This window comes from Electrophorus electricus, chromosome 7 (genome assembly GCF_041902795.1).
Source record: "Electrophorus electricus isolate QZ-2024a chromosome 7, ASM4190279v1, whole genome shotgun sequence".
Classification (NCBI taxonomy): Eukaryota; Metazoa; Chordata; class Actinopteri; order Gymnotiformes; family Gymnotidae; genus Electrophorus; species Electrophorus electricus.
In genome coordinates, this window is record NC_137503.1 from 14617138 (window position 1) to 14722329 (window position 105192).

Consider the following 105192-nt stretch of genomic DNA (forward strand, 5'->3'; position numbering starts at 1 on the left):
ATAAATTCCTGAAGATGTAGTAGTGAAAATTGAATCTTTACATGTAAGAATAGAATTCTTACTAGTAAAAACGGAATTCCTACTAGTAAAAACGTTTCCCCCATTAAAATTAATGGGAAATGTTGTGATGTTCGCCCTGTTTTCCCCAGGACTCTTTCACAAACACAAACAAGGGCAGAGTGGTGCGACTAACACTCTAGTACTATTTTGTGAATACTTTCTCAAATATACACAAATTAACAAAGATGTATGACATTTAATAACACTCAACACCAAGTGCATGCCACAACATTTTCTACAAGTAGTATCATTGCACACATATACAGAACATAACAACACAACCAATATGCCAGCAGTAAAAGCATTCAAAATTGGGGAATAGTGAGCAAGGTAAACCAGGATGGAGGCTGGTCTCTCTTCCAATTCGAAGCTCCTCCAAAGGTCACCTTGGTAGATCGGAAAACAATGTTTGTAAATCCCTCAGCAAACTCCGTCAATAGTTACTCACCCCAGGGTAAGGAAAAAAATATCACAAACCTCCAGGTATGTTTACACTGAGCAAAAGTGGAGGGAACGGTTTCCCAAGTGAAATCACATGACCTGCTACTTTCGTGTGTCCAAAAAAAGTTTCTCCCTGGTTCCTGGGATTCCCTATTTCACATTCAATCCATTCACGATCGTCCTCCCCACTGGGCGATCAGTCTCAACTAGTCATCTGCTCAGAAAGGGGATGAGACCTGAACTCATGTACCACGCCCCCTCCTCACGGTCAACAAAAACGGGAAAAAAAGGAAGATGGTTGATATATGTAAATATTACTTTTATGTGTAATCGTTACAAAATCAGAAATTATCACTAGTAGAAACTAGATTTTTACTAGTAATTTTTTTTTACTAGTAAGAATTTTATTTGTACATGTGAAAAATTACATTTCAATTCAATTTTTACTAGTATAAATGACATTTATGTTATCAAGAATATAATTTCTACTAGTAAGAATTGAGTTCTTAATTTTTTTTCACGTGTAAATATATCAAGAAAAATAGGAATAAAAGCTAAATGGCTTGCCATATAAATATAAATTTTTTTATGTCAGTAATTTTTTACTAGTGGAAATGTAATTTTCACATGTATAAATTAAATTCGTGATATCAAGTAAAATAGGAGTAAATGTGTTTGTGGATATCCTGAACGATTATTTTGACGTTAGATGTACGTAACAGACTTATGCATTTCTGCATGAAAACTCTTGCACTGTGGTACAACAACTTTGTTAGGTTTAAACTACTTTAGGGTTTATATTGCAGCTTGCCATCAAACTTACATCGTGATGTCTACATTAGAAAGTAGACCTATAGCAATTCTATGTAAAATGATCCATGAACTCGTTTATTACAAGTTTTTTGTATGTAACACTGATAATGGTAAAATATTGTTAGGGTTAGAATAAAACAAATAAACAAACAAAAAACGTTTCTTTGGGTACTATTTTTTCCTTACGATGCCTTTCCTACGCGTAGGTAGGCGGTCGCACAAAACACATTCGCGTGCGCACATTTATCTCAGTTGAGAATGCGGTTTTGAGAGTAAGGTGTTATTTCCTTGTCAATAGTCGATAACGCATTTTTTAAATGCGGAGGGAACGATTTATGCACCAGTCACGGATTTCCTTTGCTCGTATGCACAATGTACATGGTCGTTCATATTTACTCTGCTTGAGCTCAGATTCACTTTGCTCTGCTACAAAACTGCTCGCGCTCGCTTAGATATGTCCCGCTCTCGTCCGAACTTGCTCTCGTCTACGCACTCAAACTCATCCTCCGTCCTCTTACTCTTGCGCTCGGGGATTCAGAGCCACAATACCGCCAAAAGTCGCCAGGCAATCAGGAAGAAGTTGCGGATTTTGACCAATTAAATTAAGTTCCCGTCGCTCCTCTACATTCTCATAGGTTGGGAACACATCCTCAATCTGTAACTTGCTTCACCGTGGACCGATAGAATCAACGACCTCAAGAAATATAATTAATTACTTCAATATACCAAGCAGTTACTAATCTGATTATACAAATTTATATTCAATCCATGTTACTTCATAATTATCATATCGTGATTAGCAGTTACAGTGAACAGAAATGCATAATCTAAAATGCTTTCACCTTCTGACATGGCATTTAAATATTAAAAAAGATATTTGTAGATGTTGATAGTAGTTTGATGAAACTGCTCTAAATTCTTCATGACTGCTTTAAATAGCTTGCACATTTCGCACTTGTATTGAATCTAGGAAGTTTGCTGGAATAGCACATTCACTAAACCTTTACATGTCCTTAGATGATGCCTCAGATGTGGTTATTAACTCACCACTTTAGGGTATGCAGAATTTGGTAGCATGCTCAGTTGTGTTTAATTTAGCAGAATACTTTTGAACATATAGTTTAGTGCGGATTTGTAGTTTCCAATTGCTTTGCCATCCACTTCAATTTTAAAACTTATGCAGATTTATTCATGAAGGACATCATTAGAAAAATATAAGGAATAAATCTGGATATTTTTAAACATGATTTATGCAGGAAACGGGTAAAATAGAATTATTCCTGATTGGCGCTGCATAACTAATTACAAATTCTAATCAGCTACAACAGCAGCACTGTGTTTCTCACTGTACTCAGGCTATAGGCTATGCAGGGATCTGCTTACTAACAGAGATGACATTCATCCAAACATCTTACTGAAACTCCTGTGGACCATGCTGTGAGATAAAAGCTCACTGTGGGACCAAAGTTAGACGTTCTAAAACATTCTCTAACAGTAACCTTATTGAGTCGTTGACATACATCCCAATAAGGTTACCTTTTTGCATGTTTACAAAGTAAAGTAAGACCTGCTGTAGATGACAATACTGGCTTATGAATGTCCTACATGGAACCTTATAATAATACCCAAATACAGATGTTTGGGAATGTTCCCAGGGACATCCGTTGTTTGCTGGGAAAGGCCGCTAATACAAAGACCAAATAGTTAAAAATAGTTAAAAGTGCCTTTTCCACTGTTCTAGAGTGTCCTGGCACTCTGGAAGCAGAAATCCTGTTTCTTAAAACTATGGTAATGCTGCAGCATAAGACCTTTCAGTTAATTTAATACTATTAGTACTGCTGAGGTAAATATATTAGGGTGTGGTGGGGTAGGGACTGGGGGACTAGGGGATGACTGGGCTTAGGAGGTCTTTTAAGGTCAAGAATAAAGATTCTGATAGAGATGCGTCTGAATGACTACAGTGTTTCATCTTCTAAGCACACAGTAAGAAACACAGGAACAAATACATATGTCACACTCTTGTTTCCATTTATTTTTCTTGCTCTCTCTCTATCTCTCTCCCTCTCTCTCTCTCTCTTTCTCTCTCTCTCTCTCTCTCTCTCTCTCTCTCTCTCTCTCTCTCTCACACACACACACACACACACACACACACACACACACACACACACACACACACACACACACACACACACAAACACACCTTAACATGTACAAGCTGCTCTGGACAGACCAACAAATGTATGTGGAAAGATAAAGCAGATGTTCATAAAGTGAGGAAGAGAGACAGAGGGTGGGAAGGAGAAAAATAAGGAGATAATGAGGAAGAGACTCTTGACATTGTGTCATAAATAACATTAAAGTTTCCAACATTCCTCCTGGAAAATGAGGCATCAGTAGTGTGATGGAGAAGGCGGCTTCTCATAAACACCACTGTGCTAGCAGCAGGACAGGAGCTGCTCTGTGGGGCGTGTGAGCGGGGAGGATTGATGGCTCTCTTCTGAGATGTGGCAGCTTCATCATCGGGTGGGGGCAGGCACGTGAACAAACTGGTGCTTCCCCGCCCACTTCTTTCAGCCAATAACTGAACTGTGTCACCTATGTCTCGACCTCATCCCACCAACCAAAGCAAGGGGTGCAGATTGGTCAATGTGGAAACGGCTTTGAGATCTCATAGCTGTATGTCCAGTTGATATTGATGTATTTGCAGCAAATGTTTTCATTCCAAGCCATGTCTTGTGTAGAAACTAAAATTGAAGATTAAAATTCCAGATGCTTATAATTGAATTTATTAGATTACTCTGATCTCTTTTGTCGTCATTGTTCAGTGTGAAATCTGGATTGTGATTTCTGCAGATACTGCAGTGGTCAACTGTTCTAGCAAAATGAAGCCTACAGCATAAGACAAATTTAGCATGATTTAGGCTATAGCGATACCTAAAGTTATTAATATCCATAAACCACAACCTCCTGGATGTTTATTATGAAATTAATTTAGCAAGCAAAATGATGAATATTTCGCAGAGTGGAAATGTTTTTTACACTGTAACACAAATGTTTACATTCAGGGTAAATGTATATAATATACATGTTCCAAAACTGCAACCACGTGTCTTTTTGTTTCATGTTATTAAGGGAATAAATTAACCTGACTTGCTACAGACTAATGCTTGATTAATCTACAGATACTGGCAGAAGGGATGTTTTCACTGCAAGCCAACTCTAGCTTTTAATTAGGCCCTGGGAGAGAGCCCTTCAAAAGCACAATCACCATGGCCAATTCATCATATATATTTAACAGTTAATTAAGAAAGCTTATTTTTTCCCTTCTTTTTTTGCTGTTGGTCTTTTCAAGTTGCTCACAATTTTCCCACCATTATTTTTTAAACCACTAACACATTCTGTCCTTGCCAGTTAAGAGAATGGGTTTTCAAAAGATTTAGAGGATTAAAACTTGATTAATGTGTCTAGTGGATAAGCTTTACTGCATGATAAATTAACTATAGTACAGTTCTTGGTGCAGTTTGAAATGGCAACTCATAAGTTACATTTCTTCATGTCTCCCTGTTTTCAATGTCTAAACTACAACTTTGGTTGAGGACAAATTGGGGGCATGAAATGGCTGCAGGTGTTGTAGTTCAGCTGTAAGACAAAAAACTTGCATTAGACCTCACTTTCCAAATTAGAAGGCCTGGACTAAACAACACGAGTGTATTGAGACAGAAAGACAGGTGTTCTTTCTCCAGGATACCATAGAAAGCCACAATATTAGTCTGATACATGTAGTATGAACATGTCAGATACATAAGACTTACAAAGTGACTTTGCACAAATTGCAATATATTAAGTAAACATATTTCCAAGATAAAGCCAATTCACTTGTAAATTATGAGGTGAAATGCGGTAAAATACAGACAATATAGTGTGTGATATAAAAATAGGTTACCAGCATATAATAACTTATCAGATATTTTTAACTCATGATTGTGTGTTACTATATTTTTTGTTGCAATAAGTAAGTTGCCTATGAGAATTTTTCAGTCTTTAATTAGCAACATAATTCTCTACCAGTATACCTAATTTTCCCCAATGGAGCTACACCTGCAGTAACTTTTTGTCTTAACTGTAAAGGATGCATTTTTCATGTTTATTGGAGGCAGTTATGGAGTGATTGCCCCTGTCAATTCTATGATATGCCTGGCCTTTTTTCAGTCTGCTGACATGTTCCCTGGCATTTTTACTCTGAAAATGTCAAGTCAGGACAAATTTATTTATATAGTGCTTTTTACAACAGTTGTTGTCACAAAGCAGCTATACAAATGTCCGAATCTAAGCCCCCGGTGAACAAGCCAAGGGTAATAGTGGCAAGGAAAAACTCCCTAGAGCATGAGGAGTTAGCCTGAGGAAGAAACCTTGAGAAGAACCAAGATTCCAAGGGGGGGGGGGGGGTCCAGCCTCCTCGGGCCAACAACGTATGGTGCAATAGTAACAATATAAACAATAAATATGTCTATCTAAAAATAACATCTTTAACATAACTTTTTTCTTTTCTTTTTTTTTTGATCACCCAAATACAAATGCTTTTTCATAAAGTATGCAAAGATTATGCAGAAGTGTAATTTGGGATTATTGGGTTACATAAGAGTCATCCCATATAAAGTTATAATCATAGAAAATTCATTAGAAATCTTCTATACCAACACAGTAGCTTGTTTCTTTTTAGGCAAATCATCCAATACATAAAAGGAAAACAATCATGTGGTAATGACAATATTCGTATCATAGAAAAATAAACATATATATATTACATAAAAAAGCAGGTATTATCATCTACACATGTGCTTTCTCTGAATGTCTCTGTAGCAAATCAAGGTTATTATGGATTAAAATAAAATACTATTCTGAAAATCAGTTTAGAAAGACAAATATTATTGAGATGGAAAGTCTCATTAGAAAGCCTGTTGAGCTAACTATTGATTAAACAAGGCAGTTTAAGGTGAGCAATATGACAATAAGTGTGTGACAATACACAATACACATTACATTGCCTGTTACTTCTGCTTCTTAGCCATTCTCATTATTGTTTGGATTATTGCAGAAATCATGATTCAGCACTACTACCACAGAATATTATTTTATCCAAAACTGAATAATTGCTCTGTCACTCAAAATCTTGAGAGGGTAAGCTCATTTCTCTGGAGTACAAAACCACTTACCACATAGCAAGACATAACATTTGTTTAGTTTGTCAGATTTATGAATAACATTATGGGGACACTACACTAAATTGAAAGTACAAGGTCTCAATAAAAAGCTGATATAGGCGTCTGTGTCCTGTGAGGTTGTTAACTTTCTTTGTTCTGAAAAATTCAGGATACAGTTGTTACAGTGTTAGGCGTTTATGGAAGCTTCCTCTGACACTAAAACTACTTCTTCACAGCTTCCCCCCATTCAAACCCTCTTCTCTTAAATTATGGCCAGTAGAGTACAGGGACAGAAGAACCAGCTTGGCTGGCTTAGGCCATGAAATGACAGCACTCCACATTTATCTTAATGACCCTCAGAGATAATGGTAAACATCCATATGCAGTATTTTAGACATCACATCTAATATCTGAAAATTTAAGGGCTCAATCATGCTGGTACTTGGCAGCCTTATAAATACAGATGAACCCAAGGCTAAAATGGCTGTCAGAACCATGTGTGGGTGACAAGTTTGATAAACAAAACTCTTCAAATTGTTACATGGAAAGGAACAATGGTTACAGTGCCCTCCAGAATTATTGCTTCCCTGTAAGTAAATGCTGTGAAAATGGTTTGGTTGTTGATATTAATGAAAAATATGAGTGAGGTAAAAATTATTTCAAGAAATAATCCTTTTATAGAGTTCAAAATGCTTTTACAGTTAATGATGTGTCCATAAATGTTTATATATAAAATATAACAAGCATATATTCCTGTTCATGCCAATTTTAAAACACTTGCAAGTCTTTTGGAACTCTGTTATCAGTTCTGTGATATGAAAATGAGAGTTGTGCAGGCCAAACACCAATACGCAAATCAAATAAGATTAATAAATTGGAGAATGACTATAAGAAATAACTCTACATCTGAAAAATGCCCTTCTCTACATTTGGGTCTATAATTAAGAAGTTTCAAACAACCAGAGTGGTAATGAACCTGCCTGAAAGAGGATGCAAGTGTATTTTGTCCCCATACTCCCCATAGTTCACTTTATTATTTTCTAAAGAGCAAACCACACAGCATTTAACACAGTTTACTAGCCCAGTGTACTCCCAAAAATAACTGTGTGACACATTTAAAGACACTGTTTCCTTGAGACAGTCATGAGTTGTACAGAGACATGGTTATCTGTTTTATCTTTTTTTCTGTATGATTTTGATTCAAATTTAATTAGCTATAGTACATGTATGCAGAGAGAGTTCTTTCACTGGTCACAATATACCAGTAAAAATGAGATTTGAATAACACTGTAGCCACAAGTAACAATAATGCATCCACAACAATTTCACTAGTCTTTTTTCACAAACCTCTCACCTTCTTTTCAGCACTGGAGCTCAGACCTGAGAGAAGCTCTCTTGTGTGCACATAAGTAAGCTTGCCTAATGGAAGGTGTCAGGCAGTGGATCGAGGCCTTGGCTTTTCCCTCATACTGTGTGGAGAGATTAAATTTTGATTAATTTCACCCATCTTGCGCCGGCGGCTACAGATGGGATTCAGGAACAGTGATAGCACCACTGTGATCCGGAGTAGAGCCAGAAGGTCAGCTAAGCCATCCTTGGTTTTGAGGTCTACACCAAAACAGATTCTGCAGTATAGGGGAAGTCCAGGAATGCCTAGATTTTGCCTAATGAATGTGGGGGGAGTCCACCCAGACAAAGTTTTTGTAAAGAAAGAGTGGGGTGCTTACCAAACCAAAATGTATTCTAAGAAAATTATGTCAGGATGGTTCTTAGTGTGGAATGGAACATGTCATACTTCTGTCTGCTCTTACAGACTAATAAATCTCTGATATTATGTGTGTACTTTCCAAAGGTATCTCCAATGATCTTCTAGTTGGTAGTCCACAATATCTTGCATCTGAATGAGTAGTTTCCAGACTGCTGCTAATGCAGAATAATACAGCAAAACACCAAAATATAAACACAAAATGTGGAACTGGCCTGCTGTATGTATAAGAAACAAATCCCCAGATATATGCTATAACCCAACTCAGTATTCACAGTAGCCAAATTCAGAAAATACTGGTTATGCCACAGGCCACATTTCTTCTCGAATTCCATTCATGGTCTGGAAGGCCATGACAGACACTAGCTTGTCTCATTTGCATTTTGGTATTACCAGTCAGGCTCGCTTTGATGTAAAGGTGTTTTTTTCCAGTGTATGCAGTGTTTCATGCAACTCCTTCCCTAGAGGGAGCTGACCTTGTCAGTGATATTTCTGTCTACACACCCAAAGGCATCTTGCAGATATTGCTGCCAGTTTTGGCAGGTAGAGAAAAGGAGGGTTGCCGCAGAAACAGGGCCACTAGAAGGGGACGCACAGCGGATTCTTGCAGATCGTACTGCAGCATGCTTCCCATCATGCCTGAAGACAGAGAGACAAGCTGTGCAGAGCTGTCATGACTATAAACATAACTAGACTACCATAAACGCATGATGTGTTGTTAAATAGGCTTATGTCAAGTACAAAATACTGTTATTTGCATATGTAGAAAAGTGAGTATTTAATAAGCTTTGGTATTATTAGTTTATGCACATGCTAGTTAATGTAAGGTCTGTAGATTCTAGATGTGGCATTTTCATCTGAAACCTCTGTCTCTCAACATGAGGACCAGTGAATTGCTGTAGCCAGTAAAGCAAGCAGTGATGCGGTCTAAAAATCTAGATCAATCAGAAACATGAGTACAGAGTACACAAAAAGCTTATAGACTTATGTGACCATCTTAAAGACTGATGAGATTAACATGCATCTGTGAAGGAATGATTAAAGTGTGAAAGAAAAAAGAAAAAGGGGTATAAGAGCTCCTGATCCCAAACATACCACCTCAGCTGTGAAACACTGTTGCATGGGCACATATGGCTGGTTCACTTCTCTTTATTGATGATGGTCTGCCAGATATAGTAAAAGTAGCTATGCTTCCCATATGGTTTATCCAATATACAACTAAATATTATAAAATTAACACAGAGTTTCTGCAGTTTAAACTCGTATTCATGGTTTCATTCCAAGCCCAAAGTGCTTGTATACACCACTAATTGCTTCAGTCTCCTAAATTCTGCACTGTGCAACCTAACAATTATGGTCAGTGTGTGTACCAGATATGCTATCGATGGCATCAGTGCAGTGTGCTGGATTCATGCCAACCAATTTTTGTATGCATAGTCCATCAACCCATCAGTTCTGGGTCAGCTGTTCTTCATCTCCCAATAGAATTCATGACATTTTCTGACATTTTATCATATTGTACTATGCTGTCTTGAGGATGTCCATGGCAACACTACAGGAATTAATATTTAAAAGTGACAGACACCAACAAGGTGACGTTTTTCATTACATATTTTTGAAAATAAATATAAGTAAGTAAGTAAGTAAATAAATAAATAAATAAATAAAGCACATTAAAATAAAATTATAGTGTCTATAAATATTTTTAAAATTGGAATATTTAGGTGTTCTAAAAATAAATGAAATACACTTGCAACATCAGAAGAGGAATAAATCAGTATCCAAGTCCATATTCTGTGCTAATCTACTTAAAAGACTGTACCCAGCATTGTACCCACAAAATAGATTCACCTATTCTAAGAAATCATCTGGTTTTGGAGAGCATTAAAGGTCATTTCATTTGCTCAGACCCTCTCAAGCCATTCCGTATGCCCTCATACAGTCACAGTGATTTCCATGGGTACAGTCCATTAGCATGATAAAGGTGTTGATTTAGACACAGTGACCCCTGCTTTATGTTATTAGCGATCACATTCTTTATGGAAAATGTGAAAATTCTTAAATAGCTATATCAGTTCTAAAGAGGTGTTCCTTTAAGATCCAGTCAATTAGAGGTAAGATATCCAGTCATTTAGAAATAAACTGGAAAATATTTTTTAAAATTTCCTCCATGATCAGGTGTCGGAGAATATTGGCATCAGCATAATAGTGCAGCTGGGACAAATCAGGTAGAGTCCCTGCAGAGAGTCCTACACTTTCAGCTGCATTAAGGAACCATTACCTTTCCTTTTGGCAGCCCTACAGAACAACAGCCTGGATGACCTGTCAATTAGGCACCCTCTCAGGCAAAGCCAGGTGCTAGTCCACATGTTAACAAAGCCCTTGGGCAGATGCAGCGTTTCAAACCTCTCACTACTCTGATTCTCCTGATTCTGAGGCTAAGGCATATGGAACCAGCAGTGCTTCACAAGCACCCAAATGTAGATGACTTGGTACTAAAATGAAGGTAAAAACCTTCTGTGCTCTCAAATGTTGTGTCAGCCAAAATGGCCTCCATTAAGAAACCTGTGGAAAGTATATTTGATACATGAAATATTATTAGTCAAAGTCTCTAATACTGTTTTGGCCAGATAACCCTTTACTACAAGATTTTACAACTTCTTAAATCCTATTTGGCATTTTCAACATGCTATAGCCAACAAAGCAATTATAAGCAATTGTACCATTATAATGTCATGCATTTTTTAAGTGTGTGCTCACTAAAATGGCTAATACATTTATGTGGAAGGCTCAGTTTGATTGAAAGGGAAAAACAGAGTCTTGTATTCCCTCCTCTATGTAGCCTAAGTGGGCTGCCAAGTGTTTCCCCAATGATTTGTCTTTTTGTCTTCAAATAGATACACCACATTGCACCCCTTTGAGGACATCAGTGTCAGTATGAAAGCACCTTTGTACTTGGCATAAAGTCAGATGTACCAGTTGCCAGCTAAAAGCCGTTAAAGATCACAACAGTTCAAAGAGGTGTCCTTCCCAGGATCCTATTTAATATTCTGCAAAGATCTCTCTTTGTTCATTGATGTTTCCACCAGAGTAACAGTACCAACAAATTCCTTAATTTACTGACAACAGTGTGCATTAAAGTGTATTGTCCAGTGCCCTGCAATATTTAATTTGTTGCCAACAATCGTATAGAGGCTGATGTACAATTTTTGGACAAACAACTTGAAAGTGCAGCAAATTTGTTTATAAAAGACTTTGTTCTGAGACAAATGAGCTGTGAATATGTGAGAATGCTTGTTACCCAAAATGTAGTGCTTACATGTTTTTTTGGAACAATATTTTACAAAACAGCGGCATGTATAGTGGGCAAATACAGACCAAAATAATCTGAACCATTATAGGAATGAGAAAGAAGGATTTTTGTTTTTTTTACTGAACTTCACAGCTCAACGGTTCTACTTATCATAAGTGCACATCCCCCAGCACAATTAAATCCCAAAAGGGCTAGATTTCTTCCCCTTTTTTCTATTGAGGCTGCTGATTGGCTGGGCTCTAATTCTCCTCAGGGGAACTTCTTAGAAGTAAAGAATTCAAGAGTTCATGAACAACTAATGTTTTATAACACCAACCACTGTCCCAGTTTTGAAAGTTTTAGGTGAACTTTAGTTTTTTGAGCAGACTAATGCAGACTCCGACAGATTTCAGGGTGCCATGTTACTCTTTCATACCGCAAGGAAGCATCTAGCTCATAAATATCCAAACTGCTGGTTCTAAAGTATTGCAGCGAAGGTACAGATTAATACTTTGCATTGCACTTCTTCTTTTTTTTGGGGGGGGGGTTCATGCAGTCTTTTCTTTGGTGCCTTTTTGCTAAATAAGTTCTTGATAAATAAGACTGGGAGGAGAAAGTGTTGAATATAAGAACCAACTCTGAACAAGAAGTGTTTATTAGAAAGGTGCATTTAAAGAGCTTTAATTATCATTGAGTTTTTTCAATGACTCAAAGAATTCAGATAGTTCATAGAATACTTACTTTGATTAATATTTACCCTTGAGGCAAAAATTGAAATTAAGCAGGACTTTAATTTTATTCTCAAAATTGCTTTTTTGACCCTGTCAGTGTATGTGATTTATTATCACATAGGACATTTCTGATATTTTTTAGATTAGGGATACATACAATTTTTCACCATATTCATCAAATTATTTAGTCATTTACTAAATATTGGGCAGGATGAATATTTGACAATGCCTTTTAAAATAATGTTTTTTCTCCAATATTCCAAAACCAACAGAAAGCATGAGAAAAGATGACCAGGAAAAATTACACTTTTGAAAATTATTGTATAAAAAATATCAGAACAAAACTGTATTTTATTTTTGTTTGCACCTTAATATGCAACATATTTTGCATGTGTAAGTCACAAAAAAATCTAATGATCAAGTGATTCTAGCAAATAAAAAAGTATCTGAGTAATTTTTTAAAAAAGCATTATTTTCTACTCACCTAATTGTTAAACATTCACATTTCTATTGCTGGTATATATTTTTTACCTGCAATCTTGAAGCAATAGTTCAACTTTTTGTCAATAAATTCCCTTTTCCTGTTTTTTAAACTAAATTACATATTTCGTTCAATCATACGTTGCAATGTTTTTAGGATGTTAAAATGCTCTGAAGAATATCTTAGCTGCAGTAAGTGTTTAGAGCCAAAATTTATAGGGTCTCAGCTTTCAATATTTTCAGTCAAATTAATGTATTTAGGAATTATTACAATATACACTACACATTTAGAATGTTTCAACTTCTGATGTTAGAAGGTTTGCAACAGCTAAACTAAGACAAAAACTGCATGCAGAGAGGTATAAAAATTTATTAGACCTTGGGAATGTGTTAAACGTGGCATACTTTCCAAAATGTTGAACTATCCCTTTAAGTTCTAAATCAAAATTTAATGTTTTGATAAAATCCAAAAAGTTAAAATTATAGTTGATACAACATTACAGAACAATTGCTAACATTATTCAATAGACACTGTATCAAGTCTAAACTCACCTTGTCAGCTTACATTGGAGTCCAAGGACAAAATTGTTAATATATTTCAGTGCACAACAGTTAAACTGTTTTACAAAAGAGAGAAAGAAACTTTGCATTCTCTATGAATACTGCCAAAGACGTATCAATACCGGATCAAACTTACTGCTACAGCATCAATCGACCCCAAAAATAATCTTTGACAATATCTATGCTGTGCTGATAAAATATAATGAACAGAAAAAAAGCACAGCTACTAACATGTCTCGGAAACTAAACAAAGCTGCCCAAATTGAGTCAAAGAAGAGGGAAAGGCAATACGCTCTACTGAAATGTCTGAAATATCAGTACATGTAGTTGCTTCCAGTAAGCAAAGCAGAGAAAAAAATCCACTTCTTTTTTGCACAAATAAGCAAGATATGTGTCTTTGTGCTCTACAATAAGAGTTTGATAGGCTTCACCACATGTAGTAGCTTCTTGTTGTGTCAACTTGGGAGGGTTTCGGTTCAGAGGAGCCATCTTTGTCCTTCTCATTGTCTATCTCCCACAGATTGATGAGAGGAGGGTAGAGCTCATTTAGAGGAATAGAGGATGTTTTCTGCATATACTTCTTGAGTGAATGGTGGTAATTCTTCCTCTTCCATCTCTTGGCAATGTAGACAGTGATGGCACCCAAACTGATGATAGCCAATATCGTACCCATGACAGCTGCAAGAGCTGTGTTGGTGCCTTGGTCAGAAATCTCTACAGCAAAGGTGGCATGCTTGGTTGTGACATTGACACAAGACTTTTGAGTCTGCTGGTGGATGTTGGAGACTGAGAGACAGACCTCATACTCAGTGGCAGGTTGAAGGTGTGTAAGATTATACTCATGGACATCCACAGGGACTCTGGCTGTGTAGGTGATATGGGGGTTATCAATCTTCATCGTGGCAGATGACCATTTGAGGTTGGAAGTCATCACATTGGAGTTGACCTTCCAGGACACCAGTATGGAGTGGGATTCAGTTTGCTTCACATAAATCTTCATAAGTTGAGTGCTGTCTAGAAGAGTACCATTGACTCGGATTGCAGTCACCCGAGTGTCAGCACCCTCTATATTCTGAGCAACACAGGTGTAGCAGCCAGAGTCTTCTACCTGAATGTTAGATATGTGCAGAGTACCCGCACTGTTAAGATGGTACTTATCAGATAAAGTATCTGTCATGACCTTGTTACCCAAAGGAGTAACCCAATATATCTCTGGTTCAGGCTCAGCCATTGCACGGCAGTCTAGGTCTACTGTCATGCCAATATCCAAGTTAAGGTGGTTGGGGAAGGTGTCATGGGCAATCATGGGGAGACACTGATCAGTAGTTTCACGAGAAAGTACTTCTTTCATGTGTTGGCCTCTGACTTCAGGTGGCATTGCACAGTACATCGAAAGAGGTTCCATAAATCGAATGGTGGTCTTATTGGAACTCATCCATTGGATAACACAGTCACAGCGGAGTGGATTGCTATGGATACTGACCTCCCGCAAGTTGGGCAAGGCTTCTACTGTTGCCAGGTAGAGGGAGTTTAGAGCATTGTTATTAAGCATTAGGCTCTCAAGAGATGGAACATCACGGAATGCTAATCGACTAATGTAGGAAAGCTTAGGGTTGTTGGTGGCCTCGAGTTTGGTCAGTTCTGGGAGATTATCTAGGGCAAACCGATCAATGGAGACAAGTTCTCCCATGCTATTAATACCAAGTTCTTTCAGTCTTAACATATTCTTGAAGTCACCCTCCTGAATTTTGTGCACAGGGTTCTTGTTCAAATCCAGAAATTTTAAGTTTGGCAGTTTCTGCAGTGCATTTTGAGGCACCTTAACAAGTTTATTATCATAGAAGGAGAGGCTCTCAAGATTGTCCAGTCCAACAAAAGCATTGCCTGGTATGTCAGTAAGATCCATTCCTGCCAGTACCAAACTTCTCAGATTAATGAGAGGTTTAAAGTTTAAATCCAAGATACCAACCACAGGATTTTCCCCAATCATTAGGATCTCAAGGTTGGGGGTAGATTCAAACCAATGACTGTCAATGGCCTTAAGCCTGTTGGAGTTCAGATGGAGCCTTAGCAAGTTGCGCAAACCTGCAAAAGCATTAGGTGCAATGAAGCTGATCTGATTGTGGTTGATGTAAAGCTCTTGAAGGTTTGTAAGGTCCTGCAGGCTAAAATCAGGCATCTCAATGATCTGGTTTTCCTCCAGATGCAGTGTGGTGAGCTGGGACATGTTTGTCAAGCCTATGTCACGAATGTTGCTGAAGTTGTTCTGGGAAAGATCCAGCTCAGTCAGGTTCAGCAGCTGCTCCAGTTCCTCACTGGTCCTGGCAATGTAGTTACTCTGTAGAAGCAAAACCTGGGTGTCACTTGACAGGTTGCCAGGGATGCGCGTAAGGCGAAGGTCATTGCAGTCCACAGTTGTAGCTTCCCTATAGGTGGACTGCGGTGTGAACCAAGGTCGAATTTCGCAGACACACAGCTGGGGACACTCTGTAGCCTCAATAGAGGACAGTGTAAGTGAAACCAACAGCAGAAAGAAGCAATGCCGTCTCTGTGCAACCCAGATTACAGTCCCTCTAGCCATTTTTACTGCAAATATTTATCTGCTCAGATCCGCAATGTGTTGGGAATCCTGGAGATGCAAAGAGACCGGGATAGTTTGGTGAGATTTTCATCAAGTGTTCAGAAGTGTAGCTGGATAAACCGTTTATCCTTTTAAAGCTTGAGTAGTGGAGTTAAAGAACTTCCGAGATTTTCTGCAGGTTCCTACAGAGTTGAGTCTGCCACACAACTTGATATCAGGATTGGGGAAAGGGTCTGAAGAAAGGAAAAAAAACAAACAGAAAATCTCATGTCAGAATAAAGAATGAAACAAAGTGCATAACAAGGGAATCTATATGACATTACATGTTTTAAAGATTTTCCAGTGTTAGTATGGGCATTTAGATGTAAGATGTAGATGTAATTTTTTATGTAAGATCTAATTTTATATATACAATCACAATAATGAAAACATCACCTAATTAGTTTAATGAACCCAAACCAATAACTTCAATAACAACAAAAACAAGCAGCTAAATTAATAGTAGCACTGATACCTTAGCAGAATATTTACTTGCAAGCACAAAGGAAAATGCTACATCAGCTAATTATTATGCCTAAGCAACACAAAACACTCAGTAGAAGTGGGTGTGCCTGGACAGAGATCAAATTCAATTGAGTGCTTTCATCTCTCCTGTGAGCACATGATTAGCAGATCATTAGCTTCTTCAAGCACCATTAGACAAGCTCCGATACTTAAGAATTCTCTGTATGAAATGCTGCTACTCCATTCCTATTGTTAGACCCTGTGGTCTGGGAAGCAAATAGATATTGTTTTCTGCTTTAGACAGAACTGATAATTATTAAGACAAGACTAGGAATTTAAAATTTAATGAGGGGAGGTTAAGGGTTATTTATTTTTGTATTTATTACTGATTACCTTTACCTCATGTATTTCATATAAAGTTTAAGATGCATTGGTTTTCTTGACATGTCATCTTTTATTTAATATCCTCAATGAATAAAAATAATTTTTCTCGGTATCTTTCTTATAAATTTCATGGTCCTTATTCTCTTTAAATATGCAAGTATATAAGTTATCCATACTATTGTTATCCTCTTATATTACACTACTATATTTAACCTGTCGATGTACAGATAAAAGAGAGTTTCTCAGTATTACCTAAAGATTGAGATAAATTGTTGTTCAAAAAACAATAGATGACATGGACCTTGATAGGCACACAGGGATGGCATGTAAATTTTCCATATGTAGCAAGCTTTATCTGAAGTAACAAATCAAATCAGCTGGGGTGAGAAAAAGAGGGATAAAAAAGTGGCCTATCTCTTTAAACAAAGGTATTATAGAGGCTTGAACAGCTGTTTCAAACAACTAAAACTGGATGAAATGTATCTTCATAAATTTCTTTATAAATTATTTCCTTTTAACTTAATTTTTCTCTATGACTGCAGTTTTCCACCCTATCCCTGTCCTTAATATTCATCTACAATAAAGCAAACTTTGCTTTGTTTGGCTTTAATCTTTAATCTTACACATATCTAACTGCCAAACTTGGTTGGGACACATGATGCAATCTGGAGCATGCAAAATGTGTTGTCCTTTATTGCAGAGATTTCGGGAACTTGTCAGAGATATCTGATCTTTCCTATGAACACATCAAGGGTGAAAACTTGCAAATCCTCCATTTCAAGCTAAAGGCATAGTAGTAGTTTGCATGCTATCAGGTCTTAAACAGAGCATGCACCTGAATGTGGAGCAGTGACATCTGCTGTCCCATATGGCACTAATGCTGATTCAGTTGTACTAGCTTTAAAGCTGAAGACTAGAAAGATTTAGGGCATACCAAATGTTGCATGTGATAAGGATAAACACAATTGAACTCCACTAATGACTGTTAAAAATGTTACCAAACAATTAAAATAATGGGGACAATTCCACTGAATATAATTATACCATCAATTTTAATTATCAAACGCATATGTGTGAGATTTTCACACCAACGCTCTGAACCAACCCCCCCCCCCCCCCCCCCCCCCCTTCTGAGCCCATCATGCTAAAAACCAGATGCCATCATTCAAAACAATTCTTTGGATGCTTAGTATTTTTAAGAGTAAACATAAAACATGACTTTTCTCAGCATAGCCTTTCATCACCAGCAAGCTTTAAGCACTACTTTTATTTGAAGTGCCCCTGGAATGGCCCATCCAAGTACAACAACCAGCAAATAAAGATATAGGTAGAAGCAGCAGCAATTCACAGACAACCAGGGAAATGGGTTGAGGCTACATGGTGCAGCTGTTATGAGTCTTTTAATGGGGTGGTGGAAATCAAATCCTGATCTCCCTCCTGTGACTCCAGGAACATCAAGGCAATTTGGACTGAGAGGTGATTATAAATGCCAGAATCCATTCATAAGAGGAATCGGCGATGGCACTACACAGATGTGTTTCTCCAATAGGGTTTCTCTGCCTGCTTCCTCAAGATACATTCCAATGCAATGCAGTACATAAGGTCCCCCTGAAGACACACAATAACAAACAGACTATGAGTAATCAGAAGGAGAGCCAAATCAAGGCTAGGGGTGCACTAGTAAGGGCAACACTGGTAGCTCACTGAAATGGCCTTCAGTGCCACAGACTGTATTCATGGGTAATTTTATGATCATGTGAATATGCAGCTTGCATATCAGCCAACAAATTTTTGGTTGTTTTAATCTTCAAAATATAGTACAGATAGCATGTTTCATAGACTGTTAATCTCACATTTCACTGCATGCTAGGTTCACCTCAATTGAGTTTAATCTCAGGTTGTCTTTACAACAAACCAAGCCACAGCCTTCATGCTAAGAAAAACAGAACTGTCCAGAATTCAGAATTTGGACTAAAACCATGTAGTGTAAGCAAAATCTTAAAACGCAATGATTAATAAAAGAAGAACTACTGAACAACTGTTTTTAAAAAAAAAATAAATTGTGTACTTTCTCTAATTAGATTTACATTTTGCAATACAATATATGAGGAAAAATACTCCCACAGGCAACTGCTATATGCATTCTACTTTAAAATTTACATCCCATAGTTGAAACATATTTTAGCACAGTAGGAAATCAAAGTTCCTATAGCTGCAAATGTAACTTTTATATAATTCAATCAATAACTAAATTATAAAAGCTGTCATCTTCAAGTTCAAGAGCAAATTAATTATCATTCACACCAATCAAGCTTCATTAGCCTGGTATTTGGCATTCAGTGCATGGCAGCATGCCACCCATTCTATTCTCATTCACATCGTTTCTCTTTAAATCAAGAATGACAGCCACGAAAATCTGCTGCCACAATTAGAAGCTTATGGTATTTCAGAGTGAGACATGGCTCTGTCCCCTTCAGGAAGTGAAGAGTTCCATCTTATGGCTCTTAGGGGTTAGTATAATACCAAATTCTACTTGCCAGTACCTGGGTAAATGGAGATGTTCTCTTAATCTCACATTCTCTCCTCTATCCTTCTTTTTTTTCTCTCTGTAGATTTTTCTTGTATTTCTGTTTAGATGCCCTAATTTGAACACTGAAGAAATGACAAAACATATTGCTGTTAATGCACTGTCAAGGTGCCCTTGCTCTAATTATTTCATGCATATTCCTCATGGCAAAATTACAGATTCTGCTAAATTTGGCTAAGCCTAATATCCCATCCTACTGTTCTTTCCAAATGTGTGGTCAGTCCTCCAGTAAATTGACAATGGGGTTCAGGTTAGGTGAATGAATTAGCCAGTCAAGACCATTCCATTTTTTTACACTGAAAAACTTCATAGCTGCTTTAATAGTATGTTTCATGTCACTGTCTTAAAATGAGGTACCATCCGCTGAGATTTGGGGCCATTGGTTGAATCTGAGCATTTAAAAGGATACTCTGGTGTTCAACTGCAGGGAACACAATCACAAGCAGAAAGGCACCATTAACCCACATCACTAACATTCAATCGAGTATAAAGTAAAATGCTACTTTTGCTCTATTAAAGGTAATTTTTGTGCTGTCTGTAACTCCAAGTATTTGAGAGGGAAAAACTAAACCCATACTACAAAATATTCTTAACAATGAATAAAATATGTTTTTTAAGGTTTGATGCTGAAGTATTCTTTGTAAATGCCTTTTGAATTTATCTTGCTACTGTTGGCAGCCTGTTCCTCTGGAAGCCATCCATGACATATGTAACCATGTTTCATGTTTTTAAATATATTTTCTCCTTTCTATAAATACTCTTCCTAAGTCATTTACATCTCATCTCTCATTGTGATTTCCTGAGGACTTTAGAGAATTTTTTTGCATTTTTAAATGAAACTGTAGCCCCCTTTGGTCCTGGTATTTAAAGGCTTTCCAAAAAATGACTTTGATGTCAATGTTATTCACTCATATAGAATTACATGCACTCCTTTAAAATGACATTCTGCACAATAACCTCATAAACAGTGCTGAAGTACAGTGCCAATCAACAATATGTTACTTTCTAAGCATTTATGTACTACCATGTATTATGACAACATAACTGTACTTTTGCATGTGTAATGAACATGTCAAACAAAGTCAGATCCTCCAAAATTGACACCTCCCAAGGTGGTCTCAGTATGGTTCATTTGTGGTTCATATTGTGGTTTGTATTGTGGTTTGCTTGTGGTTTGTATTGTGGTTAGGTTGTTTCGTTAGTGAAAACAAAGCAGCCCTAGTAAAAATAGAAGTAAAAAACAGAAAACAAAAATGAGAAAATTGTCTACCCATTGGATGTGTGGTTCTGCAGCAAAATTTGGCTCTTACATGCTTGTCTCCACTGTGGTTTTCTTTAAAACCATTTTGGTAATTCATGTAAGTCATGTCATGTCTGTATTTGTTGTCTTTTCAAGAAAATGTAGCAGACCTAAATATGAACACCATGAAAGTAGTCATCTTGAATACACTACCCATAAATTAGTGTTACACAGATATGGCCTGAGTTCTAAAGTAGCTATGATGAGAATATATGGTTTGAGATTTCATCAAAGAGGACCAGAAGAAGAACCCTATTTAAATAGAGTACTATTTAAAGTTCACTAGCTTTGTGAACATTACAAGAACTGAGGTCAGTTGAAGTTGGTTTCTTTTCTAGTTCACTTTAACAGAAATTAGTTCAGTTCATTTAAAATGAACATGTGAACCCCATTAAACAAATAAAAGGAAACAAAAGGGCATCTATGAAAGTACAGCAAAATACACAAAACTAAGCTTTACACAGGTCTGAAAATGCCCCTTCTTCAGGAAACAGTATACCTCATTATTTTTCTATCCCTGTTTAAATAGATTGTAAAGCTGTAATGGGTAGGAAAAAAATGTTGGAAATGAAATCTTGACCCACAATGTCTCTGACTAAGCTAACAAGAGAAAGAACTATACAGCACCTTATAATAGATCTAAAAAAAAAAAAAAAAAATCTGAATCTATCTGTACAAAGTCCCTGGAGAAGCTCCTTGCAGCACACTTCCACAGACATTGAATGTGAGAAATTAATGTTACTGGATTTCTGTCCACCATCCTGGCATTTGATATTCCAAGCTTGTCCATCATTGATCTAAGACTTCTTACCAATTGCTTTGTTATTCACAGTGCTCCACAGGACTGAATAGAACGGTGACTATAGCACATGATGCATTTGCTGATTGAGACTATTGGAACTGACATAAAAAAAAATTGATTACAGATCATACAGGGACCTCTGAGTTATTGCAGGGGGGTGAATGCATGGAGCGAGGCATTAAACAGGTGTCACAAGAGCTCACAGAAGTACAAATCCAATTCAGTTCCAAGTCTTCTAGAGTATGTCTGAGCCTTTTAGATTCCTTTGGAGTCTCCAAACGCCTTGTTTTTTATGAGATTTGAACATGAACATTGAGATATATATGGTCTACAAATACTAAAATAAATGAAACCCATAGCGTCATTTGAAGCATTTTGAGAATCAGCTTTTTTGGCTGATATACCAATGAGTCAGTACTTCAGCTGAATTTCAGCAATTACATTAAAAAAATAAAATAAATAATACCTAAATAATGTGCATCTGGTACAATTTAATTCCACAATATTTTAAACCATTTTAACACATTATGGCAGGACTGAAGTTTCCTACATAATTAATCTGCACAAAGTACAGTTTCCTGTATAAGACATACACCACTCAAACAATAATACAATGTTTATATCATTATTTTAATAGTAAGTACAACAATAACTTCACCTTTATTTCACTTTAACTTCCTTTATTTTTCTCTGTTCTTAATTTTAATTACAGAATAAACAATAGTGATGCTAATCTCAAGCCATTCCATATGTTTTGTTCCCTCTTGCCTGCTGTCAGTTACACAGAAATATTCCTTAACCAAATGTTGTTTTTGCAGAAGTAGCCTATTTGGCATTTTATGTCTGTGACAAAAGAGTCTTAGAGTACAAAAAAGGGGGGTGGGCATGGGGGGAGGGGTGGAGATGTGAGGGCTAATAGACTAATAGAATGAAGTCAGTCCCCCACATTCTCCCTTTAGTGGTGGGTGTTGTGGTGTCTCCACACAAGCCAGCATGGTGAATTTGTGCACATTTTGTATTTGTGTACCTTTGTAGCTCAGCTTTTTTTCAGCTAAAGACTTATAAAGTGGAAGAAGGGCTCTTTATGCCCAGGTGGAAGGGGGTAGGACAGAAGATGAGAGAAGCGCCCCTCGCTGTTCCACAACTCTGCATCACCTTTTTCAATTCTTCCCTCCACAGAGACTCCAAATATTTGAAATCTAATTGAAATTGCCTTTATTAGGTACTTCACACTAGATGTGATCATACAGATACAAAACAAAACACATGAAAAAATATTACTGTTTTTACTGTCTTGTAGTGTCAGTGGCAATTACGAGTTCCCTACTGATATCACTGTGATGAACCACTACGCAACACTTTGTCAGTCATTTGATATTGATATGACAGTTCATCATATTTTCCAGGGGAAAACGTGTGGAGGATGACGACTTCTCGTAATGGGCTCTCACATTACAAGAAATAAGCTTTCGTATGTGATTCGGAATAAATGGCTCACAATGCCATTTCTCCTCGATTCTTGGAACTTCTGCTAGCGTTTGCAGACGCAACAGCTGCAACCAAGGGAGGCGTCCCTAAGGACAATACGAGATTCCACCCCCCCCCCCCCCCCATAACTCATTATGCATCCTTCGCTTTGACTTAAACACGCATTCCCGTGTTTATTGTCTGGGCTTTTCTCTTTCTTCTAAAGTTCTCGCATCTCCTTATTTCGAACGAGGAAACATCAAGACATCTGCCAGGGTGCCAACACATTTAGATGCAAATCACATTTTTTGCACCCTACCCAAACCACGCGCACACTAGCGGCAGGCTAACACAGCAATAACGTGGATAGATCAAAGTTCACTTCCAATTGCAGCAACAGCCTGAACGGCACAATTCCCGTAATTTGGGTAAAATCTTTAGAAAATTGCATATGAAGCAAAGTGGATACCCTGTGCGTCAATATGAAAAGGGAAACAGCAAAAAAAAAAAACCTGAGTGTAAAAAGCCACATATTCCTGCGATTTTACAATCTTTTGTTTGATCTGTGTGATGTTTTTAAGAATCTGTGAATACTTTAATTAAACCTATTGAACCTGAGACGACGGCTTAAAAACAAATAATAAATCATGAAAAGTGTACTCGTTGTGCCCTTGAACATCTGTAGTGCAACAGCAGATGCGCCCTTGCAGTGCAACGCAGTAAACAGCGATCCCTGGATGCTGGAAGCACGAGACGCCCTGATTCTCAACAGCAAATGAATATAGAGATAATTTCAAAGCATTCGGCGTTATTCATATTTGAAAACGTGTGGTGGATCTTCTCACGTTCATGGACTAGTCTACTGATTCATCTGCTGTGCTTCACACAATTTTTTATGCGGTGAACGTATTATGAACATGATAAACGCAAATAGACATTTATTGCTTAGCAGATGCAAACTGTTCAGGTTTAAAACTAACACATTCATATTTCTCCGACTTTCATCACACTCTGTGCGTGTAAATAACTACTGATACATAATATAAAAGCTACGAATCTTACCTCTTTGGCTTACCAGCCTTCACGTTTCAATTGCACAGGCGTCCTTTCTTGGCGAACATTAGTTCATGCAAATACCTATGTCCTTGTGTACCACAACGTCAACGGTGAGAGGAAAAATCCACAAATGACTTGATAACGGAATCGGATTTGCTTTTATCACATCCTTCTTAAGCTCCACGCCACGCAGCCCATTCACTTAGCAGCCTATCTACATGGGCACACTTTTGTTACATCCACTTGCCGCAAATTCCTGAATAACCTCAGAGATACGCATGGTCCGGTTTGCAAGAAGAGTATCCTTGCCTCGCAACCAGCAGCACGTTGACTGGCTACCACCAGCAGTCTCTGTACTCTGAAGACCGTGCTGCGTCGCCAAGGAAAATATGATGACAGCACCTGGCGCTGTCCAGACGAGTCAGCTGATTCCTGACCAGGCGATTGGTTGCTAGATCGTGGTTGTCACTGGAGACCAAGCAGGGCACCATCTGTTCGGGGATTGTTGTGACGCGAACAAAGGCGGAGTTGGGGGAGCAAAGAAGGGATAACACAGGGCGTGGAGAGCGAAACGCAGAGAGGACGATATTCCCTTGGGAGACTGTCTTGCATTAACAGACACCCCCCCCCCCCTTGTGATGAAAGACTCTGTATGGTGTCCCAATCCAGAGAGCTTTACAAGAACACAACGTGACCCTTTGTTTATTTAGTTACTTTAATTAATAGTTTTTGGTATCCTGTTTATTGACGAGCAAAGGAACTCAAATTAACATGTTTTCCATCGTTCAAAGGCAGATCAGGCCATGTCAGGTATATGAACTTTAGCAAGAAAAAGGGCCTAAAATACTTAATGATACTCTTTGCAAAACAAAACTAATGTCTTATGCTTTATTGATTAATTATCTAATGGCTATTTAAATGGATATCAAGTCTAAACATGAAAACCTTTGGGAGTTTTAAGAGAAATAAATAGCATGGGACATTCTGTTCTACAGGGCCATAACAGGGGCAAGAGAGACATTTTAGTGCATGTATAAAAGCCCCAGAAAAAGAATAAATCACAGATTTGGGGGAAAAATTAATTAGTTAATTAGCTAATTTGACTGAGATTGACAATCCAATCTATATGTGCTTGTTCATAACTCAGCAAAAACAGGTCACAACCAGAGTATAACACAGAAAACCCCATCCCCCAGGAAACAGTTTCATCACACAGCTACCAAAATATATTTAACCCAATTCAGGAAAGAATTTTTTAATTTTCTGAATCCTTTATGTGGATTATACGCTTTCAGGTGAGTAATAATACACCTTACAAACAGACCAGTGTCTATAGGGCTGTGCAGTGTTTCATAACAGCATCAGGGCATATGAGCTCACAATTATTCCATGACATACTGAGAATATTAAATCTGCACCAACATAGGATAACTGTCAGGGCAGTGGCAGTTCTAATGCTGAGACACCTGCCGGTCTTATCTTTTACTCAGCACCACCGACCCACATGCTGTTCCAGTATTAGCAATCTCGCAGAGCAGCATGAGAGGTGTTTGTGCGTATGGTGTGAGCAATCCCAAATGAGGAGATGGCTCTTATATGCACCTACATTAGCTATAAGAGAGAGCGAGCACAGGGAGAGGGTGTGAGAGTGAGGTGCCAAGTACACCGTGCATACATTAGTCAGGTCATGAGTGGATAGAGCCAAAAAGAAGAATGAAATCTCTGAGGGTTGGAGTGGGAGACTTACAATGGTAAAAACTCTTTCATGTTACAAATTCACAACTGATCTAAAGTAAACCAGAAAAAATAAGGGCCTCTTTCAACCTTTTACAATTTCACATTTAATTATCACACAAGGCTGGTATATTTGAAGTTGGTTCCTCCTGCAATACAAGTAAAGGGGATTATGAACTAATACAGCTGCTAAACCACCCTTCCCCTTGCTTATCCCCTAAATCACCAACTCATATTACAAATAACCTAGTATTAAGCTCATAGGGACTGTCCTAAGAGAATCTGCTGAACAGTTAAATGATACTTCTGTGTTGCAGCAATGCTCAAACTACATCAGCAGGTGGACATCTCATTTCCTCCCAGCTATGCTGAAAGATGAAGACAGATGGGCAACTTGTCAGATGTTCTTGTGCATTTCTGTTTGTGTGTGTGTGTGTGTGTGTGTGTGTGTGAATGTGTGTATTTGTGTGTGTGTGTGTGTGTGTGTGTGTGTGTGTGTGTGTGTGTGTGTGGATGTGTGGGGGAGAAGGGTGTGTGGGCAACGCAAGAAAAACGGTAACTGTTTGCAAGCTGATGCCGTTCAGGAGCACAGCACACTCTGAAGGCTTTCGAGGGCAGGTGCTGCAACTAGTATGCCTTCATCTTCTGTTTTCCATCACTCACACACTCACACACACTCTCACTCTACTGTATGACACTTCTTTATGCTGGACTTTGCCGCGTGAAGCTGAAAAAAAACAAAACACACTGACAGCATATTTTTGGCTACAGCTGTCCCACACATGTGATGCTGTGTTTCACTGTGGATGCAATGACAAACGTCAACCAGTTCGAACTATGAGAACCGGTTCGATGCTATGAACCAAAGCATGCATTGAATATTTCAAAGAGATATCCAGCAAAGAGGATTTTGGAAGCCTGCCCTGCACTAATGCCTGTGATATTGTATTTAAACAAATCGATAGCAGTTATTGATCAGCACCATTAAGGTGAGTAGTAAACAATGTCATTTACTGAGATGCTTAGAGGAGGCTTTCCTCTGAATACTAAACTCCTCAAAGTGCCCACAGGAATTCTGGTATTTACCCATACTTGAAGACACTGATACCACAAACATGAACCGCTTACTTTGCTGTTGCAAGATCTCTGTGTAAATCTGACTGATTGACATTCCAATTAACAAGGGTAAATGGGAAATAGCAGTATTAGCCTAGGGTGAATGTTAGTGGTCAATGACTTTTGGCTAAGGGGATATGTGCGCATGTGCATGTGTGTGTGTGTGTGTGTGTGTGTGTGTGTGTGTGTGTGTATGTGTGTATGTGTGTATGTGTATGCTTGAAGCAGAGCGGTTCCTCTGTTAGTAAAACTTAGCATCAGATAGAATAAGAGTCAGTGATGCTTTGGAAAGGAGACAGCAGCATATGGCTGCATGCATTCATCTAGCTTTCTCACGTTCTCTTCACTCATACTGTGCTGAATGTCGGGATGCCCTGGAGTGGTTTAATCTACTAGTGCAAAAATCATGTTACTAAGTTGAAATAGTTCCTGAAAGTAAATGCTGACATATAAAATTGAACAAAAGCTAGCTGTATAAATTTATGCTAAAAGACTATGTTATTTTTTTTATTTTTACATAAGCTGTTCTCTGAAGACTTGCAAAATCATCCATAACAGGTCCAGTGCTGCTGCTAACAAGAATAAGTAGTTTGGTTCACACTAAGATACACTGCCTGGCCAAAAAAAAAAAAAAAAGGTCACCACCTGGATTTAACTAAGCAAATAGGTAAGAGCCTCCCATTGGATAATTACTGCATGGGTGATTATGTTTCAGCTGGCTACAAATTATTTAACCCTAACTGATGCAGTGAGTAGCTTCTTTCAACAACCATGTCGAAAGACACATCCTGTGGTCGTGGAAAAGATGTTAATATGTTTCAGAGGGGTCAAATTATTGGCATGCATCAAGCAGAGAAATTGAAAAAAGGAGATTGCTGAAACTACTAAAATTGGGTTAAGAACTGTCCAACACATTATTAAAAAGTGGAAAGACAGTGGGGAAACATCATCTTCGAGGAAGGAATGTGGTCGGAAAAAAATCTTGAATGATCGTGATCGGTGGTCACTTAAATGTGTGGTGAAATCAAATCATAGAAAAACAACAGGTGAACTCAGGGATATGTTTAATAGTGAAAGTAAGAGCATTTCCACACGTACAATGCAAAGGGAACTTAAGGGATTGGGACTAAACAGCTGTGTAGCCAGAGAAAACCACTCGTCAGTGAGGCTAACCAGCAAAAACGGATTCAATTTGGTAGGGAGCATAAAGATTGGACTCTGGAGCAATGGAAGAAAGTCATGTGGTCTGATGAGTCCAGATTTACCCTGTCCCAGAGTGATGGGCACATCAGGGTAAGAAGACAGGCAGCTGAAGTGATGCACCCATCATGCCTACCGTACAAGCCTGTGTGGGCAGTGCTAAGATCTGGGGTTGCTGCAGTTGGTCAGGTTTAGGTTCAACAACGTTATGTGCCCAAAGAATGAGGTCAGCTGATTACCTGAATATACTGAACGACCAGGTTATTCCATCAATGGATTTTTTCTTCCCTGATGGCACGGGCATATTCCAAGATAACAATGCCAGGGTTCATCGGGCTCAAATTGTGAAAGAGTGGTTCAGGGAGCATGAGACATCATTTTCACACATGGATTGGCCACCACAGAGTCCAGACCTGAACCCCATTGAGAATCTTTGGGATGTGCTAGAGAAGACTTTGCGCAGTGGTCCAAATCTCCCATCATCAATACAAGATCTTGGGGAAAAATTAATGCAACTCTGGACATAAATAAATGTTGTGACATTGCAGAAGCTTGTGGAAACGATGCCACAGCAAATCCGTGCCATAATCAAACCTAAAGGCGGTCCAATGAAATATTAGAGTGTGTGACCTTGTTTTTGGCCAGGCAGTGTATATGTCTAGTAACATGTCTGAATATAGTGCAGGAGAACAAATTATTACTCCCTCCAGAAACCTGCTCACTTGATTAGAATTAGTTGTTAAGGTTCTAAGGGTTTCCTGCTGATGTATTGTTACTTTTATGTATTTTTTTATATTAGCTAGTAGACAACAGCACTTGAGTTGCTATGCGGCAAGTTCATGTGTAATTCCAATTATGCAAATAGGCTTACTGCTACTGGATAATGCTGCCACAATCAAATGCTTGTTGATTTGACAGATCTTAAAGGTGATTGCTCAGAAATGTATACTTGTTATTTCATAGGTTTGACTTGCCCCACAGTTCCCCTTCAGATGTGGATCCAGGTGCTCTGATAAGTCTTATTCAGCAATCAATAGAATTTGAGATCTCTTTTATACTAAAACTAATGACTCATATAACTTTTGCACACACACACACACACACACACACACACACACACGCCCATGCACATACACATAGAGGTCCCAGTCTCCCTGTAATTCGATCTTATCATGTTTCAGATTTCCAGAGCACACCCATAACGCCATCACCCACTCACCCCCCACCCCCCACATCCCACACAAGCCCTCTAGCCCTCTTATTCACACTTTACATAACTCATTACATATGCCCTCTCTCAATGGCCCAGAGCACTTTTCTCTTTCTCCATTCTCCCTTTTTCTCTACCACATCCCTCCATCCTCTCTTCCATAATGCATCACTTTCTCCTCCTGCACATTTCCCACCCTACAGTGAGGTGGCCTCATTCTTTGTCCCTTGCCATGCTAAACTGAAATGAAATGGCCCTGCGGCAGATGAGAACTGACCATCTAGCTCCGGCCACTGAAACTCCCAGTTCACTTATAACATTGTCTTGGCAAACTAAAGCATGGGTAGAGCAGACAGTGGGAGTGTTGGATGCAAGTCCCTCATTTCCTTCCACTTGTCACAAGCTGTAACGACCCTGGGCTCAGGGGCATGGGAATTGGCACCCTCGGATCACAGTCCAGCAGAATGTCGGATTAAATATTCCCATGCTACAAAAACATCAAGGGTTTATGAGAGCACCTGTACAACTTCTCTGTTGGAAGGGAGCATGTGAGCTTTAATGTGGAGCTACAGTGTTCATCAGGCTCAGCTTCACTCATTAGAATGTGTGACCTCAGTTGTTTGGCTTTGCTTAAAATACAGCCTGAAGCTAATTACAGGAAAAGTGGTGCTTGATAGAGGTAAATAATGTTGCAAAATGGAATCAAGAGCTTCTGTATCCTTACTGCGCGTCTTTTTACATATCCCTGGAAGATTTCTAAAGATGTTCTCGTTCTTCTAAGCTTCTGTCACAGTCACATTCTCCCTAATGACCAGCATTCAACTCCCTCACTTTTTGGGGCCCCTCAGTTTATGTGAGTGAGAGTATGTGAGTGTGTGTGTGTGTGTGTGTGTGTGTGTGTGTGTGTTTGTGTGTGTGTGTGTGTGTGTGTGTGTACCATTCACTTCTCAATGAAGCAAGCCCTCTATTCAGACACCACCCCCCAAAAAGATGCAGATACAAAACTTGGGGGACAGGGGCAAAATCCTTTGTGATGGGGTCAAGGTGTTGACCTTGGGAGGGGTCAGGGTGGTGACCTCATCCATAGATGATGGGAAAGAGCAGTGAGACAGGGTTAAAGTGTAGCTGGGAAAAGAGCTTTCAGAGACAAAAATTCTCACACACACACACACACACACACACACACACACACACACACACACACACACACACACACACACACATAACAGATAGTTACACAGCTCTGGGCTCTCATAGGATGGAGTTGCCAGGCAGATTGGCCAGCTTGACATTGAGCGGTGAGTGAGTTCTTTCTGAACTGGAAAAATCTCGCTTTTCCCAGTAGTAGCACATTCACTCCTCCCTATACTCTCTCTATCTCTGTCTCTCTTGCTCTCTCTTTTTCTCACCACACATCCATAACTTCTTTCTGAGCTGATAATTTTTTGTCTAAATAGAGAAGAATTTGTAGTCTTACTGTGGGGAGAGATCTTCATCAGGCTGAACTAATGGATCCAGGTGGCTAATGGAAAATGTCTTTATACATAAACAAGGTAAAAATATGCAATCCAACCATGCATTCACGCATTCAGTTCAAAGATCTTGTTTTATTGTTTTAACAACGGTGGTTAGGTCTTTGGGGGGAGGGGGGCTACATGAATGATGTATGAAGAAATGCCCTGTACAAAAATAGCCACTTCGACAGTAAGGACTGTCAAAACATATGTGGAATCTTTACATCAATAGTAGAAATATACTTTTACATCAGTAAAATATTGAAAACAAAACAGCCTTAGCTAATGATAGGAAAGGTAAATCAAATTGGGATCTTCCCTGGTTTCAAACCAACTATCATTTTTATAGACAAGGAGTCTGTCTTTCTCTCTTGAAAAAAAATGCATATTAGTCCTGATTGGTTTAATCGACCATACAGTAATGCTATCTCAGCATCACCATGTAGGACCACCTATCTCATTAACTCATCTACAAATCCAATAGCAGATAACACTGAAGTGCAATAAACTATCCATGCATACAGCAGTAGCAACTGAGCCTATTTAAATGGAATTTAATGACACACCCTTAAGTGGAGCAAACCTGATATCGGAAGGCAGACTAAACTACAAGAGCAGGCAAAAGGTATTAGAGAAAGTGAATGTTTCAAGTGTGCTGTAAATTAACTAAGTTCTGTTTATGCACAGGTATATGTCCAGGAATCTTCTGTTCTCCTGAGAACTGCCTTCCTGCTGCTGCACCACTCAGTGTTCCAAAAGCCCAAGTGTGCAGTTTAATATTTAACAGTTCTGTGCTAACAGTGCTAATCACACTGATCCACTCAGAAGGAGAGAAAGGGACATAAAGTCAGACAGAGATAGAGATGTGTGAGTCCTTAATCTACTGCTGAAATGCGTATGATATCTGTTGTGGACTGACCCATCTTAGTCTCTATTGGAAGTGCATACACAATGTCCAAAGAATAATCTTAAAAATAGAACTGGTGTTTAAACATTTGCACAACAAATTGTAGGACACCTGCTCCTGGTGACCCTGCCACTCTACCCCCCGCCCCCAAGCTTCAAGCTGAATTTTCCAGCACAAACATTAACAGGATCTAAGGTTGATAGAGCTATCCATAATAAAGTGTATGCAGTAAATATATATGTTTCTATATAGTTTCCAAATGATTCAATATTATTTCCTGTTAAAAACAAATGCAATGATCATTTCAAGAAATCCTTCAGAGGGGCTATGGCAGTATCTTGGTACAAATAACCCTGTAGTTTCTTACTATCTAGGTCAAAGTGAATATTTCATAAAATGTAGAAAGGGCTCTGCTAAAGGTATGAATATATTTCGCTTAGAAAAATCAAATCACTGCATGCAAGTACAAGGCTTTCCCTGATGATTTAAGCACCCTGGACAGTGACCACCTGTGTGTCATTATGTTACTATATTCTTTGCTTTAAAAGCCCTTTTTGGTTCCATGACTATTGTTGGTCATTATTACTGTCACACAGACTTTCTATAGTTCTGTTTAATGCACTTTCATGTTCAGTTTTGTATTAGTTCATTTCATTAAACTTTTCAGTTGGAGACTTGCATTTACTTCCTGCTTTTTTCCTGCACATTCTATGCCTGTGACAGAATTACTGACCATTTTTGGAAATGGCAGTGTCCTTTTTTGTTTGTTTCTTTTTGCCTTTTTTGTCTCTCTGCATGCTGTTGACTTTTCTCTCCCTTTATAGCAGACCCGGCAGCCTAGCTTGCAATTGTGCTGTTTCCTGGAGCTTGTTGGGGGCTTGTTCCACCCTGGAGCTCTCCATGTGGACAGGGAAATCCTGGAGTTCTCCTGGGAAACAAGGACAGTACCCCAAAGCTCATCAAGGATGCCACTACTGCCATGACCTCATGCCAGGAGACCTGTTATGGATTCCTCAACTGAGGAAGAACAAAGAGAAAGAAGAGCCACCAGAGGGCTTCAGTAGCCTCCTGCTCTCCAGGGGCCGACTAGTCCATGCCTGACCACTATGTGGGTAGGCCAGTCAGTCTGGAGGGCCTCTCAGTTGTGTAGTACACGGTTGTGTTTTGTATTTTGCAGGTGCAAACACGATCGTGGTCTCCCGATCTACCAAGGAGTCCCGTTGATGTAAGAGGGCCCCAGCTCTGAACCCAGTCAATTAAAGGGTTTCAGCCAGCATTGTGGGGTGCCATCTCCTTGTCTGATTGACAGGGGACCCCAGAGAAGACCTCTTGAGGTAAAATGGCACCAGGCTTTGTCAACCTTGAAGGCATCATCAAAGAAACAGGGCACGTCTCCATACTTGGTCAGCAAGAAGAAGCCCCATAGAGGGTGGACCACCATGCTCTGGGGATGCACAGTGTTGCTGTGCCCAGAGCTCTGGGAGATGTAGTGTCCTCCATGCCCCAGGTTCAGGGTGATGCAGCACTCTCTGTGTCCCGGGGTGGGTGAGTGCAGTGCCACCCCTCCCCCCACCCCACCCGCATTGTACTGCTGTTATGTTGTGATTGTGCATATTTTATGTCAGTGTTAAATAAAAAATCATGTCATGAAAAATTCTAGAAAATATTTTTTACAAAAAATATAAGATTCAGGATGCAGCGGACTAAAATGAAATGAAATTAATTATGAAATTAATTTTCCAGCATTTTGGTTAACATCACAAAATGTGCTTCACTGTACCACACAAAAAAAAACCAAAAAAAAAAAACAAAAAACAGATTGCCTCACACACTTATAAGGGAAACCACAGAGGCAATTGCTGGGACAATTCATGAACAGTTATGAGAAACACATATCTTTTAGATGTGTCTGTGAATTCATCAACCAAAGGTTTATAAATTATGCTATGAATCTGTAGAATTTATTATTTCAGAGATGGACTACTCTATACTGACAGCCATCTATGAACACAGATTCAACCTGATCACACACACACACACACACATATAAACTATAAAGTTATCAGTATAGCATCTTAGTGTTGCTCTGTGCTCAAAAGTATGATAAAATGACAAAACTACATAAAAATAGCTTTAGAAATTCTTCTATGTTTGTTTTATAACTGATGTACTTTTGAATTTGCGAAACATAGTGTATTTCAAACGTTAGTGAAATGCAGCAACTGTCCATAGGCAGTTCCATTATAAGTGTGCATCACATCAGTGGGTTTTCTGTTCTTCTCTCTGTACTAGGAAACATGTTGGAAGATTTGTCCTTAGTAATTGATCGTGCACTAGGTACATGTAGGGGGAGATTAGGTTGAAAAATACTGCCATGTTCCTTTAAGCAAGCTTGCACCAGGCCTTTCCCATTTGTTATATCAACAACAGCATTTTTTATGACCTGTCCAGTGGGATTAGAGCAATTAATGTAGGTACTCCTGTACCTGTGTATTAAAGGATGCAGATCACTGTCACCTTCAATACATTAAATGACGCCCTAGGGCAGTGGACGTGGAGGACTCAAGAACGTGCTGGCCTATTTCACATGGTAGCAACGACAACTGAGGAAGGTCATCTCAGTTACTCTCAATTATTGCACATTCATTTTGATATATGGCTCGCTATAATGAAAAGCACTTTTTCAAAATGAAATATCTGTCTTGGAAATATTTGCAGCATGTCTCTGACTTACTTGACCTATTTTTTTATTGTGATATAATGAGCTTCAGCTTGCCCACAGCATTAAACAAATAAGAGACTGTCTTGACCATCCCGTCAATATAAACAGCAGTAGTCTAAGTCTTGAGCTACAATAACAACCAATATTACATATAGAGGTGTCTAAATTGCAGCACTTGATATTTCCGTCCCACTGTACACTCCCCCTTGTACCCTTTCGACTGCAGATCTTGGAGAAGATTGAGGCTCTAAGAATAAACCTGTTAAACTGAAAAGGAAGCAATGGGTTGTTTGTCTGGATTTACCCACATTCCTGTAGGGTGGTCTTTTTATATTCCCAGAGACTCAGCAGTGCTATCAGTAACAAAATATTGTGCTGATATTAGGAACATAGAGCACCCTGTACCATATAGTGGGGGACCCACTGCCAGAATACTGCAGTGTAAGGATTCTCAGAATATTGTACTTATTATTATTTATTTGTTTTCTCTTGTTTTTATACTCATTAGGATGCAACCAAGAAAAGTCTAAAGTCAGATTATGCTGAATTTAATTATTTTCTGAACCCAAAGTAGGTCCCTCACCAAGAGAACCTAAAATGTACTACAGTCAGGCAAAGAGCAAGCAGTACAATTGAACGTTTTGAGGAATTAATGAGAGTGCTTTTAGACAATGAAAAAAATGGCTTGACAAAGACAACATTCTGGGGTTTTTTCTTCTTCTTCTTCTTCTTCTTCTTCTTCTTCTTCTTCTTCTTCTTCTTCTTCTTCTTCTTTTTCCTTCTTGTATTCTTGTCTCTCTCATTGCCTCTCATACATGGATAACTAAATTATCCCTCAGCCTCAAACACCCCAGAACCAATTAGACCTCAATCCAAATTACCCCCTCCCATGGAAAAATATCCCTAACAACAATGGGACCATCGATCATAACTCCATCCTCACACAGAAACCCAGTAATTTGAATACTCCCCTAATTTTCAAGTTATAGCCATCAAACTTGGTAAAAAGACTCAATAGCAATTACATTCTAGGACTAATGTTATACTGACATTTCACAATAGCATTAAAATAATGTTCACTGGCTAACATTATACGTTCTTGCACGGATGTAAAATTACATTATTGGACTTTATAGTAATGTTAAAGTAATGTTTTTGTTTTTGCACGGACGTTAGAATTACATTATTGGACTTTAAAGAACGTTAAAGCAATGCTTTTGTGCTAACGTTATATTAACCTTCTTGGCCTAACATTACACTAATGTTCTCAAAGTAACGTTATACTAACATTTTTGGATTAATGTGAAAATGTTACAATTTTTGCAATAACATTAGTATAATGTTCTTGGACTAAGGTTATACTAATGTTACATTCTTGGAGTAATGTTTCCACAAAATGGGGAAATTATTGTTGAGAGGTTAATTAGCTGTTAAACTACTTTTGGATTAGGACTAACTGGCTGTGGGACAGTTCAGGCTGAAGGGTTATTTAGATGTTCTGGTAGTTATGGTATTTAGCTGTGGAATAGATGTTGAGGGAAATTTAGCAGATGGGATATTTGTGGTTGAGGGGCTGTGGCATAGTTGAGACTAAGGGGTTATTTAACTGTTGGTGTAGTTATGATTGAGGGGTTATTTCATATTATGCTCACTTGGCAAAGCGAACTTTAGATTTAGTTAAAAGTTTAAAGAGTATTTAATATTATTTCACAGCATTTATCAGGTTATCAGCATTAAAGGAGCCAAACCGCCTTTTATTCAGTTTTAACTGTTTTGTGAAGCCAAAATAAAGGTCATTCACAGACTTTGCCTTTCTAGTTAACTTGCTTTTCTTATTTCCCGAATGATGGCAAGTTATTGATTTTTCAATGTGTGAACACATGCTCTAGTACAAGATTATTTCAGTGGGACAAGGCATGAGGCAGAGGGCTACACCTGCTGACTTGAGGCTGAGTGGCTCAAGGGACAATAGTGCTAAATGAACAAAGCCGCCATTCGCACTGAGTGTTCAGCGTTTTCACAGCCCACACTGCTGATTGGCACTTTAGACAGAAGGAGCTTCAAGATGGACCACATGGGGTCCGCACACATGCTTCCCAGCTACCAGACAGCAGTAAAGGCAGAACTGCAAAAGGCTGCATTATTTTCTACCTGAGCCTACTCTAATGATTGAATTCACATTCTACTATTTTAATCCATAGTTACATTTAATCCTTACAGTAAAAATTGCTGACATAAATAATAAATGAATGCTGCCCAAGAAAACAGAACCATATAAGGAGAGAGGTATGTTCTTTATTATCACAGTAGCACAAGAGTAAGGACAAGGTCTCAGATTTAACAAATACACAAATTACATCAGCAGACTGTCAGACTGACATTTGAAAATTAATCAGTATAAACAAAGATTGAAGAGGCTTTTACAGTTGAACTGGGTTTCAATGGCAAACATGTCATTTTTATGATGGTTTAATCATGAAGATTAATCTTAATTAAGACTTAATCATACAGCTAAAAAAATTACAATAACAAAAACCAGAAACTTTTCCAGACAATAATACCACACCACGATGTGACATTGCCAGAACAATGCAGGTCTAGCATTCTTGCATAATATACACCTGCAACATGCATTTGCATACTCCTCTACTTCAGCCCACACACTCATCTCCCCAGGCTGGGAAAGCTGTGACTCCTAACTGCGCCATATTGCATGAGGGTCACTTTGCTATAGCAAGGCTTCCCTTTTCCAGCCAGAGTGGGCTGTGCTTGTTTACATGCTGCAGAGAGAGCAGATGGGGCTGTGGCATCCATATTCATCAGCCCGGGCGCTGCCACCTTGACCCTGACGCCAGCCCCTGCTCCCATCAGGGACTCAAAAGAAGCAGTGCGGGGCTACCATGCACCCACTGAGCATGCTCATCATCCCACTGGCTCGCTGGGAAACTCTGAGAGCACGTAAGTCCCAACCCTCCACCCCCCAATCCCTATCAGCCTGACTTCAAATCTGCATTCCGGCACTCATGCTCTCAAGCAGTTCCTTTTTTGGAACAGAACATCTGCCCAGCTAATGGGTGATCATTGAGCTGCGTGGGTGAAAAATGGTAGAAGTTTAAACAGACAATGGTGGGAAAGCAGAATAAGGCAAAATCACAAAGTCTGAGCCAAGCTGATCGGTGAGGAAAAGGGGAGTGAAGAGTGGTGGGAGGGAAGTGACCCCATGCCTTCACTTTGGCTCATTCAGAGTGAAGCCATGCCAAATGGCAGCCATGACTTTAAATCATCGTGGCCTTATCAAGCCTCGCACCCTAAACAATGATAATTACACACTTTAGGGCACAATTAACCTTTATAGACCAGAGATGTGCAGTAGCTGTGAGAGATACACATATTATGGGTGTTCAGTAGATTCAATAGGTTAGTTAAATAGATGAGCCATTTACAAGTCCTGTTATAATTTCTGTAAAGACGAGTTAGGAATTTGCTCCTAAAGTGTACACCAAAAGGCCTGCTAATACGAGACAATTAACCTCTCCACACACATAAGAGGAAATACAACCTGTGCTTCTTTGATGCAATGTACCTGCCAAAGTTGATGAATGCAAAGGGAAAAAATGTAAAGAAATCTGTGTTTTCAGCAATGGTTCATAATGAAAGCCATAAATCAACAAACAACTAAATTAGACCCAGGAGAATGGAGGATGCCAAAGGGGAAGGGTCATGTGGATCACAGAAGGCCACAAGGAAGCAGAGGCAGCATCAACCTAACACAGCCAAAGCCCCATGTTGGAATACTACTTACAGTTTTTATATAAACCTAGCTTGACATAAATGATCACTGTGAGAGTTAATTCATCTTTGTGGGTGTTATTCAACACTGGGGTTTATGCTGTAAAGAGAAAACAAGATTTTTGCAGCTAGGCCAATTTCCAGCTGTGCTGTTTTCCTGGTTGATCTACTATAACCAGAACAGACCTGCCTAATAATGTCCTGAATCAAACCTTAATTTATACGACCTGCAGTTTTTAAAACAGACAGCTAGCAGAGGTTTTCTGTTAGCAAAATGTGAGGCTTTGGGCCATAAGCCACAGTAGGAGCTTTGGTCTTGTGTTTCCTTTATGCGTATGGCAGCCCTGCACATTACTCATGGTGGATCCCCATGTGGGAGGTGTCACCTTAATGAATGAACTGCCATGTGAAAGATTGTCTCCTCTCCCAGTTCCAGAAATATCTCTGGCACTTTTTGAGCAGTGCAGGGTCGGTGGTTATGCATGCTGGAGAATGGAGTGTGCAGGGCATGGTGCCCATTCTTGCACACAGCAGATGAGGATGGACCACTGAGGAACAGAAGTCAGGCTGAAAGCACACAAAGGGGAATAACCTTAAAAAGTCCCCTTTGTTGAGGGGCAGTAAGAAGGGGAAGGGAGTGCACTAGAACAAGGGCAAAATAGATTTTTTTGGGGCAACAAAGACTGTAGAATATATGTGACAGCACCCTTGCTGAAACACAGTAATTTTACCTCTACAGTCCTTGATAAAATGTAAAAATTTGTGGGAGTAACATATGTTTTGCAAAAAACTACAAACTAGAATTAAGGACAGTAGACATGTTTTCCACAATCGAGCATCTTTCATTTCATATGTTACCATATATATATATATATATATATATATATATATATATATATATATATATATATATATATATATATATATAAGTTTTATATACATTGCACACTATGCCTTTATTAGTTAGTTCGTCAGCTTAGCGTTCTCATATTTCTCACTATATCCTTCCACTTTCCACATTGCATCATTAGTTCATGAACAACAAGAGCTAGCGAACAGTTCATAGCTGATTTTAGATCTAACATTTGCATCTGGATTTTGCTGCTTATTTTAGAGAACCAAAGAAGTGTTAATGCTGGTTAATGCTGGTTATGTCTTAGAATCAGAATAAATTGAATGAAGACATAGCCAAGTTTTGTCACAATAAGACAACCACTGGTAAGCCTCAAGAAGAGAAAGACTGTGGTACAGTTTGCTAAAAAGTACATAAAAAGCCTGTAGCATTCAGATACAAAGTCTCATGAACAGAACAAAAAATGTGGGGACTTGCTTATTTATTAAAAGAATACTCTGTAAAACATGATCTTGTATAACTTGTATAACATAACATCTTTATTTATATTGTATTAGTAACAACAACAACAACAGAGCATATTGTGAAGTGTACAGAATCATTTTTTCCTTCTTAAATCCAGACAAGTGCCTCAAAACTTAAAGAATAGTTCTTTACCTTTAAGTAGGACTATGCCAAAAACATAAGAGTAATGCATTTTTTGCAGGGTATAAAGGAAAATGTTTTTGAATGGTCAAGTCAATCACTTAAGCTAAACCCCACTGAGGATGACTTTCATTTACTGAAGATATGACTGAAGGCAAAAATCTCTGGAAGGAGGCTAGAACTGAAAATGGTTATAATACAGGCCTGGCAGAGCACAGAAGGAAGCTACAGTATCTAGTATCTAATAACATAGAGGAGTCATAAACCACAAGCATATTATAAAATATTTGCAACTAAGCATTAAAAATAATTTAAGATTGTTCATTTGGTCATGTATAAGAAAGGGTGTTAATGTTTCATTTCAAATCCAGCATTGCACAGTACACAGCCAAGATAACGAGAACTGTGTCCAACTACTTATAGACTGTAGTCAGTTTATAAATGGGTTGACATGTCAAAAGTCTTGATATCAGTACAATATTTCATTGCAGAGAAAAGTGATTACTTGGGTTGTTGAATGATTAGATGTCAGAATAGAGAGATTAAAAAGAATTTTCTTTCTATGCTGTAGAACTAAAGGCACAGTGCTGTACAACAATCTGGAACACTTTTGTTGAATAGTAGGACTCCACTGCACAAATCTCTGAAAACCACTACATAAATGCACATTATTTTAAAGATAATGCATCATTTTTTTATGAACTGCAACTGTCCCCTGGAGCAAGTGGAGTCTGCATGATACATCTGAAAGATGTGCAATTATTTGGTACGTAATTTGCATATCATAGTGCACCCAGATATATTTGTTGTCAGCTTGCTTGAGAAGATTTCAGAAGTGCAACAAGATGCCAGGGAATGAACATCAAACATGTCACTTGTGTGAAACTCATGCTTTTATGCTAATGCATAGAGAAATAAATAATCTCCCTCAGATTGAAATCTCAGTACTGTAGAGAAAATTAATCACCACTTGACTGGTTAAATTAAACCAACACATTAAACCAAGTTAATTAATTAATTACACATAAATCTACTTTTTTCTCAGAGAAAAAAGAAAATAGGACTTTATTGTGTTAGGAATGAAATTGTATACTTTCCTATGTGTTACACAGACTCATATACAGGGGATCTGTGTGAAACGGGTGAAATTTTGAGGCAAATGTATGTGTTAACCCTGTTTGTAATAGGGATCCCATTTAGGGATTATAATATTGACTCTTAGAACTTCCCCACAATCAAACAATGTGCCAATGAATGGACAATGAATGGTACTCCACTCAGCACTGTGTGAAGTTCCTGATTGCTGCAGCTGTGATGTAGAGATGGTCACATTTAGCAGGATGTTCTCACTTGGTGATCTTAATCCTAGACCAGTGCTGTACCACGGGTGTGGGGGAGAATTTCCAAATCATGCCTCAAATTTAGGCAGCGCAAACAAAAGCCTGGAAATGACATCAAGTCATTTCTGGATTAAACAGTGTTAAGAGTCATTCTAACTATAGCACTTTTCACAATAAATAACAAGAACAATAAATAACAGAAAAAATAAAACATATATGTCTTGTGTTGAATTAATTATTAATCTCCTAACTGCTATTATGAATGACATCGTGATTCTAAAAGTAGCAATTCAGTAACCTTATTTGTTATTCTACCAGCAAGAAAAACATTACAGATATGTTCATATGATCTGAAGTGTGACATGGCAGCAACTGTCCTTATGCCTGGAAATGAACTGATTTAGGCTGTCAGGTCAAATGAGGCTCAGTCCTTGTGGTGAGTCAAGGGATCACATATCATTCAGAAATAATTATCTGCACCATCAGCACTGTCCTGACACTCTACTGTGTGATAGAAGGGACAATTAACCAAGTGCTACTTCTTGTAAGTTAGTTGGGCACCTTTCACCATGACTATTCTGGCCAAACAGCTTGTGACTTCTTATGTGTGTGATCTTACAGAACCTCAACATGGCATGGTACATAAAAGTGAATGGAGGAGTAGCTCCTGAATGTGGTAATGCCTGTAAGTTCAGTGTACATTTGCTTACGCACAGGCACACATGTGGGGATTAGAATGAAACACCACTGGTATCCTGAAAAATACTGATCACAAGAGAGAATTAGCAAAAACTCATGTACAGTGAGTTTATTAACAAATACATTTTTGTGTTCCTGCTCTCAGAACATGTTAACCAAAATCCTCATTTTGAAAGAGTAGCTTCGTGCTTTCCCACATTTTTCAACCATTCCCATAAAATCTGACCATCTGGCCATTACATCTGCATTACATCTGGAATTCCTCATGCAGCCTTTCCAACTCGCCATCCAGTTTCACACAGACAGGAATCACAATGTGAGAGGTCCATGCATCATATTCCTTCCCTCTCTCACAGCTGGAGAGTGGCTAACTCTGCAGTCGTAGCTCTACTTTCTCATCAGACACATTTCACCAGAAAAAAAAGATCTTCAGAAGCCAGACAGTGATGAGGGGTCACCCCTAAATAAAAAGTACCACACGATATCTCTCAGAGAGGTCTCATTCCACCATGCTTGGTTCAGATGCTATGTGAGTGCTATCCTTCATCATCAAAGTCCAAATTTCCACTGGCACACTGCCATTTTGATATTCACCTTCACGAAAATGGAAGAGGCCCAGCCCAGGCCACTTAACATTTAATCATGGCTTGCACTTCAGATGGAGGCCAAGGCCAGAGCCATCCTCTGAGGTAGGTGATGACCACATGCTGGCCACCAAAGCTGCAGTAGGTTCTCTCTGGCGAGGGCTGAAGCACACAGCTATTGCTGTATTTGCCCCTCCCGTGATGTTAGCATTTGTTCTAATCTAAATCTTCAAATGGGAGAGGGAATTTACATTTATAATGCAAAAACAATGCATGTTACAGAGAACTTTTCCATTTGTGATTCTTAAAAGGTGTAACATAGCATGTTTCACAATGCAGTATTAAAGATGTGCTGCTTTAGAGCAATGTGACTTTAATGTTGCATTCTCGTTTTAATTCTTCATTTTATTCTAGTAAATTAGTAGGAGGCAAAACAATAGCCAAGATCAAGAAAATATGACAAAGCAAACAAAAAAACAAACAAACAAAAAACTAGGTTGTTGGCTGTAATTAGGTTGATTCTCTAAGACATCACATTAATTACACCAGTGCACCCACAGGAAACCTCTGGCTGCCGTTTTCCCTGGAGATCCTGCCTGAGTTGTATCCTGAGATTCTATCCAACCAGAAAAATGCTGATCTGATAAAGACTATGATATTGAAGCATACCCTAAGAATTGCCAGAATATGATTTTATTTTTATTGATTTGAAATATCCCTTTACCTGTTCAATGCACTAGACACATGGACACATTCCATTCTTTTTTACATTTTTCTTTTTTTTACTTTACTGCATTTCTGTATATTAATATAATCAAATAATTATTCTGTATGTGGCCCAGTCAGGTTTCATATCCTTCTCCTAATCCTGTAAATCCAGAGCACAGTGCTCCTGAGTTAGAAGCACATATAGATTTTTCCAGGCATTGTGTTTCACCAAAACATGACCACTCAAGTGTCTCTGTGTGGGTGTTCTGTTCACCATCCTTCCTAACAAGGGCATTTTTCCTTACATAAAAAAGAAATACCAGATGGAGAGGTTTCCATCACCCGGTGTTTGTCCGCTGGCTGGGCCTCACCTTCATGTCTTCCTGCTTTTACATGCTATATTTAGCCCTGTCACACCAACTCCATCGCACTCTGCCAAACCCGAGTCACATCAAATCATGTCCATTCACTACTTGTGTACCATGTCTCATCTTTAAGTCCCAGCTTGATGGATGGTGGTCATAAGCATTAAACCGTGGGGGCCACTCCATACTGAGTTGGTGTTGACATGGTTACAGCCCCTCCCCCAGCAACCTCTGGGAATATGTAATAAGTAATAATCGAAGAGAGCTTCAGTTATGATCTTTGATGGGGGAGTTAGAAAATGTTAGGGGCTTATGGAGCTCAGTAAAACATTATGTTCACACAGGCAATCAATGCCTCCTCTCTCTGTGGTTGCTAATCTATAGTCAGTGTGACTGGTTAACCATCCCATGACTACTGTCCCTAACACTGATGTTTAGAGACACTGATACTCAATGTAGTTTCAGATTAAATGACTTTAGCAACCTAGATTTGAGAAGGTTCCATTGTTTTTAACATGCAGCAGTATATCAAAATACTATAAAATGCTCTGATCAACTAAAAACAAAATGTTCAGAAACTTCACATCTACTTTGTGATGGTGATAAATGTTTGATAAAAAAGAGTAAAAAAACAAAACAAAAACAAAAACAGCAAAAAAGAAAACCAAAAACCTCAATTAACACTAAAATAATGAAAAATAATACAATACTAAAATGATCAAATATTGATATTATGACGTTGAGTGGTAAGGAGGCAGACGCATGTCCGGAGAAGAGTGAGATTTATTATGAGCAATTCCAAAATCAGAGTCGTTGTAGCGGTCCAGGGTCATAGATCCAACACGGAGAGCACGTGGATACATGAGTAAACGAGAAAACGAAACTGTGGCATGGAACTGAAATACACTAGACAGGAAAATCACGGAACACAGAAGTTGGGAAGGACTAATCGTGACAGATATCAATGAACTTGGTTATTCAACGCAATTATTTTTTATCAAGGTTTAAGAGTACACAAATGGTATTAAAATGCTCCAATTAATATCCAGCCATTAAAAGACACACATTTTAATTTCAGGTTGATTTTATCAATCACAATTGATTTCCTCACAAAAAAGAAGGATGGGATTTAGGTGCTTTCACTCTAATCATTACAGAGTGACTACAGCAATAACAATTTTCTCATTAACACCATAGCTATGCCTAGACTTAATTAAGCAGAGAAAGCAAAAGAGAAAGAAAGATCACATACCAACAACAATTAATATAACCATAAACACTTAAGGCATGAAGGAACAAGAAAATGGGCCATATTTGTAGACTAGTTGTTTTCAGTATAACACAGATTTCTGTCACAGCTAATTCCCTAGGATCTCTTCCCTGTCCTAAGACTGTGGACCACAATCTAGTTCTGCTTCATATAAACCCAGACAGTAACCTCCCTTTGACCAACAAACTATGACACAGTGTGGTGGAGACCCCTGAATTGCAGTCCTGACCGCATGTTGAAAGGCTGCACTGTTAAACGCATTGGTCAGGCATGCCCAGGAGCCATCTTAACATAACTTTCATAATTTACAAAGAATGAAAATGGAATTTTGGAGGGAGACAGAAGTAAGAGAGAGAAAGAGAAAAAGCATTTGATGAAGAGCTTCACAGTGTAGAGAAAGTTAGTGATGAGAGATCTCCAGAAGACTGACAGTGATGAAAAGAACCAGCCTCCTCCTCCTGCCTCTGCAATGATCCCCCATCCACCTACTTTATGTCATAGTCACTACATGTGCATATAGATGGGGGGAAATTTTCTACTTGTCTGTAAATGTACAAGAGTGCCTGACATTTCTATTGTAAATTTATAGGGTGAGCATGTACTCTGGCTTCCTTAAGAGTAAAACATGTTTTTACTTGTATGTTTGTTTTTGTCTTTAGGGAGAAGTGACTCAAGAATTGCGTGTGTTATTGTCACTCATGTGAGATTTGATTCCCTTGGCTGCTCACACATTAGATAGATCCTAGACATGTATCTTTATTACTACTAGGCTTTTCCTGGTTTAATTGTGGTGTGAGCTCACATTATTGTGAATCAAGCTCTTTACCCTGAACATTTATCTCTGCAGATGAGACAGAATGTGGTAATACTTAATCATACATTTGCAAGGCATTCTGGGGAAGGGGGGAACACACAGAGCCCTGTGTAATATCATACCAAGGGCAGTGTACCTTTTAATCAGTGCTTACTTAAAGCTGAAATACTTTTTGCTGACAATATTACATCTACACGCCTTAAGTGTCTCTGAACTATTTACACAATGGATAAGTTGCTGCTTATTTGAATGCTACCATCCCATTTTTACTGGAAATGCCCTGCAAATGAGTAATGCTAAAATGACAATGGCCAGTCATAAAATCTTTATTACCAGTCTGTATTGCATCATTGGCCACGAGCACTGGACATCCTTTATAAAATGGTCATCATCAGTATGGATTCATTGTCAGATGAATTCATCTGAGAGGATCATAAAGTATTACTGCACATAAATCGAGACATATCTACATTAGTATGTCTAATGATCTCATAATGATGTTGGCTATGGGGCCACGTGTTCCAGAAGGGCATAGATCAAAACAAAGGCATCTTTATTTCTGGACTCTCTCAATTTCCTTCGCAATACAACTACTTTAGTTGTCCTTCGGTATCCATACTGTCTCTATCGATCCACAAATAAGAAATTATGTATACATGTAATGTAGTAATAAATGCATGAATAAAAAGGTCTTTTACTTTGCAGCACTGGACTCTAATGGTTAATATTGCACTGTGCCTGAGCACCAGAATATATGCAGATGATCTAAAAACGGCATAAATGGATTTACCCGAGTCTCCATGGCAATAGTCCAAGTGTTCAGCAAAAGTGGGGATGTAAGACACAAGGTTTCATTTTGAACAGGATATCGGACATGAGCTTAACAGCAGCTCTGAAAGGCCCTTTCAAATTGCAGTGGCGCCTTCTGTTTAGTGTGAGTGAAAAGTTAGAGATAGAGGGTAACTTTAAACTCCAAACTGACATCTGGGAGATGGAGCCATTAAATGTGCTGTCACATGTGCATGAGTGAATCTGGGGAACAATTGCAAGGCCACCAACAGTGAGAAACTGCAAAAGTAGGAACAGCAAACAGAATCAGAATCAGAAATGCCAGAATATTATGGGCAACAGAATGTTCCATATATAGACAGGTCTATTTGTGCTATTTGTGCTATTTATTTTGCTCGTTTTTGGTTTGCACGTCATGATCAAGTTTAGCTTTCTTCCTCAGATCCTGGTGGAAACGTACTTGCTTCTGCCACAAGAAAAATACATTACAATGCACATGATTCACTCACACACATCTTTTCTGATGAATTGTTCTTCTGTCATGTGTGAAGTGACCAACATTAATCAATTAGAGACACGCTCATTTTACTTATACCGACATGAGCAATTTATCTTTAGATACATCGAGAAGAGTTTTTTTTACTAAGTGGATTGATATCTGTAATAAAGCTAGTATGTACAGTAGCAGACAAAAGTCTGGACACAAGTACTCTTTGTACTTATTTGTACTATTTTCTACATTTTAAAAAACAGGTATCAAACTATGAAATAACACATATGTGGTTGTGCTGTGATAAACAAATATTAACTTAGATTTTAGATTCTTCAAAGTGATTATATTATACTTTGATGACAGCTTTGTATGCTTTTGGTCTTTTCTTATCCAGCTCCATGAGGCAGCCACCTGTGATGCTTTTCCTACAGTCTTGAATACAATTTCACATATGCAGAACAATTGTAGGGTGAGGAATTAAAAATCTGAAAGAAAACTACTTGGTGAGGGTGCATCTAAAATTGGTAATAATATGTGGTTACTTCTGAAAAGATAGAAGGTTAAAGGAACTTAGTCTAGCCAAGCTAGAATTGCCTTAATGTTAGTGTCAGATTTGATGAGCAGAGATGGAGTCGGATGCAGTATGACAGAGTTTAATGAGATACAGGGGTAATCCAAAGGGTAGTCAAGGTACAGGCAAAAGGAAATAGGCAATAGTGTACATCCAGGGAACAAAAATACAAGACAGTAACCAGAGAATAATTTGAATAAACAGTGGCTTAGAAATGTATGACAGGCAAAACAAGACTTTGCAAAGACAAACAGTACAAACTGAGTTTAGTAATCTGGGTAGATGGAACGAACAGGAGGTTTGTGGATAATGTAGTTAGATGAGAACCTAGTCCATCTGGACTGCATGACAGTTATTTCACTAAAATAAAAATAATGACAAATTCATATTACAATTTATCAAACTATGCATGCAAGTATGACAAATTTTATTTAAGGTAATTGGGGGTTTTTTTTGGGGGGGGGGGTGTATTTGGATTTAATCTGTTTTTGGTTTGGTTTTGACTGTGCTAAGGAAAAGAGGTTATAAGTTTGGAAGGACAGCATTCAGAGCACAAGCCAGCACTGAAGTGTAAACATACTGAATTGAAAGTCAAGTAAACTCAAGTGAGCTACCATAGAGAAAAGTGGAATAACAGCCTCCATCAATACCTCTGAAAATTATATTCATAGTCAGACAGAACCATTTAAAACACACAATCTCATATTATTTGCAATTTTGGCACTTGTGAAGGGAAAGGAATTCCTTCCTTGTCTCTTCCTTTCCCCACTGTTATTGTCCAGCTAGGGTCAGGTGAATAAACACCATATGTTTGTGTCTGGAGCCCCTGTGGAGACAGGCAATGGCTCAGACAGGATTTGACATGCTGACAGGAAGCTCAAGAGGCCAATCTGAATTCCTGACAGATGAGACTTCTGTGGCAGCAAATCTGTGTGTGTGCGTGTACGTGTGTGGGTGTGTGGGTGGGTGGGTGTGTAGGTGCTTGTGAGAGGTTAAGTACACCTGCAGGCTAACCTGATAAAGAGCTACAGCAGCTGCAATGAATCTAATCAACTCTCTGTGAATTGCTTCATTGCACCAGTCTTTTCAATGAAAATGGGAAAATACAACAGCATTTGTAAACTAGGAATGCTGCCATGCCAAAGCTCTCAGTTGACAGTCACACAATAACATCATTCACATGGGCTTCCAAGCATGGACTGAAATTTATGGCCAATAAATCCAATTAATCTGAGAATATTTATATTGTAAATCACTATGGATAAGAGTGTCTGCTAAATGCTGTAAATGTAAATATAAATATGTGCAAGATATAATGACTCAAACTTGGTTTTCTACGTTTTAAGATTCCAACATATGGGTTCTTGGAATTTCTGTGAACATTAGTCATCATACTTTCTCTATATCACAAATGGAGCAATCTACTCACTCAGGGATCCTAGTCACTACTCTGCCCTGTCAGCCCTGAGAGATATTAACCACTGAATTATTCAAGATAGGCCTCAGCCCATGTAATTTGTTTGCACAATTCTCTCAGAAATGTCACTGAGGGAGAGCCAGCATTATGAGAGCTCCAGATCTTTCTCCTAGAGCCCGGGCAACATGGGAATGCTACAGAATGTTGTCTAGAGTATGTACAAATATGCAAATGATCCTTCCTAGAAAACTGCACAGTAAAACAGTGACCAGAGGTGCAAAGCAGGGATGATTTGCCAGCAAAGCCTTAGGAAGGCCCTAATTGGTCTGGGGGATATACAGCACAGGAAATACCAGTATCAAGAGCATGTAGTACATTTCAATGGGAAGGCTGTATCTGTGCTGTTTTGGGGTCTTAGTAGTTTAATGCGAAGTCTGTAAGGTCAAATTCTGAACAAAATCACAGGACACAAGCAGTACACATTATTTACTTCTTCATGAAATGCAATCATTAGGCTGTATAGCAAACAAGAAATTCTTCTGATGTTCATGACACAGCGGACAAGATTACAACCTCAAAGTTAGCCAAAAAAGTCCTCTGCTTTCTGATTTTCATTAGCCTAAGCTCCCTACTTTAAAAAATTAAATGAAAGTACTTGCTTTCCCTTTATTTATTTATTTTTTTCCCCTGACAAGCTCAAAAGCTATCAATGCTATCCAACCACAGGAAAATGACTTTCCAGGTCCCTGTGAAAGAATATAGTTGCACAGAGGATGTTAAATTATGCAGGCATCTCCTCATCTCCCTCAGTGAGACAGTGAAGGAACCCAAACCAAAACTCTCCCCATCACTGATGTGATCCCACGAATTGGACATCCCACCCCCTGCCACTGCTGAGGAAAAACACTTACATGAAGTGCAGAATCAATTATTTACAATGGGGCTGATACATTATTGACGAAGGGAGCCAGTACACAGTTGTAATTTTAACTTTGTTGCTGTTGGGACACATCCAGATACAGCTGCCCAGTCTGTAGCCTCTATGACTCCTTTCTGCTTACATTGTAGTAAAATTACAATGGCCACTCCCACAACCATGCTGTAATTATAATTGTAATTGCTTTTGTCCCTGGCTAGTTGGCATCTAATTTATTTTCAATGTGCAATGGAGTTAAATTAAAAAGATTAACTTTTAGAAGATATATTATTTTAAACAATATTTTTTACAGTAGGAAATAGCAGATGTGTATTGGGTGACTATAGTTCAGTTTTACAAAGAAAGATCTCACTAGGGTTTTGTGTCTTCCATGTCACAGTATGCTTCATTTGCATTATTGAAATCTTTGACACCAACTGACAGGTTAGCTCTACGTTGATATTTATTGATATAAGTTGATGCCACACGAATTTGACACAATGTGGAATTACATGGTGGAAATCCAATTAACTTTACAAAAAGTCATTAAATTACTTAAAGTACTTTTCCAAAGTAGTTTTCCAAATTCTCAAATCAAACAGTATTACATTTTATAATTATCAGCATCACATAACAACTGTAAGTTCACACATGCAGGGGGAGTCCCACCGGAGAGACAATTTTAGCAGCCTTCTGAATCCTAAACACAAGAAATCCCCTCAGTTCACTATGGTGAAAAGGTTGTGCTGATTTGAAATCTGAGTCATAGTGATGAGATTTTCATGTGACAATTTGGTTTGATTAAAGTCTGTCAAGATGAAAATATTCCTTTTGAAGCAGATGCACTCTTGTTATGAAGCAAGCATATGTAACAAAATAAACATGCACACAAAGAGGGCCTCATTGCCCATGCTCCATCATGAATGCATGCTTTATTGCTTAGTCCCTCATTTGGGTCATAGGCCACACACTGCACTATGCTGCTTCTCCTAAATTTCTGCATTTATCTTTGTGAGTGTCTAATAATGAAACATGATTGAGTGTGTGTATGTGCTCTGTGTGTTGGGTGGGAGACTGTTGTCCTTTCCTATAAGAAATGAGTATTCCCAAAGTGACACTCCATCTGAGCAGCTGAGAGGACTGGCTCACCAGCCATCACTTTGGCAGTCAGAGAGTTGAGCAAAAACACACACACTTTCTCTCACACACACAAACGCACAACATTGTATCAATGATTCAATTAGCCAACACTAATGCATTCAGGACAACCACAGGCTCCATTCTCTAAACAGAACAATCAATACAGTGATTACGCAACCAAAGTCACTTATATAACATACTACAATAAGCAGCTAGATGAAGACAAGTGCAAAATTCAGTGGAGCGGGCACAAACCAGGAAAAAAAATCCTGTAAAATTACAGTATGTACAAATGATTTCAGTTCATTTCAGCAAGCTAGCAAACTTCACACTTAGAAAGAGTATCGCATGTACCCTGAGAATATCCCCTGCTAACTTTGTGATCACACAAGCCCATTGAGAGATATCAATAGGAAGTGACATCAGAAAATCCTTGTCCAATCTTCATGCAATAGATCCAGTTTATGCTTGAGGGCCACCTGTAGACCAAAACATCTCATGGGTGACACTTGCATGATCCCACAATCTATTGGCTCTAATAGAACATTGGCTTAGTGTTAGCTCTCATTCACATTTTGTTCCTGATACTGAGCTTGCTGATGGTTTGTGGGACCACACCAAGACAAATGACACATCACAGCTAGTTATGTAGCTATATTCATCTTTGTGTGCATATGACAGAGAGAGGCAGGGAGTTTCAGAATGACAGATGACAGATGAGGGGCAATATGAGGTATCCCGCTCAGAACAGATATATGATGTGCACTATAGCTGAAGGGAGGTTTATTGATCATGTGACCTTTAACCAGACAATGCAAAGGCTGCAGTCAGCAGAATTTAGCTAGGAGGCATTTTTGTAGTCATTCCCACTGGAAAGGACACAGGTGTAGACACAATATATGACTGCCTAGTTTAAAATGTTCAGTTTGATGACTTACATTTTGTTGTTGTTGTTGTTCATGATGATTTTTTTCTGTGAGTGAGAATGCCATGGTCTGAATCAAATCAATTAAAAAAGAAGAAAGGATTTTCACCCAGTACCTTGCCTTGACACAATCTTGTTTTGCAGGTCTATGGACAATTCTCTCAATCTCATCAACTGTATAGATAGGCAGGGTCCTTTCCTAATTGTGTCCAATCAATTCAACTAGTCACAGATAGACTACAAAAAAGTTGTAGAAGCGTTTCAAGGACCACTGAAAAAAATGTCCAAATACATTGTATACTTGGTTATCAGGGAAGTTCATTATTTTTCTAATGATTTCAAGGGAATTTTAGCGAGTACATTTAAAATATTGCACGTCATACCCTGTACATTAAAACGTTTAATCCATTACACAATCATTCAGAAGGTATTTATTATTAATTCAAGATGGCTCCATGCTAGTGGTAGCTAGTTACACCAGCAGTTTTCTCTGTAGTTTTTTTTCTCTACAATGTATTTTAATTTGTATTTTAATTTAATTAATTAATGTCCCAGGCATTTCTGTGCACCGAGCATACTCCTAGCCTAAGCATACTGGACATTAGTTGCACATTACTTGCTTGGGGTGGTCAATAAACAGAGAAAAAAAAAACTTGTCAAGAGCAATTCCTGAAGGGGACACCAAAGTTGCTGCCAAAACTACTGTTGTATTAAATATAGGGTAATTTAAACTACTGTTGTATTGAATATAGGGTAATTTAAACTACTGTTGTATTGAATATAGGGTAATTTAATCTACTGTTGTATTGAATATAGGGTAATTTAAACTACTGTTGTATTAAATATAGGGTAATTTAAATTACTGTTGTATTGAATATAGGGTAATTTAATCTTAAATATTACATTACAGAAATTTTACCTTTACCATCTACCTAAGTATTTTGGTACGAGAAATAAGTGTCCTGTATTTTCATTCATGTCTGATGTTTGTAATGAACCAAACTACTTGAAAATCAGTCAAAAATCAGCGAGTTATTATTTTAATTGTGGATTTCCAGCCTCCATGGACATACATGCATTAGCAGATTTCATGGTATGGCAGTCACGTTGACACACAAGATTTAACCGTGAGATAATGGAGTGAACCAAAAACTTGGTTACAAGTGTAAATATGTTTTATTCTGTTGAGTGCTATAAGTACAGAAAAACGTCGGACACATATTTTGTCTCAAGTTAAAATTTACAACTAGTTACTGGAGGCCACCACTGACCCACTTCTTTGCTTGCTCCACAGACACTTCTTCTGAGGACTAATGTATGTGGGGTTTGGGGATGGTAGGCATGGACTAAACCACTGTGGACTAAACCACTGTGTCATAAAAATGAATTGTTATATTATTTTAATTATATAGTTATGTTTACAATGTTATATTGCAGGTGGGGTCGGGGGGGGGGGGGGGGGGGTTGTTCAGGTCCAGGTTCCCCCTGTCCCTGTGAATTCTACCTATGTTTAGTACAATAGGTTAGTCATCAGAACCATGACTCACTCCTCACCTGACATTCACCAGTATCCTGTGACACACACCAGTTAAAAAACTCCAGGCCTATTCTAGATCCTGACACAGCAGGAACCATAGAGTGGTGTATCTGAAATCTCAAGAGGCCATGACATCTCAAGTTCAAAATGTTATATTCAGGAGATCTAATGTCTCACAATTTGCTCAAGCAAACAAATTTAAAATGCTTCATGAAGAAAGAGGTCAGGCATAGACCATTGCTGCTGATCTTGTGCAAGTGTCTCCAGCAGAACTTTATAATGACACCTTATCACAAATGCCTTGACTACAGCTAAACCCAATTTACTTTATCAGATGCCCTGCATAGGCCAGAACCTCATTTTCCAGTCATTCCATTTCTTCACATAACCGAAAATAAGCCCCTTGAACATTCAGACCCCCTCTGAATCCGGCTGTGACAGCATCTCCTCAGGGCAAAGTGCCACCCTGTCCTGTACTGACTTTGCGCCTGCCTCAAAAAATGCTTCCTGCGGTGCAAGGAGATGGCTAATCGGATTATCCGCCAGCGCCTTGAGGAGACAAACATAACATTTTTGCACTTCACCCATTGACATCCTCCTCCCCTCTCTTGGCTGTCTTGGAAAGGGCCCACTTTTGGGTTTCTAATCCCCTCCCTACTGCTGCACCTAAGGCAATTCCGTGGGTGTTCATGGAAAGAGTTGCAAACACAGGGACAGAAATTAAATTACATTGGCCATATGTCTTTGTGAATGCCAGGGCAGAGGAATTTGCATGTTGATCTTCCAATTCAATTGCCTCCTGTTTGAAATGTAATAGCATTATATAATTGAATGAGAGTGGATACACACAGAACAAACAGAACCATGACATTAACTATGAAGCACAGTGGCTCTTTCTATAACATGTTGTGCACTGAGAATGCATAAAAACAAGAAGAAGAAGAAGAAGAAGAAGAAGAAGAAGAAGAAGAAGAAGAAGAAGAAGAAGAAGAAGAAGAAGAATTGCAAATTACAAATTATTCCAAATTGTGAAAAGTACTACAGATTCCAATTAAAATAGGAGATAGTAATAGCACAGTAATAGCAAAATTAAGAAGTGAAATCCAAGTTCAAGGAAGCAAAATTTCAACATGCTGTTTAACCACAGAGTCAGTAAAGAAACAGGAATAAGAAACTTATCATTTCAACATGAAACACCCATGTAATAACAGCCTGAAGGCCTAAACACTTCTTGCCTCTGAAACAGCATTAAAAACACACTCTGTTTTTATTGGGGGGGGGGGGGGGGTGCATCTTAGAGGTGCAGTTTTAACTCTGTAGTTTTAACTCTGCATGTGTCCCTAAATTCAATCTTGTGGTGGTTCGTTCAGGATCCATGGTAGAAACAATAAAATGTTCACCGTGAGTCAAATGTGATACAAAATCTGCATTTGTATGCATAGCATGTGGCTTTCTGGCACAAGATATTTTATTGATGGACAACCTGCTGGTCAGGTCATCAAATTTGAAACAGATTGAATATAAAATATTAGATTAGATTACAATAGATTAGATAGATTCAACTTTATTGTTATTCAGCAAAGTCAAAGTACAAAGCCTAAGAAATATATCTAAACAAAGTATAAAATAGCAAGTAGCATTATGCAGTGCAAAAGACAATGAAGTAGAGTGACAGTAAACAGTGACGGCGACATTGCAACTAATGTGCAAATGGTAAATGAGTCTAGAGACCTGGATTAATATTATCCAAGATTAAATTTGACCATATTTCTAGAGGCCTAGATTAATATAATGCAGACATAGCAGTGACCATAAACAGGAACTCAGACCACGGATGGATTCATGTAAACTAGACAATTCAGTACAATTAGTCATAATATAAAAAGTGATGGTTTGTGTGTAATATATATATATATATATATATATATATATATATATATATATATATATATATATCTTTATAGTGTTAATTTGCATACCTTTCTTTATCTCTGAATATCTGTGCTAAACTTTGCATTAATCTTTTATATTTCCCAGACTGCACAAACTACAAAAAACCATTAGCTACCTGCATAGTTTAAAATGATTATACCATAAATCTTTGAGAGAAAAATATTTTCAGTATATTCTAAAATGTAATGAAAATATAATAGGACCCCTTTGCCATAAAAACAGTTTCTTCAGCTATCTCTGGCTCTGATGACTGGCAAAACCCAGTAAGTGCAACATATTAATAAACATTAGCGATGTGATGAATTTTTTGGTGTACATTCCAAAAATCTGTCCTTCAGATATGCTGCTTTTTTGCTGCTTGATATCCTTTTCATTCTATTTTCATTATTTGCCATGTCCCACTTCTTTTATTCATATGTGACTTCGACCTAGTTTGCCAGTTCCATATACAGAGCATATGTAGAGTATTTATGTCTTTTGAGTTTATGTACTGCAAGCATGAATGAGCTAACTGTGGCAAAACTGGCAATCTTTATAAATGCAAATCACAGCATTAATATTAATGAACTCGAATGGCTACAAAAATAAAAGGGTAGTGGAAAAAATTTGAAATTCTAATTTAGACTTTTGCTGGTGGTTTTCATGCGGACATGGCTGAAGTTACAAGGAGAGTTTGGTTCCGCTTCACAGCAGGGAGGTCTTCCAGAGACAGCCGAGACCGAAGAGCTCCAGCTCCCTTTTTCGACCAGTGTTTCTTGTCAGAATGGAATGACAGAGTGGGGCTGGTATGATACAGGAGTCTCGTTTGTCTTCTTTGCATCAATGGCCCTCAGCTGTCACTGCTTGTCCTCAGTTAGTACCACATGCTGGCATCTCTGTGCTCAAGCTCTGGTGCAGGTCCATGATGCTGCTCTCAGGTCAGCTCTCTGACTTTCGTGGGGAAGAAAAGTTTGCTTGAGGCAGGTTAGACTCGTGGATAGCAAGCAGATGGTGTAAGGTCACATTTCAATTTCTCTTTCTCATATGCAGCCCCACCCCCACCACCTCCTCTCCTCCTCTAATGTAGTAACTTATGTGTAAATATCTGTTTCTTCAGTACACTTACAGTCTCAAACCTGAGCAAACTCCTAAAAAGCTCACCGATATAACCACTAAAGTAATTTGTCTCCTCACTTGTTATTTATCTGACTTCATTTCTTCCTTCACAGCAAAGCAAGCACATTGTAAATGACCAAGGACACTCACTGTTACTTCAACCCCTCTTTTTGACCACAGATATAGAGGACACTTAAGCCTTAACAGTTTTGTCCCCTCCATTATAAATGCTATAAACAACTCTCTAACCTGGGAAAACTAAGACCATGATCGTGTGTCTAGGAGTGTGACAGAAAAGGAAACCTTATATGTATTGTATAGCACTATCATGCATGTCAGCCATTTTTCACTAAGTATTGAAAATGTAAATTACATTTCCAGAGTGATTTTGAAGGCACTGCAATTACTTCAACAAAATATGCATGTAGTAAACACCATACTGTTGAGTTTATACCAAAATGAATTTATACCAAAATCTCAGGCAGTAGAGAGCTAACTGTTTAATTTAGTTTCACACCTTATGTCATCTAGTGTCATTTCATTTGTTTTTTGTCTCTTGACTGACATTATCTGTTCAAATAGGAAAAAAAAAACCTCATTTATGGCTATTTCACAAGGATAGGACATTACCAATAAAAGCACTACTGTCAACAAAACACCTTGGTGGATAATTCTGCTGATACAAGCAATCAAAGTTGTTGTGCTGCTACTATTAATGCTGACACAGGTTATTGCTGACAAAGTGTCAGAATACATTATTGCTCCATATATTTTACTACTAATTAGTAAACTAAATCTCCCCCACCCAAATAGCAAAATGTGAATGAGAGAATAGAGATAATTTTGATCATAACCTTCATGTTTTTGGTGACTATTGATTTGGAGTATTTATTTATATTGGCATAGAGTGAGGTATAATTGTGTACAGCATGTTCTCACCTTTATCCAATTACGAAAAGAATTGGCATCCAAAATAATGACTGTATGCCAATTTCTCTCAACAAAGCAAATTACTACATTTTGTTATACTTCCTTACATAATGTTCTATAAATCTTTCTATGTGAGGTTTTAAACAATTCTTCTCCTTTCTTTGAAACTTTGAACCAACCCTAATTTGTTTCTCTGCACCAGATGTCTCCACCCTTCCACTGCCCTTGAGAAGCTAGCTTGTGAAGACACTTCAGCCTTAAAGTGAGTTTTTATTTAACACATTGCAAACATCCTCCATTTGTCCATTTTAAAGAGTCTTATATCAGTCTCATTTACACACAACAACTACACTGACACTGGTGTGCAAAAACATTCAATTATAATGAACACAGAATGTACATGTTAGCTCTCTGCAACTAATACCTTTCTTGTTTAAGAAGCTATAATACTGTCTGGTTCCTGTTGTTAATATCATTATTGTAATTTATTAGTAAATTAATTTAGTAAATTATATTAACCATTTATACAGAAAATTCAATAAGTATTTTGTCAGTGATAAATCTTTTTTTTGTTTGTGTTTTGGCTCAAGAATACTGAAAAGAAAATAAAGCAATGACACAAACATTTAGACCATTACCTTTAATTCAGAATTATGTATATGTCTATATCAAGTGACTATATACAGAATTATAGCCTCTTTATATTTAATACCTCCAGTTTATTATGCAAAGCCTGGATGTTCTAGAGCGATTCATTACAAGTCCCACAGCCTTCTGGGAAATGCAGTCTGACAGTGAGTGACAGCCCATACCAAGGAAGAGATCAGGAGGGAAATGCTCCACCATCCAGAGAAACCACATAAGGCATGACATTCAAAAAAAGGTCAGCTTCTGTCTCCCATATACAAAAACACCTAGATACCGCAACAGGACTCATAATGGCAGTGTCTCTTTTGATAAACTTTTAATAGTATAAAGGTTATCCTAATATAATTCAGTGCAATAAAAATGGACAAGAAATAATAAAAAAAACAATAAAAAACAATAACGGACAACTGTGTATTGTAGCACTGGGCAAAGTTAGACTGAGCAAAAGCAACTGTTGGGAAGGAAAGAAATTTAAAAGTGATTCATAGTGAAGTCCATTTTAAACAATTAGGGAGTTTATTTTTCGGTGTAACAGGAATCCATCTGCACAGAAGATGTCAGTTTGAAATTGTTTAGGTCTTGTATGGTTATTCTTCCACGCAAGTGAAAAACAGGCTTAGAACTTAAAAGACACTTATTGCTCAGTGGTCAAACATGACTAAATGTAAACACACACACACACACGCACAGCTTTAGTTCTAAGCCTGCATCAGTATTCCATGGTCACTGCAGGCTGCACTGGCATTGTGCTATGCTATCTAGACTCTTCTCATCCCCACTCCGTGGCTAGAGAAGAGAGCTGAATGAACCTTGCTTATCTGTGAAGGCCCTCCTGAGCTGAAACTCTTTTCACCCCACCCTCCACTCTCACACCTCACTCTCTCTTTTACAGAATATTACTAAAATATATTCTGTGTCTATCATATCGTTGTTGGCCTGCAGAGTAGTTAACTGCAGAGTAATGGAAATGATCAGTCAAATACAAAACAACCCTGTCTGGTTTCCCTTTAAGACCTAAAGCTTGCCTCCAATCATGGTTCTTAAATAGCATGGGGGGTGTGGGGTGGGGGGTACTGTAAAAAGATGCTGTCAGCGCTGTGGGCTTTCACTCTAATTCCTATCATTTTTGCATGTACACTAGTTTCGCAAACAAGACATGGTAGAATTAGGGTACTAAAAATATCCATAAAGATTACTCGAACTGAAGATTTATCCCAGTAAAAGCCAGAAGACATCAAAGGTATATTCAGGAAAGGTCTATGGATTTAACAAAGACAGATTTTTTTTTCAGAGGGATATGTCCACAAAGTCACACCATTTCGGGCTATTAGTGCTGGGATCAAAGCTAAAGGCAACTTGCCTTTTATTTCCTGAGATTATTAGTGCTCTGCTAGTCATTTTAAATTGCTTGTTTTCCAATTTGTTACCAGAATGTCCAGTGGTGTCTTAAAATGTAATGAGAGGTAAACAAGATTCACTTTCTTAGCTATTTTAGTCTCACTATTAATGGCTGAGTGGCCTTTGCCGTTGCCAAGTAACTGCATGCTGTTGCTACACAGGTGCAGTATGCACCTGCTGTCCTTGAGTGCTTCTCTTTCACTGGCTCAGATTTATCATTAAGTGAGTTCTTGGCCAATAAGATGTTAAAGTGTAATGCCAACAATTGCTTGCTGTGATCCATATAAAGGACAGCACAAACTAAACTAGAAAAGGGGTTATAGCAAAAGGTCTATAAAAAAATGTTATATGCCTGCTCAAATAACTTCATGTTTTATCTGTTAACTATAGCAACTAGCAAAACCAACATAAGCAATATTTCACTCCAAAAATTTAAATAATAGTCCAAAAATGTAAATAATCTAAATTCTAATAAAAATATTATTTTTGAGGTATTCCAAAGATAGTTGGTAAAGGTCCACTCTGAAGTAAGATAGATTATTTCCCCTGACCGAAGAGGCCAGACTTAATGAAAACAGAGGGGGCTCTGTCTGAAACTGTAGACCAAGTGCCAAGTCTAAAGCCTTTTCCCTTTCAACAGCAGGTTTGTTGTCCCGTTGGCCACATCAGCCCTGTAAATTGGCGCTCAGCACAACAGCAGTTCTGTCCATTTGAACTAATTGTGCTTTATCTGGATTTATACCAGACCCAGCATTGAAAACCATGATCTGGTAACATGAAATATGCCATTTATAACATACTTATATTGAACATTATGACAAAATGTTAGTCAAATCAAGTGTGTGACATAACTGGATTCCATATAGTTGAAAGAAAAGGTTAAAACGCGATACTGCTGACAGTGTATAATCGTCTAGAATTGTTAGTGATTACAACTTTCAAGTAGACAATGAACAATCAGTAACTCTGAATATACTGAGAAAGCAACCTTCCTAACCTCTCTATTCAAAATGACATTTTTAATGCAACTTGGATCAGTTCTTCATCATAATAGCAGGCTGTTCTGTAGCATGCTGTGAAGGTAATTAACACCATTTCTGCCTGCTTATTTTCTCTGATGATGAAAATTACAAAGACAAATGTGAGATGCACTCATTCAGATCTGCCGCATCACGCCTGCGGTGACATACCAGCTCATCGGCTTCCTTGAGAAGTGTCTGTACTACACTGATTAGTAGCATGTGAATGTCAAGCACAGCAAATCTATACTGTCCAATTTCAGAAACATGTAATATTTTTCTCTTTACCCACACTAACATATAAGAGCATATAAGCTGCTCTTAGCCCACAGACGATTCAGACATGTCACCTATAAAGAAAAATGTCCACTTCTCCAGTATGCAGAGGCATCCTGTTATGTGAAAGGAGATCCCAGTATACCACATCTTCCAGTTTACTTCAAGCTCCACTGCTTATTTATGGCCTGCTTACTTATGTTTTTTCTTTTCCAAACCTCAATCAAGTACATGTTATTGTAAATGCCACATGGACCTATACTCTGGAGATAAATGCAGTAAGCTTCCAATTATAGACACATTGCAGATGTCAGACCTTCAGTTTTAACAAACCACTGAAGACAAGACAAACTGGTCAACCTGTTAGTCTGCATCCTTTATTAATGCACTCTCTCTTTGTGCAGCTATGACTCTATTATCTTGTTAACTGGTGTATTTTCAGCAATCCTGTGTGCTTTAAGCCTTCTGTTTTTGTTGGTCTAGTCTATCCATGATTCTCTAGAGACCCCTACAGGTTTTTCTATGCTAGTACCTGCACATCTGGCTCTACAGGCACTATTGAACGGATAACAGTATGTAATACCTTAGACCATGTAATGCATTTTGAAAATTGGGTCCACCCATTGACCATCACCACACACACCCACCCTCACCAGAGCCCATCACAACATCTAATGTTTTAAAAGAATTTGTCAACACCTCCCATTCCAAAATAAATGTTTCCATCTCATTCTTTTGTTTTATATCTGGTATTCAGTGTAGACATCTCTATCACTAAATTGCTCAGATGAAGGGAAAACAGAGGAATAAGTCACTTGTCTGCACACTAACTGCACATTTATAGCTCCAAAATGTGAATGATAAGTGGTTTCCCTTTACAACAATGTAATTATAACAGGAAAATGAACAATAACAAAGCTCTATGCCATGGTAACTAGAAAAAAACACTGTTAAATCCAGAACATCAAGGCCATTTTATTATAGGGTAACCTTGGGTATTTGAATCCCCAAAATTATTTCTTTATCAAAAATGTTTTGATTAAAGTGATCCCAAAGTTTCTTTGAGTGTAACAAAACTAAGACATGGTTACTTCCTTTGTCCATAAATGGCATGTTAAAATAAATGAATTACTAAATAAGATTCTGATATTAAACAATTTAGCAAAGTAGAAAAAAATAAAATGTGACATTATCACAATCACATGGATAGAGCAATGATATTATCTTCAAAGTTACATGCACTCACAACAGGTAGACTAATTAGACTTTCTTAGGGATCTTTTATTTGAACTAAACGATGACTGTTGTTTCTATCGAACTGGTTGTTTCCACTTCCCCATGCCTCTCCTGAAAGTGGGGCTAAAGTACAAAAACATTTTTAGTGCAACTGTTGGCAATATACAAGCATTGTTTTTCAGTTGTACTACAAATGGTAGTGGCATTGAGGAATACTAGGGAAAAATGAACAGGTTCACCTTTACTTGTACCACAAGAAGAAAGGTTCTAGTTATAATATTTTACCTAGGGGGCACTTAAAACATGAGCGACAAACTTTCTTACTGTATTGATAAAATTAACACATATTAATATACAGGAAAAGTGAAAGTGCCTTTACCTGTTGATCTAGCCTCTATTTTTGGGTAGTTCGAAAAAACTAAACAGATAGCATTTCTTCTTCATTCCAGCTTAACACTTAACAATATTGTTTAATGTAAAATGCCTCATTTTACATTTTACATCAAATTCTCAAAAAATAAGAAAAGAAAAGAAATAAAAGACAATAACATGCCAATAACAACTAATTTTCCCTTATCTCTAAAATGCCTATGAACCTTTACAGTACTGGATTTGGTTGACAATGCCTCTCATGGGTATCACCCATTATGTACCACAAACTCAGCTAGCTAACCTTTTCACAGACATGTCTTGCTTGCTCTTGCATATGGTATAACCTAAAACTCTGTCCCACTGACCCTGTAAGGTCATAAAGTGCTACTAGCATGAAGGCTGTTGGAATGAAGGGTGCAGCCAAACATCCTCTGCCATGGTCACACTTCAAATGCTCTGCCCTTTGCAGACCATCACCAGATGTAGTGGGAGACTGATAGTGACCCTGTATTAGCTGCCTGTATTATTCTGGTGATAGGGGCAGAATTTTGAGGGACATGCATTTGGCAAGATCTGGCAGCAGCTAAGGATCAACAATACACATATGTGCTTAAACAATAGCCCAGTCAAGTGATAGAACGATAGCCTAGACAATCAGGAACACTACCTCTCCCTAATCAGATGAGGTATAGCACATCTGGTTGACTAGCAAAAGATGCACCATGCTGCTTCATCATCACCTTTTGGCCTTCCAAACTCTTCCTATCATACAATAAGCTAACACATGCCATTAACCAGCTGCCAGTCCAACACATGCCATTAACCATCTACCAGTTCAACAACTGTTGCCTCAAATGCCCTTACTCAGTGGTCACAATGCCAGCAAAACCAAGTATAACCTTTTGTTTCTAGTTAGGTTAGTCTTGCTCTTATGGGCTCAAAATGCACATTTACAAAGTGTGTCTTATGAATACTTTTAAAAAGATCAATTAATAAGTAATTTATTTCACCAGAATTTCTCTCTTTGTAAAAATGGGTGGTCCTAATGTTTGGTAAACTTTCAAAATCCCTATCCAGTGTTGGCTAAACTGACATGAACAACACAAAAAGTTATTCAATGCTAGGCTATTATTTTTGCATTGAGGTCTATGCAAAAGCTATTTTGCATTGAAGTCCATGCAGTTTTTCAGCATCCACATAGCTAGCCATTTGTGCCTAAACCTATAGTTTAATTTTCATCTTAGAAAACCTACCATTCGCTCAGCACATGTAAACAAGTTATATCCGATGCTGGAAATTAAATTATGTCCAAAATCGGTGGGTTTGTAAATGTACTAATATAAAAATAGGACCACAGCCACACTGTTCACTTATAGTCTTTCTCACAACTGAACATAAAAAATGATCACACATTACTAGAAAAATATACGATTTGCCAGATACCAGCAAATAAATAAGGGGAGTAAGCATAAACTCACCCAGAAACAGTGCTTTGTCTTACTTCCTTCAATTACATTCAGTTCAGTTTCTGTAATTATTCATAGAATAATAAAATGCATAACAACATATATAAACATATAAATGCCACAACCTACCTGAGTATAGTGGCTGACCATGTCTATCTCTTTATGACTACAGTATATCCATTTTCTGATGACTACTTCCAGCTAGATAACACACCTTGTCACAAAGCTCAGATTATCTCAAACTGGTTTCTTGAACATGACAATGAGTTCACTGTGCTCAAATGGCCTCCAGAGTCACCAGATCTAAATCCAACAGAGCACCTTTGGGATGTGATGGAACAAGAAATTCATATCATGGACGTGCAGCTGGCAAATCTGTAGCAACACAGTATGTTTTATATATAAGCATCCTCCACATACTGTGGGCTGCACAGGTGAGGGTTCCAAGGATGCAGTGCACTTCTCCACAGTATATTATTTCATTAAATTTAACATTTAAAAATCTCTTCATAAATAAGTGAGATGTGTGCATATTAGTTCATCTTGGTTGTGTGTCTTTGTAGTTTAGTGAGTATGTGTTACTGTCAGTGTACAATGCAGTTTGTCAATTAACATTCTCCCATTTCCCCATTAAAGTAGTTCCCTTTCTGTTTGTTTTTGCTGTCTGCAAGTATTGTTAAAGGCTGTGCCTTTGCAATAAAGTGGTTTTCCTTGAGCAATCCTCTAAGTGTTCTTCAACACTGATGCTACAATATATAGTTGCAATGGGGTATTGATTTTTGTAATTAGTACCTTAATATTCCCATAGCCCAGTGGGGTAGAAGCTGTTGCTAAGTGTGGCAGTGTAAGAGTGAATTCTCCTACAGGCTCTCTCTCTCTCTCTCTCTCTCTCTCTCTCTCTCTCTCTCTCTCTCTCTCTCTTTCTCTTTCATTTGTTTAGAGACAGGATCCAAAGCTGTAGTTATGTAAGGCACAGCTTTAATTTAGGTAAGGGTTAGTGATGAGGATAATAACATGGGGGAATGGAGGATGATGGGAGTCTGGGCTGGATAGATGAAGATACTATTATACCATAGCATTACCTAATCAGAAGCACACAAGGTTCAGAGCTTTCAATTCCGAACTTGGCTTGACAGAATTATTGAAAAAAGAAAAAGAAACAAAAAAAAACAACAACCTGAAATAAACAGTGCGTTTACATCGGTGGAAAATGAAATTAAAAATGACTAATTCCACAATAAGAACAATTTAGGCATAATATTCATCTTTATATTTGCCACAACAATAAATGGATGCAGATCAGTGATGACTAGCCTGTCACTTTGGGATACAGTTCATTTAATGGCTAACAAAGAATGAACATTCAAAGTGATTAGTAATTACTCCAGAGCACATACACACGCTAAATCCACCAGGAATCTGCAGCAAGGCTTGCTATGTAAATCATGTTTCTTTCCTTCTCGCTCTTCTTTCAGATTCTACTTTCTCTACTCAGAAGAACAACATATCATGAGGAAGGCACTTTCCTTGACAACACACAGCAGGCCACAATGTCTATCACATAATCCAACTTAATACACCGTTCGTGTCAATTTAAAAACAAAAAAACAAAAACAACACCTCAGATGTCATATGTGCCAACCAGATGATTTCTGTTGTGCTTCTTTTGATTGTAGTCCATTACCACCTGCTGGGACGGCTGCCCTGAATACAACAATCACCACAGGGCTGAAGTGCACATTGACTGCCTCATGAGTGTGGACCCTGCTTTGGCTCACTTGTAGTGCTGACTCAAGGCTCTCTCAAGCTTCACCCCACTCTCTGGAGTCTTTCTGATGACCTTTGCTAAGCAGTTGCTTTATATATGAATAGCAGCTGTAATGCAGGGAGGCTTGGCAGGATGCATTGAGGAGCCGTGATACATTTAACAATGTTTATTTTGAGACACGGAAGACAACGTAGTACTAAGGCTATCGTGGGATTAAACACTGACAATACTAATGTTTACACAAAGGACTTATATACGCTCACTAACAACACAGGAGCAGTTGTGAAACACATGGGGGAACACGGCCACACGGTCGAACACACACACACACACACACACACACACACACACACACACACAGGTAGATGTTTGGGGGAGGGACCATACCGTGACAGAGCCCCTCCCCAAAGGCGTGACTCCCGGCGCGCCAGCCTATCGGCCTATGGCCCTGAAACCCACGCTGAACGGGCCAACGCAAGCAGGACAGCAGGAGGAAGGACAGGGACCAGAACAATAACAGACACAGGGACCGACACACTGATGGGCACAGGCACAGACACAAAGGGACACAAAGCGATGGATACATTAAATGTGACTGAGACTGACACCATGACTGGGACAGGTACATGCACATAATTACACAATGGGTTACGATTAAGTCCGGGGAAGCTGGCAGGAGCCCCATCCTTTCCCCCAGTTGTCGGATTGTTCGGAGTCTGACACTACTGTGGGGATTTGCCCTTAGCAGAGCTGGGAGGCGGTGGCTTCTCTGGCTTAAGGGCACATGCCTTAGGAAGCAGACCAGTAGTTTTTCCTGCCTCTGGGGTGGGCACTGGTGATGCCTCCTTTTTGCCTTTTTGAGACTTGCGCGCAGGCACACGAGGGGGTTGTGTGCCCAAGGTGAGAGAGTATCCTCAGTAGATGATGACACCGCTTCTTTGTGAGTCATGGAGGCAGCTTGCTGATCCTAGTGCAATGTGCCTTGGGTGGAGCCTTGGGTGATGGAGGCTTGTCGCTCTCTCCGAATCTGCTGACCATGTGTCCATGACAGACAGGGAATCCTCATGGAGGGCCTCCTCTATCTCCATCTTTGGATTCTCCAAACAGTCGACCTCCGAGTCTGACGTCCTGACCCTCCTCACTCTGCTCATACTCCCCGTAGTCCTCCCGATAGTCCCAGTATGGATAATAGGACCCCGCGGAGTCCGACCCTAGAGACTGGTCACCATCATACCAGTTCCGATAGTCCATCTAGGGTCTGTAGTACTCCGTCGAGTCCGACTCCATACTACACTCAGGGCCCCCCCAATATTTCCCAGGAGCACTCTCCCCTGTTGTACCGGTGTGGAGAGTTCCCAGGAACATGGGGGTTTTCCCCACAAAGGCTGGGGAGGAATGATTACATGCCTTCTTCCCCTTCTTCTTCTTCTTCTTGCTCCTCTTCCCTGGCATCCTTCGAGGGTCAGTGTTTCTGTAACGTGGGGAGGCTTGGCAGGATGCACTGAGGAGCCGTGATACATACAATGACATGGAAGACAATGTAGCACTAAGGCTATCGTGGGATCAAACACTGACAATACTAATGTTTACACAATGGACTTATATACGCTCACAGTAACAACACAACGTGGAGCACGTGTGAAACATATGGGGGCATGGCCACACGGACGAACACACACAGGTAGATGTTTGGGGGGTGTTGCAGTACCGTGACCGCAGCACTACGTGTGCTGCATTCTTATCTAGTCCTCCTGTTCACAGTGGCATTTAAATGACAGCATAAGAACCATGACAGCTTTCATGTAAAAAATGTAAAAGAAACACTTTACAAGACCTTTCCAAATATTCCAAATTGAAAGGTGTATGTTCAGTTTGACAATATCTATATTTAGCTTCATGTCATTTAGCTTGATGTCATTTCACTTTTGTGATGAGATATGGTGGTCATATAAACATTTTTATTTAAATTTTTATTTAAGCCTATTCTTGGATTCCTATTAGCCACATTTTTCCCTCCATCAATATTGTACAGGACACTGGAGAAAGCCATTAACACCTCTCTGAGATATTGACGCAGTCTTCAGATAAAAACACACCCATACAATATACCACTGAAATGTCAAAGCTTCCAGGTCTGACACATGCAGGGGCACCACCCTAAGGGATGCTTCAAAGTACAGTGATTATCCCATTCCTAAGTAGATAGCAGGCTCTTCTTTGATAACAAGCAAGACTAGATATAACTTAAAGGTGAGGGAGAACTGAACTGCCTGATTTCCAAAGGCAAATCAAGGCAAATTTAACTATATTGTACTTTTCATACAAAGCAGCATTTCAACATGCTTATCATAGATAGTGAATTATAATAAAGCTTAATACATCCTGAGATGTATTGCCTCATCATTTAAGTGTCCAGCTTCCCCCAACCGGATCTTATACATTTTTGACATATGATTTATTACATGTTCACGTCTTCCCACAAAAAACCCTTGTCCATTGTTCTTGCAGAAAACTACATACATCTATTTATGTTTAAGCTGTATTTGCAATGAATTTATTATTTTTACATGTTACATTTTAGTTTTAATCTGAACACACACACACACACACACACACACACACACACATATATATATATATATATAAAATATGTGATTACTTTAGCTAAACAATGCTCATCATTCTCATATATTCTTCCTTAGCCACTCTTCCCTAACAAGTCTCCTCGGAGGAAGTTTCTCATGTTCATCTTTCCCTTTACAATTACACCTGTATCTATTCTAAACAAATCCTAGGTTTATCATGCCATCCAATGTTTCCTCTAAATAAATAAATAAATAAACCTCAAACCTTCATTCTTGTGTATAGCCATGCCATTTCAAGTCATCCAAACTGACTGAAGAAATCACTATTTCTCTTCTTACTGTCTTCACAGGCCAGACTCATAAAGCTTAAACAAGAAATCGACTGAAGCCAAACCACTACCAGCTATATGCAATCTATATGGACTCATGTTTTTTAAAGAGAGTGGAAATCCTGCTGCCCTGATGTGGCAATCCTTTGATACCTGCAGTGGAACTAATTGCTTTGGAAGACCACATACCATGATAGTCGATGGCTTTTCCTTCTATTCACAATCTGGATCAAATGTACAGAAAGAGAGAAGGTTCTCCTTCACTGTACCAGGTATTAGTGTCACCAAGTGGTGATTCATACAGTGGGGAAAACATCAGAGAGCTATCTTTATGAAATGTGTCTCACATCTTTGAGACTGGGAAGAAACAGAAATAAGAAAATAAAAAAGATGTTCAAAAAGGTATATAAACACTCATGCCAAAGACATTACATACATCATGTTCCTAAAATATAGATAGGCAGACATACCTACCTACTCACCAACAACCACACTCATCCAGCACCAATAGACACACACATACACACACAAAGCCAGACTGATGGTAGGATTAGTATGTTGCAGGCAATAGATATCACACTGAATTGCAGATACACCTACGTTATCAGCTTTGTCACTCCACTTTAATAATAGGGTTCATCTGAAGAGAATAATTTCATGCCACTGGCATATACCATGTCACATAGAATAGAAGATGAAATTAACAGCCTTCATGGGTACACTCTCATTTTCTTTCATCTTTAGAAGAATGGGACTGTGAGTAAGAATCCACATGCTAAATATAGGGACCAAGATGATGGTGACTCTCATTAACCTTTACTCTGTCTGCTTCTTGTCAATACTTTCTTTTCTGTCACCATGTTGTCAAGGAGATGCTCTGGCCAGGGGCCTTTGCTCTTCATGTGCAAGTGCATCAGCACTACATAAAGCCCATCCAAATATCTTTCCAAAATGCATTCACATGTATGGCCTAGCACCTTTATGTGTCTTTCTGTGTAACTGATTTGTATGTAGTATCTTCAGGTTTAACTAGTTTATATTCAGTAACTAATGTTTATTGGCAATGGATTCAACCAAATAACTTATGTAGCTGCTAAACTGTCCTGCACAGCAGTTAGGAGGTATGTTGGCATATGTATCTCTATTCAAAACTGTTTCAGTTTGTGTCGTTTTGGCTTATTTTGCTTGAATGGTCAACTTCAGAACACAAGCAACATTTCAATGGAACTAACACCAGGATTCTGGTTTGGCTATTATAAAATACAGAATTTCTTCTATTTGTGCCACTCCATTGTGGATTTACTGTTGTATAGGATTTCATGTTTTGTGAGTTGAAGATCACAGACAGGTGCCTTGATATTTTGCTATAGAATTTCTTCATACAGTTTAATCAGTGACTGAAAGCCTTCTGGGCCCTGAGGCAGCAAAGCAGCTCCATGCCATTATATTCTCTTCATCGAACTTCACAGCTCAGATGAGGTTTTGATGTGTGGTGGCATCCAGTGGTGAAGTGGCACTTTAACTTGAAATGAACAGCAGTGATTTTTTTTTGGAGCACAGCTGTTTCCTCCTGGTAACCTCCTGTTGAGCAGCACACGTTAGCATTTTTCTTAAGGCAGGCTCATGAATGTTGTCAACTGAATGAGATGCCTGGGCCTTGGCTTTCAGTAGGGGTCTTTATCACTTGTCTGAGCTTTCTACAGCATGCACCTATTGAGATCTTTGTAGGACGGCAGAGTAGCAGCTGAATTTCTTCCATTTGCAAACAGTGTACCTGAGTGATGTCTTATGAAATGTGTCTTCAAAAATGTTTTTGTCACGCTTTTGAAGTCTTAATACCTTCAACAAGTTTTCAACAAGACCCTAAATTAATTTTTCATCAGAGGATGCCATACTGTAACAGAATTCTGTCGTGAAGAGCAAGTAGGCAAAACAGTAGCTTTTTCTTTTTATGTCTTTTTTTAATTACAAGGTAAGTCTAACACATACCCGACATAACCGGAACATTTACTTCAATTACGCATTTATTTTTAAAGAAGTCACTCTCCAAGTTGTTCATGCACATTTCCACCAACAACCACCATTACTTTAAAAATACCATAATTAAGATATGACAATGTAAAAAGTTGTGGGTGTTATAATAATGTAGCACTTTTCAGTAACCCAAATGTAAATGTATTAGTACGCTTATTAGTATGCTTATTGTAGAAAATCTTTATTTATTATTGTGATTATAAAATCAGACTAATTTTAGATGCCATCCACATAATCCTTTAGGGGTCTGTAAAGGAAACTGTTCTAACTTCACTCCCTAAATAAACCATCACTTTTCAGTTATTTGTAGGCTACAGTACTCACAATCTGGAACTGCTTTAGTGTAAAACTGGATTTTTTATCAAATATCTTAGAAATGGCTATAAAGTGTGCAGCTCGTAAGCACTGTCAAAGGTGTCCACAACAGAATAGACTGCTCAAAAATTCTGCCTTTGTCTAAGGATCTCCGAGTGCTGCTCTGAAGATCTGCAGTTCTTAGAGGTATTTCAGGGGAGGTTTTCAGAAGATTCAAGAGGGCTGTGTCAATGTCTGAACTGATTACAGTAGATATGGACTCATCTCGTGACAAACTGTGCCTGAGCATAAAATAGCAAGGGTATATACCTAGTTATAAACTAGCCACTTGTGCTAGGCTAATGCACATTTTTATGACCATTCATGGTATGAAGAAGAGGGGGTACATTCATGTTAAAATATATAAGAAAAGAATAATCCTGAAGATATGAAATACAAACATCCAATAAAAAAAAAGTTAAGTTAAATATTTACTCTGAGATAGGTTTTTTATATTTCATATTTTTCTACATTTAACAAATCTTGCAGTTAGGTTGGAGAGTGAGGTTAAAAGTGTATTACATTTATATTACATTCATATAATTAAGATGCCTACCTCATGCGATTTTGTTTAACCCAACACGACTTATTCATAGCATTTTTATTTGAATTCATGGTTGATTTTGAAATGTGGTCCTAATGTATCCCTGCTTTTCTTTGCCTAGTGGGCCAGTTGTGGAAGCATTAGTTGTGTAGTACTATCTAATTCTCATGTTTAGAAAGAAACACCGTATTATGCATGGCTCATAGAACCATGCAATGTATAGATACTACTTGATGCATAAATGTCCAATCTGCATCCACTTTCCAACAACAAGAACCACTACTCACTTGACCTGCAACATGTGCATGTGTTCCTTATGATCACCAGGTCATAGGCAGCTCGAGGATAGCACCTCAGCATTGCCTGCTGCCAAAAGATATATATTTTTTCTTCAAATATCAACAGAATTGTATAAACAAAGACTACAATTAATTCACAAAACTACATGGGTTGCTAGCTTGAATATTGCAAGTGGTAAATGCATCATGACCAGATCAAAAGATCAAAGATCCATTTGAATCTCTTTTATAACACTGAACAGTAAGAAAATCAATTATTTAATGAACAGTATTTTTATCAACCAGCAATTAATTTGATGAGTAGCATTCTTGAAAAATACTTTCAGGAGTGTGCTTAATAAGAAGTCACATCATGATTGGTCACTTTGACAAAATTGCTACACTGGCCTACTTTTGCTCTGTACTTCCTCTATAATCTAGGTAAAAGCTATTCAGTTCTCAAAAACAGTGCTTTGGTAGTTCAGAAAATTAGAGTGAAAGAAATGTTGGTGCACTATCCCATGTCTCAGGGAAGTCCATTTGGTCTTATTTACTAAGAAATGTATTTACCTTATTTACCCTGTATCCCTAAGAGTACGTGCAGAAATGACTTAGGAAAATACACTTCTCTTTGAGCAATGCAGGACTTTTATCACTATCCAGACAAGATAATGGAGTTGGGTCTTCATTATGTCTTTGTTCGAGGATATTTCGGTTAAGGCCTGTATAACAACCATACAAACTGAAGATCCTCCACGGCGAAGGTCTGATTATGTTGTGCAACAAAATTTGGTTAAAAGTATGAGTGCTTGATTTTATTTTACATAAATGCTTTCATATATATGAAATACAATATATATAATCACTGAATTGCAGATAATGTACTTTGGCACAAACATCACATTATTGTATCCCTTTGATCTGTCCATTTGTAGTATATATTTTTTCAGATACTTTGTATGTGCTGCATGTCCATAGACTGTTTATATTTTATGTAGAAGCCAATGACAAATTTCTACTGAAGTGGATGTTAATTCAGCTTTAATCTAATGTACTGGGCTACTTTTATAGGTATGGTGATATGATGAAAATATTCATTCACATTTAGAGGATGTTTTATATGATAAGAATATTATATTGTTATACATTATATTGTGATAAATAGTACCAACAATTTTTAATTACCAGACAATATTCTTTCAGTCTGTACTTTTTTCATACATTTTCTCAGCCCGCTCTTTTCAAAATTCACATGAAAGGAAATTCTAATAGCTCAGTGTAAATACAATTACATACTATCATGGCTTAACAACACTCCCATGTCTTCTCTTGCTGGGCAAATGTCAATAAAATCACCACCCCCTTTCCACTTAATGACTAAATGCAAACACTTTTTAAAAAAAAAGAAAAAAGTTTTTTTTTTTTAATTACACATCAAGAAAAAGTGACCTCCGGAAAATTACACTATAAAATATTTTAAATACATTATTTAAGAGAAAGAACAATAACTCATCAGAAAAAGAGCAGTACCTATCTAATATACTCTGTTATTAAAGTAGCATAGGCTGTATTCTAGCTATAGGCTAACTAAAGAAAACAGCCTAAGTAGCTATTTTAGGCTAGCAACATTACCTTGATGGTAACACTGATGGTGTCAATCCATCTGTCCATCTATATGTTTGGTAGTCAACAAAACAACAAAAATAAGTCACAATAACAATAACAACAAATATTTGTTTCAACATCTCAGCCTGTTTATATTTTATATTTTTATGTGTTTTAGTAAATCATCAATATTAAACATGCTAAGATAGCTTTATTTATCAGCTCATGCACTAGCACTTAGACAACATACGCATAATTATACTTTCTTCAATCACAAAAAAATATTATTTAATCTGTTCATAAGACGAGTGTTCTGAATGACAATCCTGGCCCTGGTATCTTACAGAGACCCCCCCAAGACCTTTGGGCCTTTTGTCCACTCAAGAGCAGAAGGTCTGTTAAACCTGTGCATTAACCCAGCCATGCCCCCACTTGCTTTATTACAAAAACAGCACCTATTCTCACTAACCACTTTATTATGTATGTCTATGTTATAGGTGCATTTTTATGAACATAATTACAAACTGTAGACCATCTTTTATGTATAATTAGTTAGCCATGCCTACCCTGTCCATCACTGATCATTTTCTTTCCCACCAAGTCCACTGCTGACCAGACATTGGGTGGAGAGCCATTCTAAGTACAGCAGTGGCACTGACATGGTACTGAGTGTTGTGCTGGCATGAGTGTATCATGCACAACAGTGGTGCTGCACTCTACATTACTCTATGGCACTGTTGTGCATTGTATGCCACCCATAAAATATATAGCCAATAGCAGTCTTGTAGTCAGAAACCAGCCACTGATGAAGCACTAAAGGATGGGTAGTGCAACACTGTGCATAGCAACAGATAGGCTATAGTCACTAACTGCACACTTATACAGTGGTTTGTTGGTATATATGCATCTACTGTATATTCGGCTTTGCTCATTAAAAAAATAATAATCATCATCATTTCTTGAGCAAACTAAGGGCATGTAGCACTGCCAAAAACTTAAAATCAGATGAGAACTACAGATATCTGATTGGCTGGTTTGGTGCATGCCGATGAGAGGAAGTAAGGATGCATCAATATAGGTTTCCAGTGGAAATGCAGATAGTTGTCTTTTTACAGACACCAGGCACTCACACACACCCACACCCATGCTGAGAGAGTGAGATAGAGAGTTGCACATAATTTTTCCACCAGCGACCTTTATTTTTTAGCACTCTGAGATCCAAAGTTATTTCATTTGTGAATTTAACCAAAATCGCTGAGAGTCTAGGAAAGGGAATTTTGCCTGATGCCCCTTACCCCAAAGATATCTGGATTAGTCTGTGTATTGTAGTTTGTTCATTTATGTAGTTTACTGGTGATTCAAAGTTCCATTTTTTCAAACCTGAAACACTGAATTAGAATAAATACATAGTCAATAGAAAATAAGAAGCCTTAAGGGCTCCCATTCTCCAACACACAGAGGCTAGCTATTATTGTTGATTATACTTTTAATCAATTTAAATATGAAGTTGTAACTGTTGCTTTGATTGACAGTTGTTGTTTTCCAACAGAAAATAATGTATTTAAAGTGTGTTGCCAGTCCATCTTGAGAGAAAAATGATTTAACTGAAATGTTTTGCCTGTTCCCAGGGAAAAAGATTATAGGCAGAGGGAAAGAGAGGCAGCAGGAGTTATTTACATGGTGAAGAAAAATCAAAGTGAAGCAGAAAATCAAAGAGCAGATTAGAACTCTGTACAGCAGTGGAGACTTTGGACAGCGGCTTCCCAGGAACCATTGCTACATTTATAGGATAATCAACTCTAGAATGAAAAGCTGCACCCACTGAACTGTTGTTCAGCTTATGAGTAGATCAATGACTAACCCAACTATAGAGAGCATGAGCCACAAAACCACACAACTGGTACATTCTGGTACATTAAACAAAAGTAATAAAACCACAAATATGTAACTACAATATAAAACAGCTAAAAATAACTGGTGGTTTTGTGTTTCATAGTACTGCTAATTGTTTAAGCATATACACACTACTACATAGTGAGAAACAAAAGACAACAGAAAGAAATACTGAAAGTAGAACTTTTTGTAAGGAAACCATGGAAAAGCAACCTCAAAAACCAATGTTTTTCCAGCGACTGTCTCACTGCGTGAAGGCCTGCTATCCCAGCACTACTGAGGATAGTGTAGAGGGACATGTTGGAGTCTTTAAAGGCAAGTTCTTAAACAGAACACTCAAGAGTGAGACGGAGCTGAAGCCAGAAAGCCATTTGCATTCACCCTCTACAACATACTCTTTCACAGCAGTAAGGCAGTTCCTACTGATAGTGTCATTCAGGAAAAATGGCTTGCTGAAATCAAAGATTGTCCTGCAGTGGAAAGGAAACTGCGACTGCTGAGGCAGACAGCAATCTGTGGTAAAGTGGAACTGAAGAGACATGGAAGAGAGTTGAGAGGTCAGACAGATGTTCCACACCACAGACACAATGCTAAAGAAAGGCATAGCAAATGCCTGAAGGGTCATTTGCAGGTATAACTTTCTTACATAAAGCTTATCTTAAACCTGACTTTCCTGTCTCAAACTCATGTAGAAATGAAATTATCCAAGATAAAAGAGTGTAAAGTAGATGACTACTGAGATTTCAGACTAATCAAAAAACTGATGAGCTGTATTTTTCTCTTTTTAATTTTCGATTGATATTGTGGTCAGCCCATCAAATGTATCTTTTATTTCTAGTTACATAACCAATCCACATCTACTTTTGCTAAATTTGACCACATTAACATGCATACATGAGCATTTTTTGCTAGAGATCTCATGGCAGCATGTTTGTAAGACACACAACCACTCAGCTGAAAATGAAATCATTGATAGCTAGCCACACACATTTGAAACTAAATGACAACACCTTTAGGGTGGTATGCCGCTAAATGTGCATTAACCAATTCTAAAAACGTAATCCATTTGTTTGGGGGAACAAACTGAACTGTGCGGCCCTGCTTCATGATACGTTAATGAAAACATCTCATGTGGTAGCGTCAACAAAGCCGAAGGAGATTCTGAACTCTCCCAGGCTTCTGCTAATTAAGCTAAATGTGGTCCAGCAGGCTATGTGAAGTGCACGTGTGTACCTGGTACCATCGCATCTCATCACCCACTCAGTACACTCAGTCAGACTTGAGGGGCAAAATACACTCTTAATGACAGAGGGACTTCCATGAGTCATGAGCTGCATGGAGTATCATATACATCAAATGAAGTGTGCTGATTTTTCAGTGAATTAATTCAGACCAGCCTTCATGTATGGCTTCCTATCCAGCAAGGAACAGGTGAATAAAATGCCAGAAAAACTAGGCTATAGGAATAAAAATGCTGAAATCAATTCTGTAACACACACACAGAGACCCACAGAAACTCCTGTTTCTCTCTTAAAATGAGCCCCAGCAGGCAACACATGTGCTGCACATAGCCTCTTTTTTTGGCCATCAAAAATCGATTTGTTGTTGAAGAGTGGCACTGACAAATATTTTTACATATATTAGAGCTTCTGAACAGTCTCAAAAACCTGCCTATAATGGGTTAAGATGAATGGACTTTCTTTATATGACATAGATATAAGAATGGGTTGTAGTGTGAGAGACTTTTTGGTCTTTAATTAAATATTGTTAATTTGGAACATCATTGAGCATAAGTTTAATAAGGCTTCTTACAATATTTTGTAAAGAAGATGTTGACATCTATATTGCATAAGGAGAACAATTGACAGGAAGGTAACCTAGAGTCTATGAGAAGTCTAGACACTAATCCAGTTGTAACTCTTGTGACTTCCCACTTGATATGGGACTTGGATTTGATATGTTCTGAAGTGATCTGGGTAGAGCCCAGTATTTGTTGGCCACAGAAACTGAGATGCAATTTTGAATGTGGATGTCAGGTACTTCCCCTCTACACTCTACTTTATTGATGTTTTGCTTTTTGCCTCAATTTGCTCTATCATACTTTTGCATAGTTCTACTTTATAAGGATGGCTGATCAAAGCATGCATCCAGAAGAGCAGTTACTGGTGTGTATGTTTTTTTTCCTCAGAGAGTTCTGTAGCATTCTTCTGTGTGTGCCAGAGATGACAAATGTCACATGAAACATTAAACCATGGATTTGGGCCATTTCCATGGCATGAGGTGTATTGCCTCTAAGCAGCTTGGTGTATTATATGGTGATGTCAGGTAATATACACAGTGTGGACACCTGCTAAAATTGCATCATTTTTGGCTAAATGATGACAGTCAGTTACAGAAAATAATCACCTTTATCACAGAAAGTAAACAGAATGTGGAGTGGTTTGTAGTTGCATGTGCATAAGTGGTACACAAACTTTATGAACTCCTGGATGAGAAAAAGAATGCTAAATGCCAATTTGCCGTGACTTGTGGGAACCTGTACAACATTATCACAAAGCAATTCAAGACTCAACATGTAGTTTACTATAGACAACATAGGACAGGACAGCTCCCTGTAGAGAGTTTTGAATATGAATTTTTAAAAAAAATGAAAATATGAAAATCCTTAATCAAGAGAATAAATAATCCAGTCTTTTATATTTGGTTTCAACTTGACAATATGCTTAACTTGTGTCAGCCCTAGAACTACATCTTTCAATATCCTAACATGAATTGATTGTACTTAACCATTAAAAAGAAATGATGGGGGGGGGGGGGGGGGATCACAATATAACATCATCCAATAAGTTGGCGATAATAATGACTCGTGTAAGGTTTTAATTCAGTAAAATCAATGCTAGATTTGTCAACCAAATACATCCTCACATTTGTTACATGTTTACCAGATAATGCATTACACTTAATGCATTCCAATTCCCATTATTCATATCACAGAGAGTATGTGTGATGTAACACATGAGATGTGTCCTGTTCGTGCTGACCTATGTTCAAAGCTTCTGTGGATATTTCAGAGTAATGCATTGTTAAGACACTATTAAGACTCATTTTTCTTTGATACCCAGACTTGATATCAGCGCTGGTACTGCCAGCAAACATCAAAGTATCCTCATGAATAGAACAGGCCCTTTAACCCAAAGGTTCAGTTCTTGTTTACTTCCTCCTTAATAGCTGTCCTTCTCACTTCATTTTAATGGTAGTGGTTTCCATAATAATGCTCTTATGTCATATCACATTTCAGCTTACACTCCTGACCAGAATTCATTTCAACCTGAAGTTACTCCACTTGTGTTTGATGTGTTTAACCCTGTTTAGCTTCATCAGTCCAACTGATGTGAGCTGAATAGAGGTATGGTATGTACAGTGTAAGGGCCAATGAAATAACCCATGCCTTTTTTTTTCTAGACTGACATGAAATTGAACATCATATTTCAATTTTAATTACTGCTCCAACTTGTTTTTTACCTGAGAACGTAAAGGTCGAAACATTTTATTTGGCATGCAATATATTTCAATAAATGATGGAGCTCTAAACACAGTGTGCAGATATACGTTACATATTTTAGAACCCATTTGGAGTCCAACTAGGCCAGACTTTGGTGAGATGTGCTCACACTCTTTACCGTTTCCAACTTGGTTAGCCCAAACAATTAGATTTACCACATATACGTTTCTCACCATGACAGTAATCAAATTAGCAGACTCAAATTAAACTTCACTTGGAAATTAACTGTGTGAATTCTCAGCTGAAAATGTTTTATTCAGATAAGGCTTTATCACTGCTATTCAGAGAGTATAGGCCATGTAAAACAGGAAGCTTTACATCTGCAAAAGCATGAGATCATAAGTAATTTGGGAGAAGGGATTTTTGCATGGGAAGTCTGTTTCATGCATACTATTTTATACATCCTTGGTGGACTGGGATCATAGAAAATAGCTCATACATGCTTAAATAAATGTTCTAACTAAAAAGTACAAAAAAATATCGCCTTTCTGAGTTGTGTATTTAATTTTAAAGGAAAAATAATTCTTGTAGCTACTGATCATCTGTGCTGTGTTTTTGCAGATACAGTTTGGCAGTTTCAGGTTAGTAATTTCAATTTGTGCATGCACGTGTGTGTATGTAGAAAAGTGCTTGCACAGCTGATAACGGACCCCAGTCTGAAACATCCTTTTTCCCTGGAAACCATGTGTACAATACAATTTTTATTTTCATTATATTTTTACATTCCTGTTACTCCCTGGAACCTTTTTCAGATACACACACTCACACACACACACACACACACACACACACACACACACACACACACACACACAATTATAACGTGTATTATCCTTAGTCTGGAAAGCCAGATTTTCTCATGAATACTGTATTTTCTAAATAATCAGCCAAAGTGGGTAACAGTGTTTATATGGAAGTAAACAACTGGTTAGAAGACAGGCAACTTAGCCACTGGAGACAATTCTTGGCAAATTGTAAGTGGGCAAAAAAAGAAGTTTTATTAATACATCCTTAGTGAACTGAGATGATGGGAAACTGCCATTGACCACAAACAGCATTATTAGTACTGCCTACATGGAGAACTGATCTTATCCTCTGCAAAACTAAACACATCTGTGAGTAACAGTCTATAATGGTTGCGGTTATGTAATTTACCATTCAGGTTCTTCAAATGCAAAAAAAAAACAAAAAACACAGAGAGATGCCATAAATAAAGGGAGAAAGGTAAGGACTTTCTAACAGAAATGGCTACATTGGAGAATGATACAAATTCAAAGATAAAGCATGTAATTAAAGGTCATTGATCATTTGTGTTAGATTTGTAAATGGAAAAAAAAAACAAGTAAAATGCTGAATTATCACATCCTTCCATGTTGTCATTGTTGTTTGTGAAAACAAGTTTCTCATAAAGGATTATGTTGAGCAGTCTCCACCATGGGAAGATCCATTCCTGTTTGTGATTGGTCTGCAGTATACATTCAGTCATTAGTCTTTCGATTTTCTAAGCAAGTTTTTTCTCAGGAATACTGTATGGTGTGAATGATCGGCCAAATACCTTAATGTTGTCTATATGAGTAAACATCATCAGTCACAAAGCAGAGGATTAGGCCACTGGAGACACATTCTTGGTAGAGGTTTCTAAGTGGAAACAAGATGTCTTAAAGGATTTGTTTAGCAGTAAAGCACAGCTCATGATTCATGCATGTCTCCTCAGTGGAATTTGGTGGGATTAGAAAAACAGTGGGTGTCCCTGTGACACTTTTGCTACACTCTACAGAGGTACAAAAAAAAAAAAAAAAAAAAAAAAAAAAAAAAAATATATATATATATATATATATATATATATATATATATATATATATATATATATATATATATATATATATATTTAATTTTAGTTGTTGTTTAGTGTTTGGTCCCCTATGTGAGATTTCAAAATGTGGATGTCCCTCTACCTTGGCACTTGTCCCTGAGCCATCTATCATCTTCCACTCAATGAGAACTCAAGCTTGAACATGCAGCTACAGGTCTCACAAAGTAACAACAGATCTACTCTCAGTCACCAACTAGCAGATCTACTCTCAGTCACCAACTACCAGATTTACTCTAAGTCACCAGTAGACTTTAAGCACACACTGTTTATAGTGTAGCCATAGCTGGTTTAGCATTGTGCATGATGCTAATGTATCATATAAAAAAAATACAAAATGTTGTGAAGACATAGACATTATTTTATGTATTGTTATTATGATTTTTTGTACTTCTCTGGAATTAATTAATAACATGTTTAAATGTATGCTTCAGACTATATTTTCCTGATGCTATAGCTAGGTAGCATGTAGCCATTACGAAATGACCATTAAGCCATTAAGCCATTTAAATGAAAATTGTTTTGGAACTCAATACTTGTTCAAGATACTGTATTTTCACAGACATGATTAACTAAAAATAAATATTCACTTTATTTAGAGACTATGGTTTAAAAATACAAAGGAAGTTGAAGATTTAACTGAGAATGCACTTGGTGAACACTAGCCAGTTTACCACCAGTGGAAATAAGTGTCACGCTCCCTAGCCTGGACTCCCAGCATCCACCTGTTAGGAGATCTCCTATCTCTCAACCGTATTCCTCCAATAACCACATACTTGTCAGATCTGCCTCTCCAGATTACTGACTTATGACACATGTTCCTTATTTATTAACTAGCTATTTAAGCAAGTTTGTTCCCTCACATTCTACGTGAAGTACAACTAGTATCCCTATTTGTATCTCCAGTTAGCAATGTGTTGCTGCCTGGTTATTGTCTGGTCCTTATTTTGTGTGTTTATTCTGCTGGACTGATATTTGGCTCTGTACATTTTGGTGTGTTTCACTGATTACCCTTCTGCCTGCCCCTTATGCTCCGGTTGCCTTCTCTTTAGTTTTTGATCTCTGCATGGTTAATGACTCTAACAAAGATAACCCCTCTGTTAATAAAACCAACTGTATTTCACATATCTGAAAGCATCTAGTTTGGGCATTGTTTGTTACAAGACATCTAAATTTAGAAACACACGGATGACCAAGGCTGGAAGAATATTGCCAGGTGAATAAGGGTGAGAAAGTTCAGCTAAATAAGATGGCAGAAGAACATGAAGGTCTTTACACATTAACAGTAGGAGTTTGAGCTTGGTTTATCAGGAATATTAATGAAGAGAGAGTAACAATCAAAACAAGATATGAAAGCATGAACCTGTACTTCTGCATATTTCATGTTCAGGATGAGGCAAAGGCATACGATATTGTGGAGGAGGAAGAAACTGTTTTCTGTCAAGAGCCCTAATGTGTTAATTGAAAAGCACATCAAATTGCAGGAAGGGTTTAAAGGCCACCCCATCAAAAAATCTCTGACAAACCACCATTTTGACTTTGGGATAATAAACAAATCTTATGTATACGATTTTCACAATGAAAAGTAGAGGGCCAACAACAGATCTCTGTAGAACACCATGGGTAACTGATGATGTCAGGTTTATGCTTACAAAAATAAAGTGCTATATATTTTTAATATGGGTATTAAATCAAGCAAGAGCAATGTCAGTGACATCAATAACAGTGTGATGATAAATAAGTGTATCATGTATCAAAGTATCAAAAGTGGCACTCATGTCTAAGAGGAAAAGAAGAAAGGAGGAAATAATTGGAGACACTTACAAGGGCAGTCTCAGTACTGAACAGTGTGGGATAACCAGACCGAAATGGCATCTTTTTTTAATTAAGGAACACTAGAGATCAGATTCTATAACTATTTCCATGGATAGTTTCTATAGTTTTCCAGGATGGCTATATTGAGACCAGTTTTTTTTTTAAGAATAGGAGTGCTTGTTTTGTGAGGTATGAGTATGATCAAGCTGTCAGGTAGATAATTAAATTAGCCTACAAGCTCAGCGATAGCTGCAGGCTCAGTGAGGGAGAAAAAAGACTTAGAGGCTTAGAGGGATGTCATTTTAATTAACTGTAGAGGAAACTAAGGTGAAATGCTGTCACAACTTGGTAATTAAGTTGTTTGAAAATTTTAAGAAAACACCACATTGCTCAGCAGAGCTTAAACAACAGAGGGGAGCTGAAGATGTCTGCTGATATTAGACTAAAAAGTCTTTGGCTTACATCCACCAAGACTAATGTCAGAAGAGAAGTATAGTAAAAATGCAGTCTTTACAGACACTCCACACTTGAACATAAGTAACTAAGTAACTAAGTCTAAGTAACTATTTAAGAAGCTGACCAGTGATTTTCAGTGCAGTACAATTAATATGTCAGTGAATGTTAGCTAATATAATAGGGAAAAAAAAACTTTATGCCACGTTTTCTCTCTTCACCCTTCATACTCTCAATTTGATCAGTCTGCATGCTACAGAATCAGAAACTGCCTCTTACTTTCATTACGTACATTCAGCACAAACCCAGAAAGGTGGAAAATCCTCATGGGAAAGACCAGTTGTTCCCTCCACTGTCTGCTGGACACAAGATAACAGTGTAGCAGCATTATGCTCATTAGCTTCCTGGTTAGTGAGCAAAGTGATCAAAGTCCTTAGATGCACTGCTGAAGTCAAAAGCACGAGGATGAAGGTATAGTTTCAAGGTTTTACCCAGCAAAAATGTAAACCAGTCTCCAGCTATTTCATTAAATTTGAAGCAACTAACGGCAATGCCTACCTAAAAAGTAGGGACCCATGACATGGTAATGTTGAGTATTATATTCCAAGTTAAAATGGCAAAAGAAATGTATCCTTGACAGCAAATCAGGTGAAGAAAATATTTGATGCTATAATGGACATCATGACATTCGACCTGAATTCATGTTCCAGTTATGCCTCAATAATTAATAATGAACCGATTAGTTGATAAAGAACTGTTATTCAAAGATAAGTCAGAAAAGGCTTACCATTACCACCAGTCAAGTGAAGGCAAATTTGCTCAGAGAATAGGCTTTTGTGATTTTAATAAGAAGAAAACATTTCTGTTATTCCTAGCAAAATAGTCTGTTCTGAGCTCTGCGATTCCTGTTGGTGCATTACTGTCTGTAGGGGGAGCGGAGATTCCAGGTTTGCTGAACAATAACTCTTACCCTAACAATAAATAACTCTTTTAAAAGAGTTGGAAGTTTTCAACTTGCTGTCCACTGGTTCAGGATATGAGTTTGAGATTCAGTAGCTACATTAAAAGTAATATGAAAGGTATGCAGTTGCAAACCTATGTAGAGTTAAATTGATTATCAGCCATTTGACTATGTTCAAAATTAAAAAGCACAGTAAAAGGTCCTCTAAGACATCATTATAGATCTAATTTGATTGAATCTTGTCCGGTTCAGGAAGAAATGTAGATTTATTAGTAAAACAGACACTTGCAAACATCAGACAATGAAAAAGTAGTTAAACAGTTAAACAACCACAAATATTTATGCTACAGACAAAAACTAATTTGATGATGCAAAATTATTATGGGAATATATAATTATTAAATTATTATAAAACTAGCAAGTTTAGGACAGATATAAATATTGATATAAAATATTGTAAAATTAGCACGCTTCCAGCTTAGTGTCTGAATGCTTAGTACCTGCCAATCATAAAACAAGACTTTTTTTATTTTTAAAAATTATAGTTCTATACTGAGGGATGATTTATCAACTACAATTGGTATCTTTAGCCTCAAGAGGAATTATACATTTTTTTCTGAGATCTTGTTAGACAAACCAATGTCATAACAATTTACTGTATGTTTCAGGACATCACAAGAAGTACATTCTAACACTGTCAAACTTGTATCAAGAATCCTACACAAAGTTCTGACCTTTCACAAAGTTTATAAACACAGCCTCGAACATTCGGTGGCAGCACAGATATCAATCTGAATGTTTTGAAACGCTTTCTTTTAGAGTGTACGCAACACAGACTCATTATGCCCCTGATGTCCCTTTGAGCTACTTATGAGCAGACACTGCCTTTCATGAAGCAGATCAGAGCAAAACCATTAATGCACACTGACACTTTTCAAGCTCATCTTTAATGTTTAGCATAGAAGTTGAAAAAGCATGCAACCAGTTCAGAGATGAGGAATTATGGAGTCAACAGATATTTTTTCTTATTATTATTGTAGATCAAATAAAATTTGAAACTGTTATGGCAGCAGGGGACCAAGCTACTATGATTTTTATAAATGCCATAAATGTCCTGAAAGTTGGTCAGGAGCCACAGATGTTCAAATAATGCATAGAATGTTTTAAGAACACATTTGGTCTTGAGGAGTGCTATTGCTCTCAAGTTAGAATGCCCAGTTACAGAAATCCAAGAAGAATTCAGCTGAAGACTGTAAAGGCCCGAGTGCTGATTTGACTTATATTTCGAATCATGAAAATATCCCATTATTGGATAAAATTCTTTTCCACCACCTGCGCATTTCAGAGGCAGGCAAATGTCACTGCATTTGAGGAAAGATTATGAAAAAACAAAAATATGGTCTTTTACATGGTGCATAATATGACCAGGACAACCAGCATGAACCAGCAAGGGACAAAAAAGGTTACATTTTATTTCAGCAATAATTGCAATAAAGGATTAATCATTTTCATCACATAACTATTTCCCAGAAATCAAAGAGATACTGAGTTCACTTAAAACAACAGAAGTTACTGTGACAGCCTAAGTGCTGCAGGGAAAGGAGCATGACGCACAGACCTCTCTCGAAGAAGACAAACATTTATTAGACACACACGAACGATAAACCCAATAGCACTCACATGTAACATGTAACATCTAACATCAACACAACTACAATACAATGAGAAACAAAGACAGACAAAGTGCTACTCACATGCAAAGGTTTAAATACACACAAACATAATGATAAACCACGTGCAAGTGTGTGCTTACAACAGGGGCATGGTTACAAACAAGACAGTCAGTGAACTCCCACTGCACACGGCAGGCTGTACCACGAGATCAGTGGGATATGGAGCATTCCGTGAGAGTAACACTCATTCTACAAAGAAATACATTTCCATTTTAAGAGCATTCTTGAATGCTGAGCCCAGCATAACTGCAAAGTGTTACCAACACAAAAGGGCTGACAAATCAACAACTGATAACCAACTTTCAAACACATAATTTTTTAAAATTAGTCCAACTTTTAGGATCTATGCCATACTTTACCCTCAGGAAAGAGCTAAATACAAGACCATATTTTGATTAAGGGGAGATGTAATGGCCGGAGAGTAGTGCTTTGCATACTAAGTGCGGCAATATGCACTATTACAACTGAAAAAAATGAACAAGCAAGCAAACCTACAATACTTCTTAAAAGGAAACTGTGATATGCCTTCAAGCAATAAGAGCTTCTCAAATGTATTAAGTATGCTGACATTGTCAAACAGCAGAAATTAACACATGCAATCCAGTGACATAACAGGGATCTTCTGGGACTCAGTGCAAAACAAAATTAGTGCACGCATCTTCACAGCTCCCACCAGTACACCAGAGAATGCATAAACACTCAAAATCTCTCAACCTAAACGTTCACACTGGACTACGTATTTGGATAATAATAAATAATAAATATATTTCAGATTTAGCCAAAATGCTACTTGTAAAATGAGAATTTTCCTGAGAACCATTACGGCACAAAATGCATATTTTATAAATAATGAATATATCATGTTTGAAAGATCAGTTTAAAGATGATTTGTCCATTTAGCTACCATGCATGAGACACATTATGAAGAAGGGGCATAAATGAACGTCAAGGTATGTAAAGCAGCGTATGTTTAGACTGACTGGTGAGAGATATTGTTATAGGATCTGTTGGTAAATTACAGATGTGTAGTGTCAGAAAGGGTCTGACAGAAAGGGCCCAACTGGAATTGCAGGGGCCCAGATGCTGAAAGCCCCATGTCACAGGCACCAGTATGATTGCTTATTTTAGGAACTATGTATATTATGTCCTTCATTCAAAGTTTATTTAAAATGTACAACATATATTACAAACAAATATTAAAGTTTGCAAAGAATTACCAGCATGAAAAAGCTGCTGAATCAATAACTAGTAAGGAACCTTTAAACATGTAACTCTCAGTAAGGCTTATGTAAATCTAATGTCCAATTTCAAAATGTAACCCACATTTTGCTCCCATTTACACAAAACACCAGTGAGTGGTTCTTCTTGGCAGTCACAAAATGACAAGGTATATTTAGAAGGTATAAATTGTAGTCTGGGCATAACTTTGGATAACCAGTTGTCATTCTCAACTCATGTTTCAAATCTAACCCAGTCTTGCAGATTTCTCCTTTGTAACACAAGAAGGATTCGGTCCTTTCTCTCACGGGAGGCTGCCCAGGTACTTGTGGTACAAAGCCAGACTATTGCAACTCACTGCTTGCTGGTCTTCCTCTAAGAGTCATCAGAATTCTACAACTTGTACAGAATGCAGCAGCATGACTGGTCTTCAATCTTCCAAGGTTCACACGCCACTCTGCTGCTGCATTCCCTTCATTGGCTTCCAGTAGCTGCACACATCAGATTTAAAACCTTGATGCATGCCTACAAAGCAAAAAAATGGACCAGCCCCTTCATACATGATGTCAGTGATCAAAGCCCGATCTGTACCTCGCGTACTTCGAACCTCAAGTACGGCTCGGCTTGAAATACCTTGCTTCAGGTCTCATGGAAAACAAGCATCGAGACTATTTTCTGTCCTGGCTCCAAGATGGTGGAATGAACTCCCACTTGCTGTCCGGACAGCAGAGTCTCTTGCAGTCTTCAAACGCAGACTGAAGACCCATCTATTTGCAGAATATTTAAAGGACAACTGACACTGCTCCCTTATTGACTGACTAATTTAATACTTATTGTAGGGCACTGTTTATGTTTTTTAACAAACTCTAGCACTTATTGTTTATAGCACTTATTTTTTAAGATAGACCTTATGTATTTTGCACTTCTAGGTATCAGCATTCATCCCTGTATTCTACAGTATTCTAGTTCATTGGTATGTTTAATTCTAACCTACTGTACTGTACTTGGATATATTCTATGTGTAAATGACATCGCACTTTTGTAAGTCGCTCTGGATAAGAGCGTCCACTAAATGCCGTAAATGTAAATGTAAATGTAAATGTACTTATTGTAGGGTATTGTTTACTGCATTGATTGTTGTTCAAGATATAGCTTATGTGTTTTGCACTTCTAGGCATCATGATTGAGTCCTGAATTACAAAAACATTCTAGCTCTATGGTATCTTGGACTCTAACCTACTGTACTGGCAAGAATGCATTCTATAAATGTAATAACAAAGTATTTTTGTAAGTTGCTCTGGATAAGAGTATCTGTCAAGTGCCATAAATGTAAATGTAAGGTTGACACACCATGATTGTAGTAATGGATCATTAGTAGACTCAGTGGATAAATATCACGTCTCCTGCTGCTGTCCCTGCCTCTCTCCACTTCTTCTGAGTTTTAATCAGCCACATCTCATTCCACTTTCCAACACAGAGACTTATATATAGACTTGAATCTCATACCTCCCCTTGAAAAGTCAAAACTGAGCCTTTCATGTTATCTTCCATCATTCTAAGATCTTCTGGTTCTCATTCTGTGGATAGCATGTGAGGTCACTGTGTTACTCATTTGATGCTTTCTTGCATTTCTACTGTCTCTTATTCACTAAAACCTTGTGCACTTGGGTATAACCAAATCTTACTCTCCAGTGTCATCCCTGGTGAAATAAACAAGCAATGAAAGAAAAGCAAGACCAGAAATGGCATAAAATAGCATGTCCTAATGAACCCTCTTTATAACTGTCTGTTGTGCAACTCACTTAGGTATTGTTTTACAGTACTACTCACATATTTTGCCCTGTAATCCTAATAGAGTTAAGTTGCTGATCCAGACAGAGCATCTGTCAAAAGATTTAGTGCATAGGTACTTGTGTAATTCACTCTCTCACATTTCCATACTCTGCCCTTGGAGCTGGTCGATGAGAATTCACTTTAGCTTGCTAAAATATGCTAACCTTCATGATGACAAGAAACAGTCTTGGCATGACTTCTCATCACTGTAAAATCTTTGCAACATCAATTATTGATGTTTCCAACATCAATAAAAAGCATCACATATTTATGAAAACAATCACATTCCAGCACAGCAATTACTACACCAAGTACTCTACTCCCAAAAGTGATCCCGTAAAACCCAAACTGATATCATGGTCCCACATGCAGAAATAGGAACAGGGGGGTACTGAGTTTCTCCGAATTAATTTTCTATAAATTTTCGACAACTTGTTCTTAAGTACTTTCGTCTGCTCCATTTGATTTTGGCCTCAGTGTTGCATATTGTGCCCAACTACATAAAACCTAGATCTAGAGTCTAGAGTTATTCTTTATTGTAATTAACCTGCAGTTCTCTGTATATGGTATTAAGTATTCTAATTACTGTGGTATTATAACATGCTTCTAAGCAACACTGAAAACACTTTTAAACACTTTTAACCTCAGGGGGTTAAAAGTAAATAAAAAATGCACACATCAGGACGGAAGGTGTCATCAAAAACAGATATGGGATGCAATCCATTCTGTTATGGCTTCCCTCTCAATCTTTTGTAGAAATTAATTACATTTGTTGTGCTTCTATATATAGTGAATCTTTTAAAAGGATGGTCTGATTACATATCTCTTGCGATTACTACAGTGCAAAAGTCTGATGAATGTTTATGCAGTTCATGCTCTGTTGAAAGAAGGTCATGTTTCCACATTATGGTTTCCACAGGCCTTAGTGCTGTGCCTTTCACTGAATGGCCCACTGGCAGGATAATTTGCTATAGCAATGTGGGACAAATACCAAATGCATCTCTGGACAGGCAGATGTCCTTGGAAATGTGGCATATTTCATTGTACCAGTAAACTGAAGTATACCACTAAATGCTTGATTCTGACTTTGCAAATTTGTGCCACTAATGTAAATAAGGACCTCTTATTCATTCAGTATATTCACTACACATTATGGACTATCAAGTATAAAATGCATACAGAGTTTAAAGTGCATAGATTTGACATGCACAGTGTGTAATGCAGTATCAAAACACTTGATGATTCTTAAAGGTGAGAAAAAACAAGATGCTAGGCTTTTAAATGCATAAAACATGAAAAGAAGCCATAATGTAGCATAATTTAGCAAAATCAATGCTATTTTTTGTGCTAGTACACTTCTTCGCAAGCTGAATGCAATTCTTCTTGGAAAGAGAGACCTGGCAATGCAGGCTTTTTCTGTTGACTTTCTCTATGAAATGAAGACTCAGTTTTTGATTAATATAATCCAATCACAAATATGGTAGAATGGACATATCAATGGGACATAATGGATGACACTCAACTCTACAGACTGGTTAATATAAAGAATTTCATTCTATGGCAATTCATAATAGCATAAAGCACTAATAATCTTTTAAACAGATCTGAGTAGAAGGAAGCTTTTTATGTTTGAGAAGCATCAAATGTTGTATTTTGCTTTTATGATTATGAGAAATCATTTACAATACACATCCACACTCCATTTAACCAAGTAGGACTGCACTGTAATTAAAAATTGATCTCAACGTCTCATGATTTTGAGGAGCCAAAGAGACATAAGATATGGTTTACCTTTTTGCTTTCCTACATTATAAAAGATTAAGGAAGAGTTAAAAGAAGAGTTAATAAAGCTACACTCATCCTACACTTCTATATTTGTCATTTCACCTTATCCATAAGTTATCCAAAGGTTATGACTCATATAATGTAATACAACATATACTTTATTAATGTTTAAAAAAGAAAGCATAACAACATATTTGTACCCTATAATCTATAGGAACACTAGTTGCTTAACAAGAGAACCTAAAATAAACATTTTAGTATAAAATATTGGGGGGGGGGGGGGTGTATAAGTGGACTTTCATCTACTTTTTCACATCTTGCATTAATATGAAGAAAAAGTACTTGCACAGTGAATATGGCTTTTGGGGCACATAATGTACCACAAACAATCAATAAAGAAAAAATAATAATACACTCAAATCATCTCTCTAAAAATAATTGCAGCACTGTACAGCTGTTAAATACAAAAAAAACCCAGTCTGTTTTAAACACTGAAACAACAGTACAAGTGCCAAAGGACAAATAATAAAGTGTATGTTACATTATACATTAGGTGATGATGTAGCAGTTTCCGGGAGTTGATCATATATAAAATCATTGGCTATTCTCAGTAACGTATGTGTAAAGTTTTCATTTGCTTTGAACATAAATACATTTGTTAAAGTAGGGACTATATGCACGAATCCAATGATAGCCTAAATTAAAATAAATTATTCTATTCAGCACAACTTTTCAAATAATAGATTTATACATTGCACATTAAATGCTAAAGAAATAACAGCACATTTCCGAATGAAGTCAAATGGAGTGCAATGGATACCTGTAAAATCGGTGAAGCGGGTGTAAGTGAATGGTTGCTACGTCTTTTTTTTTTTTTTTTTGCTTTTACTTACAGTCGGAAAGATTCTTTAAGCTTAAATATACGGAACTGATAACCGTTGCATCCTCGGGCACCAACTTTTTCCTTTCGGTGTTCCCTATGCACATCAAAGCCACAAATCGTTTGGGAAGCTTTCCGCTGAAAAGTATGTAGATGCAGGGGTTGGCACAGCTGTTCAGACTCGCCAGCAGCATGAGCAGAGTGAAAGTCGTGGCTGCAATTAAAATCGTAATGTTATCAGAGTAGCTGCACACAAAAGGACATTTAGTACTTTCTTTCTGCATTTCAACAGGATAGCATCCGGATACGTTAATATTTACTAAAAATGCTATCAAAAATCAAAGTAAAATTGTAATTTAAATGGCAGCCATGAGACATCCGAATCACTTCTAAACTTTGCTTCCAACTACAGAACAAACTGCCGTATAAAGGCAAAAGCCTTTTAAACTGCACTTACATTCAGTTGGAGCATAGACGTCCCATACGGACCACAGCTGAACTGTGAAGAATGGGGCCCAGCAAATAATATAGGCAAGAACTATTACCACCGTCATCTTCACGGTCTTTATTCGTGCCTTTGATACCCCAGCCACGCTGCTAGCCCTGGAGGGAAGCGGGTGTGCGTCTCCAATGCAGCCCCCTTGGTGCGTTTTCATGTACAGATTTATTTGCACTGCGCGGCATATGCGCACTTGGCACACGATCACAGTGAAGATAGGTAAGATGAATATAATAAACGTAGTCCACGTCACGTAAGTTTTAAGTCCCCAGGGTTGAATGAATTCGGCCCAGCAGTCAAAGACTCCCGGAGCTACTTGAACAAGGGAAAAAATAAATACTTGAGGGAGGCTTCCTACAAGGGAGATTGCCCATGCAATACAAACAGGAATGTTCCAGCGCCTTCGCCTCCTTTGGAATGTCACCATGGGATTGCAGATGGCTTGATAGCGGTCAAGTGTCATAACAACTATCATGTAAGTTGAAGCGAACATGCCAACTACCTGTAGATATTTTACCAAACGGCACACTAGATCCGGACCAAAGAACCGGTCCGTTACATCCCAAATCAGCTGCGGACAGACTTGGAAGAAAGCGACTACAAGGTCTGCCAGACAGAGGTGGAAAACGAAGACGCGCATCCTGGACATCTCTTTTCGCCTCCTCAAAAGAACCAGCAACAATCCAAAGTTGAGAATGGCTGCTGTGAGAAAAATTATGCTCAGCAGCGCTATTTCTATCTGAGCTAATCGCTCGTCTCTCGAAAAATCTTCTATTGCGTGCAGCTCCAAGCTTAAATTGCTTAAGTTTAAACTGAAATGTGACATTTTTGGTACACTTTTACGATAAGCAAAACCTTTCGCTATGCGAGTTTGACTGTTTATACTTGGCAACTCATTCTTAAATTATTGACTCATCTTAGTTACATCCTTACAAAATCGGCAAGGTAACGTTATAAAACCGCCTTTGTTGACTCAAGGTATATGTATCTTTTATCCTACCTCTGAAAGACAATGTGCTCTAAACAAAACCCACTATAGCTTCGACCATCACGTTATTTCAGAAGTTGAGGAGGCAGTGTATGGGTTTTATAGGGCTCGCGGTCGGTAGGAGGAGCTATCCTTCAGCACCAGTCCTTTCCCCAGTTAACATTCGCAAAGTCATGACGCCAAACTTTATATATTATGAACCGATCCCACGTCTGTTTTGGTAGTTGTCCAGGAAAGAAAAAAATTACGCTGAAACAATATCTGGAGTTCAAAACTAATTCTGCTGTTACCTCACTCACCTTAATAATAATAATAATAATAATAATAAGAAGAAGAAGAAGAAGAAGAAGAAGAAGAAGAAGAAGAAGAAGAAAAAGAAGAAGAAATGCAATAACAACAAAAATATTTTAATTATATTTTTTTCCATCGGTATTTAACTAAAGATTACTTGACTCAGGGACTTTAGATGTGCAAGGTTAGAAGCGTATACCTTCCAGCTTATTGGTTGGCATTTCATGATGCAATAAAACAAAAGCATGCTAGACAGTGCCAAGGCAAACCAACGAGGTAGTCGAGAGAAAACGCAGAGGTTTTGGATTGGCCACATCAACCTTCTAACTTAAATCTTACAAGCATGCATAAATGGGCAGAAAATAAGTCAGTGGCCAACTACAGTACGTGTCCCCTTAAATGAGAACAAATTACTGCATTAAAAGCTTGACAACACATCGAAAACATAGATCACAGCATAACTGCAGTGGGTCCACAGCCTCATGTGATAATGCAAAGTATTTGCAGTATTTTATACTTTTATTATTCACTTTTATTATGTTAGGGTCATCTCTCATCTCCTCTCCAATACACTGACTAGCACTGATGCATACCAAAACTATTAAACACAAGTAAATGCCTCCATCCAAAAAATATAATGCAACACACACTTTTAACAAAAAAATAAATAAAATAAATCTTAATTCACTGTCAGAATATGATTGAAGGATTTATATTTTTAACCCTAATTCTAGTTTATTTCAGAGTAGGATATGATTGTTACACAACCACCCAGAAGCTTGTATTTTCTCCACCTTGCATCATAAAGAAATCCCACATTATAGAAGCAGCAACTAATTTTCCTTTCCAAACAATAATCACTCCAATTCTCCAATTGATATATCTGCAACCTCTACATTCCGGGTGAGGAAAATGGTCATGATTACTTAAGAACGCAAGGCAAATTATATTAGCTATTATATCAGCTACTGTGAAAAAGCTCTCCAAAATTACATCATGAATGAATAACAAATCCCAAATTAATTCACTCATAATAGTGCAGGAAGAAAATTAAACCTTGGTCATGATCATTATGGTTTGAGCAGAAAGGGGTTTGGAGGTACTGTCCATCAAAGCCATGACTCATGCACTGAATATGGGCTCACTCTTGTTTATTTCTTCAGATTTCTATTTTTGGCCAAGCTGGAGCCCAGTTCTTCTTAGATGCAGTGAGCAGACACAGTTAGTGCTCACAGTCTCCATCTTAATACAAATGTTCCTAGCTCTCTCATGTAGTTGGGATAGTTAGGAGCTTGCCAAAATCTCTACATGCCGCAACACTTAAGCCTTTCGCCGCCTTTCTCATCTCCATATTAGCCATACATAACATGAAGGTAGGAGCAGAACACACCTGCTGCACTCCTTTAAATGAATATGGCATCACTGCACTGAGATGGCCAGCCCCAACTTTGGAGTCCCTGGAGCCTTAGGTCTTAAATCAGGGTCTGTGGATGGTGCTTAGGAGTTCCTCCTTGTTCAGCTGGTAGCTGCTCTTCTTCCAGGCATCGCGGAGATCCTGCAAGGTCATGCCAATCTCCTTGCCAGATGTGATTCCCAGCCTGCGCAGATCATGCCCACTGACAGGGAATCGGGGAATGGACCAGTGGCTCAGTTGCACCCGGAGTGTCGCCTCGCCCTGGTACTTCAGCAGCTCGAGCACTTTACTCTGTGCGTCCGGCTCTCGGCACTATGGATGCAAAACCAACCATCAAGTTGCGGCCTCATAAGATCCATATATCCATATATATATATATGGATATGGATATGGATATATATATATATATAGATATATATATATAGATATATATGGATATATGGATATATATATGGATATATATATATATCCATATATATATATATATATATATATATATATATATATATATATATGGATATATATATATATATATATATATATATATATATATATATCCATATATATATATATATATATATATATATATATATATATATCCATATATATATATATCCATATATATATATATCCATATATATATATATATATATATATATCCATATATATATATATCCATATATATATATATATATATATATATATATATATATATATATATATATATCCATATATATATATATCCATATATATATATATATATATATATATATATATATATATATCCATATATATATATATCCATATATATATATATATATATATATATATATATATATCCATATATATATATATCCATATATATATATATCCATATTATATATATATATATATATATATATATATATATATCCATATATATATATATCCATATATATATATATATATATATATATATATATATATCCATATCCATATATATATATTTATTTATTTATTTATTTTTTCCCCCGTTCACAGGTGTTTTTTGTTGAAAATTCCACCACTTTTCACCACTCTTCAAGTTTAACAAATTTTGTACTTTACATTAAAACCCGTTCTTTTGTTTAGATTTATACAGTAAAATTTTACTAAGCAATAAATTCCCAATTTATTTGGAAACAATATCCATAAACAGATAAATTGCACTTTTAGATAATCTAAAAGACACTGTACATTCTCACTGTAATGTCTATCACTAAAAAACTGAGTAGCCCACAGTGAGTGTACTTACATCGGTGATGAAGTCTGTGTATGGTTTAAGGACTTCATGCTCATCTCGGCTCTTAATGAGGTCTCGTCTGTGCTTGACCAGAAAAAAGCCAAGATTCTTCTCCTCTCGGGAGATCTTCAGTCGCAAGTCAAGCCTCTCAACATCGTCTAGGTTGCGGAACAGAGCCGAGAGCACAGTCATGGGCTTTGGAGAGCTACCTTGCACCCTCTGGCAGACCCGTTTCATTTCCTCAACACTGCCCCCTGCTGGGAGACCTGTAGCAGAACAGAAAATGCAAGATGGGAGCTTTTTCAAAATGTTGTAGGGATAGTTCGGAATTAGGAACAGAGCTGCAGCTAAGGTAATTTGTAAATGATTACAAGAAGCATGGAGAGACAAACAGCATGATAAATCACTAGCAGAGATGCTATCACCCTGTGTAACACATAGGTAAGGCCTGCTGTCTGTGAGTATCTGACCTATGTACTGAGCCAGGTCGAGCTCATAAATGAGCTCCAGGAGGTGAGCAGCATGATTCCCCACCAGCATCTTCTTCAGCTCCACCCAGATCCTCTCTCCCGAGATTCCCGCTAAACCACGGGCGTTCTCCCGGATCGCCTCCAGCGTGTCCGTATCGTGCTGGCCAGGCTCGGATGCAATACGTCCATAGAATCTGCAAGAAGATTAGGGAGTCACTCAGGCTGACTGTTTAGTAAAGCAATATTGAGAGGGCAATGAAAGAGTCTGTCTCTTATGTGTACACACAACTGAGACTTCACCAGATTTTCTGTCTCTCTTTGCAAATTACATCACAAATATCTGCAATATGTGTGTAAGCCACTTCTACTGTGTGCTTTGAGCATGGTGACCAACAACATTTGCTCCTGATCAACATTTTAGTCCTTACAAAATATGTCAATATTCTGCAGTGCTATATCATGGAAAAAAATTAAATATAACCTATATGAACATTTTTTGGCTTTTTTGTTCCGCTACATCGTTTGTCTCACTGTTGTAATGTATTCAGATATTTACATCATATAGCTCTATTTACAACTAGAGTGCTGCATAAAAGCTGCTAACAAAACAGCTGAACAAACATATTAAACATGAAAAAATGCAGTGGTGATGTACATTAAAAGTGTCAAACTTAATTGTGCGATTCATTTGTGCAAGTTAACTTCCAGCAATTCATTCATGCCCGATAAGGTAGCTCAAACACACCTGAAATATCTTAGAATTCGCAGATAGTCTTCCTGTATCCTGAGTGCAGCATTTCCAACAAACCGAACTTTTCTGTTCTGGAGATCCTCATAACCTTTGAAGTAATCATACAGGGTCCCATCCAAACCTAAAAGGGCAGCAACAAGACACTGTCAAGGACAAACTTTCTCATTTCATTTTGCTGGTAGATTGCAATTCTGACAATCTACAATCCAATATAACATGAAAAACTGCATTACCAAGAAACATAGAATTGATGGTGAGGTCTCTGCGTTCTGCATCTTTTTGCCAGTCTGTGGTGAACTCCACTTCTGCGTGTCGTCCATCTGTCAGTACGTCCACACGCAGAGTGGTCACCTCAAAGTTCTCAGTATGCAGCTGCACAATGCATAAAGCATGAGAACTCATGCGACATAACATCACTGTCACAGTAATATGTCTCAAAGAAAATACAAATACGTTTCTTACACCCCCCCCCCCCATTTCATTAGTGCTATTAACCTGCTTGTCAGCTCCCCTTACGACCTTACATTTGGGGAATGTAACCTTAAGGCCTGTTCCATTACTTTTTTCAATTCAAGTGAAATTTGTTGGAATACAACTAGGAGGTGTGATGAACTGACAAAACATAACTGTAAGGCTTGAAGAAAATTGGCCCTGATGATGTGAAAAAGGTGTACAAAGCTACTTATAAGTGTAAATGCAAGTGACAAAAGACAATATTTAAAAAACCTAAAAATGTATTTGCTATGCTGAAATTGAGTTTTATGAGTCAAAGGCTATTTACAACAGTATTTTCACTACTGTATTTTGCTAGCAAATGTTTATGTTTAGCTTATTTTAATGCTATTATTTTTTTGTAGGGTAGATGACTGTACACAGTTTGATGTGAATTAAGAGGCAAATATCCAAGGACATGACTGAGCACATTAATCCTGCAATGATAAAATGTTTCCCTATTGAAACACCTGCTTCAGGTTATGCCCTCCTCCCGTATTCTGCAAATGGCCATTGTGTTGCAGGTCATATTCACTTCTAAGTCAGGAAAGTATGTAAACGAGGGAAAGTTGAAAAAGTTATTGACATGAGTCTTGGGGCATGGCACACCTCTTACCCTAGCAGTGATTGTCCCATGTTTCTCTCCCTTGTTGTTGATCATCCTTATCCCTGCGGCACTGAACATGTGTTTCATTTCCTCAGGTGTTGCCGTTGTAGCGAAATCCACGTCTTCGGGTCGTTTTCCAGACAACAGGTCCCGCACCGCCCCTCCAGCGATCCTAAGCTCAAACTGATGCTTCTTAAAAACATCTAAATGCAGAAATAGTTAGTTAAAAGTTTTAACACAAGTGAAACCATACTACAGGTTTTGCAATTATTCCTACAAATTTGGTGTTTTCTACTTATTCATCTGTATGAAAATGAGTCACGACCATCTGCCTGTCAGCTGGTGGTAGAATTCTGATTGTATTACTTTCTAATGGAATTAATTTATCTGTACGGTATTCTCACCTGCTAGACTATTCAATCCATCGGTGAATAATGACTCAAACTCCTTGGTTTTCAGCTGCATGGTGAATAAATACCTCTGACCCCACGTAAAAAAAAATCTGTTTAACACTTTGGAGCTCAAAAATATTCTTCCCCACATCTGGCACAGGACAAAAAACAAGCTGTGATGTTTCTGCCAAAGCATTCGCGAATGAGACTAGCTAGCTAGCATTAGCTATCCTATCCTAGCTAGGTTAGCTAACTAATTTAACTACCTAGCTGCGATAGTTGGCTTTTATCACTGTCGTTCCATAATGTCAATACTGGACCATTTTCTTCAGACACTTTGATCTTCTTCGACTGTTACACACAGACTGTGTAACAGTCTAACCTTCTCTTTAGCATCAAATCCAAAGTAGCTAACTCTAACCTAGCTAGGTAATGTAGCTAAAATGCAACGGTACCTATTATCGGCTACTTTCAAGTTACAGCATCCAGCTAGCTAGAAAACACTGGCTGTTTACAGTGAATAAGACGAGAACAGGACCCTTTAATACAAACACAAAACGAGATTCGGGGGAGAATGTTCAACAATTTGCATGCACCCGCTAAAAAAGAGCAAGGACGTACTTTACGTCTTGAAATAATCGACATGCTGTCGACACACAAGTGAAAGCGAGGCTAAATCCATGACGTGGACTGAACTGGCGGATATAAAAAAAAAAAAAGAAAAGTCCTGTCAAGTTCAAGACGGGCCACAATAACTTAGCTAACGATAGGGTTAGCCAGTTTACAGAATAAAATGAAAAAATACTTATATATATATATATATATATATATATATATATATATATATATATATATATATATATATATATATATATATATATGAAGGTTTAAATTGTGAAGAGGAAATCTAACTTCATAATATAATAATAATTATATAATTTTATAAAGGACTTTGACTCCGCCCCCGATCCTTTCTTTAATCCCTATAAATTCTCCATTCTATTTCCTCTATATTCTTTACATTACGTTTCTGTCATCCATGCCCATATATCTACTATCCAACGCTAGATTTTTCTTCTAAACTATTTTCTACGAATATAGTTTTCTATGTTTTCGTTAATGACTTTTTATCTTTCAACGTTCAAATTAAAAGGTGGAATACAAAAAAACCCAAACAAACAAACAAACATGCAGTTGTTTTTCTCTTCTTATTTATCTTTTTAAGGGGTGATACCACAACCTGTAACGTCCTTTATGATTACTGTTAGGAATTTGTTGTTTCATGTTTCATTAGGTTATTTTACATTATTTGCAAATCAAATTTAGATTAGAATTTAATAGACAATACATATTTTCAGAGAACTTCTCTCTTTGCTTCACACTTGCTACTAGTGACCTCGCCTCTGCCCGGAAGTCTATGGCGAAACTTCTGTCACAGAACAGAAATACTCCATCGTTGAACATCTGACAAGCAATTTAAGTTTCCCAATGGCTAAAGTAGAGATAGCTGCATTAAGACCGTGGGATGATTTCTTCCCTGGCTCGGAACGCTTTGCTAAACCAGATATACACGATTTACCGAAATGGAACAACAGGGTGGTCAGCAATCTACTGTATTACCAAACTAATTATTTGGCGTTGGCAGTAATGGTATTTTTGATTGTGGGGTGAGTAACTGATAGCTAGATTAATTTAGCTAGCTAACACGCTCTAGGTTGCAGTCATATCTGGCAGTTTTGATAATAGCTAGATAAATAGAAAAAAGGTTTAGTTTGGGGTTTAGGGGAGCGGTGAATTTCTTAGCTGTTATAATTTAGATATAGCTAATTTTGTTCCATAGCTATCTTATAAAGGTTAGATAGGGTTAGCTTTGCTAATATCAGAATTAATTTCTGATTGACTCCACAGGCAAAATAAGTTAAGTTAATTTTGATAGCTAGACAGATAGCAAAGCTGTTATTTTCCTGTTTCGAGATTTTAAAATGCAGTGTAAAGTTAACATATCCTAGATAAGCTAGGTATTTATTTCTCTCTTCCGTCATGTAGTTAAAAGTTCAAAGGACGCTTCATATTGCTCCAGTGGTAGAAAGTAACGCCCACTTCTGTTGTTTTTACTCCTGGGTAACTAAGCCTAGCTAGCTTCGCTTTGCAGAATCACGAGTCGTGTACTTTCCTTCAAAACATGAACTTTGACTCAGATTGTACGTATGAGAGTAGGTGTTCATAAAAGTGGTCTGAGTTCTGCTTTATCAATCCTCGCCCTAAAATGCTGGGTATTGCATTGCTTTAACATTTCTTTCCATCTTGGAAACGTTACGCAAAATTTGGATCTAAATATAGCCAACCACAGTGATGGGAGATTAACCCTGATGACACACCGTTGCTATGGGCTGCTTGGCCCACGAGTTGCTGGCCGTTATAGGGTCTGATCCTTTGGGACACTTTGAATGATATCCAGCGCCTGACATCCTGACATTTCAAGCCAGCACTAACAGCAAACAAATGTTATCTTCAGCGCTCTGTTTAGTAATGAAAAGCATGGATTTGTCAAACTGGTGTGAAGAAACGTATTTCTTTTACCGTTGATGTTTTCATATTCCTCAATGGAATACCATGTGACTCACTGACACGTTGATATCAGTGACTGGGCTAATTCATACAACGAAAGACTGAGAAATCCCAACTGCATCTACTGTAGTTTGCATTCATTTCAGGATTTTGTTTTCTCTTGTTTTTAAGACCAATGTATTTTCAGCCTACCACCCCTAGGTGTCACCACGTCCATATCTACTCTGACTTTTCCCTCTGTGATCTGCCTCTATGTGTCTCTGAGCCCAGGTTTATGAACCCCATCAGCATGTTCACCGGTGCAGCTGTGGTGGCGTCATTATTTCTTGGCTCTGTGTGGGCTGGAGAAAACAAAGCAGTGATCAAGAGCTTTAAAAAGGACAATCCTACGCTGTTTGTCTTTCTCGTGATGGTCGCAAGCTACCTCATCATGTCGCTCTTTGGCGGGGTCATGATCTTCTTGTTGGGGATCAAGCTCCCTCTGCTGTGTGAGTTCAGTATATTATCACCTTCTGTTTGACATTACCATCCTCAGGGTGCTGCACACCCTCAACCACCCATTGTTTATTGTTGTAAATGAGCAGCAATCATATGTAACAGGTGTAATTATCTAGCTTTTATCCATGGGTGGAAAGGCATGGAAGGAATACCTGTTTTCCCATATCTTCACAAAAGCCCATTTCAGTCATCCAGCATCTGTCGGTAAAGATGAAGGTGCAAAAACGCACATGTAGAGCAATGCAGTCCTATCCTTTTTCTTTTTCATTCCAGTGATCTTTGCTCATGCCTCTCTGCGTCTGCGCAACATGAAGAACAAACTGGAGAACAGGATGGAGGGCGCAGGACTAAAGAAGACACCCATGGGTATTCTGCTGGAAGCTCTAGGCCAGCAGGAGGAGAACATATGCAAGATTCAGGATTTTCTGGAGAGCAAGCTCAAGGAGTGACAGGGGCAGGGGTAACAGCAATGGACTGACGGGGTTTTTTTTGGCATTCATGTGTCCTGATCCCTAGCATGGAGTCTCCCTGCTTTAAGTGTGTAGGGCTTTCAAATGATGGGTGAAAGAATGCAGCTTACACTAAGAGGTTTACAAAATTATCATCTTGAAATGTTATAAACTGCAATATTTCTGGGCAGTTTAGAGCAGTTAGACAGTACTGTGAGGATTTGTGTGGGATTTATTATTGTGTAATGTGCTAGCTAGTAATGTGATGTTAATATACTAATCTATGATAAATGTGCTTCCTCTGTTTTGGCTCAAAAGGAAAACCTTGGAAAACGACTAGTCAGAACTGCTGTGCTGTAGCAATGCAATACTGACTTGTAGGTATACATCTCTTATCCAGATACAGATTAATATAGATGAATGTTTCATCATATTTATGATGCTGAATGTTGAAGGCCTTCTTCCATAATGAACACAACCAATGTAAGCTGTTTTTGTACACGAGTGGTTGAGTACTGTATTTCAATGCATTTGATTGTCTAAACTTTTTAATATTCAAAAAACATAAGAATCAGTATGTTTTACATAAATTCTAAAGAGAAATTATGTATGTGTGAATGAAGGAATATTTAGACTAAAACTCCACCAAGTGCTCTTTAAATAAACATTTCAAAAGAACAGCTGAATTCACAGTGGACTCTCGCTAAGAGCTGACTACCTAAAAGGGTAATTGTGACAGCATCATGAGGGTGATTAATAGGGTACCCCCCCCCCCCACACACACACACAGTGTTCTGACTCATACTCTTGTTTTGGTCGATAACTGCAGTACAATAGAGTGCTACTAAGTGCATTTGCTGAGTTAGAGCAGAGTCATCTGTGGTTATTCATATGGGTCCTCTAATGAACTGCTGTGTCAGCGAGTCCACATTCTCACGTGCTTCTATTTCTAATCTGCGCCACATGTGAGCTCCTCTTAACCCCGCTCTGCTTCTCATATGCTGCATTGTGTGCCCTGTACCCAGTTCTTATGCTCATGGTGCTCACTGCAATCTCCTGTTGTGGAAAGACAGACATTTTAATGTCAGTGCACATTTGAGAGATCCTGCTCTCTCAAAGGCTGGAGCTGCTCAGGGAGGTCAGCCAGTCACAATATAGCAGAACGGGCAAAGTGAAACGTGTGTTCTTCATGCCGATGAATGCATTATGCGATGTGGGCTCGTGGATGGGAGTGACGCCATGTGCGGGGGAGTGCAGACAAGGCCCTTCCACTCTCCCAGCAGCAGCTGTTATAGAAATCTCTCCATGCTCACATCTGTACATTTTTAGTGAAGGGTGTCCCCAAGTGAGTGGGGATGTGTACATTGATGTTGGAAGTAACGTCACTGGACCATGCATGGGCAAGCGTCTTAAGGACACCTCACAAAGAGTGGTACCAATAAAATGGATGAGACATGTACCAGAAAAATGGCAAATTACTTGATTAAGGGTTATGTATACAGTTTATTCAGTCATCACATTTTTTACACCAGTGTCATAGCATGCTGTAATAGACATCAGATCAAGGAAGAGCTTGTATAATTCCAAAAAAGGAATGTCACATTTGCACTTATTTCTGTGTTTAATGGAAAATATAAAATATTCATGTGCAACAAATACCAAATCTATGAATTTTCAAGACCTGTAGACTGAATTAATTGTACCAATTTAACTACTCCTGTTAACAGATCTGTCTCAGGTACCACTTCACAATAAGCTGACCTAAAATTATTCAGCAAATGTTTTGCATGGTAAAGGCTTAGCCACCAACCCTTCAATACTACTCTGAGTGCAGTGTTGTAAATTACTTTAGTCACTTTAACTAGTCTGTGTGTGTGTGTGGCTGGCTCATTGTTAGTTTATCAAACTGCAATCAAGCTAAACTTTAATTAGAATACAGCCAACAATTTCAAACTATGGTAGAAATTGTTCAAGATATTTCACTTTGAGACTGCCTTTGATCCTGTGTGTGATAAACCCTGGAGCTCTCTTCCCCTCTGTTGGCCATGAAAGGTTAAGCATGACCTCATCGACAATTACCTTCAGGTTCAGATGGGTGCATCACTGTTGCCACATTCTGCACCTTCAAGTTTCTTGGTTGAAATTTGTCAAAATGCCAAATGACGCATGCAAAAGAACTTCAAAGCAGCCTTTTAAAATGGCTTAGTTTGGCACATCATAGTTTAAGGGTGACTAAATAAAGCCTTGGTAGTGCCTGTTTCTCTGACATGAAAGATTAGATGGTAATTTGATTTGAAGGTGGCATTCACTGGAAATACTTAAAAAACAGGCAGCAGACAAGTATCAGGAATAATTTATTATGAACTATGTACTGATATTGGCAACTGAAGAACATTTACGCACATCTGTGTTTAACAGCACTTGCCTAGGGGAGAACTGTCTGCTAAGGTGAGCGTCAGATAGAAGTCCATTGTTTGTTCTAAAGTCTAGTGTCAGCTGAGGTTGCCCTCCCGGATATCTTTGTGCAGCTGGTGCCTTGAAGACAGGAGGAAGAAAGACAGAGGGACACAGCTGCAACGCAAACATCCCAGCATGCTTTGGGAGAGCTGGAGCTGTGAAGTGCTTGGTCCAGAGTTTACTAGCGTACTGTTCTCTTTCTGATGCTCAGTAGGGGTGAGGGCCAACAAGAAATTCAGAGAACTATTTTTGAGCTCTGAAAGGTGCCATGGCTGTTTGGTTAGCAGAACAAACCTACAAGTTGACTGATTTTTTATGACTTAGGTGCACAAATGTAATGACAATGACTAGAAAATTATTTACAAAACATACTTGTGATGATATTGTAAACCTTGCTTTTCTAATCAAATATAGAATGACGGGTAATGCTTTGTACATTATGCATAACTACTTACCATAGTCAAGAATTCATATGCAATACATATACTTCATATTATGAACATGTAGCTAGGCAAGATCTACTCTTACCCAGTTATGTAAACAGTAAGCCTGGCTTTGGCCCCAGTAAGGTTTTGCTTATCTTAAGGAGGAATGACTGCTGTGGTCTAAGAGGGTGTGTCACTCCTCCTACAGGTTCTTCTGGTTTTACGGTAAATGAGTGAAACACAAAGGCCCGTCCAGTTCCTGAGCCTGCCAGCAGATAAGTCCATAAATCTGATGGGGCGAGGGTGCAAGGCATCCGATAGCCTGTGTATCAGAAACTGACATAGATTACTTTGGGTGCTGTAAGTGTGCTGTGGAAGCTCTGGAAAGCTGAAAGTAGTTTTTCTAGTCTTTTTACACTGACAAAAGTACAAAACAATACTCCAAAAGAAACAG

The 105192-nt window shown here is 38.0% G+C and overlaps 4 protein-coding genes across 8 annotated transcripts; 1 reads left to right on the forward strand and 3 right to left on the reverse strand.

The window, feature by feature from the left end:
• Positions 1–12343: 12343 nt before the first annotated feature.
• lrrn1 (leucine rich repeat neuronal 1) lies at positions 12344–83688 on the reverse strand. Of its 5 annotated transcripts, none has more exons than XR_003409944.3 (4): positions 83554–83682; positions 83059–83122; positions 80184–80266; positions 78865–80093 (listed from the first exon to the last, which is right to left on the reverse strand). XR_003409944.3 is itself a non-coding variant. In XM_026999692.3 (2 exons), the coding sequence occupies exon 2, from the start codon at positions 15923–15925 to the stop codon at positions 13772–13774; it is 2154 nt and encodes a 717-aa protein (XP_026855493.2). In that variant the 5' UTR covers positions 15926–16158; positions 83554–83682; the 3' UTR covers positions 12344–13771. The 5 variants fall into 5 exon arrangements, 2 of the variants coding, with proteins under 2 accessions (XP_026855493.2, XP_026855492.2); XR_003409943.3 differs by having other exon boundaries at positions 83059–83125; XR_003409945.3 differs by lacking the exon at positions 83059–83122 and having other exon boundaries at positions 78866–80093; positions 83554–83688.
• Positions 83689–90527: 6839 nt separating this feature from the next.
• Positions 90528–93298, reverse strand: avpr2b.1 (arginine vasopressin receptor 2b, tandem duplicate, 1). The gene is made up of 2 exons (XM_026999656.3): positions 91634–93298; positions 90528–91390 (listed from the first exon to the last, which is right to left on the reverse strand). Exons 1-2 carry the CDS (start codon positions 92499–92501, stop codon positions 91182–91184), a joined length of 1077 nt encoding a protein of 358 aa, XP_026855457.2. The 5' UTR covers positions 92502–93298; the 3' UTR covers positions 90528–91181.
• A 156-nt stretch (positions 93299–93454) lies between these two features.
• On the reverse strand, positions 93455–99031 carry trnt1 (tRNA nucleotidyl transferase, CCA-adding, 1). The gene is made up of 7 exons (XM_026999681.3): positions 98354–99031; positions 97959–98152; positions 97084–97222; positions 96845–96971; positions 96100–96293; positions 95642–95895; positions 93455–94680 (listed from the first exon to the last, which is right to left on the reverse strand). The coding sequence occupies exons 1-7, from the start codon at positions 98535–98537 to the stop codon at positions 94432–94434; spliced, it is 1341 nt and encodes a 446-aa protein (XP_026855482.2). The 5' UTR covers positions 98538–99031; the 3' UTR covers positions 93455–94431.
• A 726-nt stretch (positions 99032–99757) lies between these two features.
• On the forward strand, positions 99758–102361 carry arl6ip5a (ADP-ribosylation factor-like 6 interacting protein 5a). Its single transcript, XM_026999685.2, has 3 exons — positions 99758–100008; positions 101180–101397; positions 101681–102361. The coding sequence occupies exons 1-3, from the start codon at positions 99830–99832 to the stop codon at positions 101854–101856; spliced, it is 573 nt and encodes a 190-aa protein (XP_026855486.1). The 5' UTR covers positions 99758–99829; the 3' UTR covers positions 101857–102361.
• The last annotated feature ends 2831 nt before the right edge of the window (positions 102362–105192 follow it).

Excerpts from the sequence above, each read along its gene's own strand:
- arl6ip5a (XM_026999685.2), top strand. The coding sequence starts at position 99,830 with ATGGCTAAAGTAGAGATAGCTGCATTAAGACCGTGGGATGATTTCTTC. Across the intron at positions 100,009-101,179 it reads ATGGTATTTTTGATTGTGGG|GTTTATGAACCCCATCAGCA; the intron begins GTGAGTAACTGA and ends CTCTGAGCCCAG. Across the intron at positions 101,398-101,680 it reads GATCAAGCTCCCTCTGCTGT|TGATCTTTGCTCATGCCTCT; the intron begins GTGAGTTCAGTA and ends TTTTCATTCCAG.
- lrrn1 (XM_026999692.3), bottom strand. The coding sequence starts at position 15,925 with ATGGCTAGAGGGACTGTAATCTGGGTTGCACAGAGACGGCATTGCTTC.
- avpr2b.1 (XM_026999656.3), bottom strand. The coding sequence starts at position 92,501 with ATGTCACATTTCAGTTTAAACTTAAGCAATTTAAGCTTGGAGCTGCAC. Across the intron at positions 91,391-91,633 it reads CGTCTATGCTCCAACTGAAT|CCACGACTTTCACTCTGCTC; the intron begins GTAAGTGCAGTT and ends TTTTAATTGCAG.
- trnt1 (XM_026999681.3), bottom strand. The coding sequence starts at position 98,537 with ATGCTTTGGCAGAAACATCACAGCTTGTTTTTTGTCCTGTGCCAGATG. Across the intron at positions 98,153-98,353 it reads TGGATTGAATAGTCTAGCAG|ATGTTTTTAAGAAGCATCAG; the intron begins GTGAGAATACCG and ends TTCTGCATTTAG. Across the intron at positions 96,972-97,083 it reads CATCAATTCTATGTTTCTTG|GTTTGGATGGGACCCTGTAT; the intron begins GTAATGCAGTTT and ends CTGCCCTTTTAG.